The sequence below is a fragment of the Siphateles boraxobius genome, unplaced genomic scaffold (genome assembly GCF_051911475.1).
Source record: "Siphateles boraxobius isolate OS27281-9 unplaced genomic scaffold, OSU_SipBor_1 53, whole genome shotgun sequence".
NCBI lineage: Eukaryota > Metazoa > Chordata > Actinopteri > Cypriniformes > Leuciscidae > Siphateles > Siphateles boraxobius.
Window position 1 is genome coordinate 7,511,106 of NW_027509175.1, and position 121,098 is coordinate 7,632,203.

Sequence of the window (121,098 nt, forward strand, 5' to 3'; positions counted from 1 at the left end):
TCATCACATTCAAAATGTCCCATTCAGTTATTACAATCTGTCAGTCAGGCAGCGTCATGTATATTCCATAAACATGTTTGTAATGAAATAGGAATCATAATCTAATCAATCAAACAATCAAGTTTGAGTTTGCCCACAACATTTTTATTAATTCAGTGTAGCCTACATTTTATTGTTGCATGTAAATTGAAAATTCACAGTTTGTCATGGAAGAGCAATAGAAAGATATGAATGTGTGGTGGTATTAGGGGAAACATGAAATTATTTCCCAAGTGAAAAAACATCTAAACCCTTTGTGGCTCACATGATGACAAAAACACTTTTTATTTTGGTGGCATTGGCCAATTTACTGACATAGGTTTTGAAGCGTGTTTTGGGTATGCAATTGAGATCTGATGTTCCAGCAAACAGTTGAGACAATTGCATTTACAGTTTAGAGAATGTTAAGGTTGTTTCGAAAACGTGCCAAAGCGATTAAGAAAAACAGTAATTATAACATTAAATATTTCATATATTCTTTTGTCACTTGTGATTTTATAAAGTTATATCCTAAAAGTGATATTCTAAAAGATTATCATAATCTTATACTTAAAACAAAGAATGTTTGCCAGAATGTATGATTCCACTGTGTATTCAGAAATAATTGTGTAATTGAGGACATAGGTTTGCTCAAAATATATTGATTAGACAACAAAATCAAAATATCTCACCATAGGGATATATAAAAACTTTAAATAGACAGCAGGAATCAACTATTTGAGTGTTTTTTTATTTCATATAGTCAAAATAAGATTTTATTTTTTCTTATCTGTTTTACCATCTGTAAAAATTGGCAGGAAACATGCATTAAATGTTTATTTAATGCATTCAATTGTAATGTTTTATTGATTCATAAAAAATGATGTCAAAAATGCCTTTTTTGTGCCATTCTTCATAACGGTATCAGGCCTTGACCAGCAGATGGCACTGTTGTTGTTTCTTAATACTCATAAATATGGTGGATGATTAAAAAAAAATCTGGTGGATGATCGTCTCAGTACAGGCACGCACAGAGAGAACAAAAGTTTAAAAATCCACATAATCTACATAATCTAGAAGTTGCTGCAGTATTGACTGAAATTATCTCTTAAATATCTTGACCTATTTATTAATATTTTTATTTCTTTAATTTGTTACTGTAGCCTATTCCAAACACAAACATTTGAATGTTTCAAATACTTTTAAAAATCAATTTAAAATATGGTTTTAAATAAATATACATCCTTCAAAAAACAAATAAATTTGGGTTAATGCTTTCATTCAATAGCTTTTGTGAATTGCTCTATTTTTAAAAAAAAAATTTTTTGACGAATCCCACTATGGCGAAGGATTGGCTCATGAATATTAAGAACAAGTCCTGACGACGTTGCTTGGTAAACTCGTCTAGCAATCATTCTGCAGCGCAGGCTTATTTTATGAATATTAAGATAGAATGTGCTTATGAATATTAATTAACAGGAACTGCCACCCAATGGGAAGAACGACACGAAACCTAATTAATATTTATGACCAAATCCAGCCTTCAACAGCGGCGAAGAGGAAGTTCTGCATGTAGGCCGACGTCCAGTCTTGAACCAGGAAGTAACATATTTAAACAGTCCTTAGACATCTAAAGAACACGACAATGGGCTGACAGGAGAATCTACACTGAAAAAAAATGGAAAAGTATTCTGCACTATGCCTTTTACTGTACGCCATCGCTGGCTGTATTGCTGACGGTGAGTATTTCGCGCTTATCTCTTAGATATATTTGCCTTATTTGTATTTTGTCAATTGATGACTTCGATTTGACCATTATCGTCTTTCAAGCATTTAAATAAAACGGAAGTTTTATTACGTTTCACTAAATGTACTAAATGTACTTAATGTTTTGTCCTCACCCAATGTCACAAAACAGGCATTTTCGTAAATGTGTTTAATCGTTTAGAATGATCATCGGACCTGTTTTATAGCATATTTATACTTATACCTAATCAAGGCATTAAATATAGAAGTTAGAAGCGAATAACGCTATCTCGCCTGTCACACAAATTGTGAGTGTTTACTTCTGACGTCATCATGACGTGATGCTCTGCTCCTAGATCTCACTTACTTGAACGAGTTCTACTCTAAAACGCCTCAGAGGTTGTCCAAATACAGCTGGTTCGGGAATGTTCGGCTCCATCACTTCAGGGTGTCGGAAGATGCGGTGCTCGTGCGGTGGCTGCTCACGGTCTCACGGGGATCCGGGCTGAGCTGCGGCAACCAAAACATCACTGTGTATGTATGGTGAAAATATGACCGTAAACATGTGGGTTTTATTAATGTTTCACTATGGAAACAATCTTGTTAAAGCGTTTCCACGCTAAACATATTTCCCTCCAGAAGTGGATGTTATACATTTAAAACTGTAGGTAAATTTCATAGATAACTTCAAAACTGTGGAAAACAATGTCAGAAAAATCCTGAAATCCCATAATAAGATAATTACAGAGTTTTACAGTTGCAATAATAGATGTACAGTAGTTGCTATGGTATGCTATGGTAACCGTTGAATTCACATTTGAAAACATGATGATGATAAATATCTGGTGTGGGTTTTAATGTTTATAATGGTTTAAGTATTCTAAAGACAATAGTGATATTTTAATGTGCACTTATGGTTTTGTACCTCTGAGAATGATCTCTTTCTTGGAAACTGTATACAGAAGATAGATTCTCCTGAGAACACTAACTTAGGGGCCAAGATTATTGTGTACTGTATTAATACCAGGAGACCTACAGCTCCAAAACTGAAAAGAGCACATACAGATGTCAAAAAATGTCACTTATATACTAATATACTTATAAAAGAGGAGAAAACAAACTTTTAGCAGCTACAGTGCATCAATCAAGGAAAGACAATGGTGTCAAACCATTTCATGGAGTCTTTAACCCTAAATTGCCCCAAAGGCAGGGTTCCCAGGTTTGTGTAACAAAACCAGCCTAATTGCTACAGTGTAAAAGTAGCCCAATTCTTGGCAACACTGCTCAGAGGGAGTGCTGTACATAATAGTTGGTTATTAAAGTAGACAAAATTGTATTTCTTTGCTTAACATTGACTTTTGTCCATCTAATGCACATGAACAGGCACTTTAGAGCAGGAGCTCCCCCGGTCATCAACCCCATACAAACAGCCTTTCCGAACGCCACAACAGTCTCTCTTGCTCACAACTTGACTCTGACCGTTCCCAGTGGACAGAGCGTCAGTGTGACACTGTTCAACGTGACGCACCCCAAACCTGGTGACTGGTTCGTTGCTGCTCACCTCCCTAAAGATGACGGCAAGATAGAGCAACAGGTGTGTTTTTTACATTGCTTGGCGGAAGAATGATTATTTAATCAATTATGAAGTATTTATAGTTGTGTGTTTGTTTTATGAAACATTGGCAGGTATATGCAGTAACCTTTTTATAAAAGCATAAAGCCTTATTGCGGTATGTTGTTTGTTTCTTTCTGTTTTAGGGTCTGCCATCTTGCTCATACTTATTCCAGGCACAGATGTTTTTGAGAAGAGCTGCTGACTTGCCAATCATGCAATACAACATTCCTCTCTATCAAACACTAACTTCAGGTCCAGCTCTGTTTAAGTATGTTCTGTGTTCGTGTGTGTGTGTGTGTGTGTTAAGTAGATCATACTCATATATTCATGTTCATAATACAGTAAGCAGTAATATTGTAAAATATTGTATTAAATTATTATTTTAAAATGTAATTTATTAATGTGATGGCAAAGCAGCCATTACTCCAGTTTTCACAGTCACATTATCCGTCAGGATTCGTTCTAATGTGCTGATCTGGTAAAACATATCTCGTTATTATCAATGCATTAATGTATTTATTTATATTTTTAGTGTCTGTTTGTGGTAAAATGTAAAGTATTTTTATGCATCTTGTCTGTGTAGGGTCTTTGTTCCGGAGTTCTCCTCCAGGTTGGATGTTTTCATCTTGAACTGTTCTGTAAATCTGGGAAATGATTGCGGGCTGTCAATCACTGTAGGCTCCAGCACTTTGAGGAAGGGCTCGGAAGTGAAAAAGAACTGTTCAGAGTTAGAGAGCTGCTTCGCATCGGTCCTCATTCCCCCGTGGAACACCTGGTTGCTGGTTATGGTTGAGTCTAGTCAACCAAACGCGACAATAGATTTCAACATCTCTGCCAATTTCACAGGTCTGTTTTCATTTACCTATTACTTTTATTTTACTAGAACACTTCTTTGCTAGTTTTTGCTTGACTCTTAAATCTCTTTCCATCCTCTCTCACTTCATACACACAGTGGGATGTAAACCTTTGAGCGTCTCTTCAGATTTCAACACCTCAGCCTTTATACGTACCATCATTGCTCCCCAAAGCAACAGCTCAGGTGCCCTCAGTAACTCTTCCACCGTTTCCCTGAGAGACCAACCGGGCCTCCTTGCTAACACCTCTGAGCCAATGTGCATGAGAAGCCCTTCAGTGTTCAGAGATGAACAGGATGTGCTATCACTGCGCTTCACTGTTTCCAACAATAACCTCAGTGTGACCTCTGACCTTCCAACTGTGCTCACACTTGAGCATTCTTCTAGTGATAGTGGCGGCACATTTGTTGTACAGCTCAACTTGAACACTGTAAGCATGTATTATAATGTAATATACCATTCAAAAGTTTTCGGTCGATGAGATTTCTTAATATTTTTGAAAGAAGTCTCTTGTGCTAACTAAAGCAGCATTTATTTCATCAGTATATAGTATACAAAAATACAGTAAAAACAGTAATATGGTGAAATATTATTACAATGTAAATTTTTTTTAATTCATTCTTTTAATGACAAAGCTGAATTTTCAGCTTAATTTCTCCAGTCTTCAGTGTCACATGATCCTTCAGAAATCATTCTAATATGCTGACTTGCTGGTCAAGAAATATTTCTTATTTTTATCAATGTTAAAAACAGTTGTGCTGCTTAATATTGTTGTGGAAACCCGGGATACATTTTTTCCTGGATTGTTTTGAGCAATTGAAAGTTCAAAACCATTTGAACAACCTTTATTTGAAAGCTTTTGTAACGTTCTAAATGTCTTTACTGTTACCTGATGAATGTAATGCATCCTTGTTGAAAAAAAAAACATTAATTCCTATATATACATATACACACAATCCCAAACATATAATATATAAACATAATATAGTATTTTTAGTTATTATTTTGAACTGAATTGAATTAAAAATCATGTTCTTCATGAAAACAGATAATAGAATGAATAATTATAATATATGACTGCTAATACAAAGCAAAGTATATAGAAAAATTAATTAATGTAAAAAAATGCAAAAAAGATTATTGTAAAATTAGATATTAATTGGATGAGTTGTCCACTTTTCATCAGGCCTAACGTTGTCCTTTAGCTGTGGTAAAAATCACTGTAAGGTACAGCCTCTCATGACTTCTTTCAATTGAGTACCACATATTCACCACAACCATTGTGATATTAATAATGCATCATGATCTATTTAGAATATTAAACGTATATCAGTGTGTATTTGTGATTTACATTGTATTGTTATATAGATTCAACATTTGTAACATAACTCTTGTGTTTGTGGCATAGAGTTCTCTGGTCGGTGGATTTGCTCGCGTCAAAGCATGTCTCACACCTTTTGCTCCCGTACTTCACCTAAACCGCAGCCAGACTTGTGCTACAGGTTAGTCACACATTACAATCTGCATTATAGAGTACATGCTTAACATTCTCCTGCATGTCACATTTGAATCTTTGTGTGTTTGTATGCATCTAGGGTTTGCACAGGGCTATTCTCTGAGCGTGAGCAGCAATGAATCGCATGCACAGTTGAGGATCCCATTCCCAGATGCAGCAGTGTGGTACCTCAGCCTCCAGACCGTGTGCAATGACGGGTAAGATGTGTGATTACAGGAAGATGCAAGCCATTCTATAGAAATATACTGCTTGACTATAGACATTCCTGTTGGTTTTTGGTGTCTTAGCATGATGGTTATGAGATTCAACTTTTGATAAGATGAAACGTCATTTGCAATCTAGTTTACTTCCATGTTTCCAAGAGAAACATGATGTTAAACAAGAAAGAATAGGCTTGACTTCATTTAATTATTAGATTAATCTATAATTGGATAATTAATAGTGGTCAATTTGATGGACAATTACAAAGACACATTTTTTCTTTGGAATAATGTGCACTGATGAATGTCCACAGTAAGACCAGGAACATCTTGGCATCTTATTTTGTGCATACATGTTTTTACATTGTACTATGTAATACCTGGATGTAATTACATCTGTGATACATTTTATTTTACACCTTAACCCACCTTTAAACCTAACCAAACCTGTCTCTAACCCTTAATAACAGCAAAAGTGAAAACAAATGAACACAAAAAGTGCATTGCACCTAACAAATAAAATGTTTGACATAAGTACAGTGCATAGGCATCTAATATAAAGTGAGACCAAATCACGTTCTGAACATTTTCCGTGTTGACTTTCCAGTGTTGACTGCAGGAACGCATCAGCTATAGTGAGTGTGTCTGTAAGTGTGAGTGCGTGCATTGATGACTGTGGGCCGTATGGAGAGTGCAGAATGCTACGCACGAACAGCTACCTCTATGGCGCATGTGTGTGCAAAGCAGGTAAGCACACACACAAACACACCAACAGCTGGCCATAAACATGAATGTCGTGGCATTGGTTCTTGTTTGTGTTGTTTGCTGTTGACAGGTTGGCAGGGATGGGGCTGTACGGATGGAGTGACTGCGCAGTCGTTCTCTCGACAGATGGCAGCAGCTCTGCTCCTCACCTTTAGTAACTTTTTCTTCATCCCACCCATCATCGTGGCGCTCTACAGAGGATACCTCATCGAGGCCGCCATCTACTTCTTTACCATGTTTTTCTCCACGGTGTGTATCTATCTATCTATCTATCTATCTATCTATCTATCTATCTATCTATCTATCTATCTATCTATCTATCTATCTATCTATCTATCTATCTATCTATCTATCTATCTATCTATCTATCTATCTATCTATCTATCTGTCTATCTATCTGTTTATCGTATGTCGTTCTATCATTCTATCATTCTATCTATCTAACTATTGTTCTGTCTACCATCCATCCATCGTTCTGTCGTTCCAGAATGCACATTGTGTATTTTGTAGTCATAATGGTTGTGTGTTTTTTGCAGTTTTATCATGCGTGTGACCAGCCCGGTGTGACTGTGATGTGTATCATGGACTACGACACCCTCCAGTTCTGTGATTTCTTGGGATCCGTCGTGTCAGTGTGGGTGACCATTGTGTGCATGGCACGGCTTCAGGAGCCAATAAAATATGTAAGTACTATTTTATGTATAGCATTATTTTTATAGATAATAGTTATTATTCTTGGTAAAAATGTGGATTACGATTTGTCACAATAACGTTGGTGGGCGGAGTCATGGTAGATGATGTGTTAGAGGCTTGTCATTGGTGGAAAGGTTTACATCATCTCCGATTAGCACAGAGATTGAGCAGTATAATACAGCTGTTTAAGTGTCTGATAAACAATCTGCAGAAAATATTTTTATTTATTTTTATTACTATTTTTTAAGTTATAAGTTTAAATTTCAAAAGTTTGAAAAAATATTGAATTTAAAAATATATTTAAAAAAACCCCTCTAAATAGCAGCCTACCAGCAGACATCAGCAGGGTGAAACTGAAACTGTTGCATGCTGCCATTTATAACAATAAAATGGTACACATTTACTCCCATGTACATTCACTAGTTTAAAAATCATGAAAGTGTCAAATAGAGCTTATATCACTTTGTCAATTATGATGTAATAATTGGAATGGTCTTTAAATAGCATAGTATGTTTAACTAGACCTACCTGTTCTTTAAAGGAAGTATTGTGATAGTGGATACCAAGTACATAGTCACTCTGATACAATAAAAAACACTTTATAATCATGTTGAATGGAATTAATCATTTTATTATAAGTATAAATTTGAAGATAGAGTCATTGATCAACTGATAAATAAACATAATACACTTTCAAAGGGGTCATTCCCCTTCCATCCAGCCCTGTTAGTCAAGGAATTTTTGTAAGTTAGCTTTTCATGACAATTTACTGTCAGTAAACACCCTCAGCCTTAGAATGAATCTGTATTGAATGTAGGCCATCCATTGTTAATGTTCTCATGCTTCTGATTTCAATACGTTTCTGAGATTCATTTCAATCGATTGTCTTTTTCGGACTGGGGAGGAAGTTTTTGGCTCTGAAACTGTTTACATTGAAAAATATTTAATTAAAAAGAACCAGTTCTTGATATGACCCCGTTAACATGCATATTCATAACACTTTAATCAGTAATTATTTATTTAATAAAACTTCAGGTACGCGTTGCATGTCAGTTTTAATAGCTTCAAATGTTCTTACATTGCAGCTATTGTTTATGGCGGGCACTCTTGTCATTTCCATGGCGATGCAGTTGGACCGCAGGGGGTTGTGGAACCTTCTAGGCCCGGTCCTCGTTGCTTTGGTCATTATGGTCACTTCCTGGGTGAGCTTGAATTTTCCATTACTACAAAAGATTGTTTTTTGTTGTATACTGAATCAGATTAGTGATAGTATTTTTTTTATATATATGTAATAAATACACTCCCCTTCAAAAGTTTGGGGTCAGTAAGATTTGAATATATATTTTTTTTTTAAATTAAGAAAGTAATACCTTCAGCAGGTATGCATAGTACATTGATCAAAAGTGACTGTAAAGATATTCATAATATAACATAAGATTTCTATTTCAAATAAATCATCAAAAGTATCATGGTTTCCATAAAAATATTAAGCAGCACAACTGTTTTCAACATTGATAAAAAATAAGAAATGTTTCTTGAGCACCCAATTCATATTAGAATGATTTCTGAAGGATCATGTGACACTGAAGACTGGAGGAATGATGCTGATAATTCAGCTAAATATATTCAAAAAGAAAACAGTTCTTTTAAATTGTATTAGTATTTCACAATATTACTGCTTCATTGTATTTTTGATCAAATAAATGCAGCCTTGGTGGGCAGAAAATGCTTTTTTAAAAACTTATAGTCCACATATATTTAAAAATTAACCAGATACAGGTTTCTGTTGTTTGATATAATTAAATTATTTTAATTTTTTAAATAAAAAGTAACTTTTAAAGTTATTTTTGTAAAAAATAAATAAATGATTGATCTACACCAATTTATGCTTACCAGTTTAATAAAATAATGTTCTGTTCTTTGAATTTGTTAAAGTTTTTCTAAATTTTTATTTTACACAAGGGAAAATAAATCCTACCAGATTCAACTTTAAAAAGATCTTGACAGTATGTCTCAATTAAATGATTTTACTAATGCCGGGTTCAAACTACACAATATTTTTGCCTGTTACAATAGTGTCAGATTATGCGATTTTGTCGCCTAAGTTCTTGTTGTATCATGGACAAGAAACATGTCAGACTAAACTTTTCTTCCCGACCAATCATCATTTGTCGTCTGCGATGACGTGCTCCACGGAGAAGGCGGAGCTAGTACTTCTGGAAACAAGAGCATACACAAACAATGCTAAACAACCAGCAAACACACTCAGACTGTGAAGCCTTGAATGCATTTGTATTGAATGTAGGCCATCCATTGTTAATGTTCTCATGCTTCTGATGTCAGATTTCAGTTTCTGAGATTCATTTCAATCGATTGTCTTTTTCGGACTGGGGAGGAAGTTTTTGGTTCTGAAATTGTAAAGACCCCTTTAACATGCGTATTCACAACTAAACAAACAAAAAGTCTCGGTTGTCGTCCACTATGACACATTACAAGATAAAATTCGATTCTTCCGACCGTGCAAGTATTTTGTAGTCTGAACCGGTCATAAAGCACTCAAGTTCACTTGTCACAGCAATTTTGAAATGTTTCCTGTCCTGTTCATTTGTGTTACCCAACAGGTTTATCGAGGTGTGAAACGTCGTCACTGTTATCCTCCATTATGGCGTCGCTGGGTGTTGTTCCTGCTCCCGGGCATTGTATCTGCATTGATTGGAGTGTGTGTGTACGTCTTCGCACAGACGGATAGCAACTACTACTACACTCATTCCATATGGCATGTCATGGTGGCCACAAGCGTGGTCTTCCTCTTACCACCCCGCGAAAAACACGTTCCCCCCTGGGGCTGGACAAACAAAATCTGTAGCTACAGGAGATGTAAAAATGAGAAAGTAGAGCTTTACACTGATACCTAAATACACTGGTATTGATATCTGCACAAACCCTGATGGATTTTAATGTGCAATTTTTACAAATGGTAGCGGTTAGCTTTATGAAACACGTCAGGCTTTAATGAAAGATTCTCTTCTGAAGTCACCAAAACCACTGCAATGCAGGTGTAGTGTATGTTTATAACTACTTAAAGGGATAGTTTACTCATTCTAAACCCATAAACCAAATCAATAGAACACAAAAGGAGATTTTTGAGAGTCAAGTGAAGATTATCTGTGAATAAAGACTTATTTTGGTGTGTTTCTCACATACAGTTATTGAATGACTCCAGAAGGCTTGGAATGTAGTGCACAAGTCATATATACTACTTTTTATTTATGATATAATCAGAAGGCAACTTGAGTGCTTTGAGCCTTATTACTCCATTAAGCACTTTGGTGAGGTTTACTTTATATTGAAGAATCTATTTATTGGATTGAGACAGTTGTTCTTTGTAGACGAAAAAAGTCATATTGTCTCCCGTTATCACTTTTGAGGAAAATCACTTCTAATTTCTAGGTTTATTCAGCACTTTCATCATTTGATTTATGAGTAGCCCAACAAGGAATCTCTGAACTATTTTTTTTTCTCTCGATAGAAACAGTGTAAATGATGACAGAATTTACATTTTAGGATGAAATATTCCATTAAATAACACATACTTTAGTTAAATCCATTTCACAGAATTCTGGAGATTTTCTTTAAAAAACAAAACTAAAACTGCAGATTCTGTCTGGTCGTACTGGTCGTATTATGATGTTGCAGATCATGTTGGGCATTGTCATTACTACAAAGAACTGCTGTCTGCATCTCCGAGCTTGTGTTTGCTCTCCTACACTGGAGAACAGGTACAGCAGTCCTAGTCTAATTGCAAACATGTTTTACAGTTATTTACAACACTGTCAGGAATGTACAAGAAAATACCTCCCTTCTTCTTCCCTAAAAGCCTTGATATTTCTTTTTGAGACCTTGCTCTTACTTTTTCAAATGGAAGAACATTTTACTCTCTTTTAAAAATATGCTTGCTTGAGCCAGTGTGTAAAATGGTGCCAGTATGAAATACTACAGATGTGTGTGTTTAAAACCCTTTAAATCAGTGTCATGTTTTTCCATTTAATTGTAACAGCAAAGCAATTCATCTCTTGTTTTTCCAGAGGTCAAGTGTAAACTTAGGGTTGGAATGTGATGTTTTACAATTTTTTATATACATTTTTTTATTGTAATTACAAATGATATTGAAAACAAAAATATAAGCCCAACTAATATATATGTTAATAAAATATTTATAAAATCTGTGAAATCCCCCAAAATTTCTACTTCTTTCTTATGGGATTTGGTTTTGATTTAATAATGATTATCTTGACAATCCTTGTTTTTGTTTGTGTCTAATGGTATGCCTTGTATATTGCACAAATATGCACTTATATTTTAGGGTGAGAATGAACCTGTGCAATCACAGACACTATGTTTATAAAGATACATGTTAAAGTTTATTTTTGTCATTTTTTATTCGTGCTCCTGATTCCTGCCTCTTTTCTTAAAATGTTCTGTAATCTAAATGCCAATAAATGGAGAAATAAATAATTGAATGATTGTTTAAAGCTGGTTACTTTTTTTTAATTTTCAGATTTTTTTAGAGCAATGCTTACAGTATTATTAAACTTTAGGTTTGGTTACATGAACATAGTTTAACATCAAATAAGCTAATGCTGCGCAATTAACATAAAAATAGATATTGACAATAAAATCTTAAAAATAAACACTACCGTTCTAAAGTGTGGGATCTATATACAGTATATATATATACTTTTGTCAAAATCATTAAAAAAATCTTACTGACCCCAAACTTTTGTAGATGTGTCTATATACTAATACTAATGAATAAAGAACTTTAACACTAAAAATGTTACACTACACTTTTGTTATGTCATAAGGCATTTCTTTCTTTTAGGTTTGGAATTGGATATGTAGGCCTGTAACTTCGTTGGCAAATTTCTTTTACTGTAGATTTATAAATTGACTATAGATTTACGCCGTCCGATCAAATCCCTTCAAGTATTCACTGAAGCGTTTTTATAGTAGCCTATATGATGTACATAAACTGACAATTGTAAATGTATAGCTGAAAGGAAAATCTTTATATCAAATAAATATATTAAAAACATGACAAATGTGTGAAAAAGTCAAATTCCGCTTAAAACACTGAAAAACATTCGTAGAGCAGCTGAAAGTTTGTGAGACTGTGAACATTATTGCTACATCATATATTGTATCTTTGAAATGCATGAAAAGCTGTACTTCTATGACAGAGAATTGTGAATCAAGCATTCTTTTTAAATAATAACCTTTAGCTCTTGCTACGGTTTAGCTAACGTCTTTTTTTTTAGAGTACAACCGAAGATGACTACCGGAGGTAACATCAAGTAGCACAAAAGGGTGTTTTAAATAGCAGTAACTGTTGTGTGCATGTTTAAAGCTGGGATGCAGTTCCGGAATTGCTTTGTTTGACAGAGTTAGAGTTCTTTGCCTTCCCATCATCCTCTGCGGTTTGTGTGGCGAGAGCAGGTGAAGGGCTGGAGTGACGCTGGCGGCGCATGAACGGAAACCCACTGGACATGCACACAAAAAAAGCACTCATAAGACTTCTCTTCCTTTGCAGACTGATCAATATGGGCTTTATGCATCTTTAGCTGTTCCATTTGCACTTTTACCTTTTCTTGGTTTCCTGTGGCACTGTGGCTCTGGCTAACAAGTTCTTGTAGAGGTCGGATTTAAGATAGCGAGGGTATGAATCCTACAGAGAAACACAAAATTACATCTAATAAACATCGGCAAGAATATTCAAATCCTTTTGGATGATCCAATCACAAATGACCTGGTTAAATTGACACCTTATAAATAACTTGGAAGTTTTGTTTCATTTACACTACCATTCAAAAGTTTGTTAGGATAAAAAGAAAAAGAAAAAAAATAATACTTTAATTCAGCAAGGACACATTACATTGATCAAAAGTGACAGAAAAGACAATTACATTGTCATAAAAATGTCTTTTTCAAATAAATGCTGTTATTTTGAACTTTCTATTCATCAAAGAATACTGAAATAAAGTATCACAGTTTCCACAAAATATTAAGCAACACACACACACACACACACACACACACACACACACACACACACACACACACACACACACACACACACACACACACACACACACACACACACACACATATATATATATATAGGTCTTTCTAAAAAAATTAGCATATTGTGATAAAGTTCATTATTTTCCATAATGTAATGATAAAAATTAAACTTTCATATATTTTAGATTCATTGCACACCAACTGAAATATTTCAGGTCTTTTATTGTTTTAATACTGATGATTTTGGCATACAGCTCATGAAACCCCCAAATTCCTGTCTCAAAAAATTAGCATATCATGAAAAGGGTCTCTAAACGATTTATTAACCTAATCATCTGAATCAACTAATTAATTATAAACACCTGCAAAAGATTCCTGAGGCTTTTAAAAACTCCCAGCCTGTTTCATTACTCAAAACCGCAATCATGGGTAAGACTGCCGACCTGACTGCTGTCCAGAAGGCCATCATTGACACCCTCAAGCAAGAGGGTAAGACACAGAAAGAAATTTCTGAACAAATAGGCTGTTCCCAGAGTGCTGTATTAAGGCACCTCAGTGGGAAGTCTGTGGGAAGGAAAAAGTGTGGCAAAAAACGCTGCACAACGAGAAGAGGTGACCGGACCCTGAGGAAGATTGTGGAGAAGGACCGATTCCAGACCTTGGGGGACCTGCGGAAGCAGTGGACTGAGTCTGGAGTAGAAACATCCAGAGCCAACGTGCACAGACGTGTGCAGGAAATGGGCTACAGGTGCCGCATTCCCCAGGTCAAGCCACTTTTGAACCAGAAACAGCGGCAGAAGCGCCTGACCTGGGCTACAGAGAAGCAGCACTGGACTGTTGCTCAGTGGTCCAAAGTACTTTTTTCGGATGAAAGCAAATTTTGCATGTCATTCGGAAATCAAGGTGCCAGAGTCTGGAGGAAGACTGGGGAGAAGGAAATGCCAAAATGCCTGAAGTCCAGTGTCAAGTACCCACAGTCAGTGATGGTCTGGGGTGCCATGTCAGCTGCTGGTGTTGGTCCACTGTGTTTTATCAAGGGCAGGGTCAATGCAGCTAGCTATCAGGAGATTTTGGAGCACTTCATGCTTCCATCTGCTAAAAAGCTTTATGGAGATGAAGATTTCATTTTTCAGCACGACCTGGCACCTGCTCACAGTGTCAAAACCACTGGTAAATGGTTTACTGACCATGGTATTACTGTGCTCAATTGGCCTGCCAACTCTCCTGACCTGAACCCCATAGATAATCTGTGGGATATTGTGAAGAGAAAGTTGAGAGACGCAAGACCCAACACTCTGGATGAGCTTAAGGGCGCTATCGAAGCATCCTGGGCCTCCATAACACCTCAGCTGTGCCACAGGCTGATTGCCTCCATGCCACGCCGCATTGAAGCAGTCATTTCTGCAAAAGGATTCCCGACCAAGTATTGAGTGCATAACTGAACATAATTATTTGAAGGTTGACTTATTAAAAACACTTCTTTTATTGGTTGGATGAAATATGCTAATTTTTTGAGATAGGAATTGTGGATTCCCTTTCGTCCTGGGAACTCCGACGTGTCGTCGGGGGAGTTCCCTGACGAATTGGGATGACACGTCTCCGTTCCCTGTACTCAGGGAACGAGGGTTACATACGTAACCGAGACGTTTTCATGAGCTGTATGCCAAAATCATCAGTATTAAAACAATAAAAGACCTGAATATTTCAGTTGGTGTGCAATTAATCTAAAATATATGAAACTTTAATCTTTATCATTACATCATGGAAAATAATGAACTTTATCACAATATGCAAATTTTTTGAGAAGGACCTGTATATATACATATATATTATACAACAGTTTTCAACATTGATCATAAGAAATGTTTTTTTTTTTTTGTAGAAAAACAGATTTCTGAAGTGTGACACTAATGGCACAGAAAACAGATACTTTAAATTGTAATATTTCACAATATTACTTTTTTTCTTTTTACTGTATTTTTGATTAAATAAATACAGCCTGACTTCTGACTGTTTTAAAAACATTAAAAATTCTTGCCCAGTGCCCACCCCCAAATGTTTAATGATAATGTACATTTATGCACTTTTACCAATTCGCCACACTCTGGTTCGGTTTTATTATAGGTTTATTACAAGCACATTTTGCATTTTATCAAAAAAATTAAACGTTATACCTTTTTCATAAGGAAGTAAATGTGCATTTGAGCATCATCCAAGACAAAACGGTGAGGGCGCTTCAGTCCTTCCAGGGTTTTTTCCATAGTCTTGCTGTCGATATTCACCCAGCGACTTGCACCAGGAGACAGAAACTGCCTGATGGATTATAATGAAGATCAGTTACAAAGTTCAGCAAAACAAACACAAGAACCAAGTGAATAAGAGACAAAATAGAGGTGATGAAAAACTTTCATTCATATAGCACACAGATTAAATATACAGAGGTTGTTAAGAGATGGCATGTGCTTTATGATCTTTAAAAATCCTTTAAAATTTTTTTTAAACATTTAATAAACTTAATTCAATCTTGGAATAGTTTTAATAGTTAGCATGTTATTGAATATGGCAATGTTAATGTATATTTGGTCGTAGCAGACTAGGGGCCCTATCATACTCTCGGCGCAATGCAGCGCCAAACGCGACGCAAGTGTTTTTTGCTAGTTTCAGTCCGACATAGTAATCATTTTCAAGTCCTGCATCAATGCATTTGCGACCATCTGTGCGCTCTGGTCTGAAAGGTGTGTTCAGGCGCATTGTTGGTGCTTTGCTATTTTGAGGCAACTGAAATAGACTGCGCCATTGACACAACTGAAACTTGGTCTAAAGCCAATGGTGCACTTTTTTTTTTGTTATTTAAAGAGCGCGTTAGTAATGGGTCACCATGATTTTGCCAAGTAAGACATGTTCCTGGATCAAGATATTCTGTTGATCCTGGAACAACATCCCTGTCCCAAAATTTTGTCCTTACCCTATCCCTACCCCTAAACCTAACCCTACCCGTAACTTTTCCCTAAAACCAGAGGGAAATAATAGGTGAATAACACTGATGTTGAAGCACCTTACCCTTGTTCTAAGCCTAAACTTGACATAAACTGTAAACTTGTCCCTCAAATCTGATTGGTTGATCTGAAAGTTGATCCAGGAACATGTGGTACTTGGTGAAATCACATTCACCTTAATAATGTGCGCCTATAAGCGGCTCCACAACGTGCATACAATCTGCTTATTACACACACAGGGATGCGCAGCAGCGCACAAACATGCCAAATATTAAAAATAGAAGGATAACAAAGTAGAAGATTATTGTTGTGTGTACATAAAATATAGTGGAGTCCGGCTGCACGTTTTAACCTCGCGCACGAGCAGATTCGTTTGCACTCTGGAGACGCATTCAGTTTTTCCGCTTGCAAATTCCTCCATGTAAATATAGAATCCACCATGGCGCGAGCGCAACTGGCATTTAAAGGGAATGGAAGATGAGACTCTGATTGGTTTATTGCACGTAAAGTCCAAAACACACCCATTACTCATTAAGAGAATAGGGACAACCCTTTTTCGAGCCCTTTTAGACCATGCGCCGGGTGCGCAGACCATTTTTCCCGTCGTTAAACTAGCAAAACTGGATTAGGACACTCCCTAACTGCACTTGCGCCCTGCACTTTAGACCGTGCGCATAGATTGATAAAATATAGGCCCTAGATCTGCTATGGACTTGCTCCTGCTAATAGATACTCACTGCTGTGAGCAAGTAAGACATGCTGCTGCTGTATAAGTAGACATACATGAATCCCGTAGCAGATCTAGGCAGGTGGAGCTGGGGGAGGTAGAGGGTTTCAGAGGAACGTGCAGGACTAGCTAACAGCAAACAATGAACCAGACTATTTAAATGTTGAGAAAACAATCTCATTGGCTGCAGGATCAGCTGAGGTCAATCAGCTTGTGCCATGAGGTAATGGTGTGATTGCTTGTTGACCTGTCAGCCTGCGCCCTTTAGAGTTTAAAATTTGCATTTAAAAGAACTACACTCAGGGCTTGACATTAACACCCGCCAAATGCAGGTAGATTTCAGCAGTGGCGTATAATGCAGTCACCCCTACTAGTCACTTTGCCAGGTTGAATTTTTTAGGCTATATAATATATACATTTTTCAATTGTAGTCTTTTAAAAAGGCATCTGAAATAATAAACTATGTGCAATGTAGTGTTGTCAAAAACAGAGATTTTTCGATACATATCGGTACAGAAATATCAGACACATGATACCAGCAGTGCTTAGTTGAGAAAGAAAACGCATGTGTAACAGTGTAATGGATCTGTGCGTCAGGTTTTAAAGTGACAGCAGCCTAATATTCCTGCTGCCAAATTATGAGATAATATTAAAAATATCTATATGACAATTTTCCCCCGTGGTATCGATGTCGAAATTGTGGCCAGTGAAAATGTAGCTAGTAACTATGGAAAACCACTAGCCACAGTGGCCGGTGACCCAAAAAGTTCATCTCAAGCCCTGAATACACTGAAAAAGATTGTGGAAAGACTGTATCAAAATCAAGAAAAGAGAAACGTTACAATTTAAAATAACTGTTTTCTATTTTAAAATATTTGTATGTATATTTCGATTCATATAATTAAAGATTTATTTTAGGATTCTTTGATGACTATAAAGTTCAAATATGTATCAAATACATAATAAATGTCTTTAACATTGTAACATGGATAAAGTGTTGTCAAGGTCATACTTGTAAACCTCGCCCACTTTCTCTGGAATTTTTGAGGTCTCTCCGTGACGAACGTCCTCACAGGCCTGCCAGAAACACAAGTTCTCCGCTGATAACGAGAGAGAAGCAGAGGACAAAAGAAGATGATGAGAGGGGAGGGATGAGAAGGGGAACGGGGGAGAGAGAAACATGAAAAGTTGTTACATTATTCATTTCTACAGTGTGCAGAAGGATAAAAATGGAATCTATTAAACCTCCAAACTACAGACAGGGAACGACAGTTTTGGGACGAAATTCAGAAGTGAGTTAAAATAAAACATGTTTCTATAAAGAGGGAATCAAAACTAAAAATTAGATAGAATACCAGCCTAATACCAAGTTTTTGGACCAATATATGGTATTCTTTGATGAAAAAGTCTTTTGTAATTTAAGATTTTGTGCAATTTTGTCCATTATGGCAGTTTTTTTTTACTTTTTTTGTTTTAATGTGCATCCAACATTTCTGTAACACATCTGACATACACTGCTCATACAATGTTGTTTTTTTAAAGTATTTTATTCAGCAAGTGTGCATCAAAAATGACAGTAAAACATTATTAATATTACAAAATATTTCTATTTTAAATATTTGTTTTTTAACTTTCTAAGAATCCTGTAAAAACTGTTTTCAATATTGATAATAAGAAGAAATGTTTCTTGAACATTAAATCAGCATATTATAATTATTTCTGAAGGAAGATGTGACACTGAAGACTGGAATAATGATGCTGAAAATTCAGCTTTGCCATCATAGGAATAAATTACATTTTAAATTATATTCAAATAAAAAACAGTTATTTTAAAATGCAAAATTATCTTTCATAAAATAACTCTTTTTAATGTATTTTTGATTTTAAAAAGGCAGCCTTGGTGAGCAAAAGAGACCTCTTTCAAAAACACTTCTAACAATCTTACAGACCCCAAACTTTTGAACAGTATTGTAAGCACGATTGGCTTTTACACAAAAAAAAACAAATATTATAACTCAACATTACATTAAATATTACATTACGTCTCTTTAGCTGTGAACAGTTATTAGGTGGCATTGTTGGGTTTTATTCTCAATAAACCCACCAGATGGCGCCATTTATCAGTAAACCAAATACCGAACTGCTTAAATACAAAATACTGATCAAACCGATTGCGATTATTAGTCAATATTTATTCAGTATATGGTACTCTTTATATCCATGTACTATGGTATTAGGATCTGATGCTATAACTATACCTTGGTACCAACACATTACAGTGTGTGTGTGTGTGTGTGTGTGTGTGTGTGTGTGTGTGTGTGTGTGTGTGTGTGTGTGTGTGTGTGTGTGTGTGTGTGTGTGCGTGCGTGTGTGTTTACCGCTGAATTCTTTCTCCAAATAAACAAGGAACTCTTTTCTGCCCATTGGGTCGTTCAGCAGCTCAATGAAGCTAAAGCTCCAGCGCTCCACACGCAGTTTAGTCGGCAGAGCAACTCTGTTTCAGGAAAACAGTTATACAGAGCAATTAGCCTACTAACCCTTTATTATTATACTTCAGGAGTTAAGTTTAAGTAACATAATGGTTATTCATGTGTTAATGTCACTCACGCTTCAGAGTTCATGTTCCAAAACATGACATCATCTGTGATCCAGGGGTTGCTGGGAAGACATCCTTGCATTATTGGGTCATGGGGCTGATACTGCTCACAGTACTTGACGTAACTGCACGCACACACACACACACACACACACACACACACACACACACACACACACACACACACACACACACACACACACACACACACACACACACACACACACACACACACACACACACACACACACACACACACACACACACGTAAGCCCTCACAAAGGGTTAGTTCTTTCTTTTTAAAAGATACTTTGAGGACAGTCCATTAGCTGTAGCCTGGAGATCGGGGCTATGGCAGAGTGAAGACACACACACACACACACACACACACACACACACACACACACACACACACACACACACACACACACACACACACACACACACACAGTACCTCTCAAGGCAAATTGAGGACTTGACACGATTCCTCGCCAGGCTTTTCCTGTTATGTTCAATCTAGAGCCATTTAACATAAAAACACAAAAATAAGTAAGATGGGATATACATTTAGTTACAGTCTGTGCTGTATAAGAAAGGGATAATGTATAGCGTCAATTATTTTAGTGTCAACGTTTGTCGCGGCTGCGGAGCTCTGATCGGCATCTCGAAAACGCCACGCTGATATTGATCCTCGTTTCATTTCTCCTTTTGTCCCAAAGTCTGCTTGGCATGGTCCATAATCAGGGGCGCCGCTAAGGGGGGAAAAGTTAGGATGATTCTAAGGGCCCACACACTTTTGGGGCCCCCAGAGATCGATTTTATTAATGGAATGGGTGCGGTAGGGGGCCCAACCTCATATTCTTTCATAGGACCCAAAATTTCTAACGGCGCCCCTGTCCATAATGTTTGAACGAAACAACAACAGCGTGCCGCTAGACGTTACGCACTACGCAGTTGTCCACGTCTGTCGCCATGGTTACTATGGCAGGGAAACCAGGGATAACGCGGATATGACGTCATTGACAGGCGACAAGTGAACAGAGTCGCGTACTATTTAAAATTGTGAATTTCTCTGGATTTATGAATTCTTGGAAACATTTAGGATAATGTAAGTATACAATTGAAAGAAATATATAACACTGTGCAAGTGGTTTTTGGATATTTTGATACAAAATTCTTACAAATTGTACCTTTAAGAAACCTCAAAACAGTAATATTGTGAAATATTATTACAATCTAAAACGACCGCTTTCTATGTTTATATATTTTATTTTTAAATGTAAATTATTCCTGTGATGCAAAGCTGAATTTTCAGCATCATTACTCCAGTCTTCAGTGTCACATGATCCTTCAGAAATCATTCCAATATGCTGGATTTGGTGCTCAGGAAACATTTATTATTATTATCTATGTTTAAAACAGTTACTGCTTAATATTTTTAAGGAAACCGTGATTTTTTTTCAAGATTCTTTGATGAATACTAAGTTCAAAAGAACAGCATTTATTAGATTTTTTGGTAAAAATGTAAAAGTCTTTAATGTCATTCTTGATTAATTGAGTCCTTGCCATTTATATTAATTTCTTTTAAAAAATTAACCCAATCTGTATATAATAGATTATATATATATATATATTAGAATCTATAATGTATATATTGTATAAATTGATATAAATAATTTATGAAATATATTTATTTATAAGACAAACACTTGCTATTCAAATTACTTACCTCTTTTTTGTAGAATTCTGCATTCTTTTCTGAAATTGACAAAATGACAAATATATCTATTATATTTCCTCAAAAGTTGCTATTAGATATACTAAACTAAATCTGCACAGTCACTGAACTTTATATGATCTTGCAATGAAATGAAATGACAGCAGGAAATGGGGCAGTGTTTTAGAGATTACTTACTTGAAAAAGGATGCATGATGTAAAAACAGAAATAAAGAGAAACACGCTGTAGATGATGCTTGAACATGAGAGATTCTGCTGTGAATGTTTGTTCACATATGTTTGAAACTTGCTCTGTGTGTGTGTGTGTGTGTGTGTGTGTGTGTGTGTGTGTGTGTGGATGTGAATTATGTGTTGGTGTGGATGTGGTTAGTTGTGTTGTGGTGATCAGTTCACTGACCAGTTGCACTCGTGTGTTCATGGTTCTTCTCTCCGGGCCGTGATCTATAATGTCCAGTATCCCCGGCTGAAAAATTTGATCATAAAGAGATATACAGAAGATCAATGAGAAAATAATGATGTTTATTAAGACCAAATTCATGTGGCAAATCCTTTATCTATATATTAAATAAACTTTAAGGTATCAATTAGTGTAACAAAGTAAAGAAAAAGGATATTTATTCCTTAGACCTGGAATACATGCGAGCATAAATGTCTTATTATTTATTTACAAATATATTGGGGGGAAAATCAATAAATGTAAGGAATTATTAAAGGGTTAGTTCGCCCATTTAAGACATGAAGTTGTATGCAATCCTTACCAGCACTATAGTGTATACACACTGACCCACTCTGTTGTCACCCCCCTGGTCCGAGTTCTGACCGCTGGAAGTTTTTGAATGAATTAATCCCGGCTACTTTCCGGGGCCACAAAACTGTGCGTTTTTACGTGAAAAAAAGATTTGCGTTTCAAAGCTTGATTAATTTAACACAAAAAAAACACGCCGGGCAAAATTCATACCTCAGTTTTAATGCGGCACTATTTTCCTTCCGTTTCTATCAATCCGCGCTGCTGTCAATGTCAACAGTGCGCACGTGACGATTAGCTGTTGATAGCGCGACTCGCCGACAACATGTCCGACTACGAAACTTCAGATGATGAAACTAATTTTAGCACAGTGTCAGACGGATCAGATGAAGACAGTAATTTTAACTCAACGACAAAGGGATATCTTTATGAACCGGAGTATACCGATGCCGAACTTGAGCAGATGGACAAAGAACGGGAAGAGAGAGAGCGAGAGGACAGAGAAGTTGTCCAATCTGATGCTGGGCCCACCACAGCTGTAGCAAGAGGCAGGATGAATGACAAATGGTGTGTTCAATCAAATATTTTTCACAGCAAATTGTAACAATATATATATATATTATACATCTTTTCACGTGTTTTATAATGGAGTCTAAACATCATCTTGTTTACCGTACAGTTTAGACATGGGATCATAAAGTTAGTAAATAGAGCTTACCCGTGGTACTGGTACAGCAAAACTCTTTAAAATCATGTTTTTTCCTTTTCCTCCTTGGTTGGAGATGTAATCGTCTTCGCTGAAGTGAGCACTACACACACGAAAATCCTTTATTCGAGATAATTTAGCTCCCGCTGAGTAGCCGATGGCAACCAGCCAAAGCTGTCTCATATTCATATTTGATACAGGAAAACGATGAAATTTGAACTTTGATCCCGGCACATCCTTGTTGTCACAGCCTGGGAATTTACAAGTTCGCACCATTGTTAATTTGATATTTTTTACCTTGTTGTCGATCGATTGTGTAAACACTATGGAAGAGCTGATCGTCACGTGCGCACTGTTGACATTGACAGCAGCGCGGATTGATAGAAACGGAAGGAAAATAGTGCCGCATTAAAACTGAGGTATGAATTTTGCCCGGCGTGTTTTTTTTTGTGTTAAATTAATCAAGCTTTGAAACGCAAATCTTTTTTTCACGTAAAAACGCACAGTTTTGTGGCCCCGGAAAGTAGCCGGGATTAATTCATTCAAAAACTTCCAGCGGTCAGAACTCGGACCAGGGGGGTGACAACAGAGTGGGTCAGTGTGTATACACTATAGTGCTGGTAATGATTGCATACAACTTCATGTCTTAAATGGGCGAACTAACCCTTTAAATTATATATATATATTACTTTTTAATTACGTTTTTATGCAAACCTTTTTTAGTTTTAGTTTAACTTTTGCAGTTGAAAAAAGTCAAAAGAAAAAAATGTGCAATTACCTTTTTTATTTATTTTTATTCAACGGCATAAAAAAGGTTCCATAGAGGACAGTTACGCAACCTTGATCATTTTATCCATCCCAAAAAATTATTACAATTTTATTTTACTAATTAAAACATGTGCATCATAGAATAGATGTCTGTCATTGTCCATATATATATATATTTAGCTATAGATAAAAATAATGTGAGCCTTGTTTTTTTTCCAGGCTTTTAAACTAACCCAAATCACAGTAATGTCTTGCAGGCGGATTTACAACATTTCTATGCACACGCACGAGCGGACACACACACACACACACACACACACACACACACACACACACACACACACACACACACACACACACACACACACACACACACAGTGACAATATAGGAATGAAATGGTCTCTAAATCCATCCCAGATTAATTCATCATCTGGATTCCTCGTTAAAATGCCCTTGTGCATGAGTGCAAGAGAAACTCTCTCTCTCTCTCTGTCGCTCTCTCTCTCTCTCTCTCTCTCTCTCTCTCACACACACACACACACACACAAACACACACACGCGTACACTAAAACACACATAGTCACTTAGTAATAGAATATCCTCTTAAGCGCTCAGCCAAAAGATGGAACCATTAGAGATATACCAGCGCGCGCACACACACACACACACACACACACACACACACACACATAAATTATATGGTCAAAAAGGTCAAAAATTGCTGGTATTACTATATTTGTATATAATGTAGGGATTACCTGGACCACACACACACACACACACACACACTCACACTCTTTAACACTGTCTTTCCGGTTCACTCTTTATACTACTATTTCATCCACTTAACACTTAAGCTCATGTTAGGCAATGCACATATCTTTTGCACTCATGTGTGAATGTATTTTGAAGGCACCAATGTGTTCCACTCTATTTCTTCTTTTCTTCTGCCCTCGCTCTGACGCTCTGTCTCCTTCCCCCTTTTTCCTCTGCTTTGCGATGCTTTTAACTGGCTGAATATTTCATAAGCAGAAGCTGGATACAGATATGAAGGCATTTGCCAGACGGGCGCAGATGCTTTGGATTTCTTTATTACAATTCTAAAAGGCTTGGATAAAACTTTACTTTTTTTAAGGATCAAGTAAAGTAAATTTACCCCATAATACTGTATGTAAGATACTTTTTGAGATAAGCACAATGCTATTTGTTTTATTTATTTAATTTATGTAATAACAAATGCATGGGGGACATAGTATATATATATATATATATATATATATATATATATATATATATATATATATATATATATCCATGGGACGGTGATGCTGTCTGGTGGCAATACCATGCTACTCAAAGAATACCATGGTATTTCTTTTTTAGTGTGGTGAGTTTATAGTGTTCAGTACTTACAGGAGGTCTGTTCACTAGCCAGTAGGCTTGTTCCTGACACTCCAGCACTATACGATCTGCTTTCCGACGCTGTTTTGATGCCCTAATCACAAGTAAATAAAAAATAAGGCAAATATACAGAAGTAGCCTACAGTAACCATGCCATAACAAAATAATTTTGCTCTGGACAACAACCTTCAGAAAAGCTTTTCTAATCCACAGAATATGACTAATATTTATTAGTGCATAAAACTTGAAACATTCGAAACTTTAAAACATCGAGTCCTATTAATTATTTGCATTTTTTTGAGGAATTGCTTAAATTTTGAAGCAGCTTTGTGCAACAGTGGAATGAATTTGGATACAGCCACTACATGTTGGGTTTTTGCATTATAAAAAATGTAATTATCAATCTTTTTATTATTTACTGCACTAGCATTCAAGACTTTCGGCTCATTCATATTTTGTAATGTTTTTAATAGAAGGATTCATTTATTTAATTAAAATATAGTAAAAACAATAAAACTGCGAAATATTATTAGTATTTAAAATAGCTTTTTTGTATTTTAATATATTATATTTCTTTTATGGCAAATCTGAATTTTCAGCATCATTCTCCCAGTCTTCAGTGTCACATGATCCTTCAGAAATTATTCTAATATGCTGATTTGCTGCTCAAGAAACATTTATTGTTATTATCAATGTTGAAAACAGTTGTGCTGCTTAATGTTTATCAAATCAATGCATACTTGCGGAATTAAAAGTATTTTAATTTCTTTTAAAATTAAAGTGAAAAGTTAAAATAATAGTATAGAGGCCAATTCCAATTGAAACTAAATGTGGAATAAAGGGTTAAATATAATAGGCTGAAGGAAACATAAAGTGTGTGTGTGCTGGAAATGAAGAGTTACCTGAGCTGCTCTCTTGCCTGCATCACAACAAAGTCCCAGGTGTGGTTGATGCGTTTATGTAAAGCATTATAACACTCCTAACAAAGACAGAGATTGAGAACTGAATGGATTCATGACTTCATTGTACAGTCTTCTTACTGAAGGGTGTGATTGGCATTTGACCCACATACCTTTTCATACTCAATTAGTTCTCCTTGTTTTCGGATATTCTTCTTGGCCAAGTAGATTGCTAGAACACATACAAATAATAAATATATAAGTAATATATTCACCTTCTGAAGAATATCTCCTTTTGTATTCCATGATATAAAGAAATGCATTTCTGTTATGACAGCTCTATTAATTTTTTGGCATGGTAATGGATATGAGGATATGACAATGTTAATATGTTTGGTCTCGGCAGAATAGATGCTGTCACTAAAATTGGTGAATAGTCACCAATTTTATTGTTAAAAGCCATGATTTAATAAAGGCTTTTTATACTTTTTTCTACACAATTCGAGTGCCTTGAAGTATTTTTTGTTTTAGATGCTGTTGCTGTTTCTGTTATTGCTGCTCAGGGCCTTAAACTAACTTTTGTCACACCAGCCAATGGCTGGTGACCTAAGAAAAATTACCGGCCAAATATTATTTTTACGACACCAAAATGTATAGATACCAGTGAAAATTCACAAATCTTTATTCCAATTTTGATACCATAGCTAAAACTACTAGCCTAACTAATACAAATGTTTAATAAAATATAAATAATAAAAAGACAAGTACACAATTCTTATTTTATGTTAAATACAACAAAATTACAATATAACACAGATACAAATGAAATAAACAGTGTTTTTCAGGTTTTTCAGGTAGGTCTAACAGTAGTTTTCAGGTAGCCTACAGAAATTTAATAAATGTGAAAAAAGCAAATGTAAAATAACTGCATAGTCTTCACTTTATAAATGAAACATCCATATTTTTATTAAAGCTACAAAAGTTACTCAGTCAAGAACAGTGAGTGTTTTTTTCTTTGTCCTTTCCTTTGTTGTTTGATTAACATTAAAAACACAGCAGCAGAAGGAATATTACGCTGTTGTCATTTAAGAACGAATGCACAGATCTAATATACTGATACTGTACACATGAGTTTACTTTCTCAACCGTTTACGTTCACTTTAGACATAACCGACTATGTTTTTTAGGTATTAAAATCTAGGTATTAGGTATCTTTATTTTTTTTACATAATTTTGTGAATTTGTCACTCAAGTGCAAGAGGACGTGAAAGAGAGCTCTGTTTACTATTCATGCGGTGTCTGAGACGCTGCTTTCTGGGCGCGTGTGGGAGTAACGAAATGAGCTCCCTTTCACTTGCACTTGAATATTTAAATTGTCAAGGCTTAAACTTTCGTGACGATGCAACGCTGGCCGGTCAACTTTCCAGAGGGTCGTTCATGCTTGTTCATGTTCATGCATTGTTAAAAATCATAAAAGTTTTACCAGCCAACTGGCGAGTGAGACAATTTCATACACTCGAAAACACTGATTTTTACATGCATTTGTTGCTTGGTGAGTGTTCATTTTAGGCCCTGTTGCTGCTGCTGCAGAGCAAGTTCGAGACTTGCTACTGCCAATAAATACACAACACGCTGCTGTTAGCGAGTAAGACATGCTGCTGCTGTACAATATAGCATTCATGAATCACTCGTAGCAGATCTACTGTATACAGGTGGAGCTGGGGAAGGTGGAGGGTTTCCGAAAGCACGCTGCAAACTGCTACAGCAAATGCTAACCAAGTGTTTGAAAGTTGAGCAGTGAGCTCATTGGCTACTGATACAGCAGGAACCAATCAGTGCACTATAGAGGATGATGTGATTGCAAGCAGACTGAGTTCAGGACCTATCAGCCTGAGCCATCTTAAGTTTCATGACAGAACTTTGTATATGGGCTTGGCAGAACATGCAGGTAAGTATAAATGATGACAGACTTTTCATTTTATGTGGATCATGCCTAATGGGAAGGTAGATCTCACCATAGTCCAGTTCTGAAGCAGGCCAGCATGTCGACATCCAGTAGTACGGAGTCTGACAAAGACAGATATTAACTGAGATGTGCTGTTTGTGAATATGGAAGTTTAACAAATGCTGATATAGCATTGAATTTGTGAATCAATATTGTGTTAGTGTGTGTGTGTGTGTGTGTGTGTGTGTGTGTGTGTGTGTGTGTGTGTGTGTGTGTGTGTGTGTGTGTGTGTGTGTGTGTGTGTGTGTGTGTGTGTGTGTGTGTGTGTGATTGTGTGTGTGTGTGTGTGTGTTTACCTGAAAGCGATATGGTGAATCATCAGCTTTCAGAATAAGGTGTCTAGGCTCTTTTAAAGGGTAAATGTATCCATATTTCACAAAGAGGTGTCCAATGTGCAATGCCTCTAAATATAAATGAGAAAAAAATTACTTACATACATAATATATACTCACACACATCATACACGTAAAAAAATTTATGACAATGTAAATCAAGTAAATAATTCATTTAAAAAAAATACAACAAAAGATGACAGATTCATTCTAGCTGTTCATTAACTGTCTGACATGTTCCAAAAACCAGCCTGATCACCTAGTAGCTGCTTTGTTGTTGATCCAGCCAAAGACCAGCTTACATTTATGTATCTGACAGATGCTTTTATCCAAAGCAACTTACACTGCATTTAAGCTGTATTTTTTTTTTAGGTCATGCTTTATCTGGGATTGAAACCCATCTTCTTAGCATTGCTAGCACCATACTCTACTGTTTGTGCTATAGGAACACAGCTTACATCAGCTAGAATATAGCTATTTATTTCCCTAGTACCCACAAATGCTTTCTGGGTAAAATATAAACTAAATATTGGTTGAAAAAATCATAGATTTCAATCTAACCGTTGCCAACAGAAGGTGTTCCCTCATTGCAGTGCACAGATCTGCCAAACTCTCTGGAGTCTTGTTTAATGCAGACACAGCTGTGTGCAACATTACTTGTTTATTTGGGCTTTCAGAGCTGGGTCTGTTCTCTGACTGCATGACATTTGAGCATTTATTATTGAAAATCTTCCACACAACTCAGCTCAGATGACATAAAATCTAACGTTAATGTGCAAAAGCAACTTTAATAAGCAATTCAGCTACCCGAGTGGTGTGTGTGTGTGTGTGTGTGTGTGTGTGCGTGTGTGGGAGAACATTTTGAAATCCCTCATGGAGAATAATGTCATCCCCAGAGGGTACTCCATATAAACCACACACAGGTGACTGGAAAACTAAAAAAAAAAAAACCAAAAAAAAATAATACAACACAGCATATAGCATGGAAGTTATTACACACAGAACCTATGTGTGTGTGTGTGTGTGTGTGTGTGTGTGTGTGTGTGTGTGTGTGTGTGTGTGTGTGTGTGTGTGTGTGTGTGTGTGTGTGTGTGTGTGTATATATATATAAGCCCAAAGCTATGCATCAAAGACAAATAATTAAAATATAGTTATATTAATGTCCTACCTTCATCAGAGATAGAAAACTTCTTAATCAGCCATTCAACAATGTCTATACCTGTATAAAATTAAAAGAGGATTGTTGTAAACATAAGCACACAGATACAAAACATCTATCTATCTATCTATCTATCTATCTATCTATCTATCTATCTATCTATCTATCTATCTATCTATCTATCATACCTATAAACTTTCTATCTATCTATCTATCTGTCTATCTATCTATCTATCTATCTATCTATCTATCTATCTATCTATCTATCTATCTATCGTGCCTATAAACTTTCTATCTATCTATCTATCTATCTATCTATCTATCTATCTATCTATCTATCTATCTATCTATCTATCTATCTATCTATCTAATATTAATATTCAAACAACAGGAAGTTCCCATTCCTAGCTTGGATAGAATGAGCATTTATGTTTTGTTTTTCAATGAACTACTGTTATATAAAGCAGTTATATAAATAGGCTGAACATTTGATTAAGTGTCGCTTTGATGAAGTGACTTTAACTTCTTTGATTTGCCAAAGAAAGTCATTTGTTCATTATCCCGTAACCCAGTGTCCTCAGAGGGACCAGTGCAGGCAGGGGCAAAACATTCACTGTTAGACTAATTAATAGCAAGAAAAATGAATGCAGAGACCGAAAGCACACACAGGAGTCTAATTTCACTGCGCAAGCTTCTATTGATTCACTGTGCTCATGCGCACTCAAGACTTTCCGAGATATGCATGATAAATGTACACTATTTCCACAATAATAATGACAAACTATTCTAGTTGTGTCTCAGCTGTCCCTCTAATCGTGCCATAACATGCCACAGGCTGGAAAAATAAGTGGAACAGTCATGTCATGGGATTATCAAGTGAGAGAGAGTGAAGCTTGAAGTTTGATGCAGTCATGGAGAGAGTGACACAGAGAGAGAGAGAGAGAGAGAGAGAGAGAGAGAGAGAGAGAGAGAGAGAGAGAGAGAGACTCACCAGTCATGGCGTGTGGTATGACCGTAATGAGGAGACGCTGGTTGCGCAACTTGATGCCCATATCAGGGTCCTGCATGGATATGATCATGCGCTCCATCTGTATGTGAATACACAGGAAATATTTGTAATAAAAAAAATAAAAAAAATAAAAAAATATATATATATATTTATCACAAAGTATAACTATTTGTGAACTGCACAAAAGCTAAAAGGTGATTAAAACTGTAAAAAAAAACATAAATAAAAATATTCTAAAAAGATACATTCTTCCTTAAATAAATCATTTTTTATATTGTTGAATAAAAAATTACTGTTATTTGTCAACTCTTAATGCATTCAATAAAGTGATAAAAATATCAACAGGATGCACACCTAAATAAACATTAGCTTTATTATTGTAGTCAAATATTAAATCAATTTTAATACATTTCCATTATGTAAAATTTCATAAAATTATTTTTGGTGATTTAATTCTAAAACAGCGAATAATAACAATAGTAATAAATCAAATACATATACTGCAATAGGAGGAATTGGATCATTTGTTTACTTAGTTTTTTTAAGGAAATGTTGTTACATAAATCGTTATATAAGTATAAAGAAAATCCAAACACAACTATTCAAATGCATACAGAACATTTTCTGTAAACAAACTTTAGTTTTGCCTCTTAGAACTTTCTCACATTTTTATTTATATGAGGAAAAGTTCCTATAGCCTATTCTGTGATGTACAGGCAACAGCTGCAGCATCAGGCTCTTCTGCTGAAAGACAGTATCTGTTCTACAGCAGGATCTAAGACTGTAAATGCTAAATGAAAATACAATTTTAGGGTCTTACCTTGGTCAAACAGGGCATTTGCTGTCGCTGCACTCCATCCTGACTGAGTGTGTTGATGGTCATGTTGACTGCTGCTCGCTTGCTCTGGATGTGAAGTTAAAGAGAACTGGATGATGTTGATGCTGGAGAGTCTGGTGTCCCGTCAGAGGAGAGGCGATCGATGGGGTGGCGCTACATTGAACTGCGTGTGTCATAATCAGGTATTAAATAGCGCCTCCCGGTGGTGATTGATTCAAATTGATAATTGTAGAAAATCAATGGATACACACCAATCTCTTTAACGCCAATATGAACCTTTTCTTTCCACAAAATATTCTTTATGCATGAAAAGGGTTTTTAAGATTTTTTAAAGGTTCTTTGGAGAACCAAAAACGGTTCTTCCATGACATCGCCGCAAAAACTATGGAAGCTGTTTCCGCCACACACACACACACACACACACACACACACACACACACAAAAAAACAAAAAAAAGAAAGAAGGAAAAAGGCAATTGCTACTTTTCATTTCGCAGTGGAGAATTATAAAGTCAGTATTGCGAGATAATAAGTCCAAATCTAATGGGGAAAAAGAATGACTTTTTTCTCAGAATTGCGAGTATAGGCCTACATCTCTCAATACTGACTTTATAACTCGCGATTGTGAGCTAGGCCTGGCCAGGCCCGGAGTGGGTAATCGGGAGAGTCGGGAGAATTCCCGGTGGGCCGCTTCACTTTTGTGCCGGTGTTCTGATGTTGTTTTTTTGTGCTGCCTTGTCGACAAATGCTACCGTAGCGCGAATCGATCACAGAGAATCTTGATTCATTCCCTATTGTTTCCATAATTGTGTAAATCTCACAATATTATGACATCGTTATTTCATTTAAATCAGGGTAGGTGTATGGGGAGCATATTTTGATGTTTTAAATGAACTAGCAATTATCACTTTTGATATAACAAGTGAAAATGACATTATTATATGAAATACAATTATAATAAAATTCGAAGTTAAGAGTGCAGTATACTGTACTGTTTTTATTTTTTAAAACGGTGTGAAAAGTAAAAAATTATCATCAAATATTAATCTTTGACCTGTAAAAGTTTCCTACAAGTCTCCACAGCAAGGATGCATAGATTTATGGGCGTGGCAAGCAGAAGAAAAATTAGTCTGCACATGCGCATAACCAGTAAGTAGCACATGAATCGTCAGAACAGCGGTCTTAGGCCTGAAACTCCCGGGCTGAAAAGTGGCCCCACTCCGGCCCCTGGCCTGGCCTACCTGTATATCGCAATTCTGACGGGGAAAAAGTCAGAATTGGGAGATGTAAACTTGCATTGAGTTTGAGTTTATTTTAGGTGCTGTAACCGGTCAGAATATGTTGTTGAAATTAACATTTGACTTTAACTGAAAAAAACAAAGTAAAAATGCCTTTTTTGGGCAGAAATAAAATAGCTTTATTTATTTAAGCTAGTTATTTCTCACTTTAATTTAGTTTAACTTGATGTACTAAAATAACTCAAACTAAAACTGAAATAAAAATGTATAAAATCGATATAATAGGCTACTACAATAACTCTGCCTCAGTATGTACCCAAAACTAAATATTAGGCTATTTGAGAAGTCTATATAATGTATTTCATAAGTATATTCAAATAGAAGCCATGCAGTGATTGCTTTAGATCACAAAATAGGAAGCAAGTGGCTTCTGAAAACAAATGATTCACGCTTTTCAGGTCAAATACTTTGACTCCAGTACACAGGTGGCGCTGAACAGCCTCGCTTCTTTTTACTCAACAATGTCCTGTATGGGGTTCCGTACTAGTTATTTTCTGATGAACAACTTTCACATTTTGAGTTATGAGAAATAAGCATTTGCTGATTGAGAGAAGCTAATGTAACGAGTCTAATTGTTAACCCAGGTAAGGGTGTTTTAACTATGAATATCTATGTAACTATCTATGTAAATATCTATTGAACTAAGAAACATTCAAGATGTTAAGCATCCGGCGTTGCAGCGGTAGCGCTTTGTAAACAGCATCGCTTTGGACAATGCGTTTTGCCACCTATTTATGGTTGAATAAGAGCTATTGTAAATAATACGATATAATTACTTATGTTTTTTACAGACAGATTATATTCAAAACTGATCTATTTCACTATGTTGATTATGACACGCTTTACAACAAAATTGTGTGATATATGTAACGTTACAATGATAATAAAAGATGGTACTTTTATACATACCTTGGTTTACTCTGGTATTATCCCAAAAACATGATACATGTCCAACATCCATAGTACATGTCCATAAGTATTAAAATCACAATGAAATCAAAATGGACAATTCTTGTTTTTTTTAAATATTAAAACAAGAATGATAAATATTTTTCTAAATGAATGTGCCCTCATAATCTTTTATCAAATTAACTTCCCCACCCTCTTGCAATGACATCTCTTCTCTGATGATGTGTTTACTGGCATGAGGGTGGGACAACCTGTCACTCACATGACATCACAGCAATAGCAAACCACAACCATTCAATTAATTCCAATTGTATGGTTTGGAATCAAGTCTTGCCCTACATTTTTTTTTCTCATTTGAGAAAAACTCTGTAATAAGTCACATTAGGGAAGAAAAGACTATTGCAGCTTCTGTTTCATTCAGACTTGTCTTTAACATGACGCATGTCCAAAATTCATGCTATTACCATGCTTCATGTCTACAAATAAGGCATACAATGATATATTTTGGTTCATTATGTGTAACTTCCTAATTGATGTCTTTCATATGTCTCATTTATTCAGGTTGAGAGATGCTTGTATTTGAATGAATGGTGCAGTTTCTCTTCCACAGCAGAGATGAGTGATATTCGACATGCATTGCTGCGGCGTGATCCGCTGAGCGCAGCTAAAGAGGTTCTGTATCATCTGGACATCTCACTGGGCAGCGCTCTGCAAAGCTCCTCGGGCCCCACGCCTGGATTAGAGAAGACCACGGTGGACCTCGTGGAGGAGTTCATCTTTCACATCCCTAAAGACAGGAACATCCAGCCTAAGGTGAGGAACGGGAGCGTCGTCTAGGCTTTTGACTAGGAGTAAACCATGCTAAATATGGTGGTCAGATGCATATGAGTGAACTTTGAATGAAAATGGATTCAAGGGAATTGTGTGTTGTGTTTGACACAGAGGATGAGCTGCGTTCAAGAACTGCAACTGCTGGAGATCATGTGCAGTTACTTCCAGGAGCAGAGCAAAGACTCAATCCGACAGATCATTTTCTCCGCCCTCTTCAGTCTCCAAGGCAACAAGGCTGATGAGAGCCGCATGGCCATGCTAGGGAAGCTGGTTTCTATGGCGATAGCCGTGTGTCGGGTGCCCATACTGGAGTGTGCATCCACCTGGCTACAGGTGTGTGGTGTCCAAGTAGAGCATTTACTTTGATTTTGTGTCTTTGTGCCTTGAGTTCAATGTTTTATCATTCATGATTTCTCAGGAGTATGTTAACTGAAATAAATGGATAATTTGGTCATGGTTATTGTGAGTTTCACGAAACATATCAAGAACAGTGGGTCTCATTCACTAATAATTTCGTGGATTATTTGTATTTATATTATACGCACATTAAAAATTCTCACGAAATATGAGGAAAAGGAAAGGGTTTGCGGAAAGCCCCTAAATGGATATGGTTTGGGCTTGCAAATTTCTAACCTCAGGCAGTGAATTCATTTACATAAGAACGATGTTAAAGGGATAGATCACCCAAAAATTATGGATATATTTACTCACCCTCGTGTCGTTCCAAACCCTCCTTTGGAACATGAAACACGATCTTTTTAATTAAATCTTGGAGCATTCTGTCCCTCCATTGACATATTGCTGCCAATCATACTACCATTTTGACACTTCAAAAAGTTCATAAAGAGAACCATATGAATTGAGCGGCTCTGAAGAGTCACGATCAATTTATATGATGAACAGATTGCATTTTTTGTAAAAGAAGATCACTATAATCACTGGCTTCCGGTAAGTCCGTCCGCGAGTATAGTTCTGGAGTTTTTTATTTTTTGAGTAAAATATGACCTGGACAACATGTCAAGCATTCATTCAGTATGTGTGTGTGTTTTTTTTTATTTTAGCGCACCCACTCTGCATGGTGTGTGCGTTTGGCTCAGGTGCTGATGGATGATTACTGCACACTGGTGCCGTGTGCCTTCTCTACCCTGCAGAACATCTGTTCAGCCAGCCCTCGCTTTTGCTGCCAGCTCATCACTGCAGTAACGGCACTCTACGACTTCTCCTCAGGTACCAGGCTTCCTTTTTGTCACTACATTTTTTTTTTCTCTGTCTACTTTATAATGTTATATAATATAAAATCCAAAATAATATTATCATAAAATTAAAATATAATACTATAAAATAATTTCCTTATAAATAAGCATTATTTAAATATTTTATATAATATAATATGACCCCCCCCCCCCCCCCCCCCCCCCGCCAAAAAAAAAAAATGATATTGTTGCTTGTAGATGAGTTGACTCCGCCCCCTGCACTCTTGGAGATGTTGGTTGGTTGGATCACGGATGATCCTAGACTTCTGCTCCTCACCTTCATCAACACACCCCTCAATTCCAGCCTGCCGTTGGGTTGCCTCGAGATCACGCCTCTTCTGGGTCTGCTCCGCTGGTGTGTGAAAGCTCCATTAGCCTATCAGAGAGGCCGGAAGTTGTCTTTGACCAATGGCCATGGAGACAGTGAAAAAGGAACAGCATATGAAGAGCTGTACTCTAAACTGCACCTCAGTGTTCTTCAAGTCTTTCTCATGCTGCAGGTGATGTATCTCTTCAACTAGTGCAATATTGTGAGGCTTTGAGGATTCCATACAGTATTAGAATAATGTGTTTTTATTTTAACTCCTGCAGGTCCACCTGACAGAACAGAATTTGATTGGCCGGCTAGCTGTGCTTCCTGTAGAGTCTGTTGCCACGCTAGTAGAGGAAGTCAGCCGGCTCTGTGAGAAGCTCACGCCCCTTTCAGCTGCCAATCATATCCAGCTGGCTCTGGATAGGCTGGCACAAGCTCTTCAGGTCGCCATGGCAACAGGAGCCCTTCTGTGTGCCAGAGGTAGGTGGTGTTTACTTCACAATGACCTGTTTGGGTTTTGATCTTATAAGAGCACCATTTCAGTGATGTCATGTCATTTATTCCTCAGAGGATCTACGGACTTTGTGCTCCAGACTTCCTCACAACAAGTAAGTCACTGATCACAGTTGGGGAGACATTCAGAATTCCATTATGGAATTCAGTAAATGTGCTTTTGAGATGGTATAGTAAAAAATGCTATAAACATTCTTGCTGCATGAAAAAAGTTTGGATATATAAACACACACACCAGTACATTAAAAAAAAAATGTTTTTGAATAAAGTCTTGCTGGTCAAGGCTTGATTTATTTGATAAAAAAAAATACAGTAAAAAAAGCAATGTTGTGAATATTATTACAAAATAACTTTTTGATTTAATATATTTGAAAATTCAAATATTATATTTAAATGTAATTTAGAATATAATTATTATATTAATAATACATCACATATTTTAATAAATATATTTTTATTTTAATATAATAATTTATAATATATTTTATTTAATTCCAGTAATATTCCAGCAACATTTCTTATTATTACCACATTGGAAAACTGTTTATGCTGCTAAATATTTATTTTAAATATATGTAACAATATAAAAATGTTGGTACTTTTAATCTATTTAATGCATCCTTGCTAAATAAAAGCATTAATTTCTGTATCTCAAAAAAAAAAAAGAAGAAATTCTGCTGACCTATATTATTTTTTTATTAGAGGTGCATTGTGTAATATTTTAGGAGGATCTGTTGACAGAAATGCAATATCATATACATAAATATGTTTTTTAGTGGTGTATAAAGACCTTATAAAATGAACCGTTATGTTTTTATTATGTTAGAATGAGCCATTTCTATTTATATACACCGCAGGTCCCCTTATATTGGAATAGCCATTTTGCACCGACTTTGTGTTTCGTCACTATGTTGTTCTTCATGCAAAGAAGCTAGCTAAAGTCAGCAAATAGAACACGGACACAATGATGAACAAGTAGCAATCGCATAGTTTAAAACATAAAAATGTAAACATAATTTCTGAATATTTGTAAAGAAACCTCATTGCTTAACTGGCTACTCTCTGTTGTCACAGACGATGACATCTTTTCCTATCGGCCACCGTAACTTCTGTTGATTGCATTTCGCAACCTCACCACTAGATGCCGCTAAAAATGACACAGTGCACCTTTAAGTATGATACTGATGATATATATCTGCACAGCCACCCTTCACTCCAGATATCTCCATCAACCATTCAAAAAAGCATCTCTCAATCACGAACAAAATTTTTGTTCATTTGTGAGCAGTGTGTAGTAACTGTTAGTTTTGTGTTGTAGTCTGTTACAGCTTGTGATGTCCGGTCCAGTGGTGCAGCCTCCACCTCACACCGGAGCCTTCCAGCCCAACATGTACCCACACATTCACTCGGGCCGACCCTCCCCGCTTTCTCCCCACAGCCCACATCAGTCCACCCTCCCCTCACAGCACAGCCCACACCCCGTACTCTCAGCGCACCCCCCACATCCAGCGCTCTCCCCACATCGCCCAATAACAGCCCACGCCACACACCCTTCTCTCTCCCCACACGCATTTCATCCTGCTGCCATTGCCTTCCCGTACCGGCCCATCCGTTAACCAGCAAACCAGGACTTTTGGACTACTCTGCTTTCTCTTGAGATCTTGTTGTATTGTATTGGATCATCTTGAAAACTCTCTTGAAATGTTCTTGTGGTCACATGGTTGGCTTGACCATATTGTATGGTCTTGGTTATCATACATTGGATTACAGGTGTGATATTGAACTTTAAAAAGCACTTGTACAGATCGATTTAAATGAGAAGTGTTATTTCAGCAAAAAAAAAAAAAAATCATACCATCAAAAATATTTTTGGAAAAGTGTCATTTATGGTTATTTAAGTAGCAAATTAAACACATTTTATACTTAAATTTCCACTATTGGTTTTAAAAAGCAATTAGTAACAAATTACAATTTAAAAAAAAATAGCAGTTTCGTAAATACTTTTCTTCTTCAAACTAAACTGCATTCGAGTAGGTTATTACAGACATTGAGAATTACATTTTTTAAGTTGCTAATAAAAAATTAAAACATTTTCTTCTTTTACCTCTTTTATGCGTTTAGCTCAGAATATGTACAGTATCCTTTCTTATGGTTTTGAACTCATACATGTAAAGTATACATTGTGTCCTTCACTTGCACAATGCAACAAATATCATATCAATCGGAATATATTTCATGTTTTTTTTCCCACAGAATTAAGCCACTTTAAACATGTATGCTATGCTGTTGCATTCACTTATTCCACTTCAGCAGTCAGGCAGTCAATTAAATCAGTTTAATTTGAGCAAACTAGATTAATAGTGCCTAAGACCTGATTTCTACTAATTCCCTCTAAATTGTTGCACCTTCACCACTAATTTAGTTAGTCCAGCCCACACCTGTCATTATTAATCACATTTGCCTTTGATAAAAAAGAAACATTAATCCTTAACACAACATGTAACATATTTTAATGAAACCCACCCGTACTCCCGGTCTTGCTGAGTGATACCTGTGTTTTCATTTGGACCAATGTGTTTAATAATTCTAAGTTTATGGTATATAATGTCCAGTATTGACATAATTTAACGCAAGCACAGACCTTCAGACGTAACACTAGCACCAATCAGTTTTGAAAATAATGTATCAGATTACATATAACATAAACACATGTACAGGTTTATCCAGTCATGATGTACAATCTTTTAAGTACACAAAGACGATAATGGCTTGGACTTGTCAAGTGAGACTTCCGTTCAAAGTTTCACAGTACTTGGACGTTGTAGTCTTCATTCTGGATGGCAGAGGTCATGCTTAGGGTCATCTGAGGAAGAGCTCCTTGCAGATCCGCTGTGTGTCCTCGGGTGACTTGACCTCATGACCGATCGTCCTGGGGTCTGCAAAGATTTCATAATCGTTTCCTCCCTGTTTGGGGAAACAATAACATGCTTACTTCAAGCTAGTCTGGGACTTTTTTGCATGCATACATACTGTATGTGCATGAATACTGGAATAATGCACTCACAGGCATTGTTTTGTCTCCAAAGAAATAGATGCTCTTGTATGAGTCTTTCTCCACAATTCCCAGACAGTAACGCTTATCCCAGCCCTCTGGAAACACATCAAAGCTGATCTGCCCACCTGCAGGAAAAAAAACCCTGTATTTATAGATACATCATGTATATACTTTATATATACACTACACAAATATATTATTGGCTAGACAACTACATATACACAGTTACTTACCAATGGAGAAAGCTAGTCCTTTCCCAGCAAACTCTTCTTTTAAAACGGAGACAAACTTTTCTCTTATTTTCTCCTTCTGCATAAAGAAAAAGTAAAAATGAGGTCAATCGACCTTTAATGACATCTTTTAAAAAGATAATGGCATGTGTTGACAAATGCTTAAAAAACTTACCTTATCAAGTTCAAAGAATTCAATTCTTTCCTGTTGGCTACAGCTTCGACCAATTGGGGAGATGTTCAACATTCCATTACGGAATTCAATAAATGTGCCTCTGAGAAGACAGTAAAAATACCATAAACATTATGGTTGCACGAAAAAACTTTTTTATGCGTGTACTGTGTGTATATATATATATTTATACACACACACAAAAAACTGCACTGTGTCATGATCTCAGTTTTAAATACAGTTAACAACAGTTTAGTGCCATTAATGGTGTTAGATAAGAAATACTTTCTAAAAAAACTTTAATATTGAGAATAAATATTGACAAACTTTAAAATAATGCAGTAAAAAATGCTTTTGCCCATGCAACTTTTAACCTTACCTCTTCTTTGGTAGTTTTAACTTTGAAAGGTAATTGAGGCAGAAATTGATAAAATCCTGCAAAATGTCCTCTCCCATGTATGCTTGAATACTCTGATTAAAAAGAAAAAGAAAAGAAAAATGTCACAATGGAAAAGCCCATTGTATCATTCGCTGGACAGTATGTGAGAGTTTGTGAGCTTATTTAAGAGAATCAAAACTACCTGAACAGAGTGCATCTTCCCAAACCTGTATGCAACCAAACCATTCTCAGCAAACACATAATCCACTCTATCAATCACTGTAAAACATGAAACATTTGAGAAAACATGCACACTATATATGAACTGAATGTTTTTGCTTATATACTTGCATTTGCATTTTAAATATTTGTTATACGCACCATCATCACCCAACTGCTCTTTGATTTTGTCCAAATCTGATCCTCCAACCACACCGACTCTCACGCGCCGTTTCAGTTCACTCAAGAACTGATGCATGTCAGGAGTTGCTTTCTAAAGACAAAAATATACACAGGTAAAGAGGTAACTAATTCATTCCATTAAGCACAACATTATAAAATGGTTTTAATGTTTAAATCTAGCTGAAAATCCATTATATAGTCTCTTATACTCTGGATGGATCACAGTATTTTTAAGATTCTAGTGGTTTCACGGTATATTTTTTCTTTCATGACTGGACCTTTAAGTTTATAGAGGCTTATTTAACTGTCAGGAGTACATAGACTACAAAAACATTGTAATGCCAAATACAAATTTACTCTCAATAATGGAGGAAATCAAATCAATTTATAAAACTCAATTTAGTTAACCTTTTAAATGTAATCAAATGAAAATGTACTATTTAAAACGATTACTTTTCTTATAGAAAAACATATTTCTTATTTTAATTCACTTCCTCAAACAATTTTCCCCCCTTCTTCGATCAACCAGGTTTCCTGATTTTCTTGGAAAACCTGGATATGAATTTCTAGACCTGGACAAATCATGTAAATTATCTTTCACATTTTTATAAATTTGTGTTTAGTTACGCCAAGCTCTAAAATATTTTAGAAGGTAGAAATTGTAAGTTAAAAAAAAATTAAATCCTTAATTCTTATCCAAAATATCAAGAAAAACAGGAAAAGTCAGGTGGCCTTTGAATATTGTTGTGGACAATGGGCCTTGAAGTCAAAAAAAGGTTGCAAACCATTGATTTAAATTGTTGTATTGTAAAACATATATTTGAAAGTGACAGAACCATGATGTGTTTAAAAGATTGGTCCATAATAACTTATATGACGTCCAATGTTTATATGTAAATTCTCCCCACCCCACAAGCAGACTAAAATTAGTACATGGAGAATGAATCTTATCTTTAATAGACAGATATGAGATGTATAGTATCAAACTGTAACTGCACATACACATATTGTCTATTTAGTATATTGTGTATTTTTATTATCTGTGTCATGTCACTGTCATTCCGTCTGTGCTGTGGAAGCTTCTGTCACCAAGATAAAATCCTCGGATGTGTAAACATAATTGGCAATAAATCTCATTTTCATTCTGATTCTGAGAAAGAATTTTACATGATTTTGTACTACCTCCACAAAACTGCATTCACAATACATATTTGACTTTATAAAAACAAACACAATCATCATTTAGTTTCATCCATTTACTTCCGTCATTGTCATATTAAAGATAGTTTTCAGTTATTCAATAAATTATAGTAAATCAATCTTCATACCGTTTAGATCCATATCTCATGAGATCTGAAAAGATTAACTAACTTAGTTAAAAAGAGTAGCTAACGTCATCTGCTTTAGTCACTCACCTGGCGAGCAGCTGTTAATGTCCCGTCTACATCAAACAGACACAGTATTGTCGGGTCCTCCACGTTCGAACTGGCCATTGTAAGATCTGCAAACTTTATAAATCAGTTTACGATAAGTTTTGCAAAGACTCAAACCGTCAGTATCTTTTACTGTCTACGGTCCGTATGAGAGTCATTCAGTCATTCAGTGCAACGTCACAACTTCCGTGTTGAGCAGTGCGTCACAGGCCACGTGCTCATGAACCAAAAGCAATCTACACAACAACAACAACACTAGTGCTTGTGTTATTGCTTTTATATAGCTGTTCAATAATTTCCAGAATAGATATACGCGGAGGCATTTTAGTGCGTGTTTGTGCAACCCATTCAAATTCCGATGTAACGGGCAGATAGAATGAGTGAATCTATTCCGCCCAGCCACACAGAGGTGCTATCGTGAAGCTGCATATGAAGTAGCGGCTTCTCAACCAACGAAAACAAAACTGCATCGAGTTCAAAAACCGGAGACTCGAGCGCGAATAGATAGAGTCGGCTGTGAAGAGTGAGTTACGGGTTTTCCATTCAGAACCGTATATTTAATTTAAAAGAAAGACACGTATGTTATTGTATAGCCTATTTATTCGGTCTGCGGTTTATTCTGTGAATAAAATCGTTTTTATTGAGGGTTACGTTAGCTGAACGGTTGCTAACGCAACTGAAGCGTGTGTGATTTAACTACTTGTATTAATGTTTATCTCACGAATACGTATTTTAAAATGGTGTTAATTAGTGATTTAATATATTGTTGTGAGCAGTGTTAAGTTTATCAAAAGTACTTTAGTATTTTTTTTTTCAGCAAAATGCAATACCATGGTTTGGTCCATTTGAAATACCCTGGTTTAAGGGTATTTTACACTATTGTCAGACCAGCTCAGACCACTTGAAATGGGCCAAGAGAACTAAGTGAAAAGGACACAGTTCTCTTTAAATTCCCACTGTCCCCGTCATCATGATGTTTAAATATATGGTAGACCTTTACGTATGTAGCAAAGTACCATGTTTTTATCTTATGACATCAAGAATCTTTTATCTTATGACATCTTATGACGTTTCCTTAGTAATTGTGTCAACTGAGCAAGTGTCACGTTTTCAAACATAAGCCTTTTTTAATTAAAAAAATAAATAAACCGGACATTATATTGGACATTTTGGAAGTTGATAATCATGAAAAATAAGCCATATTCTTCACTATGAAATTTCAATATTTGAATAATCCACTGCCCAAATGTTAATAGCATCCTAAAGGTGTACAGAATACCTCCTTACTAATTTAATCTGAACTGACCATAGAACTGGCCATTCTTTTTTACATGTGTTGGTATCATTTCCTCTTTGGTTTGAGTAGTGGGGTTCTTGAGGTTAGGGAGGAGGGTTATTCTTGTTTTTCTTTTTACACTTTATAATTTCTTTTTTCTATTTCTGCAAAGGAGGCTGTCGAGACTTTGTCAATATGGATGATATGGAGGATGACACCACAATCTTCTCAACGCTAAAATCTTTCAAGAGTTTGATATCATGTCCAGATCGCTCTTTGCTGGAGACGGAGTCAGCCTATGGAAGAAGCGACCTTCAGAAGCTCTATACCACACGAGTGGAGGCAAGTCACAGACTCCTTTCATATTGTGGTCCTTATTTGTAACGAAACATCTAAATGTCAAGAAAGTGATCTCATAAATATGTTTTTTAATCTCTTATATAGTATGTTTAGAGCAGATTTCTGAATTTTTTGTTGCACATGGTAGTTAGAGGAGGCTGCCGAGCGTGTCCGTTCCCACACCAGCCTTCTGCAACTCACTCAAGAGAAACAACAGATGGAGCTCAGTCACAAACGGGCCCGTATAGAGCTGGAGAAAGAGGCACACAGCAGCTCCAGAGACTTTCAGGTGAGCGATAGATGGGATAGTGTTGAAAATCATGCTTTCTGTTGCAGGATTTTCTTTTGCTGTCTTCTCAGGCCTTTTTCTAAATATATTCCTGCAACATGAAATAAAAAAACAACAACAACCCCGCAACCTTAAACAGGGTTTAAAAGACACTGCAGACAAAAAACCATTACGATGTGATTTGGTGCATTCAGTCTCTGCTGTGGAAACACCTCATTTGACCTGTGCTTGTGTGTGTCTGTGTCTGTCTGATTACATTTACAGAGGGAAATTGACCGTAACAGGGAGTTACTGATGAAGATCAGACGTCTGGAAGAAAGAGAAGAGAAAGCAAATCAAGCTCTTAGTGAACAAATGGAAAACAACAAGGCTTTAAAGCGTAACCTTGAGGAACTCCACAAAAAAGCAAATGAAAAGGACAGCAAACTTGCAGAGGCGGACCAGGTGTGTTCATTTTTATTAGTGTTTATAGCTAGATAAAAATGATTCCATAAAATGGATTGATGATTTATTGCATTATTATTTCCTATTGGAACATGAGATAATATCAAAGGCTGTAATTGTTTTTCAATAGCCGTTTGCCTCACAGCCGGTTTGTTACTTACTAGTCAATTCTTGTGAGCATTTTATTTGACAAAAAAACTAATTTGGTGCTCAAGAAACATTTATTATTATCAATGTTGAAAACGGTTGTGCTGCTTAAAATATTTTTGTGGAAACTGATACATATTGTTCAGATTTTTTTTTGATGAGTAGAAAGATCAAAGGAATAGAATGGAAATAGAAGTCTTTTATTAAAGAATAAAAAATAATACAAGTCTAAATTCAATCTGTTCTTCATATTAAGCTATCGTGTCTCCTCAGAAAATTTGGACTAAACTGCTCAATTCATATGGATTAGTTTTACGATCTCTTTATGAACTTTCTGAAGCGTCAACGTGTTAGTTGCGTAGGTGCCGATGGGGGCAAAAAGATCTTCATTTGTGTTACGAATCCGAACGAAAATCTTAAGGGTTTGAAATGACATGGGGTTAGTAATTAATGACAGAATTTAAATTTTTGGTGATCCATCCCTTTAATCTAGTTTGGATTACGTGAGGTGTTTAAAGTATTTTGTCTGTTGTAGATGATCAGTGAGTTGAAAGACGAGACACGAAGGCTCAGTCAACAGATCCAGATTCAGGAGTCCAAATTCTCCACCCAAAACCTGGAGATCCAGGCCCTACAGGAACAACTGGATGTGCAGCGCAAGTATGAACTCACATGGGCACAAACACATACTAGGGGCTTTCACACCAGAGGAATGTTTTCATATGGGAGGCTAAATTAGCTCGTACTTCAGAGTAGGGTCTACACAACAGGAACTACCAGTGATGTAAGTGTACGTTGATTGGCCGAACACTTGCCATATGGAACACGTGTAAACACACAGTTTACATACTTAACTCCACAAACATGGAAAACAGTGATAGATGGGCAGACGGCGAAGTCCAGGCACTTCTCAACCTTCACGCTATGGAGTTGTTGATGTTGTTGAATGCCGCGCTTAAGTGATGTCACTGTCGGCCAGCTTACATCACTTCAAAGTTCATACTGGCAGTGCGAATGCTAATAGGAAAATAGCCCTGGTGGAGAATTTAGGTCTCGAGGGAGTGCCCTGATGGCTACTTCCTGTATCCATCATGTAAAATTTGGATAAAAGCATCTGCTAAATGTAAATGTAACTACCTGAAGCCTCTACTGTTTTCCCTTATACTTTCCTTTAAGTAAAATACAAATGTACTATGTTGTTTTTGCATCTGATGCTGATAGGAAGTTCCAGGACATCAGTCAGAGGTACCAAAATCTCCAGTCATCTCATTCCACCAGCACAGAGAGTGAACTGAAGATAAAGGTAATTCTGTTTCAGTCTTAAATTTCGATTTTCTATGAAGTTTGGAGCACTGAGAGATGTCAGAAGTAACTACTTCAGAACCAAGTCGGTTGTAACAAAACTAAAAAACAATCAAGCTTGTATTTTGCATCATGAAATAGCCTTTTATTTGAGAACCGGTCCCTCTTATTGGTGCTGACCATCTGCAGGAGTTAGAGAGGCGTTTGGCTCTTCAGGAACAAGACGCTGTAATTGTGAAGAACATGAAATCTGAAGTGGCCAAACTGCCTGAACTTGGGCGGGAAATGAAACGTCTGCGGGAGGAAAACTCTTTCTTAAGGTATCAACATTGTCATCATCCAACTTTTTCTGTGGTGGATGCATACCTAAATCATTATTTATCATCATTTCAATCATCTCTCAATTTCCTTTCCAGAGAGACAAAGGAGAACAGCAGTCTGCTAAAAGAAGAGACTGAGGGTTTGAGGAGGAAGCTGGAGAGAATGGAGAGAGTGATGGAGGAGAAACTCAAAGTGGAGTTGGAGAAAGAGGTAAATGCACGCAGAAGTACCGTTTGTCTTTGAGCTTTTAGTATAATTCTCCTCTGAAAATAATGTGTATTGTATGCAGTTTTATGGATGATCATAGCCTAAAATTGCTCTTGAATGAAGAATTCGGTATAAGTTCCGACAAAATGATTTCTGAAAAAGATAGGACACCCCATAAAATATTTTTTAAGCAATATGGACATTTCAAAATTGTATCTTCTTTCAAACAATATCTATAGATAAAGGTGATGTAATTGAACCAAAAACAATGAAATCTTAACCATGATATAATTTATTTAACAAAAAAATTACAAAGATGTCAATTCCTACTGAGGAAAAAGTTAGGACACCCTGTGCCCTAATAGCTGGTATTGCCCCCTTTGACCGAAATAACCTCAATAAGACGTTTCCTATAACTGTCTACAAGTTTCTGACATCGACTAGGAGAAAGTTTTTCCCACTCCTCCATACAGAATTCTTTCAGCTGTGTGATTTTTGAGGGGTTTCTTGCATGCACAGCCCGTTTCAAATCACCCCACACACAGCATCTCGATAGGATTAAGATCCGGGCTTTGACTTGGCCATTCCAGGACTCTCCTTTTCTTTATTTTGAGCCATTCCTTGGTCGATTTACTGGAATGTTTTGGGTCATTGTCATGTTGCATAGTCCACATCCGCTTCAGCTTCAATTTTCGGACAGATGGTCTTACATTTTCCTCAAGTACCCTCTGATGCAATGAAGAATTCATAGTGGATTCTATGATGGTGAGTTGGCCAGGCCCTGCTGCAGCAAAGCAAGCCCTAAACCATGACTTTTCCACCCCCATGCTTCACAGTTGGTATGAGGTTTTTTTGCTCAAATGCTGTCTTTGGTTTGCGCCACACATGTCTTCTGCTACTGGGCCCAAACAATTCAACTTTGGATTCATCTGTCCAAAGCACATTGTTCCAGAAGTCCTGGTCTTTGTCTAGGTGTTCTCTGGCAAACTTTAGTCTTGCCCTGATGGGTTTTTTTTTGACCGCAAGGGTTTCCTCCTTGCACACCTTGCATGCAAATCAAACTTGTGCAGTCTCTTTCTTATGGTAGACGCATGTACTTTGACATCAACTGTGGCAAGAGTTACTTGTAGGTCCCGAGATGACATTTTAGGATTGTTGGAGACTTGTTTAAGCATCTTGCGGTCTGCTCTTGGGCTGAACTTGCTAGGACGGCCTGACTTAGGCATGTTGGCAGTTGTTTTAAACGTTCTCCACTTGTAAATTATTTTCCGGACAGTGGAATGGCTGATTTACATTATTTTGGAGATTTTTTTAAATCCCTTCCCAGACTCATATGCATCTACAACCTTCTTTCTGAAGGCATCAGGCAGCTCTTTTGATCTCACCAATGTGATTTCACTCACTTCCACAATCAAGAGCAAACCACACTAAATGTCTGAGGTTTAAATAAGACAGGCTCCTTCACAATCCTCTCTAACAATGTTCTAATCTTTGCACATGATGTGGCGCACCTGAATCTAATTTTATGCATTTTAAGTAGTAAATAAATGTGCAAGTGTCCTATCTTTTTCCTCACCAAATATTTCATTTCTATTAAGGACATTTTACAAATAATTTAAAAAAGAAATTTCTTCAGTTTTTTAGTGTTTAGTATTGTTATTTATATTACCTCCATTTCTCAATATTGTTAAAATGAAGATCCAATGTCCATATGTTAAAAAAAAGGTTTTCATGGGTTCTCCTATCTTTTTCACATGACTGTATATACTGTATATATATATATATATATATATATATATATCTTTTTTTTTTTAATTCACAATTCAGAACAGACAACTAGACAAAATAACATGTTAAAATGATAATTGCTGCAGTGTATTTAAAAATGTTTAATTTGAATTAATTATTGTTTTAAAATGGGTTTAAATGAATGATTCAATGACTCGCTTATAAAGACTTGATTCCTCACTAGATAAATAAGCATTTTTGAACAAATCTCGAATTAATGATTCAATGATAAATAATCTTTTTTAACAATCACTGTTATACTTATGAAATTGAAACAATTGTTATTTATTATCGTTACTTTCAAAAGGTGATAGTCTATTTTGATTGCTACCATAGACATCAGTGTTTTCTATCCAGACTTTTATCCCAGTACTTCTGTGATAATTTTGATATTTGTGTAACCCAGACATATTGATACAGTGTGGTTGAAAAGACTAGACTGTTTGTAAAGCTCTTTCATACCTATACATGATAGCTGCTCTCTCTGGGTCAGAGGCAGTGCCAACTCAGATTTGAATGTTCCATAGTGATTTTGTCAATGGTTTAATAGACTGTCAAATCATTGTCATTTAGGAATAAGATTGTGTGGGTGTTTGAATCGAGATTGCAATCTTTTGATTAATTGTGCAGCTCATCTATGCAAGATTGACTTCCTGGTTTTTAATGATGTTTTGCATTGCACGCCAATTTTCACCCCAAAATCAAAAGGGAAAAAAACAAGAAAATACATTTTCATAAAACAAACAAGTCTATTTTTGGACAAGTATGATTTCTTACTCCTTAATTTCAGAATTTGAAAAAAGTTCTGTTATTCAAAATGTAATGTATTTGTACATACTAGTAGTGTTTCTTTTGGCTTTTAATGTAAGGTGATTTTAATCCATCATTGTGTCTGGATGTGATTTTTATCTTCTAGAAATTAGAGCATGAGCTGCAGGCTTGGGAAAACATTGGCCAGGCTACAGGACTTAATATTAGGTGGGTATTTTCTAATATTTTTTTTGGGAAATATTGCATTAAAAGTCTAATAGATATATGACACTCTATGTATGAAGCCATATTTTAGGGTATAGATATTCTAGTAAGCACTATTTGAATTTTGTGAAACCTAAAGCAATTGTTTTGGGTGATGTGGTGATTACAAAGCCACCAGAGGGCGCTCTGATCTTAAGAAACAGGTTCTTTCTCTCTTCCTGTCTGCACCTGTGTAGGTCTATTAACTTGTATTAGGTCAGTCAGTGTTATTGATGGTAAATTCTACATGCTCTCTGGTTCTGCAGTGTTTCAAGGTCAGCTTGTTATATATACTGAAACAGTGGCTGATGTGTGGAGTAGTTTCAGTGTGTTTGCATATGCATGTGTTCTGTTGATCGTGAGTGGTGCAGATGTGCTTTGTCAGTCATGTGGAAAGATATAAACATTGTCTGTTTAATGGCTTATGGGGATTTGGTGGAGTGCACACACAGTGCTATTGAATTACCCCTCACAATGACAAATATTGAGACTCTTATTGGTCAATCACTGTCCTAAAACATCAGACATCAGTGCGAGTGACTGATCTGTTTAACATCCGCTACCAATATTTAATGATATTAGGAATATCTAACATCTGCCTATAAAATAGTTGAATAGTTCCAAACCCATATGTCTGTAGAACACAAAAAAAGAAATTCTGAATAATGTACTTGTCACTTTTTTATGTTATCATTATGAATGGATCAGAACTTTTTAAAAAGCTTGAAAACCGATGCAAAAGTACCATACGATATTTTTGTGTGAGGAGCAGAGCACATTTTAAGCTTGTTTACACCTGGTCACCTTCATGGGTTTTTAATTGGAAAGCTGTCCGATTTGTTGAAACTGTTGCATTTACACTTAGCAACATAAATGCATGTGTCAATGCAAAACGATTAGCATAAAAATCCGATCTTCAATTCCCAAGCCATATGCAAATTCATCGTAGTTCACGTCAATGAAAGCAACAGATATGAGCTTCATTTATTTATCATCAGCTAATTTCAAGATCAAACACCGCAGTAAGAGAGAGAGCGGCATCGGCACTGGTAAGATAATTTAGTGTCACTACTTTTAATGAAGATGATTGTGTGTTCAGTTTCATTTGCGACTGTTTACGCATCAGCTTGTTGTAGAGTAGGCTGCTCCTCTGCGGCGGGTCATATCTGTGGCAATGCATGGGTGCCGTAGCCAGTAGCCTATAACACGCTCTCACACATTACATTTTTTGGGGAGGAGTTAAATTTACACCTGTGGTTTCAACAGTTTCGTCTGGGATGCATCTCAAACCACCTTTTGAAGTAGTTTGAGTGTCTTTTAAATCTGTCTCAAGTGTTTTTGAGAGCATTTTCATCTGGTCTTTTCACGATCCGATCGCTATCGGATCAGAGAACAAACGAGAAATGACAAGGTGTAAACGGCCCCTTTAAGTAGTTATTTGCTGAAAAACGTGATATCAGTTCATAAACAAATTGGTTTTGAGTTTTTTTTATTATTTATTATTATTAAACAGTTGAGGGGAAGTTTTTCACATTGATCTATCATATGATTATGGAAGACATTAAAAAGATTTTCATGTGAGCACAGTAAATTATTAATTTCATCTTTTGTTTCCGTGGAAGGGCCCAAAGTATACAGGTTTGATAAATGAAAACAGAAGTGTTATTTTTGGTGAGATGGGGTCAGAGAGAGGGTGGAAAATGGCCATGTAAGATAAAATGATTGAAATTCAGGGCTAGCTCCGTATTATAAATAATAATAAAAAAGTTATCCTTAATTTAAACTCTATGAAAATGGAGTTATTATTAATATGTATATATCATGGGGCTAACCTCAGGATGGTTCTTGTTTCCCTATTTCTCCAATTTCCATCTTTTTGTGGTATATACTTTACCACAAAAAAGTACAGAATATTAATACAAAGATGTTAAAAAAAGTGGTGAACCGGATGTTTCAGTGTTTGTGCATTTCTACAGTATTTATATTTTATTTATAGAGAAATCGAAACCAACTCAATGTAGGTTACAGAATGATGACATTTGAATTACAATCTGTCACAGTATGAAATCTTTAGCCAAGCACATACTACAGGATTGAAGCATTTCATGTTTGAATTCTGAAAACATATTTCGTTTTGACAAAAGTATTAAGCAGCACAACTGTTTTCAACATTGAAAATAATAAGAAATGTTCCTGGAGCATCAAATCAGCATATTATAATGATTTCTGAAGGATCATGTGACACTGAAGAAGACTGGAGTAATGATGCTGAAAATTCAGCTTCACATCACAGGAATAAATTACATTTTAAAAATGTATTCAAATAGAAAACAGTTATTTTAAATGGTAATGCTGTTTCACAATATTACTGTTCTTCTAGATCTAGATTTATTTTCTCTCATTGCGCTACATTTGAAGCATTTGCCTATAACTGAAACACTTCCTTCTATCCAAGCTTAACATGCTAGCCTAGTACAACTATAAGTTAGTCTTTCATAGTTTTATTTTAGTGTCCCGGCTAGGAATTTTTCATTTTTGGGTGATCGGTTGTTTTAAATATACTGCAGTTATGATAGCTCAGTTCTTCGTCTGTCACATCTAAAGTCTAAAACGGATGCTTGTAATGTTGTGTAAGTGCTGTAATTTTCAACAGCAGAACTGGGATAATTCATGTTCACTTTGAATGGATTGGAGTGGAAGAGCTTTACACAAAATTTCTTCTCACAAGCTCTTAGGGCTAGGGCTATCAGAGGAACCACATTTCAACCCAACAGAGATGGCAGCAAATTAGATTTTTACATTAAACTGTTCAAATTAATTTAAACATAAAAATCTAGTTAAATATTCAACAAAATGTTGTTTAATTACATTAACGAATGTAACAATATAGAATTGTTTCGTTTATATGCACCAATATAACAATAAATGGCAATATTTACCAGAAAATGTAAGTTCTTTCATAATTTTCTTGCCCTCATTCTTTGGGGAACTTAGGGGAAAAACTAGAAATGCACCGATTGCAATTTTCCCAAAAACATTTTGTAATTGTGACCTGCCAATACGATTTTTGCCAATTCCGATTTTCTTTCAAAGAACTATACAAACAAAAATCATAAAAAACAAGATAAAAGACAGTAATAAAATATGAACAAATAAACAAATTTTAAGCAACAGCACAAATAAATACAATAGAATAAAGAGAGATATGAAATAAACACGGCTTTAAACTTTTCAGGTGGGCGTACAGTATATTAAGGTAAGAAATACAGAAACTAAAGTAATTAAATGTAGAGGGATTTTCTTTGTCTTTTGTTCTTTTATTAACACGACAGACAGCAGCAGGAATGTTGGGCTGCTGTCACTTTAAGAGTTTATGCACAGATCCAATATACTGTTACACAACTTGCGTTTTCTTTCTCAACTAATTAAATTCAAAAACTGACTGTGTTTAACTGAATACTTGCCAAGATGGGCATTATGACATAATTTTGTGTGTATTTGACTGTTTAAGCACATTAAGCGCAATGGTTTTGTACTTGCGACTCACAAGCTGCTAATGACAGAGCGTGTGCACTCCAGATCAGTGGTGTGAGCACAAAACCTTCAGGAATGTCCACAAATTGTGCACAATACAAGCAGTATTTAACCGGACAGAATGAGACGTGTGAGTGAGAGGAGGCGGGTGTGTGTCACTTCGCGGTCGGAGAGAAGAGAGCGAGAACGCGCAGCTGACGTTATTGCCTGTGCCTCTGGCACCAAAACGGACCAGCTTGGAATTGGAAAGATGTGAGACTGGCCAGCCGGTTACCGGTCTGGGCCGATCATCCGGAAAATCAGCTGATTCTGGTCCCTGGCCGGTCTATTCCCCGGCCGATCTCTTGGGCAAACAAAAATCATTGTGATATTCACAATGTTGCTTAGTTTATATCAACAACAAAATCATTGCAGATGTATTGTGAATGATTATTTTCATCATCTAATATGTGTGTTTGAATGTGGTAGAGAATAGACCTGCACTTGATGATTAACTTTAAATGACACATAATCTGACACAGTCAATATCCTTCATGGATCTGGTCAAAATCTTAATTCACATATAGGTACTTTTTCCTCATATAATTTTCTCCACTCCCTGTTCACTGTTACGTCCGTTTTTCTCAGCGAAGGTTTTGTTCCTGTTTGTATGCATTTCCTGTCTCTGAAGTATGATATGGCCTTCGGTGTTTGAATGCAGGGTTCAACTGATTATTCTCACATTCGCCTAGGTAAAACACTTTATGTAATCAGACTCTTCTCAATGCTTTTCCATTGCTTTGAGAGAATAATGGCGAGGCGAATGAGCATAAAGTGTCCGTCTCGCTTTGGTGGAGCAGAAATCTGTTTTTGGATTCTGATTGATCATTGAACATTTCTCATTTCGCTCTCTCTGCTCCCCAGGCCTAAGCGCCACATTCACCGGCAGTATAAATATGTCTAGCAGTAGTTTGATTCTGCTCTCTCATGTTTTACCTGGGTGAGCAATGTAACTCTCACGGGGATTCTCCAAATAAAAGAAACCGGTGTCATATGTTCTCAGTATTTTGTCTCGGCAAAGAAAAGTGCAGCGGTTGGGACTTTCCCTTTTTGTAGCGTAGACTTATTTCGTCTTGCTGTGAAGGAAACGAGAGATAACTTCCTGAAAAATGAAGGGGGAAAGAGGAATTTATACTCTGTCTTATGATTCCTTTATGTTCCCTCTGTGGTGATATTCCTACTGTTTGAATGCTGAATCAATTCTCTTCAAATTAGCTTTCATCTTGAATACAGAACAAAGGTGTCAACCATAAGATAGCACTTTCATCATAGAAATTTAAAGAAAAATTGTCAAACATGAGCAAATGCATTCGAAGCCTTTCTGTCTGTGGGTGTGATTAAGTTCATGAGCTTTTTGTTTGATGTTGACAGCTCTGTTAATTATGCAAATCAAAGACAGCCAATGTAATTTAACATGCCCTATGATCATTTGAAGCATGACCCAGTAGTTAGCAGTGTATGTTATATAGAAATAAATATGAATATATTAGGCAGTTTGAATATATATTGCTACTGAATTCTTGCACTGAGTACTTCCAGCAAGCATAACAGCATTTATAAACCGAATTTGCATAATTATGTCAAAACTTGCTTTATGAGAATGCTTGGGAGAATAACACCACCAAACAATAGAGCCCTGCTTAAAAGTGTGGGATTTAAAGAATTTATGTAATATCTTTCAAAAGAAGATTACATTTAATCAGAAATTTTTTTTTTCTTTAATCATGGCCGAGTGATTCTAATAGAAATAATGCAAGTTAATGAGTTCAAATTAAATAAAATGACTGGCATCAAAATAAATAAAAATTTACATAATTAAAAAACACTACTGACCAATATGGAAAATTTGAGTGTGGGAGGTTGAGGAGTTAAAAAAGTCAATGTATTTTTGCAAAAAGCTGAAAAAAGAAAAAAAGTCAGGTTAATACAGCTTTGAAGAAAATGTCTTAGGCCCCGTTTATACGAAGGGAAAACACAGATATTTCCCTGCGGTTTGGCCTCTCATTTACACGAAATCCTCAGAATCTTTAAGGTCGATTCTGAGGATTCTGATTGCGGCGTATTTATGCAGGTTGTGTGCACGATGTTATTATTGAAAACGGAGGGGGCTCATTCACATGCACTAAAAGGATTGGACCATTGACTTTGGGTTAGGAGGTGTTGTGGCAAAAATCCTGTTAAACATCACTGCGTAAGAGACACTCAGAGTCAAATTAATAAAAGGAAAGTATTTATTCTTGCAAGAATAGGTTCAGTCTAGTACACAGAAGTTACGCTGTGCAAGAGAGTGACACCACAGGAAGATATGAGACAGCCTTTATACTCTTTTCAAGGTTCCTCCTCACCCGCTGTACCTTTCACCCACCCAGATAAGGTCTTTACTGCTGTTCAGTTTCTACTTAGACACAAACTGGTACTGAAATAAACGGGCCAAAACTGACCGTCCCTAAGGTCAGAGGTCCTGTCCCATATGTTCCTGAAACGTAACGCACAAGCACGTACACACATACTTTTATACATTGAATAGGTTCTTTCTCTTATGATACCTGTTTGGGATCAATGACTATTAAAATTTCTACTAGAGAGGCAAGTCTGTAACGTTTTAACCCCTTTCCAAAGGGATCTCTTTTATGTCATAGAGCTGTATTTATTTTTCTCTAAATACCAGGCTATGTGTAAACATAGCCTTAATCACTATTAGGAAGCAGATTCTACTGTAAATGCACAAATTTTTTTTTGTTTCATAAGCAGCTGCTAATGAGTATTTGGACAATGAGTTTTAGAATGGGTTTTCAGAGTTTACAGTTTTGCTTTCCATGAACAAGGTAAACGTTGTACCATTAGTACAGAAAAAAGAGAGATGCTTGTGAGAACTATTAGATGTGTATTGTTGAACATAATTAACCTTGCATAAAACGTAGCCAGTTTTAAAGTCAGCATTAGCGATCGACCAACATGTTTTGTAATCCTATGATTCTGTAATGCTATAATAGTAATTTTCACAAATATAGAAATGGTTAAAAACTTGAAAAAAAAATAAGAAAAAATGTAACCAACTGTGCACTCAGTAATCTGGTAAGTTTGTGTGCACTGTGCATCATATTTTCTCAAATTTAGACCAGATAGCATTCATTTTACATACAGTATAGTGACTATGACATGAATATGATATAAGAGGCCAACTGGCTATACTGTGGCATAGTTTGGAATGCTGGCATGGATGGAGCTTCACAGATTTTTAAGCAGGCTACAATTACTCTAGTTTTAACTTCCAAATGTATGGTATTTATTACAGTGTGGCACATTTCGCACTAAATCCTGTTACCATAACTAAAATTTTGGAAATGGGCTTGCCAGAAATGCAAACCTTGTATACAATAATTATAAAGTATAAAACTACTAATTTAGTATTGTAATATAATTTGGTTTCATTAGGTGAACGGTCAGCATTTTCTGAAGGTGAAGCATCTACTTTCAGTGAGCCTTTGCTGAAAACGAAAAATTGGACATTTCAGGCCCTTTTTGTACCCTGTTCATCTTTCATTGTGCTAGTAGATTTTTTTTATTTTTTATTTTTATACCCGTCTCTTATTTCACTTTAAATTTTTTGTTGTTGTAGGAAACCTGAGGATTTATCCAGGGAGGTGATACAGATTCAACAGCGAGAACTGAACTTGAAACAGCAGAACTACACACTCAATAGCAGGTAAATACACACATTCACATGCACTAAAAGGTATGGCCCATTGACTTTGGGTCAGGAGGCAAGTCTGTAAAATGTAAACCTTTCCAAAGGGATCTCCTTTATCTCATAGATCTGATTGTAGGAATGAGCTGAAGCAATTTTAGATTAAATAATTGATATATAGTCGAGCTGTGCTGTCACTGCGTGGTTTGCAAAATTGACATCTTCAGTAAGAATTGAGATGGACAGTCTCTATTGAACCTTCACTTGTGAGCGACAGCTCTACTCCAGAGCGTGTGATCTGTCCCTCAAGCGATAGATTGGGACAGCCTATATCTATTTGGGTTCATGCCTGTTTTTGTGCTTAAAAATGTCATTATTTGACAAGGCCTCTAATGTGGGTCTCATTTCATTCTGTGCAGCTCTTTCAAAGGCAGTAATGGGGTCTTTTCTTGAGTTTCACCGGCCCAATCTCTTTGATGCTCTTTCTGTCTATCTCTGGTTTCTCCCTCTCTAATTGTCAGACGGTAATTGGTCGATGGGTGTTGGTGCGTGTCGGCGCTGCGTGGCTCGTCACTTCAGCAGTCAAGTCAAACGAAACTATGACAATATCAGATCTCACTAATGAGCTGAGTGTTGAGATTGGGCTAATTATGAACTATCATGTCTTCTAAAACAGCTTTGCAAAGTAATGAGTCTGCTGTCATTGCTTCCTTAAGTTTCTTATGGAAGAAGTTGAGCCTTTTATGGAAGAAGTTGCCCCCCCCGCAACACACTCACACTTACGTTAATGTGTTTCTGTCAGATATAGGCCTATTATTCGCAAAGCAACTTACATCTGGGGAGTGGAGGATGTCTGTTGTGTGGAAAACAATACTTTTTTGTGAATCTTTGCTTCTTTTTAATTGCAGACCGTACCTGAAGTAGATCAATGTCCTACAACATTTTGGCTTCAAAACAATAATTGGCTACGGTACCTCAGTTGTAATTCTTAATCGATACCATCGGCAGCAAATGCACTTTTTCAGGTGATTGATGCAGTTTAAAAAAGGTCTGTCGATTGCAATTGACATGGAATATTTTTATCTTACAATTAATTTCATACATTTATGTTGTTGTAAATCATTTGGATTACACGCATAGCTATGGAGTGCCAAAAGGGACATTATAATGGAAATAATGTGAGAGGGGGGGATATATTTCAATGTGTTTGCATTGCCCTGAGAAACTTTACGTTTGCTCTCAAAGAATTTAGCTCCAACCCTGAAAAAAAACTCACTTGCCAGTAGCCTTAGGCTAAATCCAAAATCGCCCCCTATAGACCTAATGTAGCCCGACCCTTTTCAGTGCTGCGCTCGTTGTCTTTTGGTCTGTATTTTTTACAGTGATCTTGCGTATTCATGAATGAACTGCTCGTTTAAAATCTTCCCGGTCTACTGTTATCTGTTTTAAATTTTAAAATCCTCATGATAACTTTTGTTAAAGGGTCATTCCACCGGTGGAGAAATGAATATGTATTGAAAGTGGGTCATATTATGTTGTAGAATAGTATCATAAATTTCTAATTTGGGACCTTCTTTGCCGATAAAAGGCAGAAAATGACTTTTTAGTGCTTGTGGATTGTAGACAACAATCCCCATAGTGCATTGCAGTGCTCAGCTCCGCAGACCACTCCCACTACAGTAGCTAGCTTAACTGCAAGATATTTGTGCAATGAACCTGCCACGTTAGCGTGTTAACAAAATGAAAATAAACTTACTTTACAGAAAGACGACCATTTGACCCTGTAGGCTTTGGCTGACGTTGCCAGTTGACCTTAGGTATTCTAAAGTAGGTCTCCAGGACGCCGCTATCCATATGGGGTGTCGAAACTCGGGTGAGCAACAACACACACGTCCGTGTCATCCTCCGATTCCGTAGCACCGCTGGAATTCTCGGCAGCAGACAGACTCTTGTTCTGTGTCCATTGGCGCACAGTGAGAGCACAGGCACCACCAATCTGCCCCAGCTCGAGCCATTGCGGGCTCCTCGTCTAGTCGGCTGTGGTGACAGCAGCTTCAGCCGCCTCCTGTTCCTCCATAGCCCTCAGCTGCTCGTCGCTATACTGTGGCTCAAAAAGGCAGCCACGAACATCCGTTTCTACCATGACTTCGTCAAAATCCAGATCCTCCATAATGCATCCCTCTGCGTATTCAGTACTTTCGTCCATATTTTCAAAAAGTTTCTGCCGGTGAAATCAAACGCGCCGGCACTGATCTGTGATAGGTCTGTTAGCGCATTAGGTCCAACCCCCTATGGACGGGTTTGAGAGGGCGGGAACTAGTGCTTGTAGTCTTCACAGAAATCCCCCCCTTTTACACTTCCTCCTACAATGACGTAAAATGACGATTTTTGCGTCATTCTAGGAGGAAGTGAAAAAGGTAAATAGAGGATTTCTCTCGTCTCAGGGGAAAATTATAGTGTTGCCCGACCATTCAATAGTATGACTGGATTTCTAACAATGGAAATCTTAATGCAAATGGGTGGAGTGACCCTTTAACTTTACAATAAATAAATCCACTTCACCAGCTAATTACTCCTCGACAACGATGCCATAGAGATATACAGAACGACCGCAAAAACGGAAGTTCAAAGACAAAGATGTCTTCTAAAGATGGTATTCTAAAGATGGTTGCGCTCTTGTTTCTCTGGCGCATTAGGTCAAATAGGGCATTATTTGATGGGACAGCCATTTCTAGTGGTGTCCGAAACCATAGTGGACGTAATCGAGTGCACTCATTCTATTCCACATTGCACCACATTAACCAGTGTACAGCCGATGTACACTCATTGTACACATAACGTAGGGTATTGTGAATAAATACAAACAAGAGTTCGTTGTTAGTTGGCAACAGCACAACAGCTCCAGAAAAAAATGACACTCAAAATACTGGAATCAAAGCAAGCAACCTCAGCGTCTGTTTTCAGGCCTTCCCGCTTAGCTCTCTCCTGTGCTGGACAGCTTTTCTAATATTAACGTGGCTCCTAAAGCTCTTTCCTGGTCATAACCCTTAATTTTCCAGTGATATTCTGATATTCTGATTGTAATATCTCTCAGCCAACTCTCTCTTTCTACAGTCTTTTTTCAAATCTCCCTCTTGCTCGTTCTCTCTCCTCCACCGCCATACGCTCCCTAATGCTGATTGGCTACACACGTTTGTTGTTGTGTCTGGTTGTCGGTCCGACCAACTTTCAAATTGCGTTTTCCAAATATCGCTTACCCCACCTTTTAATGCACATTTCTGCTTTCAAATAACCTACCTTATTTGCTACCATTAAATTAAATTACATGCATATTGACAAACATTGGCCACCCTGCTCAATCTATACTTGTGTATAAAAACCCTTACTGCTATTTTTTACAACCATTTGCACAGACTGCTGTGCCATTACTGAATAAGCCACTTTGTTGCATGAAGATCTGTCATTGTGATATCATGCATTCCATATTTTGTCGCCCATAACGAGGAAAAAAAGATTGGTTGGTTTGCATATCAGATACATGTGGGTAGGTGAATCTTTTCCCAAATAGGCTACGATACGTACCGGACATGAATCTGTATGGAGGATGTTCCCTCGTTAACACTGCATTGCTTTCTCCTTTTGAGGCTGTTTTCGTAATAATTGTTTAACATTTAAATAGAAGTGCAATGGCTGGTCTAGTGTAAATTATTGATGTACTGGTATAATGTAATGAACCATAAAATGACCCTCTTTGTATTATAATGCAAGTGCTTCTATATGCTTTACATACATGTGTGTGTTTGTTGGTGTGCTTTCATGTGATTCACTTGGTTGAAGTACTCCATTAAGCTACTCCTTCTGTGTTGAGAAACTGGGCCAACTAAATCAATTACCCTATGCACTAACGAATAGAGGTAATTTGCATAATAAGCCTCAGTATGTGCTGAGGTCATATTGATAGGAGACGAGTATGGTTTTGTGATTAGATTGTGCATTATTGTCTTATTGACCCTCCATGGCAGGCTATGATGATTTTCATTACAGCTCAAATTGGGCTGGATAGTTAGCATCTGGAAGAGATGAGAGGAGTTAATCAATTTAGCTATAAGGACACACACACACACATACACACACACACTGACTCACTCTTGCAAACGCCGGCCCTCATAAACTCACCCCTCCCCACAAACAAATCTCCCTTGTCACCTACCTCCAGAAAGCACAATTACATCCACCCGGACAGTCTTAGTGCTTTCTCTCCCTTTAATCCAGCAGATACAAAGATTTTGTATCACAAACACTTTTGTTGCAAATTTCGTGGAATTGAACTCTTGCTGTGGGTAGTTTCTCTCACTCTGCAAGGTCAAGTGGAAAAGTGCTCTCCCAGTCAGAATCTATCTGTATCAAACATCCTTCCTTTATCTCCAGAAGACACATGCACACACAAACAAACAGCTTCCTCATGTAAATACGTGCTGCCTTTTTGCTTACTGTTTTGATGTCCATTCTTGTTTCAGCAGTGACCTCACACAAAGATTGGGCAAAATACTGGTCCTGAAAAAAAAGTGATATCAAAAATGTATAGTGTAAAATACCAACATTGCTCATATTTTGGTACCTGGCAGATAATGTGCAACTCGCTGAACACGAAATGAGAAGCAAAATATTGATTTGGATTCTTTGCGTACAGACATAATGTAATACAATTAGGGATGTCCCAATCAAGATTTTTTGTGCCTCCGAGTCATACAGAGACCCGATCTGATACATTCGTTTTTGCGCGTCATGCACAAACTTTCCCTCTTCTTTCTTTTTAATGGTGATTTGCAAACCCATTTGAAGGTGCATACCGCCACCTACTGTTCGACACCTGCATGACATCTGACGTAAAATAAAATATCGGGCTTAGGATAGCCGGCCCCAATGCTTGAAATTGGCTTGGAACATCCTTAGTTACAATACTGCATTACTCTCTAAAAAAGTAACTAATTGCTTTACCTGGGGTGTATTTACACCTGTCTTGTTTGGTTCGATTGAATCGAACTCAAGTTTGTTTCCCCCTCTTGGTGTGGATCTTTTGGACAGGTATGAATACAGCAATCGCACTCGGGTGCGGACCAAACAACCGTACCGAGACCCAGGTACGGTTCAAATTTCTGTCCAATGAATGGGTGACCTTAGCACACGTGTAGTATTGTTTACAAATTTTGGTTCACTTGCAAAAAGGGCAGTGTGAAAGCGAACCACATCAAACGAAAAAAAATCAACATTGTATTTGGTCTGGACCAAATAAATTTTTTTTTTTTTTGGTACAGTTCGCTTTCACACTGCTCTTTTTGCAAGTGAACCAAAATTTGTAAATAAAATCACACGTGTGTCGTGCTGACGCGGTGTCATTGGTTGTTGTGTTAAATCTTAACCAGATACAATAGTGCTATTTTCTGAATGGCTAACAACACCAGAGGAGACGCGCTTGATTCCTGCCGGTTCCCCAGTGAGAGCGGCGCGGCCAGAGTTTTGGGCGCTGCGGCATATTAAATATATTACTATTACAAATAGTTTTTCAGCGTGAGAAATACAATGTGTGGCGGGAGAGCGTGACAAAAGACCGAAATGAGTGACTGTCACGCTCAATGCGTGACACTTGAGAGCCCTGTCACTCATTCATTCATTCATTCCATTCCAATGATGCACACACGACGCGCAGAAAGACGCGCAACAGTATCTTGTGGCCAGACAGCGCGCCGGAATGGAATGTAGTAGGCTACAACAGATCACTTTCCCATAACGCAACTCCCACGGAAGCCTGTTAACTCAAAGTCGCAGTGCTTTCTTGCTTTTGGGTCGGTTCATGTTCACACCGTAAACGAACCGTACCAGAGTTCGTTTGGAACCGTACCGAGACCACCTCTTCAGCTGGGTCTCGGTTCGGTTGTTTGGTCCGCACCCGAGTTCGATTGCTGTATTCACACCTGCCCAAAAGGTCCGCACCAAGGGGGTAAACGAACTAGAGTTCGATTCAATAGAACCAAACAAGGCAGGTGTGAATACACCCTTAGTTACTTTTTATGGAAAGTAACGCGTCACATTACTTTTGTGTTACTGTTTCTCATCTGGGCTGGGCTTGCTTGTTTGTTTTTTAATGACAAAAAGTTATATATTTTGGCAAATGTAAGTAACATTTCACACCAAAAGTGAAATGATTAAGCCTCAGGCTGAAGGAAATGCATATTCACACTTGTACAGTAGAGGGTGGAGCTCAAACAAACCTTATAGCTGTGCTGCCATTCTGGATTGCAGAAGAATAGGACACAGGAGAAGTTCAACACTCTTACTTAAGATTTATACATATCACATTTGGGTTTCTTTTTTTTATTACTTGAGTAATTTTTTTCAATGCAACTTGCATTGCTTACTTGAAAAAGTAACTCAATGTTAAGTAAAGCAATGTTACTTTACTAGTTACTTGAAAAAAGTAATCTGATTAATCTGGCTCACTGTCTTCTAAACATTGTGCACCATTTCCCAGAATGGCCTAGCAACAAACCGTGTATATTCAGCTGTGAACACGAAGCAGGCAGCTTTTTTATAAGGAAATAGTGTTTATACGTCCCAGTGTGTAGAGGATGCAGTTCCTTTTGTTCTCCCCACAGCTTCTCCATCCTAATGTTATTCTGGCTTTCAGCATTCGCTCTGTGGAGAAGGCCCGCGCTGAGCTCCTGCCCGAGATCACTCAACTACGCGCCAAAGCTCAAGAAGAACAGAAGAAACGAGAGAACCAGGATTCGCTGGTTCGTCGCCTGCAGAAGAGAGTCCTACTGCTCACCAAGGTGAAAAGCATATAAATAAACAGTTTCAGCTATCTTGTCCAAATATAAGGGTTCATACTTTGTATCCATACAGTACTATAAGTTTCATAAACAAAAACTTCATCCCCAGTGCAAAATGGATATATTTTTCTCTAGAAAATAAATACTACTTTTTGCTTGTTTAAAACCTGATGTTTTCTAATGTCATTGTGCTCAATATATCAACAACTAAGAAAGTATTATACATTTACCAAATTTCATTAAGGAGCACATTCATTTTCAGTTCTTCCATGGTAATACACATTACAGTATAAGTGCCAAAAGATGTTAGTTTTACTTAAGAAATGCCGAAGCCAGCAGATTGATATGCAAAAAAACAAAACAAATAACACAGGGAAAGGGAACCTGAGTGGTACCAAATTAAAGAACAAATCAAAACAAAATAATTCCCTTAAATCTAATCCCCAAGTCCACCCTGCCTACCAAAAGAAAAATAAAGATAATAAACCAAATTTTTCGACGTTTGGACGCCCTCTACTCTACTCTATCTACGGAAAACACAAAAGTACAAGGGGTGGCGGACATTACTTATCTAATGTGTCTAACATTCTAACACCTCTGTGTGCACCATCTATATTGTGCAACCTTGCCTGTTCTCTTTTATCCAAACAAAAGAGCATCAAGTTCTATCGAAAAGCGGCATAAGGCACAGGTAACAAGTAGTAGGTTCACACATTCACAGAGTAGGATTTGATAAACAAATTGCAACAAAATATAAATAACCAAACAAATGAACACACACACACGGACACATTTTCACATCTGTCAATGAAGCACGCCGGATGGCTTTTAAACAGGCAGTGCGGCAGTGGATAGGGTGAAGTCTTGTCGCCTTGATGATGATTGGCAGGAGATATATCCAATAATCAGAGACCTGAGAACAAAATAGCGGATTAAAAAGATCGAGATGGGGAGAGAGAGAGATACACAGAAAAGAATCACTACAGCACATGGAACATAACAGCCCAAAACTGAAAATCCTGTCATCATTTACTGTCATTTTAAACCCTTAAGACTTGTAAATCTTCTAAACACACAAATGAAGATATTTTTAATGAAACCTGAACAATTGAAAGTGAAGAAAAACCTTTGACGCGTGAAAATGTTAATGGATGAGGACATTGTAAAAGTGGTTTGTAAACTAATGAGGTTTATTCTCAGACATCAAGCAAGTATTTTTTTAGCTTATTTATTGTTTTATGTACTTTGATCATGGGTCATATGTGAAAAACATCTGTTCATCATTTAAAGTGATCATATAAATAAATCCGTGTGTTTCAGAGATCTTTTGGGTCTGAAATGATATGAGGGTGAGTAAATAAGGGAGGGAAAATAGTCATTAAAAAGTCTTATATGACCCATTATCTTTGTCTCCACCTAGTTCTCATAGACATATGAGTGGCTGTAACTTCTGTAGAAATCTAGAACGTGTCCTACTTCCTGACCTGAAGTCTTCCCAAAGGCTTGGATGAGATTTTGAAAAATTGCTTGAGCACCAGCTTGTTGCGCATACAAATAATACTCTTGCTCTTTGTTTGTCAACAGCTTGGTTAATTGGTAATTAACAGACTTATACACTCGAATCATATATCTAAATAGGTGGTATTTGTTTTAATGAAGTCAATGTTCGGGTGTAATTATGTCTTGACTGGACACATTCAAAGCATTCTCACCAAACTGATTTAAACACACATGGACAATTAGAGTGGCCAGAACAAGTAATTAACAGTTAATATAAGCAAGCATGCTCTCATATTGTCCAGTTGTTAATTATGTTGATGGTAGACTGTGCTCAATAAAATGTGGATGCATCAAATCAGTTTGTCCAGTAAAATTGTGCGGACAATAATACAAATGCACAATTTTTCTGTCTACAAATCTAATTAAGCATAACCGCATTCAAACATGAGATAAAGAGGTTTTTAAGATCTATAAAAAGTCCTGTAGTGTCCAAACTTTTGAGTAGTATGGTATATGATGATAAAGCCTGTTTACTCACACACACAGTTTTAGAAAAATAGAATTGACAAACTAAAATTTGGAGGCTGCTTGTCACTAGCCATTATTGACAACTTTAGCGCTTCGCCTGCTGCAGAAACAGGAAAAATGCATCAGCTGTCTTCAGAAGATTAACAGTTTTCTAGCTATGATTAAAAGCCAAGATAAAAAGGTTTTATTGTAGAATTGACCCATGTTCTCCCTTAAATGAAGATCCATAGGGGTGGAAAAAAAAACTGCAGTGCGGCACAGATTGGTTTCCTCACTCACTCACCCACATAGATTCTCTCTTCGGCACAGGACTGTGCCAAAATAATAGAGTCCTAAATGAGAGTTTGCTATCTGTGGGACGAATGAGGTGAGTTTAAGATAACAGCACGTGTGAATTTCATTACAATAGAAGCAGAAAAATAGCTTTTGAAGACGTGTGTGTGTGTTTGTGTGTGAATATACTGATATGTGTCAGTGTGTTGACACCCCTCAGGTGGTATAACTTGTCTTAAAAGAAAGATCTGAACTGTTTTCATGACTTATAATAATACAGATACCTCTTTGACCTTTAAAAAGTAGTACAGAGTTACAAATGAACTGACATAAGTTTTCAAATGTCTGTTTTTAAAAATGTCATAACTTATGTTAGTTTTTGTTAGCCAGGGTTAACAACAATTGAGGTATATGATTAACACCTTGATGACTCTCACATAAACATGTCTGTGTTATTTGATTACAAAATTGATTGCGGAAAAACAATTATATGGTGCTTTAAAGATAAACAAAAATAAATCTTTATTTTCTTGACCATTAAGCATATTTACTATAATGCAACATAACCCTTTAAATTGTAAATACATTATAAACAAAGCATTTCAACATACCACCATATTGTGTTATGATTTAAATGGTTAAACATTTTTTTTTATTTGTTTACTTTCTACTATCATACTGTACATTTAAAAATATTACATTAATGATAATTACCATTTGAAAAGAATAAATTCAAACTGTATGTGTATGTGGTTTTTTTATATACAGTGAAAGTTGCGTGGTATATAAATATTTAGATTTTTATACATTTTCTTAAATATTTCAGAAGAAATGTGACCATTTTGTGAAATTCACAGCTAAACCTGCATGGATGATTTGACGTCAGTCGCATTGATTGTTACTTCAGGTGAACTTAACTAAAACTCCACAAATGCATCATTAACTTTCCATTTAAACTGATGTTAAAGGTCTGTTAGTGAAGGTTCTATTCAACATTAACCTTCACAACCTTTCTAGTTTGGGTGCATATATGTGCATGTGTCTGTTGACGTTTTAGTATTCTCAGTTGACACTCCGGATAATGAATCACAATGTTTTATTGATCTTGCTGTTTTCGGCTTTAGAGACTAGACTAGATTTAATTTCGGTTTAATCGACTCTAAAATGAGATATTTACACAGATGACTCCAACTCAGAAGGGAGCTCGTTCACCCCATTAATTCTCCTCTTATATTTTTCTGCATCTCTCCTCTTGTATTTAGAGCAATAAAATGGCGTTACAACTAATGCCTGCCAATTAAATTGTACTACATTGATTAGGTTGACCGTTAAAGCATGTGAAATAAGTTCAGTAATAAGTGAAACACAATCAAGCTGTAGTAATTAAATTTACATTAAGACATTGAGCAGAATCTTTCATTTGGAAATTGTTTTTTTGTACTTATTCATCCTACAGTAAAGATCAGTGTCGTCCGTTTATGCTTCTGCTCAGATAGTTCAACTTCCACACAGATAACTATATGCATGATGTCTTTGTATTGTACTGACCTAGCTTGGCCTGAATTGAGTTCTGGAATTGAAACTTGTGCTTTTGTATGTGGGTCAGGAGCGCGATGGAATGAGGGCCATATTAGAGTCGTACGACAGCGAGCTGGCCACAAGTGAATACTCCCCTCAGCTCATGCTCCGGGTCAAGGAGGCAGAGGACATGCTGCAGAAAGTCCAGACTCACAACACTGACATGGAGGTGAGAGCTACATTACCCATAATGCACACTGAATCAGTTCTTTTTTTAATTTGAATATGTTCAACACTGATTCAGCGATTTGTTCAAGTGTGTGTAGTCTGGGTATGCAGATATGGGTGTGACGAAAGGTCTTTACAAATGCTCTTGAAGGCTGCCTGTTAGGGTGTGGGGTTATCAGTTATCAGTTAGTTTCTGTTGTAGAATTTCACCCTTTGGCATGCCCATTACTTTAACCTGCAGCTATCCCGGTCTCGATTTTTTTGCATCCCTGCTGCATTTTACATGCTTTAAACTGTTTTAGTATAATATATGGATTGTATATATTGCTGTATATTGTTATTAGGGCTGTCAAACAATTTAAATATTTAATTGCAACTATTTGAGAAGTAACTGATTCAGTTACTTATTTGTTTCAGCAATTTGTGTGGATGATTCTCACAGCATTAATTTATGCAACAGCACTCTTTACTCGTCTGATTAAAAAAATAGATTGTGTTTCTCAAACTGTGTCAGTGCATTTGAAATGCAAACATTGAACACTCAAATAAATCCATTCAGTAATTAAACACATTTCACTTTTTTTATGAATGGAACCTTGCATGTTTCATGTATTTCTAAGAATTACGGTTTCTCTCTCATGGTCTCTCTCTCTCTTACTTCACATATGAAGTAAAATCACTCATTATTTTACTTCAAAAACATCACCCATTTGTTGAGGTTTAATGATAATTACAATTCCTTCATGTTAAGAATGCTAATGATTCTGAAGTATTGTATAGAATTTTTTATCTCCTGTCTGAGTTTGACTTTGAATTATGAATAATTGATTTGAGCTCATGTGTACATGTGTTTACATATTAGTAGGGCACATAAATACTCATGTTCATTTATTGTAAAACAATGTGTAAAACATGCCTTGATTTATTTATATAATTATAATAAACATTTTAAATGTGGGCTTCTTGGCAACAGTGCAAATACAAATGAATTGGACAGTAGTATTCAAGTATGAAATGCCACAATAATCAAATATAAAATAACTCTTAGTCTTAATTGTATAATTAAATATAAATTAATCCTAACCGACTGTTTACACGTGAATACTCTCAAAGACGAGCCTTTGCGGTGAAAAGAACTCCAGACACTCGTCAGCTGTATGAGAGGAGGCTTTATGTGCACAATGTTTGGCTAAGAGCGCACAGAACACCGTCTCTCAGAGATTGCACGAGTACCAAATTCTTTAAAATCACTTGACTGTTTAAATTAGCAATACTTATAACAATGTGCAAATGATAATCTTTAGTAATGATGTTACACTGGCTCGAGTGGGCAAGTGACAATTCCGTCAACTGTTCTGAAACGTGAGCTAAAGTCTTGTATCGCAGACACAATGTGGTGATGTGAATTGTGAAGCCATTTGTGCATTTTAAGAGAGAGAAGATGCTGTACTGCTGAATCACTAATATTGTTTGTGAAATTATGTTTTACAGAGTTTTCAAATGACTGATTTGCTCTGATAGTCTGTTTGGATTAATTTACTCATTCAAACTGCATGCTATATTACTTAAATGTTTGGGGAATATCCCGCTTTATAAACACGGAACATGCAGGAATTTATTATATTAATAAAATTGCTCAATAATACCTGCAATCCCTTGCCGAAAATCAGGCCCTGTAGCTATATTGCCCAGATCATTTTTTATCTTTGGTTACATCAGCAGAAAAGTCATTCAGACTAACAAGTTATTACAATTTGAGGTAATATTACACTTTTTATAAGGAAGGAGAATTATTGGATATATTAGATTTTGTTATAAAATGTGTGGTTCTATTAAGCTCAACTTAGACTGTGTTAAAAAACCTGTGCTGGTGAATTTCTAGACCTATGCACATGGAGACTGGCCTGTCTCGATGGACAAGTATCCAGACAACTTTCTTGAGATTGATAGCACTCATGACTTTGAAATAAAGGACTTGTTTTTATGGGAATAATCTGTTCCACTCTTATAGACTCAACTGTTTAAAGCCCAGGAGGAAGCAGGCACCTTCAAATTACAAGCTCAGATGGTAAGTCACATCCATCACCATGGGAACTTGCTTTTGGCATTTATACGATTATGTCAGCTACCTCTTCGATCATAAATGGATTAAAATTTGCTCTATAATGCATGCAAGAAATGAAAAACCACACATGTCAAGTCAAGTTATTAGACAAGAATTACATTGCTACAAGGCTGCAGGTGTTTCATTTACTCGGATTTACAGTCAGAGTAATCTTTTTGTCTTTCATTATGTTTTTATCACTTGCTCAGGTGATCTCTGAACTTGAGGCTCTAAAAGAGCGGCAGATGTCTAATGCCGAGAAAACCACCTTAGCAACAGCAGAAGAAATCTGCTCTCTCAGGTAGTAACAAGAGATGTTATAAAAGGACCTTCATACTATGTTTCGTCTGTTAAATCATGTATCATGTTTAATCTGATCATTCTGGAAGCCTGTTTCAGCTTACAAAGTCACACTAGGATATAAAGTCATATTGTGCAAAATAATGTATACAATTGTTATACATTTAGTTTTTTATTCTTTGGTGGTTACTTGTGATCTATGGAAACTTGTATCCACCAGTCACTACAACTCATGTCACTGAAAATTGCCAGCTCTCATTGAAATGTTCATGCCACTTTGTCACTGTAAGTCGCTGGCATTGAGAACAGGGCTTCAGACTGAGTGAAACTGAAGTCTGTGGGGTTTTTTTCATGGCCTGTTGCATTGCCTAATTGCTATGCAAATGTGATTATACTACATTAGCTTTTGTGGCCTTGCTTGAAAAGTACGCTTTCATTCGGTGCCTACTTCCTCCTTTTTCCTCATTCTTTTTGATCCTGTAATTATTCTCTATAGATTTTCATTTAATCACTCCTGGAACCATTTCACTAAGCTGTTTACACCTTAATTGAATATTTGTTGTATTGAATACAAGTCCAAGACCCACATAGTAATCTTCAAAACCAAAACTAAACCAACTTGAATGTTGTCCAGAGCTTTTAAAATTACCAAATTACTTTCTGAGAAATTATACAGGATATAACGGTTCAACAAGTTTCCACTAACGGTCTGGGACCACTATATAATGTGAATAGAAATGTTAACATTATTTCAGAAACTCTTGTCATCTGAAATAAACTCTTGACTCATTGTCACAAATTTATTTGATTAGTAACATAGACAATTCTTAATTTTACACCAAACACTTTTTCTGAATTAAAAAAAGATTAATGAATGACTATTTGTTTACTAATCAATAATTTACTTTTAAATCCCAGATTTTTTATTTTCCCTCAGATTTTGGACCCCACTTATTTATATAATGGTTTACTCTGCAATCAACCTCCAGAACTCCAGTTGAAGACATAATTGTTGTTAATATTGGTTGTGTTCCACCATGCTTGACTGAAAAATAGATGTTTATGGCTTATTTTTGTGATTTAAAATTTTGATTAAGAATTGATTGTTTTTAAGGGAGAAGATTGAGGAATTGGAGGCAGAACGCCAGCGGCTGGAAGAGCAAAACAACATTCTGGAAATGAGACTAGAAAGGCATAACCTCCAGGTGATACTTTCATTTTTATTTCAGCCTAAAGTCCAAAATAGTCAAATCATGTAACGTGACTGTCGTCATATGCAGTCTACTGTGGGACATGCTTGATATTAAAAGAGTTATTTAAAGCGCATTAAGCTGTGAAACAGAACTTGTGCTGCTTACCAGGCACCTTTCCGTTTGCGTGCTCTGATACGGAGCAGAACAAGCAAGGTATGCTTTGGGCTTTGTGGTCTACGGTGGCCGAGAGAGCTCAACACGCTGCAACTGAAGAAAACGCATGCAAATAGAAAAAACACCTGCAAATTAAGAAAACATCATCTTCAGTTTTACAACACATGTGTGCTCCAAATACTCACAACACAACCAAGCACAGGAAAAGGCTGCAAATAGCACAGACCACAACGGTAATGTTCCCAGGGGAACCCAGTAAGTGATGAACCCGGCGGGGACATGCATAGCTCAAAGTCTACTTGTTTTAATTTCATTTAATTTTTTTAAACTTTTTTTTAGTGTTGTTGCAAAACATACAGAGATGACATAATTATGACACATAACTTTGTATACAAAATGTATTAATATGTTCAATGTCATCAGAATACAAATGAGAAGAGTTAACAATGAGTTGAAAAAATAAATAAATAAAATAGAGAAAAAGAACATGAGGGTAAGATATTAATCACTATAAGTCACTTATAGATTGTTTCATTTGACACATTTTGTCATGTTTAAATAAGTTTCATAAGAAATGTTAGGTAATGCAAGGTCCAAAGATGAGAAGGCAAGTTTTAAAGTTGAGACACTCACACACAGATACATAACTCATATTTTAAAAACTGTATAAAATGTAGATTTATTTGCAACAGTTATGGTAACAGTAATAAGAAATTTCTGTCGTAAGAACAGCTTTTCAGCTGATGGACACCCACCACCCGCTTCCCGATACACAATCAAACACAAGTCCCACTGCCTCAAGATTTCCATAGTTATACTGGCTATACAATATGTTGTCAAAACGACTGTCAGAAATTGAAATGAGCCATGACCATTATAAACACCCATTTGTTATTCCACAACATACAGAGATAAAAGCTGATGCAAACCACAAAATAAATATTTCTTACCGTGACTTAATGTTTAATAATCAGAATTCCATATGTTGGATAATCTCCAAACGTTAGTCGTCACCTTTATATATATATAGCGCTTTTTACAATACAGATTGTATCAAAGCAGTTTCACAGTGATAACATGAAAATAATACAACAAAGTTTGTTTCTAGAAGAAAATTGCGTTATCGTCCAGCTTAAAGGGATACTCCACCAGTTTTTCTTATTAAACTATGTTATTCCCTTAACTAAGACGAGTTGATACATACCTCTCTCGTCTCAGTGCGTGCACTATATCGCTCTGTATTGCTGCAAAACTATGTTAGCACTTAGCTTAGCCCATGCATTAAATATGGGCCAAGCAGAGAAGCGACCAAACACTTCCACGTTTTCCCTATGTAAACACAGTTACTCGAGTAGTGTAACTTGACCTGGGCTGGTGACACAAAATAAACCGTTGCGCTTTTCTAAGCGTTTAAAATTGATGACTATATTGTATGGCGGAATACCATAACAAGTGCTTATGAGCACTTCGACTTGGCGCAATAATATCTTCACTCGTGAAAAGTCCTCTTACCGGCTCCCGCTTCCTCTCGTTGTATTGACGGAAATGTCAGAGGGAGAGGAAGCGGGAGCCGGTAAGAGGACTTTTCACGAGTGAAGATATTATTGCGCCAACTCGAAGTGCTCAAAAGCACTTGTTATGGTATTCCGCCATACAATATAGTCATCAATTTTAAACGCTTAGAAAAGCGCAACGGTTTATTTTGTGTCACCAGCCCAGGTCAAGTTACACTACTCGAGTAACTGTGTTTACATAGGGAAAACGTTGAAGTGTTTGGTCGCTTCTCTGCTTGGCCCATATTTAGTGCATGGGCTAAGCTAAGTGCTAACATAGTTTTGCGGCAATACAGAGCGATATAGTGCACGCACTGAGACGAGAGAGGTATGTATCAACTCGTCTTAGTTAAGGGAATAACATAGTTTAATAAGAAAAACTGGTGGAGTATCCCTTTAAGTAAGGCAGATCAATAATATTGTTTAATATTAAATGTCCCCGACTAAAGGCAACAGTGGCAAGGAACATCAGGTGACAGAATGGAGAAAAAACCTTTGGAGAAACCAGGCTCAGTCGGGGGCCAGTTCTCCTCTGGCCAACGAACGAACAGTGTATGATTATGATTCAGGCAGCATTACAGGTCAGAAGTCAGATTGGATCAGAACATTCAGAATATTTATCCACACTCATCACGCCGGAATGGAGACGAGTTTGTGAGTTTGTCGTTATCCCTAATACCGTCATCTTCCTCGCCATCATCTTTTTAGATCCTTTTGTTTGTCCATTTAAAAAAATAATAATAATCTTCCCAGGTTTATCTATAACTAGTAAAGATTACAGCAACTAAGCAGAAGGATCAAAGAACATAATAAAAACTATAATAATCTTCATTAAAGGTACAATATGCAAGGATTTTTTGCCACCAGGGTTCGCTAACCTCTTACAATAACAAAGGCGTATACTGATGACGTATATTCCACATTAAGCTGAATTATGGATCTTGTCGTCAAGCTGATGGATCTTTTATGGATGACCGAATACATTAATGTTTTAACATGACTGTGGTATGAAGCAGGGCGCGATTGCTAGACGTATACCAGCGCCACACACACAACGCGAGTCCCGCGGATATAAAGGAAAAAGGACATTTCATTCTACCGAACTACACGCAAGTGCTGGATTAATACTCACACAAGACAGTTTATTAGACGAATTAAACTTGAGGTAATGCAGCGCTGTTTCACTTGCTCTAACAGTTACACTATCACACTAAACGGCATTTGAGTGTGTTGAATGTTGTTCGTTAGGTTGTGTGTTGGCTGTATGAGACAAAGTACGTTAAGCTAGATCAACATTAGAATAACATACAGATCATATTCTAACATTTCATCATGTTGAACTAAATAACATTGATTAACATTGATGACATTTGTTTTATGTACATTTGCTCACCTGTCTAAAAGTACATGCAACACTCGCGTCTCTGTCAAGTCGAAGTTAGTCGCAGACGTGGAGCTCTCGGCATCTCGAACTTTGATCTTCGTTGTAGTCCTCTTTTTGTCTCAAAGTCTGCTTGCCATGGTCCAAAATGTTTGAACAAAACAACAACAGCGTGAGCGTCCTGCTAGGCATAACGGGCCAGTTGTCAACGTCTGTCGCCATGGTTACTATGGCAGTACGAGGTCAAACCTGGCGGAAACCGAGGGTAACGCGGATATGACGTCATTGACTGGCGACTCCTCACCCCTGCTCACATGCCCCCGTTTCCTTGGTTAATCGCAATTCTCTCACGATTTACAAATTGTTTGAAACATTTGGGATATTGTAAGTAATCAACTAAACAAAATGTATAACATTGGCCTAGTGGTTTTTGGATATTTTACTGCAAAAATCCTACATATTGTACCTTTAATCCAACAGAGCCAACCAACCCCGTGATGTCACAGGTTGCTGTACTGCAAGATGGCCGTGCTCTGGTTACAAAATCAATAGCAAAACGTCTTTTTTTCCCTTTTAAATGTTTACATTTGTCATGCTTGTTATATAATTTTTGATTAGAGTGGAAACCCATTTACTAAATAATGTTAACTTGCTGCTTCATTTCCAATTTAATTGAACGTAAATTGTTGGGAAAGATATATTAGATCCGTGCATTCGGTCTTAAAGTGAAAAAAGAGAAAACTCCTCACTGCTCTTGACTGAATAACTTTAAGTTGTTTTATAATAATCTGGCTTTGCAAACAGTCTTTTACTGTAAAATATGGACCAGTATTGCCAGAACATGTAAGAAACTGTTAATTCTAATGCTTAATCTGTGATCAGTGATTGGTGATATGATTCATGTACAGTCAAACATTTGTCTCAGTACAGTTATTTGTTTCAAAATCGTTTATTGGCGTTTATCAACCCAGTGGCTAAATGATCAACCTCACATTGTTTCTCTTAGTAGCATGACAATAATCTGTTATGTAAATTGTGATTAAATTATATACAGAAAGCGGTCAAAGAACACTCCCTTTACAATCACTGGAGCTGTCAATCACTGACTGAGTTCTGGACTTTTGCCCAAACTCGCGTTATAATCAATAACACTGTATACACTCCTTTTTACATAATTTTCGAACTGTTAGTTATGATGAAAACATTTGTGAGGGTGTAGAAATCAAGTTACAATTATGAGATCATTGCATTCATGCGCTCAACAGACATGTCTGTCATTGGCTACAATACTCACCGCTGAAATCTTTCATGTGATTGGAGTAGATCTAAATATAATGCTATAATCCACAATTTCCACGATTAGTTAATCTTGACTGCTGTAATAGTAAAAACAGTAAAAAACTGAAACGAGATACTGAACTCTACAGCAGAATGTATGAGATTGATTTCTCAGTTAAGTGGTCTTTATTCATAAATATTTGAAATTCTGAATGCTATGATTGACCAGTCATATTGTGTAATAAGTAACTTGGGTTTGTATTATCATCATAGCTGATATTATATATCTATACAATGTCAGTGTTTTTTTGTTAGTGCAGATACTAAAGCTCTATTGTCCATTTTTACGTGTATGTAAGGTCATTTTGTTACCTTGAGTATAAAAGCGTTTTATTTTCTTCTTACATAAAACAGCTTATTTTCAAAGGTGCAGTCAACTTAAACTCTCTCTCTTCCTTAACTAACATGACTTCATTGTTGGTCTTAATTTTAATTGGCAAATTGTCCTTGGAATATGCCATTTTAGGACACTGTAATGAAAATAAATGTGCAGTAGACTCAGTTTGAGGCTAGCTGTGTTGTGTTTTTGTTCATGCAACGCAACACTTGCTTTGCCTCTGGTTTCCACAGTAACTCAGGTATATGTGTTTCTTCTCCAAAGCCTAAATTGGCACTTGAGACCATATTGTGTTTGCCTGCAAAACTCCACATACTTACAAATCCTCTTCAAATCACAAAAAAAAAAACTGTTTTCTCCATCATCCTATAGTTGGAAAAATGTCTTGTATTTTTAAATCTTGTATTAAAAAAAATAATAATAATAAAAATCCAGATATAAGTTGGCTTCAAATAAATCATGATGGTTCTTCACACATAGGATATTCCCCTATGGTTGGACAAATTAGTCTTGGCATGCTGGGGATTGCTAGCTTTTAAAAATATTAGTTTAATAATAGCACCGTAGTGTTTTTATTTATTTCTGTTAGTCAATAAATAATGTAGAGGCATTTAGTGTAAAGTCATACTATATGTCCTAGTGTTTAAATATTTATGCCGTTTAGGTATGCGGTTGTGTATTGGTATACTATATTTATATATTAGGGAAGGAGGTTTGTCTAATATATACACTGCAATATAAAATAACATGTACTGTGTTGTGTTAAGAAACTTGATGAACACAAATCACGAAGACAGGATTCATTATTTGTATTCTACAAATAAATAAGCCTAAAAGTGCCAAAACAGCTTCAAATATGTAATATATGAATAAAATATATAAAAGTAATATTGCAAAACACTTACAGCAGTGGCCAAACAACATTGAATATCTTTATTCAAATATTACTAATACAATTTGTTAAAGAATTTGGAAGCATATTGTATAATTGTGCTTTGAGTCAATAGTTTTGTTTTTTTATTATGTACATGCAAAATTGTGTGGACATAATTTATGGCCAGGCTGTCAAACAAAGAAAGGTTGAACATGCAAAAACAAGAGAGAACCAACAAAATATTAATAACTGATTGTTTTTCTATGCTTTGTAGCTACAGCCTGTAGCTGTAGTTTAGAATATATTTATTTATTTATTTATTTATTTATTTATTTTTGCCAAATAATTTTGCCAGATGAATACCTTAACCAAGTTTAAATAATATAAAACATTTTCCTTATTTTGATTAATCAAACAACTATCAACTCTGGGCATAATTTTTGGCCACTACTGTAGTTTACTTTCTCATTTATTTTATGAAGTTCGGTTTCTATATTGGCAAATGCCTTAAAATTCCTGGCTCTACTGCACTGTTGTCACACTCTATTGGGTAAACAGCCTGTTATACGTAAATTTTAAACATTAGCCAGTGACATAATGGGAAGATATAAGGCCACATCACTTTTCCGTCATCTTTGTGATGCTTCTATATTCATCAGTGGCCTCCCATCCATTTATCCTTTCTTTTCCTGACTCGATGATGCGATCAGTGGGCTGAAATGCAGTCAGACATGCTCCATTAGACCTCAACGCTGGTGCCAGCCCAAAACAAACTGAAAAGTCTGGAATTCAAGAGCTGCGTCATTCATTCGTCCTGCTCTCTCAATCACTCAGTCTTTTTAATGTGCTTAGACTTTGGCTCTAATATTAATAGACCTTCTATCCATTATCTATGACGCTTCAAGTGTCACAGTAAGAATAAATGACTTCACATGTACAGTTAATAATATCAACCCACTCCACACACTTGTCGGTTTTGAGATGGTTTATTTTTGGCCCAAGGACTGCTAACCTTTGTTGTCTTTTTATTGTTGTTCATGCGTCATTCGTGATTCAAGCTTGATTATATTCATCTTGAAGGTTAGAGAGATGTACGCATGGAGCTGTCACCTGTACAAACTAGGGATGCACCAAAATTAAAATTCTGTTGCTGAAACCAAAAATTCTGGACGCACTTGGCCCGAATCCAAAACGTGTAATGTTTTATATTTGTTTTTTTTGTTTTTTTATAATTGTATTAATTTTAGACTCTTTAATTACATTTAATAATTTATATTGCATCTGAATTTAAAAAATACGAGCCAATAAAATAACCACACTTTTATTTAACACTTTGGACAGAAAATATATATATATAAAAAAATCTTAAATATCAATATATTATTCTTCATTCAGTTCTAAGCAACAGAATCAGATTGAACAGATTTATTTTTTGACCAATTATCAAAATAACGTATAGTCCTACAAAGCTATTATTATTTTTACCATGTTACAGCACAGTATAGGGCTATTGCATTAAGAAACAAGTCTTGTACAGAGAATTTTCATGTTGACACGTTATTTCACACTTACCTGCTCGGCCAGAGTCGAGCCGCTCGCAAAGTTAGTGGTGAAATTTCTTTGTCATACTCTTAAAAATAACCACAACAGTGTTCAAGAGCAACACATTGCCGTTAGCTATTAAATGCACTCTTTTCATTTGTTAGTTAAAAATATTAACAGATTAAAATGTGATTTATTTCTCAAATAAATCTTGTTAGTTTTTTTTTTGACAGGATTATAACTAAACCTAATTAAAATAAACTTTATATATTATTATTATTATTATTATTATCTGTATTATTATTATTACTGACTTCTTTTCGGAGTACCATTTATTTGGGCATTTTTGAGTTTGTTCGTCCCTTTCTCCCCAACTTCATATGTAACACTTTAACAAAAGCTTAATCTTTCATTTTTAGTAACTCTAGTTGTTTCTGTTCTTTCATCCCCTTCTGTTCTGCAGTTATGTCATCTCTTCCTCACCCCTCAGTCTCTATTTCTCTTCTCTGCCTTTCTGTCTTCAGCTCAGGGTGATGTAATTTGCTCAGTAATGAGATGTTCAGATCGAGGCATTATTCTTTGATGGAGCCTTTAATTCACCAGAAGGCTCAGTAATGGCTTTTAAACCCCTGAAGTTTTAAACCCAAATGAAGAATCGTTCCAGAAGATAAAGCCTTTCGTTTCAGACAGGGATGAACTATCACTTCTTTGGTCCTTTTGTTTGGAGGGTAATTCGGATAAATTTTTTCTTTATGGCGCGACAGTTATCAGACAAAATCAAACTTGATTTTAACCCTTCATGTTCACTGGTTTTCATGGATGAACTTTTGTATAGTTCAACAGTGTATGTATTGGCTTAACAAATGAGCTATTGAACCGACCTTAGTGAAATCTCTCACTTAAACTTATTTATTTTCAGGTCATTTGTTTTTTTTGCTTTTCAGATAACTTTGTGTTTTCCTAAAGTGCTAATGAGTGTATAATTTTGATTTGAATGAAGAATTTGGATACTTATGAAAGCAAAATGCAATTCAAAGGCACTGATGTTCAGATTGGATGTGTTTTAAGGATTTTGGAAAACAGCATGTTATGTTTCCAGACTTCTTCCACTGTGTCTTTTCAGTTTTCTTTTCTTTATATTCTATTATTTTAATGTTAATTTGTTTGATCAGACTCTACTTCAGTCAACAATTACAATGGTTTTAGAATGCCAAAAGTAAAAGGAATGGTAATTAGCTTTACGTCTTTGAGGCTTTTTGTCTGCACTTCTTCTTCTTTGGAAGAATGAAAGCAAAACTTAGTTTGTTTTATAAAGTTTAATAAACTTTAACTTATAGACTCTCTTAACCTGTTTTCCATGCACTAGGGAGACTATGACCCTGTGAAGACAAAGGTGATCCACTTGCAAATGAACCCCACCAACATTGCAAAGCAGCAGCGCGCTGAAGAGGTGGAGCAGCTGAGGGTGGAGTGCCAGCGCTTGAGAGAACGACTCCGGAAAATTGAGGCGAGTGGTGGCATGACAACAGACGACACTACCCTCATCATCCCACCTTCACAGGAAATACTAGGTAAACACTTTTTTACACAAGCATTTTAATAGTAGGGTAAGGAAACATCCACTTTTATTTGTATTCAATGACTTTTTTTTTTTTTTGGGTCCGATTCTTCACCAAATTTGATGTAAACAGCCCTGCCTCAGGTTTCCGCTGAATTCTCAGGGGTCTCAAAATAATGAAAAATGATTTCATGTTATTCTGCTGGATGAAGAATGTGTCTCAAATGTGTGTGTAAGCAGCAGCTCACAAAGTTAGACTAAATTTCAGTAAGGAAACGCACAAATACCAGAGTACATGTCGCACCAAAAAAACATTAGCACAAGATGGGGGCAACAGCACAAAAAGTGTGTATTTGAGGCTGTTCAAAGTAAACTGTTTACAGTTTTAAATGGGCTTTGAGTACTTGAAAATCACGGGTTTTTAATAACTTAAAAAGAGTTATTATTCTGGTTTGGATGAATGTGGTAGTGTTGACCAGCAACCAAATATATATGACCAGATGTGAGTTTACATTTGGTCCTTATCTAAATATTAACTTTTGTTTATTTGAAAAGTGTTCAATGTCTGCAAATGCATTTGGCTTGACCAGTTGACAAGATTGATTCTTGAGTGAATGCATTTCTACCTGTGGAGTCGGATGTGACAACAAGGATTGTGAAAAAGATTCTTCCTAATTCCTCATCCTGTGTTGACAATGATTTAGACATTTTATATAATATATATAGCCAGGGCTAAATGTTTAATTGGACTCGAGTGGTGTGTGCTGACAGTCCATATTTCTTTGGGACTCATTTATTTTCTTCATGCTCTCTCTGTGTCTCTCTCTCTTTGGCTATCAGTTTGAATGAGTTCAGAAGGAGGCAAGAGTGTAATTAGGACTCAGACCCATGAGTAAACAAACACCCTGAGGTCTGCTTTTAAATTGGCCGCTGAACTTTTTCTGTCTCTATTTGTTATTCACTGTTCCTCCTTCATTTTATGACCTCATTTTTCTCCCACTCAAATTGTATGATTACGGGATTTGTGCTTGCTCAAATCTAGTTCAAAATGAGTGGGTAAATCAATTTTCAGTGGCTTTGTTGTCTTTGGTAATGCAAGAACAAGTTATTTCAAGGATAATAACAGCTTTGTTGTTGTTTACATGCAATCACAGCACCTCAAACTCTTTTATAGAGTAAAATTGCTTTTAATTTAATCATTGATCAATTATTAACAGGAATTGGAAACGATTTAATAGCGGAACTGGAAACGAATTTCTTTTTTGCCTGACAGATTTAGCGCTTCATAAAATACTCCCAAAGTATATAATATTTCTTTGTATGTTGGGCCCTATTTCCAACAAATTCTCAAAGACTAAGAGTGTTTAATGTGTGCTCATTAAGAAGATTGTTTATCCATATTTTCCTTTTGCGTACGAGCTTAAGGCAAAATGATTGACTATCGCAAGCATAGGATCAATAGTTGCCCCAGAAAGTGTGTGGACACTTAAGCCACACTTAATGTTTGAATGTCTTTGCATTACATAAACTATCAGACCACCTGCATTTGTTATTTAGAAATATAGGACAATAGAGTAATAAATATGATGTGCAGAAAGAAGACAAAATGTATTTGGCCACTTTGTGGATGTCAAACTTTTGTAAAACTATCATTGATAGTGTCCTATCATTAATATCCCTATCCAAACAAAAATGGATGATGTGTTAGATCTAGACAAAATCAGGAGAAAATGTTTCATCGTTTATACCAAAGTAATATGAAGAAGAAAAAAACACTGATTTTAATCTCATTAGAATTTAATACTGACCTCCTAAGGAAAAGCTAGTCCCTTCATTTCTCAACATGGTCCATGCAGCCTCAAACTTCATGTCATGGTAATTGTTAGTGTACCAATGAAGATGAGGGCCACATACAGCACTTTTTAATTGCAGCTCATCTTAAAGGTGATTGTGTTGAGAATTTAGTGTCATTTTTTTTATTATCCTGCTCTCTATACAGAAAATGAACAAAGTAATAACAATTTTAAAAAGCTTCCAGCGGAGGCTAAAAGGAGAGACATTAACATGATATATAATTAAAAGTGATCCTGATTAACGGTTAAAGCAAAAGGACAACTGAACAAAAGGCTGTTTCTTCTAGTGTGCAGCTCATCAAAACACCGGTAGTTACGTTATGACTGAAACTTTCAAAATTGAACTGCACTGTTCTAGTGTGCAATTACAGTACATAGCAGAACTTTAATCTCTCTTTTCTCCAGAACTTTTTATTGTTTGTGATTAAATTTTCATGAAGTTCCATGAGAGAATTAAAACTGCTGTTAAGGCCTCTGTCGTACATACAGAATCCTTATATTGAAGCTGTAAGATAGAATTAGATTTTCTAAGATCTAATTTAGATGGTCAATTTTGCATTGTTTTTAAATTAAATATTCAAATGAATTCTGATAATTACTTTAATTTCCGTACCTGAAAGCTACTTTAGACATATCTGAAAAGCACAGATTATTTCATTTGTGTTTTTGTTCTATTGTATTTATTTTAGTGCTGTCAAACGATTAAAATATTTAATCGCGATTAATCGCATTAATGCCATAGTTAACTCGCGATTAATCGCACATTTTTATCTATTCTAAACGTCCCTTGATTTCTATTTGTCTCATTATTTTTTCTAATTTTAATGCTCTTATCAACATGGAAAAGTGGATCAGCAGTAAGTTTGTTCTTAGCTGTGGTATCCATGTGTTTCTGTCTGAAGTCATCCATTGTAGAGCTTAGATCGGGCCCAAAAAATCAAGCCTGACCCCAGCCGTGTGCATTGTGTCCGAGCCCGGCCCGGCCCGACACATATGATAAACTGTAATTATGAGCCCGAGCCCGATTTAAACCCGTCCATTTTTTTAATATGTTGGTGGGTCGTTATAACTGACGTTCTCAACTACTTTCTATGTTACTTTCTCCCGCCCACAACATTTTTGTCCCGCTCCCGCCCTCAATTAGACTCTTTTTTTGTAGGCTACCTCCAAATACTTTCGCCTACGTGTCGCCACAATACACATCAGCATAAATGCTCCTGATAAATTATTTGTTATTAAAGCATTAACACACAAACCACTGTTATAACATAAAAGCAAGCAGGCTACTGAGTGCATGGTTTGGCATGTCTGAATGCGAGCAAAGTGCGCTCCCTTAATAATTCCTAAAAAGCTGACATCAGTTCATCGCAATCTCACACATCTGTTATTATCAATGAAGCTGACTGCACAATGCATCTTCCATAATATATACACTTTGTTTGTTATAATTTGAGGATTTGCCAGCATACAGAATTCAGCACTGAACAAAAAGTCTGCTTTGAGCAGTGAGGGGAGTCTATTTTAAATGCTTCTGATTGGCCATTGCGTTCAAGAAATCAACACATATGTCTGTGATTGGCTACATCCCTCAACGCTGCAAACATGTTATAAAAAGAAACTCTGGCCTGTAAATCGTTTCTATTTTGTTTTAGTTGTTCTTGTTGCTTTTCTGCAACATATGAATAAAAATGTATTAGTTTTTATGTTTTATTCATAGATATTTCTAGTTTGCGGGAGTCCCGCGAATCGTTTTATGCTCCCGTATCCGCACACAGAGTGAGTGCATTACCGCTCGTGCCCGCCCTCGCACTCGGCCATCAAATCTAGTCCCGCGCCGCACTCTATTGCGTTGAGAGTGCACGTCTCTAGATCGGCGTATCGCGCTCGCGCCATCCACTCAAAACGTAACGTTAGCCTACTACTCTTTGGCCGGCGCGCAAGCCCAAACAAGTACGTGCGGCGTGCCTGTTGTTTTGTTTCCGGTCTAGCTATCCGGTGTGATGTTGTAGTTTTTCTAACGTTACTAGTTGTTGCAACAGCATGTGAAAAAAATACAAGTTTGCTAGGCCAAAAAGAGCGTTAATCTCGCGATAAAAAAATTGACGCCGTTAAAATGTGTTTGCGTTAACGCCGTTAATAACCCTGATGAAAAAAACAAAAGGCTCACCATTAAAAGCCATGTCCTTAGCACTTCAACATAAATCAAGCATATTTCATACTGTTACATATTATAATTTCATGTGTTAGATTACTTGGTGAACTTGGCAACTCTAGCCATTTCTTAGCTGAATTTCACTTATGTTGTCGCAAGTTTTCTCAACAAGCTCCCCCTATGGGGCGTATATTTCACAACACTGTCGTAAAAAAAACTCGCTTGCGGCCCCCTCCTCCCCCTTTCTACCGCTGCTCATGTGCATTTGTTATTATCGGAGCCGGCCAACTTTATCGTGTGGAGCTGTGTCTACCGAGGTGGGGAGTACATCATACACAGTATCATATGGCGTGTGTGTTAATGTCGAATTGCCGTAAAGCAGTTTGTGTTTCTCGCTCGTTCTCACTTCTCACGAGACTTCCTTTTTCCAACTTACCGGTACGTTAGTCCCCATGTTGCAAGGTTAGTTATTTCCACTTGGGAACGCTGGGGGAGTGGGGAAAGTCACCGTTCTCACCAGAACAGGTTATTAAACCATCCAAATGATTTCTAAACGGTTTTATTAAGTTGAAATAGTTGCCAAGTTGTCCTTTAAATTGTTGCTCTTGTGCAGATCTTATTCATATTATTTGAATGTTCTTCTGGTTATGACTAAATGTGATGTACATGTTCTTCAGACTTGCGTAAGCAGATGGAAAGTGCAGAACTGAAGAACCAGCGCTTGAAGGAAGTGTTCCAGAAGAAGATTCAAGAGTTTCGTACTGCCTGCTACGTACTGACCGGGTACCAGATCGACATCACTGTGGAGAACCAGTACCGGCTCACTTCTGTGTACGCTGAGCATATGGAGGATTCATTACTGTTTAAGGTATGTTCATATGTAAACGTGTTTGTAACTACATAACCCATTAAAGGCAGGCGTATACTGTGCAAGTTCGGACACTCTTTGGTTTCCCGAGAGCCATTTCTCCAGAGAGAAAAAAAATTGCCTGCGAGCTCGTACAACAGCAAACAAAAAATACACCATGTACACCCGACTTGTGCTTACATGACTTAATTTTGGCAGACATAGGATATTTAGTTACAAACGTACTTGCAAACCAGAAGAAAATAATGGTAAACTTAAGACTTGACTGTATCTCCTTTATAGTTAGTTTGAATGTGTTGATTTTATGATCACTTGATAATTTTTGGGTTCTGTCAAATTTGAGCAGATGTTATAGATGAAACATACCAGAAATCAAAGTCTTTTATGTTGAGTTTTTGTTCAATTATAAAACAATGACATTTTCATCAATGGGATTTTGAATGACTTTGAAGAGCTGCCTTGGCAAAACTATAGCGTTTTTTTCTGAAAAGAAAGCTGTGATAGTTAGAAGAGCCTGAAGCTTCATACCACAGTTGGTGGTTTGTTGTTCGACTCACAATTCTGAGAAACGTGAAAATCAAAAGGACTTAAAACCCAAGGGCCGAGGTCAGGCATCTGAAGAAGTGCTGTTGTGTTTAGCCTCATCTGAACCAGCTAAGCAGCTCCTCCAGCCTCAGGTGCATCTGAGTCTCTGCAGGAGGTCACATTCTCTTCGGTCAGTTCCTACTAACTGAATACAAACAGACGGCGTTCCTACAATATAGGGAATTGGCGCTTTTACTTTAACAGCAAGAAGTAGTGAAAAACAGCGACCTAGAATAACAGTTAATCAAGAAAATTACCATCAGTGCACTTCTTCTGGTAACGAGTATGCTAGTATGTTGAGTGTCAGCCCCTGAGATGTGATGGTATACTTTTAGTCAAGTAAGATTGGAGAGTTTTTAACTTTTATGGATAAGCCCAGTTCGGGTAACGCTTGCATTTGCAGTCAGTTTGCACAGTATATGTGAGTGAATCAAGTGAATGTTTTTATAATGCTTTGAAATACCCCCATGTGCACTTTCTTTTCTTTGTAGTGCACTTTTGTTTATTGCTGCATACTGTTTAATTCAACGATTTCTCAAAATTGAATCAAGGTTTATTTAGAAAACAGCAAATTGCAACCCAAAAACAAAACAAATAAGAAAATGATCTCTATGTATATAAAAATAGTTATGTATTTTATAATAATTATGTATGGGGGGTGAGATCTCCTCAATTCCAATCAACAAACATGTAAGCTTGTTACGAATTAATTAAGAACCTCACTCAAGAGAACCAAAACCCTCCGTAACAATTAGCAGGGATCTGGTCAACAAGATCCCTGGAGTCTCCGCTCTCTCTCCCAAGGCTTCAAAAACACTGAAAAACACTTAAAGTGCAAAAGGGTACATTTATTAAACATAAGTAACTAAAGAAGTAACAGATTTCAGGAGGGCGTAGACCCAAAACAAATAAAACAAAGCTAACTAATTTAAAGATACTAACCTAGAAATCAGATTACGAATAAAAGATACAAAAACTTGCCTCCCTACTTATCACAAACAAGAGAAAACAAGTAATAAATGAAAAAGGCACCCACCTCCCTACCATGCTCCAATTCAATAAGGTTTAACATAACAAATCACAACTTAGGAAAAAGGTTGTGGTTTACTACAAATGTCTCGTGTACCAGTCCTTTAACATGTACTAAGAGATTATCACTAGATAAACAATATTTCAACTGTCTTTCCATCAAGGAAGCCATGAGAGCGGGGAGCTGCAGATCCATGGTTCAGGAGACTTAAAGGGAACCTATTATGCAAAATTCACTTTTGCATGTTGTTTGGACATAAATGTGTGATGGCAGTGTGTGTACACAACCACCCAGCAGTGATAAAAATCCACCCACTCCTTTTTTTAAATCCCCATAAATCATAAGCAGTGTCTTCTAACGACCTGTTTTCAGAATTCGGCTTTAGTGACGTCACTAAAGCCACAGGCCCCACCCACGAGTGTTGACAGACACTGCCGTTCGAACATAGAACTGCCCTGATCGAGTTCACAGCGAGTTGAGAGTTTTACACATCTGCCATTGCAGCACTGACGAGAATGTCTCCCAAGCGTTGTGGGTGTTGTGTAGCTGGATGCATTAATCCACATAGCTCTGTTTATTTACTTAGGGGTGGAACGGTACACAGAAGTCACGGTTCGGTTCATAACTCGGTTCAGACATCAAGGTTCGGTACGATTTCGGTACAATGGAGTGAAAAGCAAAACAAAAATGCAGAAGGCATTTTTATAAATGTCTCAAGCCTTGTATTTTTTAAATAAGTTTTATTAATAAAGGCATAGAACCAGTTTATTTGTAGTGCACTGACAATAGTTTTATAAAATTTAATTCGTTTATTAATTAAATTAATAAAAAGACGAAGACCTTGCGATATTTTTGGTGTGTTTGAATGAATTTAAAATTAATTTGCCATATTTCAGATCAATTTATTTGTTTTTCTTAATTCTAATTAACCCTAACTTTATTCTCATCTGAATTATAAATAATTGATTTCCGTATAAAATAATACTAGGCTACCATTAAAAACCACATTTGATTTTGTTTTTTTAATCAATGTAGAATGTGTAATTTAAAAGTAAAACTGTGTGTGTGTGTGTGTGCGTGCGTGCCTGCGATTTTGGTTGGGTGATAGTTGTAGGTTACAGTTTGACAAGAGAGTGTGACAAAAGCAGAATGTTGTGTTTTATTACGAGTGTACACAAATATATGGAAACACTTTAGAGTTTAAATTATATGTTTACGGAGTATGTTTTTGTTTCCACTGTTCGATTGCGCCCGCGCCCCTCTCTCTCTCTCTCTCTCTCTCTCTCTCTCTCTCTCTCTCTCTCTCTCTCTCTCTCTCACTCTCACTCTCACTCTCACTCTCACTCTCACTCTCACTCTCACTCTCACTCTCACTCTCACTCCCACTCACTCACTCACACACACACACACACACAGTTCGATCACGCCCGCGCCTCTCTCTCTCTCTCTCTCTCTCTCTCTCTCTCTCTCTCTCTCTCACTCTCACTCTCACTCTCACTCTCACTCTCACTCTCACTCTCTCTCTCTCTCTCTCTCTCTCTCTCTCTCTCTCTCTCTCTCTCTCTCTCACTCTCACTCTCACTCTCACTCTCACTCTCACTCTCACTCTCACTCTCACTCTCACTCCCACTCACTCACTCACACACACACACACACACACACAGTTCGATCACGCCCGCGCCTCTCTCTCTCTCTCACACACACACACGCACACACACACACAGTTCGATCGCGCCCGCGCCTCTCCCTCTCTCGCGCGCGCACACACACACTTCAGAATTGCAATATTGACATCGCAGTCTGTTCATTATGCTGCGTTCAGACCAAACGCGAATTGAGCGAATTGTATAGCTATTTAGAGTTTTATTTAGCAGTGTGTTCTTTTTAGCAGTGTGAGGACGACAGCGCGAGCCTAACAGTCTGATGCCGGAAGTGGGCGCGCCAAGTCATTGCGCTACTTTCGTGTTTTGGAACGTTTTAAAGTTTAAAACAACGTTATTATAAAGATTTTAAAAAAAAAAATAATAATAATCTATTTCAGAAAAAAAAATACATATGTATATCAAATAGTATAAAAGATAACAATTATGTTCTTTCCTATTAACAAAATACAATATAGCCTACTAGTACTATTAACAAATGTTAATCGTTTTTTAAAAGTTAAAATTATACTTTATCCATTTGTTTTGTTGAGTCAAATGACTAACAATGTAATTGCACAAAGCTTAAAACAAAAACAAAAATAATACAATGAAAACAAAGCTTGAGCGTTTGAACATTTGATTTAATTGAAAATAATTTTTAATAGCTACTCTACCAACAATTTTTTTCATAGACCATACACAACAATTATATGATGAAATGTAAAATATGACGGGAAAAAGGAAACACTCAGTTCCTGTGCTTCAGAGTGTAACTCCAACCCTACCCAAACTTATCCCTGTTGTGTGTTTAAATGTTTAATTGGATGCCTTCATAGATATTAAATATTATTATAACAAAATACAAATACACAAATATATATAATTGTTTGTGTTTTGTGAGCTTAAGTTTCAGTGTGCATTGTTTGAGTAACCTTTAGACGTTAATGAAGATAAATTATTTTTTATGGCTAATTCATGCAAAAAAAACATCTAATTCCAAAGGGACTACTATGTGTACCTTGAAATGCAATGTAAGTCACTTTGGATAAAAGCGTCTGCCAAATGCATAAATGTAAAGTAATATCTATTGCCACTGTATATTAAAAAATAACTCCAGATGTTCATACCTCCATGAACAACAGCCTTTTTAAAGTGGATTTTAATGTGATTATTCCATTTGTCCCGTCTTGTCAGTTTAAAAATACTGCTATCACAAAAAGGGCAGTGAGTATTTCTGCAGCATGTTGTGCATTGCTCCAAAGTTGGTAGTGCTGAACCTCTCTGAATCGTTATTTGCTGCTATAGGTGAAATAAAATACAATTAATGCAATTCTCATGGTCAGAAAATTTAACAAATGCTGTAAAATACAACACCAACAACAAATCAAATCATGAATATGTAACCTAACAAAGTGATATAATCCAACTCTAAAATAACAATACATGATCAAGTGCCTTCGTCACAATTCTCACTTAGTCACATTTATTATAGCACTTTTTACAATACAGATTGTTTCAAAGCACCTTTACAGGGATAATAGGAAAATAGTGCAACAAAGTTTGTCTCTGCAGATCTAGAACTAAATAGTGTCATAATACAGCTTAAGTAAGTTCAGTGTTGATTCATTTATGTTGTAAAAAAAAGTTATTAATTCAGTTAATTAATCTATTAAGCCATTCTGGAGAAAACAGTGATGTCATCGTCCAGCTGAGTTCAGTTCCCATATAATGGTGTCAATGACAGATTTAAGTTACTTAGTTAAGTTTTATTTGGGTCAACTTCAAAAGAAAAGGGAAAAAAGAAAAACAATTTACAAACAAACATGTAAAAAAGATCAATAGTATTGTTGAACATTAACTTACAAAATACTTAGAGCCGTTTTGTATAAGAGTATAACGTATGTTGCATCCATCAAAGATAGAACAACTTTTTGCTTCGCCATAGTTAAACATGAACTCCGCCCACTTCCGGCATCAGACTGTTAGGCTGGAGCTGTCGTCCTCACACTGCTATGACGTATGGCTCTGCGGTTCTGCAGTTGGTTATTATTGCCTGGCTGCGAGCTCGTGAGGCTCCGCCCTCTGGGCCGGCAGCAGCTTCTCATTTGCATTTAAAGGGATACACACTAAAACGGTGCGTTTTTCTGAGCCTCAAAAAGTGACAATTTAAACATGCTTTAGCGGCAATCATTCCAGTCACCAATCAGGAAACTCGTTAGCAGCTCCAACTGTGAGTCATGAGAGAGAGAGAGAGAGAGAGAGAGAGAGAGAGAGAGAGAGAGAGAGAGAGAGAGAGAGAGAGAGAGAGAGAGAGAGAGAGAGAGAGAGAGAGAGAGAGAGAGAGAGAGAGAGAGAGAGAGAGAGAGAGAGAGAGAGAGAGAGAGAGAGAGAGAGACCGACCAACAGCATAAAGTATATACACTCCCACGTAACAAAGTTTGGGCCCAGAGTTGTATAGTGTCATGTCTTGCACCATGAATGTGATCACTGCACAGTTCGACTTACACCATGTCTATAATAGTGAGCAACCTACATTTCTTATTTACAGAGTATGGAGGCTTCCATCTTGTTTATGCACATAAATACATGAACTAATGTTAATTTATTCAATGTTGAATTTATTTGTAAATGTAGAAATTAACAAACCTAAATTTATAAATTCAAGATCATTGTATTGGCAAAGTACCTAATGCATTAACTAATGTTAAATAATTTAACCTTTTTAGTAAAGTTTACCAATGTTACTACATAAAATAATAGCATGTTCAGTAGCATATACATTTTTGATGTTGAATCAAAACTGGTATTGAGAATCATCACATTTTACTGAAGATGAACCAGTAAGTTAGTATTCCACTTTAGACTGTTCATTAGGTTTTAATAGTACAGTTGCACTATTTTTCATACGGTTTGGACATCGTTGTGCATCCACTTGATTTAAGATGGTAATTATCCTTTTTTTATGCAAATGAGAAGACATTAATTTTTCTTTTGGACAGGTATGTGTATGATAAACCAATTGTTATTACGGCTATATATCTGATGCAAAATGCATATTTAGTTTGAAACTGCATACTCTTACAATGGTTTACCTGCAAATTTAATTTATCTTTCTTAATTAATGCTCTTCCTTTGTGGGTTGTAGAAATGTTCGGTAATCCCTTATAGACACATACATACACACAGTGCAATAATTGGATTTAAGTTTTTGTTATTTGATCGGTACTTTCCTCAGGCTGTTTAATTAGAGCTGCAGTAAAGCTTCAGTGAGTCTGTGTTCGGTTGTTATTATTGCTTTGTGAGTGTAAGCATTTAGTCGTTTGTGTGTGTCTAGTTGTGTTGTGTTAAAAGGGATAGTTCACCCAAAAATGAAAATTCTGTCAGTAATTACTCACCCTTATGTTGTTCCAACCCCGCAAGACCTTCGTTCATCTTCGGAACACAAATTAGGATATTTTGATTAAATCTTAGAGCTGGATCACTCCTCCATAGGCTTCTAAGGGATTGAAACTTGCCGAAAAGTTATTAAAGACATCGTTACAATAGTCCAAGTGACTACAGTGGCAAAAATAATGACAAAAATAACGACTTTATTTCAACTATTCATTTCCTTCTCTGTTGGCCTCTAGTCAGTTAACGTAGTGTGATTGCATAGAGCTACGTCACACGAAGGCTCACTATTGGCCGACGCTGGTCATGTGTGTGATGCGTGTGACGTACAACAACAGGAGAACTGCGCTATATCACTAGTGAACTGACTCGAGGCTCACAGAGAAGGAAATGAATAGTTGAAATAGTCGTTATTTTGTATGTTTTTGCGCACAAAAAGTATTCTCGTCGCTTGATAAACGCAAGATTGACCCACTGTAGTCACTTGGACAATTTTAACGATTTCTTTAATGACTTTTCGGGGCTGGCGGGTTTCAATCCCTGAAGAAGCCTAAGGAGGAGGGATCCAGCCCTCAGATTTCATCAAAAATATCCTAATTTGTGTTCCGAAGATGAACGAAGGTCTTGAGGGGTTGGAACAACACGAGGGTGAGTAAATACTGACAGAATTTTCATTTTTTGGGTGAAATATCCCCTTAATTTTATAATACACATATAATACACATTATTTACGTGCTAAGGAAACATTTGCTCTTTTTCATATTCTGTGAATGTAGCAACAAAAAAAAGGGGATAGCGTTTCCACCGCCAACAGTACCCTACTTGATAGGCGTGGTGTTTGCCGGAAAGAAGCCATCAACGTCATTTTCGCGCGAAGAAGAAAGCGACAAAATAAACACCAATGGATGGTATACAGCAGATCTTGTCCTTGCTTCTCGGCATGTTTGTCACAAGAAGACAAGCGCCGACATTAGGCATTTCTCAATACCAAGTATGTAAAGTTCTCAGCAGAAGGACTCCTGAGGACGCGAGTCCGGTAATTCTCCAAATGGAACAGCGCATTCGTGAAAGCGTCACTCAGCTCGCTCTGCATGTACATTTTAGGCAACAATAAAACGAAATATGTTATAAAACACCACTCTGCCTCTTTTCGTTTTCATTTAAATAAATTTTAAACATTATAGGCACACAAATGTGGTTCAGGCAATGTATAGACCTGATTATATTATTCACTGCATGTTTAACGTTAGCCTATTTATAACAAAACGAAACATGAAACACAACCCTGCATCTTTTCGTTTAAATTAAAAAAAATATTAAACATATTCCAGGCAATATGTGCATTTGTACAAATGTTGCAATAAACAACATTACAGTGATAATCTTGTAATAAAAAATGACAAAACTCAACCCTATCTCTTTTTGTTAAAATTCAGTTTTCATCAATAATAGCCATTATAAAAGTATAAGTAAATGGTAATGGTAAATGGACTGCATTTATATAGCGCTTTCACAGACCCAATGGCCACCAAAGCGCTTTACATATATGCCTCTCATTCACCCATTCACTCAGTCATTCATACACCGACGGCGGTGTCAGCCATTCAAGGCGCCACTCAGCTCGTCGGGAGCAGCTGGGGTTAGGTGTCTTGCTCATGGACACCTCGACACTTGGTCAGGTGGAACCGGGGATTGAATCACCAACCTTTTGGTTTGTAGACAACCTACATGAACCACTGAGCAACTGCCGCCCCATAAAGTAAAAGGTAACGTTACAAGAAGCTATACAATAAGAAATAAAGCAAACAATTCAGTCAAATATACAAATTCAGCGCTAGTCTAACGTTAACGTTATAACGGAAAAGTTATAGCCTAAATATATGAAACTTCACTTAGCCCTCAGCCAAAACGATTGGCCAGGGAACGAATTATAGATTCACGAGACCAAAGATCACCCGTTAGATAAACACAAGACGAATCACCACTACAGAGTCAGCGGCAAACGTCAGAACGACTAGCCGAGGAAAGGCTGTTCCAGGCGGGGAACATGAGCGCCGAGCGCCCGGTGATCCCTGGAATGGATCAAATTATCATAAATCATTATAAATAAACCGCAGATTTGAGCTTTAACCAACTACATTCTCGCCTCAAAAACTCTTAAAACTACATTTCGTGAAAGAATAACCATAGTATTATATTCCAACTGTATATTAAAAATTAAAACCAATCAGCGTTCTGCAGTGAGTCTAGCTCCTCCCTTTAGTACCGTACCACTGTGCTAGGTACTTTTTGGTACCATTCACAACTTTTGACAGTGGAAACGCAAATAATTGCGTACCGTACCGAACTGCTAACACAAAAACCTAAAATTCATTCTCGGGACAGCAGCATTTGTCCAAGTTTTAATCTTAACCGTTCGATTTCATCAGAAACGATCTTAAAACAGGGCTTTACTTGTAAAACGCCGAACTTACCCTTTAAGTGGAGCGCAAGAAGCATTCCAGTAGTTCCTTGTAGTTATGTGCTTCAGTTTTTGACTGAAAAGTAAAAAGATGGCTTGGAGTTAGCTGAATATATTTTTTTTCATGCAGAAGCCAGCTCACAACCAAAGCGCAATGAGTTATTTAAGTGCCTTTATTAAAGGTGAAGTGTGTTAGTTTTTAAAATACTTTCTCTTATCCCAACTTTATGTGAAGTTAACTATTAAGCAAGCCATTTGTAGGCTGATTTCCCCAGTGTAAACACTGTGGTGCTTCATTGCTACTGCCGCACAAAATATACACTTTACCTTTTAAGGTGTTTATTTATTTATTTAATTTGCAAACTAGTTGTGCTTGCTTACTGGAGAGCACAAATAGCATTTTCATTCATGACCGTCAAGGATAAACTTGTTTATCTAGGAAGTTGTTGTAGTTTGTTTGGCAAACTGCCCACAATATTATATATTACAAAATTCACAATATTTGTTGAAATTTGGTCACAATGAATATCATGTGCACTGTGTTTAGAAAAGATGGTTCATTGTCTTTTTCTCTGAATATAATCACCAATGATTTGCTTTTAAAGAATAGGCACTTGAAGATAAATTAACATAATCCCCCCCGTCCCATTGTTAGATAAATGCTTTAGTTATGTTATGATTTGATCCCCAAAGAATCAAAAGATAATGAGAGACAGAATACCCTACCCTTTCTTTGTTAAAATATTACTCATTATCCTGAAAATTCTCTTGGGAATCCTTCAAAGTCATTGAATATCCTTGTTTTGTGTTTGTTTAGCTTTCAGCTCTTCTGAAACTTGACAACATATTTGTACATGGTACCCTAATTGTTAAAAAGCAAAACATTTGTTCAGTGTTAAATGAGAGATTAGATATTTGCCAGATATTTTTAGAGCAAAAAGTCAATCCCTTAACTGTCAGTTTCTAACATTAGATCAAGGCTGCAACACTTCAGTGCATTCAATCTCAATCAATCCTCTCTAGTGCCTTTTCAACAGTCTTGTGCCAGAGTCGGTTTCCAATCTGGAACTATTGTCTGTTTTCACTGCAGAAAAGAGCTTCTGGGCTGGAATAATGGCTCGTTTAACAAAACTAGATGGCATCTCTTGTATCTAACAAAGCTGTCTCCACCAAAAGCGGCCGATGTGCTGAAGCTTATTTAGTTATAATGCTTTTTATTCAATATATAACAAGTTCTGACCATTGCATCAGAAGTGGAATCAAAGGAATTTGTATGTTCAAATGTGTTCTCAAACTTAATAAACAAAGACTGATGTAGCATTTTTATCTGTTGGCAGGTTATGCAGACAATTCTCAGTTATGTCATCATTTGGCTTAGTAGAAACATGGGTCAAGCACTGGCTCTTTCACCATTTTGGTCATAAAAGGGTTTATAGTTTTGATTTAATTGTGACAGATAACACAGGCTTTTACAGGTAACACAGGTGTACTCACACTAGGCATGGTTTTCTTCTAGTTGTCATGGTGCAGCCAGTTTTTTATGCACAGCTGTTCTCTGTTGAAAAGTCATTTACAGATGTGAGTGGGTGTTATGACATCAATAATTGAAATGATATTCACATAAGCACTTTTCATCAAACTCTGTGATGACTCAGTATTTGCGCTCATGCTTTAAATTGTCTATGAATATGCGGCTCAATATCTGGTGTCCTTCTCTTTGTCAAATTATACCTGGGTGTACTGAATGTCCCCTTGGGGATGAATAAAGTGTCTATCTATCAGACTGTACGTCTGGTTGAAGTAGGAGTGCAGGGTTACATTCCATATGGTAAAATGTGTGGCAATACTTCAATCGTTGGGAATAAGTACATTAGTCTACACTTTGCAGCTCTCTGGAAATAAAAATACTTAACCTGGAGAACCGGGACTACAATGCAATCCGTTTTTGCATGGTAATATAGCAGTAGGGGTGTAACGATACATCGTTATATAGAGATACCACGATATAGAAATATGACGATATGGTATCGTTGATTTAAACTATAGGATTCATTCACAATATCATAGTAATGTATAGCCATATTATATGCCAGCAGCCATATCACCATGTAGCCCAAGACTAGTTGGTCACTGAAGCTAAGCAGGGCTGAGCCTGGTTAGTACCTGAATGGGAGACCTCCTGGGAAAACCAGGTTGCCTCTGGAAGAGGTGTTAGTGAGCCCAGCAGGGGGCGCTCACCCTGTGATCTGTGTGGGTCCTAACACCCCAGTATAGTGACGGGGACAAAGAGCACCGTCCTTCGGATGAGTCGTTAAACCGAGGTCCTGACTCTCTGTGGTCACAAAAAATCCCAGGATGTCTTTCGAAAGAGTAGGGGTTTAACCCCGCCATCCTGGCCAAATTTGCCCAGTGGCCTCTGTCCATCATGGCCTCCTAATCATCCCCATATATACTGATTGGCTTCATCACTCTGTCTCCTCTCCACCAATAAGCTGGTGTGTGGTGGGCGTTCTGGTGCAATATCATCCAGGTGATGCTGCACATTGGTGGTGGTTGAGGAGAGTGCCGAGAAAAGCATTAGATAAATGTAATGAATTATTATTATTATTAATTATAGTTATAAACTATAATACTAATTTGGTACAAAAAATAAATAAAACTAATACAGTTAGATCCAAAAAGCTTCATAAATGCATTGTAAAAATCGAGTGGTCTAATCCAAATCCAAGTCCTCTGAAGAGACACGATGGCTTTATATGATGAACAGATTTACAACAATGCACATATACTGAAGTAAACAATGGTGTTCAAATGCTTCAGTGACACGTGAAAACAACATGAGAGTGAGTAAATGCAGAATTTAAATATTTAGATGAAGTAACCGTTTACAGTTTAGGGATAGTCTTTTTGACACTTTCTTGCAATTAGAACTGTGATTGATTTCATTGATCATCTGAAGCGCATATGTGGTGGAACGGCACCCCTCAAACATCATTTAAATCATCATATCACATCTAGTTTTAGTAGTATGATTATTCAAAGCGTCTTAGATGGCTTATTCTTATACGTATAGTGTATTAATAGCGGGAGAGACAGGACATCGCGAGCACTGGGAGAGTCTGCGTGCGCGGCCTGTCTGTGTAAGAGATCCAGAGAATGCCTGCTTTGAAAGCATTAATACTGTGTGAGAACAACATTAAAGTTTACGTACTTTCAGTAACATTGCTATATTAAACTACTATATATAATGTTAAATATAATAATTGTCACGTGTGGTTTCAGGCAGACAGAAGGCAGAAGAATAACGTTCCAATATAAAGTTTAATGACAAATATCCAAATGGCAGGCAAACCAGCATGGCAAAACACACTTAGGGTAACGGGGATCGGACAGGGAATGAATGTGAGGGACCAACTTATATACCAAACACAAATGAGGATGATTAATAGAACACAGCTGACACATATTAACTAATAATGAAGAGTGTGAAAACTGAACAAAGGAACAAACAAACAAACTAAAAGTCCATGATAATGAAACTAACATAATGTGACAATAATAATGCAATGGGTGAATATTTGTGGGTCCTAATAATAATAATAATAATAATAATATTTTAATAATTATAAAAAAGCTCTTTATTTTGGCTTAAAATATTGTGATTTGTATCGAATTGTGACGTATATCATTATACCCTTTTATAGCAGCACTTCCAAATGTTATTTCATGCAAAGTGGGACAGTTAATTTGGGAATAACTGTATCACTGTATTAGGAATAACTAATAACTGCATTAGGAATAAACCTTAGTAGGTTTATGTTTTTTCATTGTACTTATAAAATATTTATCCATAACCTTTTTAACCACAGCTCAAATACTGATCGAGGAAGCATTTGTTAATGCAAACTTTCCTGCATCCCGGGGGGTCTCGAGTCGCGTAGTTGAACTTATTTTAACTTGAGTGCTGCGATTTGAGAACGCTGTGTCATGTGCGAAACGCGAGCGCAACAGTTAAACAAGCCTAGTGTGTTCACACTGAAAATTAATGGAAAAGAAGCAGAGTGGAATAGAAAAACACGTTATGTGTGAACAGCCCTAATGGCGATGAATGCTTTAATCAAGACATCTATAGTTTTGCACACTGATGCCTGAGAGAACATGCATTAAATGAGTGTCAAATGAGTTCTGAGATGCTGGTCCTCAACCAGTGTCACGTCACTCACTCGCCCATGCGAGATCGGCTTCTTCCTTTTGATATATTCATTTCTTTTAAAGTCATAAAACCATATTCGACAACATATAAAAATGAACTAATTTTTGAGTAATTTTATAAAGGTAGAAGGTGTTCTTAAAAACATTGAAAAACAAAGTTATTTAAGGTCCTGTCATCTTAAATTCGTCAGGGGTACTGCAGCACCCTCAGCACCCCTAGTTCCTTCGGCCATGACTGGAGGCATGAAAATTGTCAAACGTCAATTAAAACGGTGGGAAAATTTCCTCAACGTCACATCCCTAGCAGGCATCCTGGAATATTTTGCCATGCCTATAGAATGACGTGAGCAAAAACCAGCAGTTTACCCAGTCTTCCCTACTGTTAAATGTCATTTGAAAAGTGTCCCATATTTTTACTTTAATAGAGATCTTCACACGTAGATAAATTGTTTTGTTCATGGCACTTTTCGCCTCTCATAAAGTTGAGAACATTCAGTGCAAGGCTACATATGAAGACTTCAGATGCAAAAGCCGCAAATTCAAAAATGAGAGAACGATATTGAGTGAATGCTCTCTGCACATACATAGTATACATTCATTAAATACTTTTGCTTTAAAGCTGCGAAATCCCATTCTCAGCACATTCAGAAATACTGGTTTGTTTGCAGAAACCTCACTCTGTCACTCCCCTTTGCCAGATATGATTTCACGTGCGCATGAGCTAGCTTTCAATTGTCAAGCTGCAAGTTTTCATCCTGTTGAAAGAGATTAACTAAACATGAAGGAGAAGTAAGATGAAATGGATGAACCTGTGGTAGTTTCAGTCACTGACAAAAGAAAACACTGTCACGCTCATAATTCTGCCCGTTCTAAGGCTAAAGAAAATCGTTACAGTGGCAATGACAGGATTTGCGAGTAGCATGTAAAGACAACAGTGTTTCCTCTGCCGCTGTGACTCTTGACAGAAACTGACATAACCTACTTTAAAGAACAGCTCTTTAGTGATTTTGCAACTGTTTACTATGTCTCGTCCAAAGTGGTGGACTTAGAGGTTTTTGCAACAACAAAAAAAAGCACACATGGATTTAGCTCTTTTTGAGCATGAAAAAAATGCTAATTTAAAAGAAAAAATAACAGACGAACTTACAGGGGTTTTTGCATCTAAAGTCTTAATATATTAAGGGAACATGCTGACTTTTCAAGTGCCTAAATTTAAACTAATTGCTAATCACCTCTTCAAGAAATTGATAACTACAAGAGCATGCTTATAATTATATAATGTTGTCAGAATCAGAGGCCAGAACTCTGGGAACTGACGTTAAGAGCAAATAGAGGGATGAGGGCTTGACTTAAATAAACGTAAATGCAAACAGCTAAGTGCACATTTCATCCTAATTTTAACTTGAACCATATTCTTGAACTCGACTTCGATATTATATTACTCTAGTATTGCAGAGTTTTCAATATAGCAGAGAATTCTGATATTTACCAACTTGAGAGTCGGTCTAGACGTGTGTGTGTTTTCTCAGCCTGTGAAATTAGACCTGTTGAAGCCACCTGCGACCCTTCTGCTGAAGATAATTCACTGTCAATATTTGTTAACCTTGAGTTACACAGACACACACACAATCACAGGCATTCAGATGTTACCATTCACACAGCAAGCACTTCAATAAGATTTAATTGTCTTTTCTATTGTGTTGTAATCTGTCAGTTGTGACACATTGATTAATTAGAGTTGATTAATAATATGCCACACTATTCTTTTGTTACTTTCATCCACTACTGCAAATCATGATGTTCAAAAAGGCACAAAAAAGACTTTTTAAGATTTTAATCCAAATAAGTGCATTTAGGCGTGACGTGTTAATTTATATTGCATGCTTTTTTTTTGTGATTTAGGTAAACGCAGTGTTTGTTTTAAACCTTAAGATTATTAAAGCTTAATCATATAATTGTGCAGATAATCATGTTAATTATAACAGTGGCATGATGTGTGTAGCCAAGTATGGTGTCCTATACTTGAAATTTGTGCTCGAATCACCCATCCAAGTGCACACACAGCAATAAACACACCCAGAGCAGGCGCCTTGGGAGCGATTGGGGCCTTGCTCAAGGGCACCTCAGTTGTGGGTAATGAGAGTGGAAGAGAGCGCTGTTCATTCACTCCCCCCTCCTACTGAGACTCGAAACCCACGACATTCGGGTTATTAGTCCGACTCTAACCATTAGGCCACAACCATTATTGTTCACCAGTCCAATGGCTTAGGATAAAAATGGCACACCTCTCCTCAAGCCGCACGATTTGAGGTAGTGTTGATGCCTCTAGCACTATTGGTGCAGGACGAGTCACTCTTCAAAGTTTAATACATGGGGTTAGTGGTTTAGAACAGAATTTTGTCCTCTAAATATCCATTTGCGTCACATTATGAAGCCTCCTCTCAGTAAAGAATGTCAACCAAATGTTATGGTATATATTTTTCTTTGAAGCCCTTTGTGTTTACTGCATTATAAGGCTTGGCAGTGACTCAAGAAAGTAACTGAATCTGAGGCAAACTTTAGTCCAGCTGTTAATTCTAATCGTGGGCGACTCCTGCAGGAAAAACTGTTTGTATTGATTCAGGGCATATGGAGTATCATCTTAACGTCATGTTAGCGTAGACTCATCATAGACTTATTGTTTTTAAAATTACATTTGTGCTCTTAGAAGGGCATTCTGGGTTGGCAAGAAACCGTGGTCAGAAAACAAAGTCTTTCTCAGTTAATTTACCTTTTCTAAACTGGAGGCCAAAGCATATGTTACTGATTGATTTTAGGTTAAGAGCTCTAAATCCCAGTTATCTATTTGTGGGGGATGTAATTTGTAGAGTTGTTAATGTTTGTAAAGCTTTACATAGGGATGCACAATATGTTGTTTCCATATCTGCTGATATTTGCGAAATTTTATTTTTTAATCATCATCATTAAACCTCATTTACATTTTTTATTATTATTATTGTTTATTATAATTTAAGTTTACTGGTTTGATCAGTATTTTAGATTTAATCCTACATTCTCGTTATCCATATTTTTTTATATTTAGATTCCATTTGCATCAATTAACGCTGACTTATTTTAAAACAGAAACAATTTAATAAGTGTTAAAAGTATTGTAAAGCAAATCTCAATCTATTTTTCATACTGTACATTATATTTCGATGCTTACTTCACTTGTAGCATTTCGTTTTTGTTTTGACTAGTTTTTTTATTATTTTTTTAGACATTTGATAGAATTGTAATAGCAGCCGTTTAACAGTTACCCGCCATAACTTTATTGTATTATCTGTATTGAACAGAATTTTAAATTAAGATAATATTTGTTTGTAATTTGTTTGTTTTAAAAAATTTGAATAAAAGATTGAAGCATTAGAAGATGGGTGCTGCGTCCCAATTCGCATGCTATCCAACCTAAATAGTATTCGAAATTAGAATTAGTGTGTCCAAAATCGTAGTATGTTAAAATGAGTATTCCAAAAATACTCGGATGGTCTAAATTTCAAAGTGCAGATCTGTGCACACTCTATTGGCTAATATTGACCACAACCCATTGCGCTTCGGATGAGGATTCGATTAGAACTACAAATACGAATAAAAAGTGTAAAAACTACAAACAAGGCGGATGTGCGGGTCCGGCGGTTAAGTAGAGAGGTTTGGATAAAGGAGTTTGAGTGATTAATAATCCATATCTAACCTGATGAAAAGATATGCATTCAATGTTATCCACATTGTACTTCATCTGCAACAACATTATGAAATTTGTAATAATACGTTTGGTCATTAACGTTTAAATGCATCACTATGCAAATTGCATAATTTTAGGGCATAGTACATAATTACTTTGAGGGCATAGTATAAGTTGGCAAATTGGGTTACAGCAAGGAATTTATGGTGGGATAGCTTTTGAATAGCTGTGTAGAAAATGCAAATATCCCTTTTGTCGAAATATTAAATCATTCATGATCCTAGTATGCGCTCATTAATATTTGACATGTGAAAGACACGCAGAGATTCTAAATGACGTTTCAACAGTTTACAACAGTAAACTGTTAACAACATTCATGTAATTGCAATTTAAGCATAAGTAAACAGTTCAAAAACCAAATACATGCTCATAAAATAATGCATACTCAATTTTGTTTTGCTGGTAAAAATCTGACAAGCTCAAAGCCACTCTTTGACAGGAATTTGACTTGAAAATAACTGCAAAGTTTCGATTTGCAGACACAAACGCACATAGATTTAACCATAACCCTAAATCACAGTATCTGGCAGTTAAATGTTTAGCTTTCCAGTGTTTATCTGAACACAGCCGCCACCTAAATGCATCCGCTTCATTACCCTGCAGTGTTTTGCCGCATTCTCTCTCATCTCTTAACTCAGTTTCAATAATTGTCAGGCCAGGTTGGTCGTCTTGATTGCTGCCCTCAGCTAAGTTTTCAGCTCCAGTAGTAATCAGAAGTTTCTCAGACGCAAAACCAATCAGCCTCTTTCCCTGCTGAGCTCATCTCAACAGGGAGCCAGGCAGAGAAAATACTCAATCAATGGTCACAATTAAAAGAGAAATAAAGTAGAAAACGTGAGGCGGTGAAGAAACTGTCACACTGCTGTCACAATACTCGCTTCCTTTTCACTCCCACTTCAAACTTTGTTAAAACTATTTTTCTGGGATGGGTAAGCGAACTAGTTGAGGTTGTTCGGTTCTTTGTTTTTTTTGTTTTACACGAGCATGTACATAGTTTTTGCTGATAATTTGTTTTTGTTGAAGGTCTGATAGTTAAAATTCTGGATACCTGAGAGGAAAAAACACTAACTACACCAACACTGGAACTGAGAAGGAAATAGTTTGGATTGAATTTTGATTGAATTTCACACTCAGAATTTGAGCATTGCTGAACTAAAACGATCTGTCGCAGAGTTAAGATCACTTGATTTGTCTCCGTTTTGACAGTGTGTAGTTACTGTGCTTTGCCTATTTTTCTTATGGTCTTGAAATCCTGAACTCTCACTAATGTAGTATCACTGTTATTTTGAATTAAACTGTAAATTCCCTGTTTATAGTTTTGTAGTTTTCAGTTTGGTTGTTAATATTTTAAAATGTAATATTGATTTCAATTTCTTTTTACAATAGTTTGTTTTAGTTATTTTATTTAGCATTTTTTTTTTCATAGATGCATTTCTATTGTGATAAATATTTGAGTTTAAGTTTTCTTTTTTTTTTTAACTGGTTTAATAATAAAAGTTAAGTAATCAACAACAGTTGAGGCAGTCTACATCTTGACAGAGCATATAACACACATTACTCTCTGAAGATGGCATATCTTCTCCTAAACAGGTTCATACATGTCAGACACTCTCCATAGCTCCGTAAGACAACCATGATAAAAAAAAAAATGAATACTATTTTTGGTAGTCAATTTATTATTGGTTTCATTAGTGGGTTTTTTTCAGCCACTTTTCAATAATTTTATTGAGCTGTGATAAACAATATAGGGATGGGCATTTTTCTAAAATATCGTATTTGAATATTTGGGCTCATGAATATATATATAACATTCGAGCAAGACTTTATTTTTCATCCTTAAATATATATATTTTTTTTATAATTTCTGTACAAGCTAGTGATTAGCAAATATACACAACAAGCTTACATTATATCTTGAGATTTTCTTTTAATTTAAAATATTAAGCAGTATGTGTCAAAAAATATATAGAACAAAACCATTTAAGCTGAAGCAGAGCGAACAAAAAACGCTAATAAAACAGACTACACCAGTTATCATGGAGAACATATATACACTCGTCAACATATGGTTATTGTGTTTACATTGTATCATATGTTCATGTTTAGAAAAAAATAAGAATATTCACATGTTTGGGTAAAAGTTGTTTCCTCAGTCTGATAAAAATAAAGGCTGGGTACAGAGAAAATGCACAGAGACACAGATAACAGTGTGCTAAAGTGAAGTTTCTTAAAGTTCTTAAACTAGTCTCCCTCGTCAAAAATTAAAGGAAGCTTATGTCTCGAGATAATTTTGCTATCAGATAATTTATCTGTACAGTATTTTTATTTGTCAGATAATAATTACAGATTGAATATTCGACTATCCGTGCACACCCCTAATACAATTACAACATTCTTACGACTTCAAGCAGCCTCATAGCATTGGGCAAGTAACCATTTGGAAACCCTTGAAAACCGCATTGCAGCACCCCAGCAACCACCTAGAACATCTTATCATTGCAGCAAGCATTTCTCAGAAAATGTAAAAATCAAGTTCTATACTACTTTTGCATTTTTCATGAGCTTAGCAATAACATGGACAGTTCCATCAAAGGAAGACAGTATACTCTGTGTCCTCTCATCTTTGCTGTAATTAGTGTCTCTGTGCTTTGATGGTGGGTACATTTGGTTTGTAACGTACATAGCATTCGTTTTCACATATTATTAGATTAATTTCACCCTCTAACGTTTTGTCCCCAGTAGAAAATTTACCTTCAAAGTACAGATAGGAAAAAAATCTAAAATTCCTTTTATCTGTGATATTTAAGCCATGCTGCTGTCTCTATTCAATGGGATGAAAACAAACTGAATGCAGCTGAAAAGGCTCAATTTTGTGTAGCATGCTTATAATTTTAGTGGACGGTCTATTCCCGGCACACAGTGAGCACCGTAGTCATTGTGCAGCTTTGACAAAACGTTCTTTGTTCATCGCAGGTTTTAGCATAAGAGCACATTGGTCGTGAGAGCTCTCACTCTCTTCATGCTTTTGCGTGGGTGTTATTGAAACAGGGCATCAAGTCCACTTTTTAAACTCCTCAAAGCCTTGTCTGCCCATTTAATTCACATCAGAGAATGAAATGTACTTGGGGGCCAAAAAACATGTACATTTTTTCAATAAAATTCAGCCTCGATTCTAAGCTGTTATAGGTGATTCCCAAGGCCTTTCTGTGATCTTACTAAGATGTTTCACCAAACAGTTAAATCAATGAGCCTCAGGCTGAAGGATATGCAAATTCACTCCTGTACATATTAAATTATTGCAGGTTTGCGTATTCTGAGTTTGCTTGTCACTGTTTTCATTCATTTTGAGGAATACTGAATCTGTTTTTGTGCAAGTGAGATGAGTAAATGCATGTTCACATTTAGTCTAGATCTACAAATAGACCTTTTTCAGAGCAGCACCTCGACAGGTATGAAAGTGAGGGTGTGAGGGATAGAGTTACTGTGCTTTCAATGGCATCCGCTGTAGAAAGCTCCTAGATCACTGACAATTTTCCACATCTCATGTTGTTTGGAGATTTTTTTTCTGCTGAAATATCATGGAAACATATTTTTGGAGTGTTTTGTCATCAAAAAAATCCAAAAACATATGTACTGTATGTCTGTCCCTCCCAGCCTCGCTTTCATTCCCTTTTCAAAATCAAATATGGCATAAGGTCCATAACCATCATGTTTACACATCTGTGCGCACAACGCCTCTGCCTCTTACTCCGATTAATTTTAATCCCATAATTGTACGTGTTTTTGTCCGTTCAAGCTCAAATAGATGCTGCAGAGAATGAAATTGTGTTGTTCGCATGCTGTCTGCACGACTCTGTGTGTGATTCCCTTTTGCAGTGTTCTTGCAATTGAATTATGGTTAAACTTTGCAATTAATCTGTGAATCCAGTGAGTTTCTAACCTGCCTGGTCCATACAGATCAACCACAATCCCTATACATGCTTCAACATCAAACGAAAGAATCCATGATAGTGTTTCCATGACTTTTCAAAAGAGGGAAAACAGGCGTATCTGCCTGATTCTGATCTTCTCTGAGTCCATTTTTCATCTTTGCCCAACACCTGGTCCTCTAATGGTTCGACAGAGACCTGGAGAGGCCTATAAGCGGGAGTCTCTCGCACCCACCGTGTAATTTGGTGGAGGATTAGTGATGATCTGGTGGTTCTTCAGTAAGGTTAGAATTTAGCAGATAAGTCTTTGCAAAGGATGCATAACTCAAGCCACGTACAAGATTATCCTGAAAGAAAAATTGCTTCCTTCTGCTCTGACAATGTTCCCCAGCTGAATGGACTGGTTTTCCAAATCCACACAGCCAGGCCAATCACAGTATGGATGGAGGACCACCAGATCAAGACCCTGTCATGGCCATCACAATCTCCAGACCTGAACTCCACTAAAAGAACAAGAGTAAGATGGATGGTCACCAGCCGTAATGGCAATTTTTTCACCAGGAGTGGCATAAAGTTGCCCAACAGCAATTTTGCAGTGGTCTCTTAATTTTTCCAGCGCTGTATATATCCAATAGCCATCGCTTCTTAACAAACAACATGGTTGAGGTGTCCTTCATGTCCATATAGCACTAACAGTGCACAATGAGTTGCATGCTGAAATGTAATACTTACAGATAGGGATTTGTTCAAAGTGTAAGTATCCATTTGCATGTATTTGTAAAGGCTGAAATAAACCAGTTTATTTTTAATTTTCAACAGTGTTTTATTTAAATAAGAGTAGAATTCGATTAAAGTTCACATCAACTCGCTGTGTCTAAAGCATTGACCCGTATTCATTATGTTAAGTATCCACGTAGCCTTTATAATGACTTCACAAATGTCATCCTCTGAGCGTACACACACTGACAGTTTAATGTGGCCCTGTGCTAACCTTTGCCGGTGCCATGTCTTGCTTTAACCTCAAAGGTTAGGATGACAAAGTTTCTGTCTTTGATAATCTCCATAGTAACAGTAGCGCTGCTTTGATTGTCGACGTTGGAACGGCAGGTGTCTCTATGCGTGTTTTGATCAGCGTTCTGGCATTTCCTCCCGTCCAATCAGGGGATGATTACACCTTTTGATGGACTCGCTGATTAAACTCACTGATGAGCTATTAATGAGTGAAATCAAGAATATGTTTGCTAGTGAGTGCATGTAGTGAGGGAACGTCAGAGAACTGATAACAGTACATGCTCTAATTTATAACTAAAAAATATCATATCAAAGGTGTAAAATGCACTTGCACGATCGGCGCATTCTCATTCAAGTCATTCTCTTGGCTGTTTGCTACTGAGAGGCTGCACTTTTGAGTTTGAAGTTTATTTTTGAAGGGTTTAAATCATGTATTAGATTAGAAGATAAAATATCCAAAAAGAGCTTTGATAGCTGTTGATGAACTTGCAAGTGACCGGCAGAAATCTGTTCATACGACTTTTATTGCTGATGTTCTGTATCTTTGTTTGTCTCTTTGTTGTTTTTCACCTTTGTTGACATGTTCCTGGCAATCAAATTTGCAACCCAGTAACAATCTTTTCTTGCTCAACTGCCTCTGCCTCTCCATGTATACAGTGATACAAATTTGGAATATTCACCAAATAAAAAGTGCACAAACATGTTTTTTATTATTTAATTAAAAGTATACATTTTCATGCAAGGTAGGAAATAATAACTGCTGGTAAATTGTCACATATCACCTACCATTAGCAGGCATGGCAAAGTTAATTTTGGACCCTGTCTGTGCAGTTGATTTGAAAGAGTGTATCTCAGTCTCCTCCTGCCTGCCTAGCCTCAGTCAATACACTGTTGTGGACTGTTTAATCAGGTTCTCTACTGCTGTGTTTTGGACGAGTTTCTCTTTTTCAGACCGAACTCTTTCCTATCCTATCTTGACCAATAACATTTCCATTCACAGCTTGAACTCTTAAATTATTTTTTTTATGGATCCACTATGGTGTCCTGAACTACTTCTAACACAGCAGTGGTTATTATATGTATTCCTCCCCTCAGCTCTTGATATCATACATTTAAAATATGAAGACTTTTTTTTAGTTTAGTGTAGTATGGTTTATTTTATTTATGGAAATTTCTATAGTAAATATTTGAATTTTCTATAGTGAATCATGCATTTATGGATGGGTATTTCTTTAGTGAATATTTACAGACATTTCTATTGTGTATATTTTTATTTATGGTATATATGTCTGTAATATTTATCTCACTTTGTTTTAGTTCTGCTGTAAAATCTTTCATGCAGTTGCATCTCATGAATCGCTGTATAAAGTACAAAATTCCATATCATGGAAATTAATTGGTTAAAAGGTGTGGGAACACAGGATATGAAATTGCACATTTTATATCCAATGTGTGGATTTATTTCATGGAAATTCACATAACCTGCTTATGTTCATATATTCTTTTTGGATGCCAAAGAATTCTGTAAAATTGCAATTTCAGACCTTAATATATATTAATATACCGATTATTATATACTTAACATATTAATATACCGATTCTCTGTAGAAAGTCTGTATTATCTCGGAACATCTGGTCAAGAGTAATCCATGCAGAACAGGTTTATCGATTCCAGCCCAACATAGAGCATGTGTCTTCATGCATGGGCTCTCTCTTCTGGTCTAGAGAGAACATGAAATGCAATGAGTGGATAGACATTTGATTTGATCCCTAGAGACTGCTGTGTCTATTGAAGATCGAATGCCTAAACTAGCAGACATCATCTCTGTCCATCAAAGCTGTCGAGTGGCGAAAGTTTCCTGACAGATTTTGAGTGCTATTCCGTGTGACATTCTTTTCAAGACCGGCTCGCGCTTTTATTCTCTCTCCGTTCATAAAGCATGTGTCAGCCATCGTGTTAGCCTGTCATGACAGCAGAAGTTGTTTGTGTGTGGTGGAGTATCTTGGGGAAAGAGGTTTTGTAAGACAGCAAGCTTTTTGTACTGGTACATTTTAATTTGTTTAGACTGAGGATACAGGAAAAGCTTAGGCAAGAGAATGTTTCACAACTTCGATGATTGAAAGATCTAAATCAAAGTCTTTTCAAACACCCAAAAGAAAGTCTGCCAGTGTCATAGAAGATCAAGACAATTAGTAGTGGAGGGGGGTGTTGATGGTTTCGGGGGTGTTGATGGTTTCCAGGGTGTTGCTATGCAGTTGCTAAGTTGTTCTGGGTGGTTTTTTTTTGTTTTTGTTTTTAAGCATTTTGCATGCCGGTTTCTCATTGGGGCAAGCTAAAATGGTCTCTATAATTTTCTTGTACATGTATATGGTGGCTTGTATCTCTCCTTCTCCCAAGTAAATGGAATTTTAACCAATTATAATTTACATATAGAAGTTATCATTTAATTCTATCTCTCCTTTATCCAGTTTAAACCAATGAACACCCCCCCACCCCCCCCCCCACACACACACACACACCTGTTTTACAATGTTCGCGTGTGTGTGTGTGTGTGTGTGTGTGTGTGTGTGTGTGTGTGTGTGTGTGTGTGTGTGTGTGTGTGTGTGTGTGTGTGTGTGTGTGTGTGTCTTACATTATAAAGTTTAAATTCACTTTGAGGAAGTTTAGATTACCTGATCTGTTTTCCTCACTCTGTCTTGCAGTCTAATCTACAGATGTTATTTTCCATGTTATGAAGTTGTTCTTGTGTTGCTTCTCACAGATGGTGGGTTGAAGTGTGGCATTTACTGTACTGTAACTCAATTCTGTATGCTCTATTAAGCACATAGCAAGAACATAAACAGACAAATATGTACTGTACGTTTCCGTTGAACGTCAAAGCAGATTCACAGAGTGAGTTGTTTTTTTACTTTGGGACAGGAACTGATAATTGTCCTTGCTAAAACGTTTGTGGTGTATGGACAGACAGGCAGCAGATGACGTGACTAAATACTAAATAGACATTTGCAGACATTTCTCATAGGCAATTTAAAGCATACGCTAATGTCCTGCATTCTTGATAGTCAAAGTAAACCCTTGATAATGGTTTTGATATTTACTCTGCCACTCATCCCGTTGTTGTTTTTTTCCATCCTAGGCAAAATGTCAAAATCTGCATTTAGATTGAAGTCTTTTTGTTTTTCATTTGCATATTTCTGATTATTCAATTACATCTCCTCTCCTCCTGTTGGAGAGGTGGTCCTCCCAGCAATTTTTTTTTCTTCACGCATTTCTAATTCATGGCATCAGTGCAAGGTTTGTATTTAGATTTTATATACATGTATGTATTTTATATACATATTTATTGGTGTGTGTAATATATTTGTATTATTTAAACCGTTTAAAAATACAAATTAAATATACAAAATCCATTAAATAACTATAATGTAGTTATTAAACCTACATTTCCCATTTAAAGAGATACATTTATTTCAGTCAAGTTTATATTTATTATATTACATTTATTTCAGTCAATTTTTGTAACCTTAGTTAGTTCAAGATCAAACGTCTGCATGTCTTCATGAACACTGAGAACTTCACTATCTATCTGAGAAATGGAGATGCATTTGCTAGTTGCATTTTCAGAATTTTTAAGCAAGTCAGTAGATCTATTACATCTGTTGTCAGTGACTTCATAGATGGGGCTTGTCCCCTCTAAACACATCTGTTGTTTTTCTACAAATGTTCACTCTGCTCACAACAGCAGCTAGGCTGAATCTTTTTCTGGCAAAAAGTCCAGTTTGTAAGTTCTTAAGAAAATATTCAGATCGTTATACAAGTATATCAAATGTGTAATGTGCTATTTATTAGCTAATGTAACTTTTTATCTGCAATACATGTTGTATCTCATGTCATGGATGTGGTAAAGCAGGATGTGCCTTTAGCAAGGAGCAGTTGGTTAATTATACATCTGCCTAATCAGTAGATAAAGCTAATTTAACAGCCAATTACTGCTCTTCACACACCTCCGCTTCACACTCGAAGCAATGACAGCTTCTTGTTTCCTCTCTTTAAGCTCGGCAGGGTGCACTCGCGCCAACAGACGACTCAGATGTAACTGGATCATACATTTGTTTGTGTACATGCTTTCCTGGCTCACTGCAAACATTAAATTACTTCTGTGGTGGGTTTTCTAGATTTTTTTTTTTTTTTTTTGCAGCATTAATTTGAAAAAAAAAATATATATTTTTTTTTATATATATATATATTTTTTTTTAAATCACACTTTGTTTAATTTAATGCATCCTTGCCGAATAAAATGATTAATAAAAAAAAGTCTTACTGACCCCAACATTGTGTGTGCGTGCGTGCGTGTGTCATGCTGCTGTAGTAAAAGCGTTGAAGGGAACGGCTTCAGTGTGTGTTTGGATTGATGGCTTCAGACAATGTATATTGTAAAATCTCTTGAGACCAGCCGTTTTTACTTTCTTCTCTGTGTATTTATTTGGTATTTGGGCTGGAGGTGTTTCGTGGCGTGCTTGACTCTCTCTGGATTTGTTAGGAGATATATAGGCTGTTTCAGTGAAAGTCCCTGGAAGTTCATGAAGGCTGGGTTGAAACAGGTGTCACTCCATGTACTGAAATGCATCTTGAGCAAACTCTAGGCAAGCATATTTTCCTTTTTTCCCCCCTTTACTGTCTGTCTTTCTCTCCCCATCTCGCTCTACAATACTGCATGAACTCACTATGAAAGGGTTTTTACATCCTCAGAGAGAAAACAGCTGTTTGGGTCAAATGCAAAGTGTTGTAATTATTCTCTTCACACCCTTTCAGTCTAAAAGCTGCATTAAAGCAAACCCGTTGAAGAGAGGAAACTGGAAAGAAAGCTCAGCGAGAGATGTCATTACACGAAGCTACGTGTGGAGTTTGCAGGCTCCTGACTTGACTGGTTTAGGAGCGGCAAAGTAACTGGCTGTCCATGGAAAATGGAGATGAAAGAAACAATACTAATCTGGAAACTTCTAGCATTGTCTGTTGGCCCCACTATACCCAATCGAGTCAATCGTTTTTCTTCTCATTTCATAATAGCGTTTCTATCTTTCTGTCCTCCCTCTCTCCTCTTATGTGAACTTGAGGAAGGTTTTAACATCAACAAAAACTTGTTGTTAGCCGAAAGGTCACATATTGTTCATAACACCCTTTTGTGGCGGTGGCGATACAAAAACACATTGATAAGGTCACAATCTGAATAACTTTCTCTCAAAAACAAATGGAAAAAATACTGGATGACCTTTTATTAAAATGTGATCTGGGAAAATGGAAAACAAAACCAAGTTGGAGACAAAGGAGAGGCATTTCCACATGTGGCCGGTTTGCGGGGACAGGTATTAGAAGGTCTGGTGTCGAGGGGGGCCTTTCTGTGTTATTAGACCGCATTATGATGCTTCATAAATCACAGAAAACGGCAAAAAAGAACAGATCTTTATGAGAGCCCTCTTTTCTCAGGCCCTCTAAATGTAAAATATATTTGATGCTAACTTGTTCTTGTGGAGGTCAGGCTTAAAAAGATTTGACATGGAAAGGCCCAATTGTGCATTGATGCCCTCATTTTGTGTTTGCTTCCTCTTGGTTCTACTCTGGGCGAGCAATTGATCACAGACACACTGCTTTTTCTTTTTCTTTGATGTGCATCTGAAAGTTTTAAGGGGTGTTTGTACATCTGAAAATTTTATTTGGTTTTGATTATTTTGGCTTGTGTCTTTCACATACTCAGAGCATATCAGTACTCACAGTTTGATATAAACCATAACAGTGTTTGAGTTTGTGAATGTTAGTTAGTTCGACGTTTAGTAAGTTTGTTTTGTTTCGTTACTTGGTTCCTCTAGGTATGTAGTAGTGGTTAGTTAAATGGTTTATTGTGTCTATCACTTAGAGCTTATTACTCACAGCTTTTCATAAACCAAACAATATATGACTTGCTCAATATCAGTCAGTTACTCAGTCTGAATGACAGAAATAAACCCAATGTGGCTTTAACCTTTTTTTTAAACGCACTCAGTTAGCTAGTTAGTGGCTGTTAAGGATTTTTGTTTGTTTGTGAACTAAAACACTTGTTAACATTTGTAAGTTTAACTTTATTTGTTACTTTACCTTTGTAGTTTGTTACAAATGTTCTCTTTCTCTCTTCTCTTCTCTTCTCTTCTCTTCTCTTCTCTTCTCTTCTCTTCTCTTCTCTTCTCTTCTCTTCTCTTCTCTCTCTCTCTCTCTCTCTCTCTCTCTCTCTCTCTCTCTCTCTCTCTCTCTCTCTCTCTCTCTCTCTCTCTCTCTCTCTCTCTCTCTCTCTCTCTCTCTCTCTCTCTCTCTCTCTCTCTCTCTCTCTCTCTCTCTCTCTCTCTCCAGTCTACTGGTCCAATGGGCAGCGGCAGCATGCAGCTGTTGGAGACAGATTTTTCCCGCACTCTAACTGGACTGGTAGATCTGCATCTCTTCCATCAGAAGAGCATCCCAGTGTTCCTCAGCGCGGTCACCATCGAGCTGTTCAGCCGCCAGACTGTCACCTGATTTACCCATCAATGCTCGACCACACAGTGTTCAGGGAGCTCTCACACACAGACAAACACAAATATGTACAGAACTCCAGTGTGTGATTATTTTTTATTAGCCTTTTTGTGTGTGTGTGTGTGTGTGTGTGTGTGTGTGTGTGTGTGTGTGTGTGTGTGTGTGTGTGTGTGTGTGTGTGTGTGTGTGTGTGTGTGTGTGTGTGTGTGTGTGTGTGTGTGTGTGCAGATTTAGCATTGGCATTGTCATAGCTTGACAATCTTTATGGCAGCATTTCAGTAGTATAGTCTATTGTTTTTCTTTTTCTTTTAATGCTATAAAACCCACACTGTGTTGTTTAAGAAACAGGTTAACACAAATACCAGGGAAACCTGGAGATGTGCAGTCCTCTTTTTATGAACCTCATCTTTCCCGGCAGTTTATTTGCCCATATCGAGGAAAAAATAAAGACATATTAAACTTTTCTGTCTGTTATTTGTTTTTGGAATGATTCATACGCCCGGTTAGAAGCTGATTTTGTGTTTCATATTAATTGATAAACTAATATCCCCATTGAAACCACAATAGTTGCCTGGCAGTTTGGATTTATCAACTTTTATGTCTTTTAAATGTTTGCTTTGTAGAATTTGGCACCAAATCCTAGTGGATGTGGGAGTATTTAAATTCCCTGGCCATTTTAGCTGGCGGTGATTATTACTATTCTTTAATTCATCTTCATTTGAATGCCACAGTTTCCTACAGTACCTTACACACATTAATTTTAATCTGAAATGACTCAGACTGCTTTCAGATGAATTTTGTCTCAAATCTGTCGCACAAGCAATGCAAAGTGCCATTGTGCCAAAGCAATTAGCAAAGAATGTTACTCTCATCCTGTATCCGTGGTTTCAGGTAGTGTGCGGAGCCAGTATCTCTGCTTTCTTCTCATGCCAGTGAATTCATTGCGGATTCAATGTCCCTGCTGTTAGCTGTTCCTATTATATGCAAACTCAGTCTTTGGCTGGCAAAATCAATTCAGAAAAACAGCTACTATGCACAGACTCATGCACACACACTCTCAAGCTGGCACTGCTCTCTTCCTCTCACTTTTGGCCCCTGTTGTTTTCATACTTTATCCTACTACATTTTTTTATTTAATATCATTTGTTTAACAATTCAGTGGGTCAAGCATCTTTGGCCTTTAAATCGAATCTCCTTTCATTCTATGATATCCATTTCCTCTTTCATCACACATTTTTATATTTTATTCATTTTATCATTTATCATCTTGAGTCGAATAAGGTGGCCTCTCATTGGTTATTAATGAAAGTTTTTGTTTTTCATGAACGATTCTTATATAATTCAAAGCTTTGGGGTGGAAAAGGCTATATATGCTAATGAGGTGCTGTAAATGGATAAATAATAAATATTTGAGATGCTTTTGACCAAACTACAACGCTGTAAAAAAAACATATGGACTTCAGACTGGGAGGAAAGATAAGCTGCCATTGTCTTATTACAATGCAAATGTTTATATTCAGTGGTAAACTGAAGATCATTAATATTGATATAATTACCTTTCTTTTAGATTTATTTACTTCCCTTTTGTAACATTTTTATATATTACTTTTCCTCCAGTATTTTAGTCTTGTATAATTGTAACTCCAAGAAGAGATTATTTTGGTGTAGATGTTACCATTCTGTTAACGAAATTAACAATAATAGATATAATTGAGAAAATATCTGTTTGTGTTTCTGTTATGATTATCTAATGCAGTGACATTCGTACATTAATTTTTTTCAGATTATTTTTGGGCTCACTAGTTTGAAAAAAAAAATGGTATATGGACTGCAAAAGGTACCAAGCTTTTTTACAAAAGCATGAATATGAAATCCAAAATATGTGCAGCATAGTGTTCTAGTACGATTGTAGTGCTATGTATGTCAACATCTATGTCACAAAAGCATGAATCATATTCACAAAAGCATGAATATGAAATCCAAAATATGTGCAGCATAGTGTTCTAGTACGATTGTAGTGCTGTGTATAATTAGCACTATAGATTAATGCTAATTAGCATTCGAGACCAAAAAATGTGGTCTCCCATCCCAGGAATATTGTCCATCTGTCAAAGTGTCCATGCGTTTCTTCATAGAGGTTTGGTAGTCGCACCGATGAGACTGGAGATATCACTCTATTGTTTGACTTATCTGTTCTTAGTTTGCTATGGCATTTGAAACTAGAGACAGTGTCATGCTGGGTCGCTCCCTCTTGCATTTCCACAGCGACGAGCATTGAAGCAGACAGAGACGGGTTCTCTCGATAGACACAACCCCTGTCACTCAAACTCCGAGATAAGTCGATGATTTGAAGAGGTTTTGGGTATTTTTAACTAGTAGCTACAACTCTAGGAGTGAGAATAGGCTTTTGGTATAATAAAGATTAATGCTGTGACTAGAAAGTCTGCCTGTTTGCTTTTGGATCTCACTTATCTTTCTAGATAACAGTGAGTAGAGGCGTTTTGCTGCATTTGATTCCTCTTAGGCTTACAGAAAATGTCCTACAACTAGATAACAGTACTTGTGATTATATTAGCAGACATAAATCCTGCACACTCAACCTTTTTTCTATCTCTATCTCTCCCAACATAGACATAAAGTAACGTTAGATATCACTGGGCCACAATCACATTAACTCTCATAAGCTTGGCTAGCCAATCACGGTTGTTCCAATGTTCCAGAAGAGGTTTAAAGCAGTGTTAGAGGCACCCTAAAAAGATTACAGAGCCCCAGAAGGAATTTTCTTCATCCTTCATTTTTCTGCCTTTCTGTCGTTGCTTTTGATCTGTTTACCATTTCCTTCACTTTCTCTGCTGCAGGGCTTTATTGTCCGACTACCGAATTACTCTCCGTGCGATTCAAAGATTTATATCCAATGAAATGACATTAGAGGTTACTAACGGAATCTGTGCCGTATCCATTGTCACCCTATGTCATTTAAGACACCCAAGATTTTGGACACACTTGAATGAAAGCGTTTCTTTTGATGTCTTTGTTTTATAGCCTATAGCCTGGTTAGCCACTGGTTGTATTTTGTAGTGCAACTACGAAAATTGACTGCAATTTCAAATGTGCTTTGTATTCTCCTTATATAAAAAAGTTGTATAAGTTATTATTTATAGCAACATGTAAGCAACATATAAATCATAAATATTTTAATGTATTATAGATAATTTGTTGGCACTGTGAATGTGTATATGTATAATTGAGGTGTCATTTACACAACATAATTTTCAACTAAAAACGAATACTTTTTATGCGCTTTGGATGTTCATTTACACGATACATTTACATTTTGGGGGCCTGAAAACGCAAACTTTTTGAGAATGATACCGTTATCGTCTCTGTGCAAACTACAAAAACGCAAGTTTGTGAAAACGGTGACGTGTGTATTACTTGTTCAGTCTATTGGCACGTAGTGTTTCTTTACAAAGTGGCATCGCCAACTACTGGCCTGACATGAACAATACAGTGTTTTTAGTCTTATCGCAGATCAATGGGATCATCTTGTAAACATTGGCATCTGTACGTGAAATACCCAAAGGAAAAACTTTTCCCCAAAAAGACATATAGGCTATAATTTCTGATAGCTACCAATCACATTAGCTCTCATAAGCTTGGCTAGCCAATCACGGTTGTTCCAATGTTCCAGAAGAGGTTTATTTTTATGATAACAATATGACTTTGTCCACAATTTTGAATGGTAGTGTATGACATTACCAAATGTTACTTTCAGAGATGATTCCAGAAAGTGAATGAATACCACCGTGAAAATGGGCCATTACACTGCAAATCTCTCCATTATTCCAGCTCATTCTTTAACTCTTTTGTTCTGCGCTCACTGTTCATTTCTCTCTTCCCTCAGGTCTACTGTCACATATTAACGGACAGACAGTCTTTGTGTGAGGATTTTATGGCGGGAATAGCTTGGCAAGCTTAAAGGAATCAGTTGTAGGCGAAGAAGATTAAAATAATGAAATAATTGACTCTGCAGCGATTAGTAAGGGTATTCTTACAAAGATTTGGGTGACGTACTTAATTTTAGCAATTGGGTATGAAAGGGCTGTTCTAAATTGTAAATAAGCAGCAAAACACCTGCAAACCTCTTTAGACCTGAATATATTTACAATACTTCCTTTTATATAACGGTTAACACATAATAAACTTGTTTATAAGACCTCAAACTTAAACTGGGTTTATGCTAATTTTGTGAGCATTTCACCACAATAGCTTTAGTTTAAGCTACAGTGGAGGATCAGTACGCAGGTGCTAAGCTTAAAATTTAGTGTTTCCTCAAAATCTGCTTTAGTCCAGTCCGTGGGCATTTCACAACTTTACAGAACATTACGTTCCGTTGTTGTTGCCATCTTCAGTTCTGTCTCGGCTATAAATGAACTCAATCCTGACAGTGTCAGTCTCATACTGTGTGTTGGCTCTTAATAAGTTCATCGGATTGATTGGCCAAGAAGTGAGCTCAGATGGTGCTGAAGGGTCCGTGTTGAGACCTGATATAAACAGTGTAAATGGAGGATGCTTCAGCACCAGACGCTAATGATCGAGGCTAGCCTTTTTCTGTTACAGTACATTAAAGATGAATAATATATATACTGTATCTGGAGCTCACCCATTTACATATCTCACTTTCTGACATACAGTAATACTGTGTCTTCAGCAAGCAGTCAATCGCTCTGGGCATACGCAGGGCTCTTGCAATAAAATATGCATTTTAATACTTACATAATGTCAAATGTGCCTGAAATTTAAAAAAGGGCTTGTTTTAGCAGCTTAATGTGACCTGGAATTTTTCTTTTCTTTTTTCTTCTTTTTTCTTGGTGAGGACCAAAAAGTTATGAATTTGCAAAGAAAAACAAATTATTTTGCAATATCACACATAACACTAAAATGCATGCAGGCAACATTTACAAAAATATATATTATATTATAGTAGTTCTCTCACCATGAGTTTATGCATGTAGGTCACTGACTGAAATTGGTATGTCCATATTTCTTTATTTGTGGGAATGTTTTATTAGTGTACTGCATGTATGTTTTCTGAGTGACATTGTTTAATGAGAGCGTTTTTAGGGGACATTAGTTTAGACTGTAGGATGGCATATGGTGTGTTAGCAAAAGAGGGCGTTAAGAATGATTGGTGACTGTCCTTCACCACGCAGTACTGTACTGTATGTCCTCTTTTGGGGACGGATCAGGGCTGCTGTTGCCATAGTGATTCTAGGTCACTTACCAGTTTTGAAATGCGTTGAGAGACCAGTAGCCACTTTGATGTATCACGATTTTCAAAATGTCTTGTAGTAATTGACATTGGGGGTTTTAAAATAAAAGTTTTATGAATATTCCATTTTTGGATAATTATATAAAAATTAGCATATGCTGTAAGCTACCATGGCAACAGCTGGGATACTTTAAGACATGCATGTATTGTGTATACGCCAGACTAGCTCTCTATTCTGGTACAATATAGCTTTTGTGTATTACTAAAGACTCATCTTGCACACTGAGTCCGAAATTCGCGTCTGAAATTTTTGCACGCTAAAAAATAAATACGACCTCACGTTATGTCAATCACGCTTGCACACTGCCTCCGAAACTTTCGTCTGTCATAAAAAAAATCAGATTGGTTCAATTTTCTGCATTTTTCGCATCCGTAGCAAGCAGTTTGAATGTTTTTTTGACAATTCAGAGCCACCAAATCAGGAATACAAAAAAACGCATATGAAAATTTCGGACTATAGGTGTGTAGTGCTTTTTATTTATAAAGTGACATCGCCAACTACTGGCCTGGCAGCAGAATACAGCATTTTTAACCGTTTTCACGTTTTGACAACGGTGATAATCGTTTTGACAATGTTCATATGGACACGAAAAATGCAAATGAAAAACGTTTCTGTTTTTTTCCCCTACATCGTTGTCATGTAAGCGTACCCTAAATAATTAATAAGATTAAAATAAATTAATACAAATTTTACTAATTTTTACAATTAATTGTGATAATTCGTGTTATGTTGAAGAAGAAATGGATAAAAAGCAGACAAACACGAGCAGTCGCTTAGCATTAGCTTTACTCAACTATCTAGTTTTCTTCCACACTGCTCTTACATCAGTTGAATATGTAAATGCATCAGTGCCATTTTACCATTATTTTACACATATATCATAAAACCCCACAGGAAAACCTCAAAGGAACCAGCTGTAAATTAGACTTCCGGGTTCTGACGTCATGCCTGTACCACTCTCGCCATTCCTTTGTACTCTATCATTGTTTTGTTTTTTTTGGGAACAAGTTTTAAAATAATATATAGAAAAAATTCTAAAATAATTTCAAGTCAAGTATTTAATTTCAAATTATATAGTATTTATTTATGCATGCTGATTAGCCGTGTAATAAGCACGATTGCTTGTTTCTTTTTAGTTTGTTTTTCGATAGTTACCAGTTGACTATACAGTATATTATATTTTACCTAATTTGATACCAGTGCTGATAGTTTCTAGACTCAAAGACGAGAGACACTAGTGACAGACAGATGTAGGCTGTAGTCGAAACGGTGAGTAGCCTACGGCGTCTCTTTTTGTGTCGTGAGCTTATTTTACGGCTTGAGCAAGAGCTGGTGAGTCGTCACTAAGGTGCTGTTTACAAGCCATCGTTAGATATTGGAAGCATGACGGTACTACTTAAAACCTTCCACCATTCACTTTATGTAAATATCCATGATCCTATTGCTGAGAATTGCATTGTTGAGTAATGCGCCCGTTTGAGGTTTCTGACTGAATAGAAATCGCTACAGTGGGTTATTCCCATCTGTGTGCCTTCAAATGTGGCCTGCAATATTTCATCCGCATTATACTGACCTTGAGGAGCATCAGAGCCATGACCATTCCTACATTCCTGCCTAGCTCACCAAAGAGAGATAATAACGAGGTAATCAGACCATCTATTTATGTACAGATTCAGCCACACATCAATTATATGGGGTGCATGGGCCATTTACTGTAATGTCACACTTGCTTTAGGTTGGGTAGTTTTTCCCAGCCCTAGTATTACTGTATCAGTATGTTCAAACAGCTTTTTCAGTTCCATTTTTTGTATTACTATACATTTTTACTTTGTAGCCTATAGCATAGTGCTAAAAATTAATCCGCCTGTAGTTTAGCATTAACCAACGCCAAGATCGTGGGTTTGATTTCCAGGGAATGCAAGAACTGAAAATCCTTGAATGCAATGTAATTTGCTTTGCATGAAAAGTTTGTGCAAAAATGTATAGTGTAAAGCAAAAGGCAGGTTATTCCATCTTGTCATCAACATTGAACTTTACAATAAGTTCAAGACGTTAACTTAATAATAGTAATTCATGATGCATTAGGGTACTTTTATTGCATTTATTAATATTTTTAATGTTCCTTTTCACATGGGTTCTATACATTTGCAATGTTACAAATATATAAATGAACATTGATCTATAATAAATGCTTTACAAATGTTGTTCATTGTAAGTTCATGCATGATACTTAATGCTTTAATGCATGTTAACAAAAAACAAGAAGATTGTCATCAGAAAACTTTTTTTTTTTTTTGGAATGAAAGTGGGTCCATTTTGATTTCATGTTGACTTGAACTGGTTTTTGGAATATGGTATCTGGTTTGTGCTGGTCTGTTCCATTCAGCTTGACCAGGAAATTATTAGATATTAAGATGACAAAAAATTATCTCCCCATTTAGAAATATGTAGCGCCTGGACCAAACACACACACAAATTATTCCTTATATTTAATGCAT

The 121,098-nt window shown here is 36.6% G+C and overlaps 5 protein-coding genes across 11 annotated transcripts; 3 read left to right on the forward strand and 2 right to left on the reverse strand.

The window, feature by feature from the left end:
- Window positions 1-1,556: 1,556 nt before the first annotated feature.
- On the forward strand, window positions 1,557-11,939 carry pgap6 (post-glycosylphosphatidylinositol attachment to proteins 6). Its single transcript, XM_077205252.1, has 13 exons — window positions 1,557-1,757; window positions 2,121-2,298; window positions 3,148-3,358; window positions 3,523-3,647; window positions 3,963-4,225; window positions 4,332-4,663; window positions 5,642-5,735; window positions 5,829-5,946; window positions 6,557-6,696; window positions 6,785-6,963; window positions 7,251-7,397; window positions 8,493-8,609; window positions 10,029-11,939. The coding sequence occupies exons 1-13, from the start codon at window positions 1,697-1,699 to the stop codon at window positions 10,320-10,322; spliced, it is 2,259 nt and encodes a 752-aa protein (XP_077061367.1). The 5' UTR covers window positions 1,557-1,696; the 3' UTR covers window positions 10,323-11,939.
- rgs11 (regulator of G protein signaling 11) lies at window positions 11,934-31,571 on the reverse strand. The gene is made up of 17 exons (XM_077205254.1): window positions 31,391-31,571; window positions 30,553-30,649; window positions 29,571-29,621; window positions 28,367-28,473; window positions 28,081-28,132; window positions 26,239-26,297; window positions 26,069-26,145; window positions 25,179-25,260; window positions 21,943-22,008; window positions 21,537-21,560; window positions 20,262-20,323; window positions 19,819-19,932; window positions 19,590-19,705; window positions 18,224-18,311; window positions 15,663-15,801; window positions 13,050-13,132; window positions 11,934-12,947 (listed from the first exon to the last, which is right to left on the reverse strand). Exons 1-17 carry the CDS (start codon window positions 31,451-31,453, stop codon window positions 12,809-12,811), a joined length of 1,419 nt encoding a protein of 472 aa, XP_077061369.1. The 5' UTR covers window positions 31,454-31,571; the 3' UTR covers window positions 11,934-12,808.
- A 1,587-nt stretch (window positions 31,572-33,158) lies between these two features.
- On the forward strand, window positions 33,159-38,617 carry ints15 (integrator complex subunit 15). Of its 4 annotated transcripts, none has more exons than XM_077205273.1 (8): window positions 33,159-33,289; window positions 34,176-34,427; window positions 34,557-34,778; window positions 35,507-35,672; window positions 35,897-36,198; window positions 36,290-36,491; window positions 36,580-36,619; window positions 37,843-38,617. In XM_077205273.1, exons 2-8 carry the CDS (start codon window positions 34,230-34,232, stop codon window positions 38,138-38,140), a joined length of 1,428 nt encoding a protein of 475 aa, XP_077061388.1. In that variant the 5' UTR covers window positions 33,159-33,289; window positions 34,176-34,229; the 3' UTR covers window positions 38,141-38,617. The 4 variants fall into 4 exon arrangements, with proteins under 4 accessions (XP_077061388.1, XP_077061391.1, XP_077061389.1 ...); XM_077205276.1 differs by having other exon boundaries at window positions 33,167-33,289; window positions 34,211-34,427; XM_077205274.1 differs by having other exon boundaries at window positions 33,167-33,289; window positions 34,225-34,427.
- On the reverse strand, window positions 38,391-42,410 carry pmm2 (phosphomannomutase 2). The gene is made up of 8 exons (XM_077205278.1): window positions 42,178-42,410; window positions 40,742-40,853; window positions 40,563-40,639; window positions 40,361-40,452; window positions 39,985-40,084; window positions 39,813-39,888; window positions 39,589-39,704; window positions 38,391-39,488 (listed from the first exon to the last, which is right to left on the reverse strand). Exons 1-8 carry the CDS (start codon window positions 42,253-42,255, stop codon window positions 39,384-39,386), a joined length of 756 nt encoding a protein of 251 aa, XP_077061393.1. The 5' UTR covers window positions 42,256-42,410; the 3' UTR covers window positions 38,391-39,383.
- Window positions 42,411-42,454: 44 nt separating this feature from the next.
- On the forward strand, window positions 42,455-113,730 carry mad1l1 (mitotic arrest deficient 1 like 1). Of its 4 annotated transcripts, XR_013195421.1 has the most exons (19): window positions 42,579-42,718; window positions 43,644-43,817; window positions 43,963-44,099; window positions 44,364-44,543; window positions 45,226-45,350; window positions 45,912-45,993; window positions 46,182-46,312; window positions 46,409-46,523; window positions 49,225-49,286; window positions 56,515-56,601; window positions 63,269-63,413; window positions 67,321-67,461; window positions 69,472-69,528; window positions 69,774-69,865; window positions 70,979-71,069; window positions 79,623-79,827; window positions 84,497-84,687; window positions 113,109-113,399; window positions 113,496-113,730. XR_013195421.1 is itself a non-coding variant. In XM_077205265.1 (18 exons), exons 2-18 carry the CDS (start codon window positions 43,667-43,669, stop codon window positions 113,268-113,270), a joined length of 2,154 nt encoding a protein of 717 aa, XP_077061380.1. In that variant the 5' UTR covers window positions 42,455-42,718; window positions 43,644-43,666; the 3' UTR covers window positions 113,271-113,730. The 4 variants fall into 4 exon arrangements, 3 of the variants coding, with proteins under 3 accessions (XP_077061380.1, XP_077061381.1, XP_077061382.1); XM_077205265.1 differs by having other exon boundaries at window positions 42,455-42,718; window positions 43,644-43,813; window positions 43,959-44,099; window positions 113,109-113,730; XM_077205266.1 differs by having other exon boundaries at window positions 113,109-113,730.
- The last annotated feature ends 7,368 nt before the right edge of the window (window positions 113,731-121,098 follow it).

What these genes read in the sequence shown, in the direction of transcription:
- ints15 (XM_077205273.1), top strand. Translation starts at nt 34,230, where the DNA reads ATGAGTGATATTCGACATGCATTGCTGCGGCGTGATCCGCTGAGCGCA. An exon ending in ACAGGAACATCCAGCCTAAG is followed by an intron (nt 34,428 to 34,556) that starts GTGAGGAACGGG and finishes TGTTTGACACAG; the next exon opens with AGGATGAGCTGCGTTCAAGA. An exon ending in AAGTCTTTCTCATGCTGCAG is followed by an intron (nt 36,199 to 36,289) that starts GTGATGTATCTC and finishes TAACTCCTGCAG; the next exon opens with GTCCACCTGACAGAACAGAA.
- pmm2 (XM_077205278.1), bottom strand. Translation starts at nt 42,255, where the DNA reads ATGGCCAGTTCGAACGTGGAGGACCCGACAATACTGTGTCTGTTTGAT. An exon ending in AGAGCAGTTGGGTGATGATG is followed by an intron (nt 40,640 to 40,741) that starts GTGCGTATAACA and finishes CATGTTTTACAG; the next exon opens with TGATTGATAGAGTGGATTAT. An exon ending in GGAAGATGCACTCTGTTCAG is followed by an intron (nt 40,453 to 40,562) that starts GTAGTTTTGATT and finishes CTTTTTAATCAG; the next exon opens with AGTATTCAAGCATACATGGG.
- pgap6 (XM_077205252.1), top strand. Translation starts at nt 1,697, where the DNA reads ATGGAAAAGTATTCTGCACTATGCCTTTTACTGTACGCCATCGCTGGC. An exon ending in CGCATGTGTGTGCAAAGCAG is followed by an intron (nt 6,697 to 6,784) that starts GTAAGCACACAC and finishes TGCTGTTGACAG; the next exon opens with GTTGGCAGGGATGGGGCTGT. An exon ending in TTCAGGAGCCAATAAAATAT is followed by an intron (nt 7,398 to 8,492) that starts GTAAGTACTATT and finishes CTTACATTGCAG; the next exon opens with CTATTGTTTATGGCGGGCAC.
- rgs11 (XM_077205254.1), bottom strand. Translation starts at nt 31,453, where the DNA reads ATGACCATCAACACACTCAGTCAGGATGGAGTGCAGCGACAGCAAATG. An exon ending in AAATGCCCTGTTTGACCAAG is followed by an intron (nt 30,650 to 31,390) that starts GTAAGACCCTAA and finishes ATTCACATACAG; the next exon opens with ATGGAGCGCATGATCATATC. An exon ending in CCACAGGAAACCAAGAAAAG is followed by an intron (nt 12,948 to 13,049) that starts GTAAAAGTGCAA and finishes GTGCATGTCCAG; the next exon opens with TGGGTTTCCGTTCATGCGCC.
- mad1l1 (XM_077205265.1), top strand. Translation starts at nt 43,667, where the DNA reads ATGGATGATATGGAGGATGACACCACAATCTTCTCAACGCTAAAATCT. An exon ending in CTCACAACACTGACATGGAG is followed by an intron (nt 67,462 to 69,471) that starts GTGAGAGCTACA and finishes CCACTCTTATAG; the next exon opens with ACTCAACTGTTTAAAGCCCA. An exon ending in TAGAAAGGCATAACCTCCAG is followed by an intron (nt 71,070 to 79,622) that starts GTGATACTTTCA and finishes TCCATGCACTAG; the next exon opens with GGAGACTATGACCCTGTGAA.